Source organism: Xenopus laevis, chromosome 1S (assembly GCF_017654675.1).
Source record: "Xenopus laevis strain J_2021 chromosome 1S, Xenopus_laevis_v10.1, whole genome shotgun sequence".
Taxonomy (NCBI): Eukaryota; Metazoa; Chordata; class Amphibia; order Anura; family Pipidae; genus Xenopus; species Xenopus laevis.
This window is the reverse complement of record NC_054372.1, coordinates 71,376,680-71,498,575: the sequence shown is the minus strand read 5'-3', so window position 1 is coordinate 71,498,575 and position 121,896 is coordinate 71,376,680. Positions and strand designations below refer to the sequence as shown.

At 38.5% G+C, this 121,896-nt stretch overlaps 3 protein-coding genes across 6 annotated transcripts; 1 reads left to right on the top strand and 2 right to left on the bottom strand.

Annotated features, from left to right (window-relative positions):
- Positions 1 to 341: 341 nt before the first annotated feature.
- Positions 342 to 26,377, bottom strand: mrpl1.S (mitochondrial ribosomal protein L1 S homeolog). 3 transcript variants are annotated; one of them, XR_005964917.1, is made up of 10 exons: positions 26,221 to 26,377; positions 24,422 to 24,542; positions 22,263 to 22,542; positions 21,566 to 21,649; positions 20,048 to 20,119; positions 17,619 to 17,730; positions 15,246 to 15,346; positions 2,288 to 2,369; positions 559 to 1,364; positions 342 to 520 (listed from the first exon to the last, which is right to left on the bottom strand). XR_005964917.1 is itself a non-coding variant. In XM_018237434.2 (9 exons), exons 1-9 carry the CDS (start codon positions 26,249 to 26,251, stop codon positions 1,249 to 1,251), a joined length of 999 nt encoding a protein of 332 aa, XP_018092923.1. In that variant the 5' UTR covers positions 26,252 to 26,377; the 3' UTR covers positions 342 to 1,248. The 3 variants fall into 3 exon arrangements, 2 of the variants coding, with proteins under 2 accessions (XP_018092923.1, XP_018092927.1); XM_018237434.2 differs by having other exon boundaries at positions 342 to 1,364; XM_018237438.2 differs by lacking the exon at positions 26,221 to 26,377 and adding an exon at positions 26,041 to 26,176 and having other exon boundaries at positions 342 to 1,364.
- A 3,176-nt stretch (positions 26,378 to 29,553) lies between these two features.
- cnot6l.S (CCR4-NOT transcription complex subunit 6-like S homeolog) lies at positions 29,554 to 88,435 on the top strand. Of its 2 annotated transcripts, XM_041576024.1 has the most exons (13): positions 29,554 to 30,001; positions 48,122 to 48,243; positions 49,060 to 49,246; positions 49,628 to 49,713; positions 50,913 to 51,002; positions 52,641 to 52,709; positions 67,311 to 67,468; positions 69,339 to 69,493; positions 71,154 to 71,305; positions 72,129 to 72,356; positions 77,821 to 78,023; positions 80,088 to 80,296; positions 82,021 to 88,435. In XM_041576024.1, the coding sequence occupies exons 2-13, from the start codon at positions 48,132 to 48,134 to the stop codon at positions 82,124 to 82,126; spliced, it is 1,755 nt and encodes a 584-aa protein (XP_041431958.1). In that variant the 5' UTR covers positions 29,554 to 30,001; positions 48,122 to 48,131; the 3' UTR covers positions 82,127 to 88,435.
- Positions 88,436 to 115,392: 26,957 nt separating this feature from the next.
- cxcl13.S (C-X-C motif chemokine ligand 13 S homeolog) lies at positions 115,393 to 118,497 on the bottom strand. Its single transcript, XM_041577589.1, has 4 exons — positions 118,356 to 118,497; positions 117,558 to 117,693; positions 117,304 to 117,384; positions 115,393 to 115,626 (listed from the first exon to the last, which is right to left on the bottom strand). The coding sequence occupies exons 1-4, from the start codon at positions 118,420 to 118,422 to the stop codon at positions 115,575 to 115,577; spliced, it is 336 nt and encodes a 111-aa protein (XP_041433523.1). The 5' UTR covers positions 118,423 to 118,497; the 3' UTR covers positions 115,393 to 115,574.
- Between the last annotated feature and the right edge of the window lie 3,399 nt (positions 118,498 to 121,896).

Genomic DNA, 121,896 nt, shown 5'->3' with positions numbered 1-121,896 from the left:
ATAAGAACAGATGAAGAGTCTTGTATGGGCATAATAAGGGAAGCAATCACAATTTATATATTTTACCAAATATAATTATTCGGAATCTTTGAATATTAGCAACATCAATGAAAACAGGTGAAGTGTGCACTTATGGATATGACTACTTTTATAAACCCTCACAAATTTTCAATTAAAAAAGTTTGTGTAGACTGAAGCATTATGGGAACAGCCAAGTCGTGCCTATAATGTATTGAGACACAGGTCTTTAAATTCTTTGGAACAAAAGACAAATCATCACCTAGCATATCATAACATTATAAACACTTTCTCACTTATAAGCGCACCCTGTACAAACTTGGTATTTGGAATGAATTTTATTTGTTTACAGTAAGGTTTCAACCCATCATACTATGGCTGGACACAGATGCATAACAAAAAGCAGTTTATTATTAAAAAAAAAATCACAAAGCCTTGTTTACTGCAGATGAGCAAACGGAAAATATATCCTCCATTTTTAACACTAGCTGTTTGTTGGACTTCTGTAAAAAAAAAAAAAAAAAAAAAAAAAAAAAAAAGGTACATAAACAGTCTGAACATCCAGTAATAAATATCATTTTTATTGGCAATGCTGGCCTGAGTCCTAATCTAAAGCATCACCATTATGAATGTCTGTGCCATTCTCTGTTAAAGTCAGTGGTATAACTTAAAAGGGCCTGATGCTCCTTATCCCATGAAAAAATCTTCAGGAAGCGATAACGTTAAAAAAAAAAAAAAGTGCTCCCTGGTTTTTGACATGAGCTCATTGAGTTGGCTTTAAGTAGAAAAGGTGCAAAAACGCTATCTGAACTTACATTTTTTTATGCAAACACACCTGATTCCACAGAAAGTTAACTCATAAAGCAATGTCCCAACATCCTGTATGATAGTGCTATTCAACTTTCTCCCTCATTTTTGTAAAGTGAGGAATTCTATGATTTAAATTTCTCTGCTTATAATAGTGGTTGTTGCACAGATTCTCTGGAAAGCAGAACAGAGTCCCAGAATCCACCAGTTCCTGATGGAACAAAATAATGCTGGGAGTTGCATTACGGTGTAGAGGAAGGAGAGGGACAGACCAACACACAAACAGAATATAATGGTTTGTGGGATCAGGTGTATCTTCTAAAAATACAATACAATGTTTGTGCACTTTGTCTACCTAAGGCCTCCTATATGGTAGTTATGCCACTAGTTAGAGAGAACTGGTAATTTTACATAGTAGCAGAATTAATCGGAAGTTTTGCTTGCAGATTCCTCTGTCTCCTGTGGAAGAAATTGCTGAAATCTGATGAACAAAGCTTCGCTTGTGGCACTTGTAAGAATAACTCTCTCCACAAAGGGACCTGAAAAAAAATATGTTTATTAATATTAACATTTACAGTAAGTGGCCAGTGACAACAGTTAATGCTAACACAATGTTATCTTTTAAAAATTTTGCATTGCTCCTACGGCTTCAGTGAGAAACCGTGAGACTGGATGTTTGGGATTTTTTTCATATGATGTTGTAAAGGTTCTGTGGACAGTGAACTACAGGTTAAAAATTTTTGGAAAAAAAAATGAAGATATAATTTTTTCCAAATGATGCATCCAATTGGTTATTTAACATTAAAAAGATTTTCAATTCTTTCAATATTCATCAAGCACATACATGCTCGCAGCCCAATTTCAGACACTGCACAATATTCAGCTATTCACATTGCACAGTGCAGATTGTTTAGATTTTGGGAGAGAAATCCAGAAAGTAAACTCCACTGCAAAAACATCATACATTTTATCGAAGAGTTCAGCACTGGGAGGTGTGCTAATTTATCCTCAGTGATAACTACTTACCTCACACCCTGGTAGTGAGCCCTAAGAACTTAAATGCAAAAAGACAGATATTTCAAAATGCATCCCCCCCCCCAAACCATGATTACACCTTTTGTTCCCATGTATATAAATGAGATATAAAATATTATTTTGCTAAGCCTTAAGGCCAGAAGGGGTTGGATTCTTGGCCTGAGTTTGAGAATCTGCCCCATCGCTCCTAACAGCTTTCTGATGTGCCTTAAGCTGGAGCGAGTTGTGCGTTTTGATGCTGAAATCTGCTCCATGTGCCTGCGACCAGGCAGATGCAGTGGTTCTGGCTTCAGGCACATCAGAAAGGAGCATGGCACTACCCTAACCATTTAGTTTACTTTATAACCAATGCTAATAAATATATTACTCTTGTACCAGTCAGAGAAAATCCTTGCATGACCTTAGAAATCCCTGCTTTTATGCTCACCATAGCTCAGCGGCCTGTAAGTGCAGATATCCTTTATAACTGCATCTAGGTTAGCAGCTATATGTTCTCGAGGCATGTCCAACTGAAAGAAAATGAAAACCGAAAATTAAAGTGACGACTAATGAATAAATACAAAATAACATGTAAGTAAGTTTCAGGCTAAATGTATAAGGTTATGACAGAGTGTGTTTGCTCATTACTTTCCCCATGGAAGGCAGCTCTATTAAAACATTGCCCATAATTATCACACACAAAAGGGTCAGTCTGCTTTTTGGCTAGTAGCCATGAATTAAAAATAATTTACAATTACTAGAGCAGTTGCTGTTTGTTTGTGGGCCTTTCTGTCTTCAACAAGTGAAATGCATGCTCAGTTGGGTTCAGATCAGGTGAATGACTTGGCCATTCAAGAATATTCTACTTCTTTGCTTTAACAAATTCCTGGGTTGCTTTGGCTGTATGTTTTGGGTCATTATGAAACGCCTCCTAATCAATTTGACTGCATTTGAGTAGACAGTATGTCTCTGAAAACCTCAGCATTCATTCAGCTGCTTCTGTCCTGTGTCACATCATGGATAAACACTAGTGTCCCAGTGCCACTGGCAGCCATGCACGCCCAAGCCACCACACTGTCTCCGCCATGTTTTATAGAGATGTGGTATGCTTTGGATCATGAGGTGTTACATGCCTTCTCCATACTTTATTCTTGCCATCATTCTGGTAGAGGTTGATCTTGGTTTCCTCTGTCCAAATAATGTTTTTCTAGAACTGTGCTTAGATGTTTTTTTTAGCAAAGTCCAATCTAGCCTTTCTATTGTTAATGCTTATGAGTGGCTTGCACCTTGCAGTGCACCCTCTGTATTTACTTTCATGCAGTCTTCTCTTTATGGTAGACTTGGATATCAATACGCCTACCTCCTGGATAGTGTTGTTCACTTGTTTGGCTGTTGTGAAAGGGTTTCTCTTCACCATGGAAATGATCCTGTGATCATCCACCACTGTTGTCTTCCATGGATGTCCAGGTCTTTTTGCTTTGCTGAGTTCACCAGTGCTTTCTTTCTTTCTCAGGATCTACCAAACTGTAGATTTCGCCACTCCTAATATTGTAGCAATTTCTGTTTCTGTTTTTGCAGCTTAAGGATGGCTTGTTTCACCTGCATGGAGAGCTCATTTGACTGCATGTTGTCTGTTCACAGCAAAATCATCCACATACAAGCACCCCCCCCTCAAATCAACATGTTGCTCACCAACCCCTTGGCTGTTGCTCCCATTGTCCTCAAAGTAGGTACTTATATTTGAATTCTTGGCTTGGCCATACAGAACCTCCTTTAGACTAACAGTCCACTTAGGGGCTACCAAATAGCCGATCACAGCCTTTATTTGGCATCCCCAGGAACTTTTTTCATGCTTGTGTTGATCCCCAACTCTTTTTACAATTGACTGTGGCATATGGGTAAAAAGTTGGGGATTTCTGGTCTAGAGGGTAAGCTGCTTCATCCCTCCAGTACTCTGCAGAATACAAATGACGCGGTGATATTATGCACACTTTCCCTTTTATTGTTTATTAAAAACTATGACACTAGGCTCAATATATATGTACTATACCAAAGATATATCTCTTTAAAAAGATAGTGGTTTAAATTTTAAATATTTAAATATAGGGACCATGGCAAACTCTAGTCATGTTTAAAATAACATTCCCTATAACACTGCCTGCCCATGAGATTCTTTGCACAGTAGAGAACTGTAACGTTATTTTTGTTCTGCTAAGCACTTTCAAACAATATTATTCAGTTTGCTTATAAAAAGACAAAAATAGCTTGGCACATTAAAATTTCCAGCTATTCCTTTTTCCCTTGACAACCAGGACAATATTGATATCCTAGAAGGTTGCACAGGAATTTGTATAAAAGTGTAAACAGACATTTGTCAAACAAATCTCAGTCGAAATGAAGCATATGGAACGAAGAATGAAATCATAAATGGAAAGAAGAACTGAGCACAATACCTTTAACAGAATATTTTGGAAAAACATCAATAAAAAGACCAAAACAGAGATATTTTTTCTTGCTTTTAAATTTGCCCAGGTACTCCTGAAGCTTCAATTTAATTCTATGACCAAAACTAAACGGAAGTGGAGTGAAAATATACCTGACCTAGATGATGAAATGTGGTAAGAATGTGGGACACATGACCATGACAGCTAGGGACAGGTACCTCCAGGTTAAATGTATTCACACCTGACTGCACAGTGATTAGCTGATATTTATCCGGCTGTCTTGGACCAATGCACTGAATGGTGTGTGTTCTTTTTTTCCATGTGTTCAGGGAGTGCCCAGCTCTATGTGGATTCTACCTGCTGGTGTATTTAGAGAATACCCTTGCATTTTTTAACATACTGAATCTTTGTCTACCTTTGATTGAGGTAATAAATTCCCCACAATACAAAATTGCTTCACCCGAACAGTGTGCTGCAGTTCTTTGGACTTCACATGTAACTTTTGACCCAGTGGCAGGTAGTAAACTGTTAAGCAACTGATCCTAAAGGATTATACATAGAGGTTGAGCACTTCATTATTGTGTGCATACTGGATATTAAGGTGCACTAGAGACCCTCCCCCCAAATGGCAGGAACATAAAAAAAACAGGAAAAGGGATTGATATTAATGCAGTATTAGATCTGATCTTAGCTGCTGTGTCTTTCAAAGATAACAGAAAAATTTTATGTTCTCTAAATTTCTAAGAAAGTTACTTAACTGCTATCCTGGGGCACGCAGGACATATTTTTGTCTGACATTTTATAGCTAGCAGAGAAGTGCTCAGTTGGTATTGTTGGACTGGGTCATTAGGATACCAGGAAAAAGCTGGTAGGCCCTGGCCTTCATGGGTCCCACTGACCCAGGCCTGCTCCCCCCACCCGTACTTTCCTCTCTCCCCTGATGACAGCTGCAAGGATGGAAGTACGTGGCAGCGGGGGATGTGGGTGAAGTGGTGCCATGATGGGGGACCCTTCATGTCACAGTCCCAGAGGGTCATTTTGCATGTCACTAGCAATTATAAACAGAAAAAAATACTTTCAGAAAATATGCTGTGGTGGTGAAACAGGGCTGTCTCCTGGATTGATGCTGACAAGAGGGCTTTCTCCTGGATTGATGATGGCAAGATGTGGCCAGCTCTCCAAGAGGTTTTTATGGCTCCAGGATCTCTTTGGATAACTTAATTATTTCATTATAAACTGGCAATCCTAAAATGCTATACAGTAAATAATCGGACCACAGCATGGTAACATCTGGGTAGTACTGCTGAAAGCTATTGCCAAAGCATTACTGAATTGTAGTGGGGACTGTTTAGAAGAGGTGTATGGATTTATTTGCACACAATTAGCGCTGGTGTCATATATAAGTGTTTATATGTATTGCAACCCCACTCATAAAGGTTTACATTTCTTATACAGTACAGTGAGGTATAATATTTTTGTAAGGACAGTGGGGCAGTGGTTAGTATTGATGCCCCAGAGCTGGTCCAAGATAGTCCAGAAAGTAATCTGGACAATCCATGAACACACAGGCAGGTTCAGTGGCCATGCAGTTTATGTGTCTGTGGCAGGCAGGTCAAGACTGGCAATCTGTGGATTGTGGTAAGTGCCAGAGAGACTGCTGTAACATGCCATAGACGGGCTGTTTGGGCCTCAATGAACTTAAAATGCCAGGGCCTATTTTGAATTGTAGGATAGACCTGTATCTACTATGTTATTAAATGGACTACAACTCCAAATTCACCAATTTCATTAAAATAAAAATATCTCAGTTTATAGTTAATTGAGGTCATTTCACTTTAAGTTAAACAATGCAGCCAAGTGTACTGTACAGCTAGACCACAGGAAAGTAGGACTAAAATTAATTAGTATACTAAAATAGCAGTTGTTTGTCATACCTATCAGACAAAAGCATGTACATCTGAATCTAGTCATTAGGTCTGCTAAAAGAATAAAATGCATTCAAGTGGGCATCATTGTAACAGACATACTTAAATATATCATCCGCACTGTAGAACAAATGTGAATGGCACATCAATAAATGAACAAGAAAAATAGATAAAGTTTTCTGCTATAGTATCAAAGCATAAGGAGAACTGAGTGAATATAAATAATTTCTAAAGGGCAAATAAAGGCTGGTGTCTCATGCTCAACTGAATAATCAAACAGGCCAGATAAGAGAGTAAAGGTGCAGGCAATCTAAGCCATACAAAACGAACAGCTTTGGCAGGCACAATAGAGCATGGGACAGTTGATATTCAATATAATTGATGGCCAAGGAGTCTAGAATTTCCCAACAGCCTTTTAAACATTGAATCCAAAACACACTGCAGTATTAAAATGCACAAATTCCACAAACCAGGATTCACACTAATATGATTTATAGATTTCATAAAATGACACAGTGCTGTATTTAATTTTATGAGAGCTTTTTTGCTTCAAATAATTCACAGTAGGCAACCTTTCAGGAATATGATTTGGCAGCAAAATGCCCCAAATAAGGATGGATATTTTCGGCTGCAGTGTGCCAAACTGGAAAGCAACCGAGTGCAGAAAGTAACATTTGCTCCATTTACATGTTGTGGCTATAGGATTCTAAGTAGTGTCACTGAATACTAGCTGGCTGTATGTAGGTCCATGGCTGTATGGGGCTGGGGTCAAAGTGATCAACCAAAATAGTTACATCAAAGTAATACTGTTTTTTTGGACTAAGTTGAGCATGTTAATAATAATAAAAAATACACTATATGTATCACACAATAACAAGGACATAGTTTAACAAGAGGCTCCCTGCTTATGCCATGGACCTGTTATTCATGGGAGCCACGTTTGAATTCCTTAATGAGATATTTAGGAAGTCATTTAATTTCCCTTTACTCATAACATTAAAGGGATCCTGTCATCGGAAAACATGTTTTTTTTTCAAAACGCATCAGTTAATAGTGCTGCTCCAGCAGAATTCTGCACTGAAATCCATTTCTCAAAAGGGCAAACAGATTTTTTTATATTCAATTTTGAAATCTGACATGGGGCTAGACATTTTGGCAATTTCTCAGCTGCCCCAGGTCATGTGACTTGTGCCTGCACTTTAGGAGAGAAATGCTTTCTGTTTTTCCTTCTTAATGTATCTGAATGTGCCTCAGTGAGACATGGATTTTTCTATTGATTGTTGTTCTTAGATCTACCAGGCAGCTGTTATCTTGTGTTAGGGAGCTGCTATCTGGTTACCTTCCCATTGTTCTTTGTTTGGCTGATGGGGGGGGGGGGGAAGGGAGGAGGTGATATCACTCCAACTTGCAGTACAGCAGTAAAGAGTGATTGAAGTTTATCAGAGCACAAGTCACATGACTTGGGGCAGCTGGGAAATTGTCTAGCCCCATGTCAGATTTCAAAACTGAATATAAAAAAAATCTGTTTGCTCTTTTGAGAAATGGATTTCAGTGCAGAATTCTGCTGGAGCAGCACTATTAACAGATTCATTTTGAACATTTTTTTCCCCCATGACAGTATCCCTTTAACAACTTTAACTAGCCATACATGGACTAATAATAGCTGCCAACTCAGCCCCTTTAATGGACAATGTATGGGGTTTGGAATAGGCCATATATCTATTAGGCAGGGTTGAAAATTCCTTTATGAGAGGACCACATTCATCTGTTGATCAGATCCAAGCAATCTTATGCTATTTTGGGGTGTAAATAACTTAAAACCCAATTCCACATACAGTATATAGATAAAACCAGTAGAACTGCATACAATTTATAGTACAGATGAGGAAAAAGCTGCGGAATGTACCACTGCTGTTTTCTGGCAGTAGCAATATAATTTCTACACATTTTAAACACAGTTGCTGCTGATTGAAACTGGGATTTGGAGCTCACTTTAATCAAATATTTGCCAAAAGCTACTGTTTAACTTAATCATATCTTAAGCATAGTAAATGGAAAGATTTGAAGCCTTTGCAAGTAAGTCTGGCAGCTGCTATTTCAGAGTTGCACAACAAAGTGTGAACTAACAGTTTCCTGTTTAAACTAAAACAGGCAGATGGTTGATATTGGGGAACCCTGTCCTGGTGGGCCCTGGGCACACTGCCACTTTTACTTATTTATTAAAAGTGCCCTGGCTGGACTGGTTGAACTAATATTACCTTACCTTTGTGCTGATCTAATTTAAATCTTGCCAAAGGTGTGATTATTTTTTTCTCTTATAAAAAGATAAGAATGTCAGTGTAGGTTTTCTTGTTCAGCAGAGCCAAATAAGCATACTCAGAGAAGCAGATACGCTGAAATCATCAGCTGCAATTTCCGCCTGTGTGCAGCTAAACAGAGCCAAGTGGAAATCGGCTTCAAAATGCCTGCTTTCTCGGTTTTCAGTCCGATCTTGGCTCTGTGTATCCGCACACAGGTGGAACTGTATTTAAAATGCAGCCTCTGATTTTAGCGCATCTGCTTATTTTTGGCTTATTAATATTAATTAGGGAGAGAGAAGAGTTCAATGCAATTGTCTGCTCTTAGCCTAAAGCTTTTTTCTCTGTACAGAGCAACTGGATATATCAAAAGCCTATTTTTACCCATGTTGTCAAGATCATTTGCATTTAAAGGGCAACTAAAGTCTAAAATAGAATAATGTTAGAAATGCTGTATTATGTATACTAAATATAAACTTGAACTTACTGCACCAGCAGCCTAATAAGACAAATGATTAATGCTTTCAAAGTTGGCGCAGGGGGCTGTCATCTTGTAACTTTGTTAGACATTTCTGCAATATCAAGACTCGCACATGCTCAGTGTGGTCTGGGCTTCAGTTGGGAGGTTAAGCTTAGGGATCATCATAAATGATCAAAACAGCACAAGTCAAATAATATCTGCCATAGAAGCCAATACAGCAAGACTGATTAATAATCATAATATAGAGACTGCGCTGCGTCTCTGGATACAAATCTCTACAGGAAATCCAACAATGCTGCTTGAGTTCTGGGAAGTAAGGTGGGGGGGCTCCCCCTGCCATTTGAAAGTATGATCGTTTACCTGCACAGCAGTTGGGGACCATCTGACAATTCCTATCAACAGCAGTAAAAGAAGGGGGAATTGCACTGCATACAGTCAGGTTTATGATAAAAACTGTAGACATCTTTTAATTAAAGTATATTGGAGATAGATTTCTTTTTCATTAAAGAAAGTAAAAATGGGATTTTATATTTTTGCCTTTACATGCCCTTTAAAGATAAAGCATAGACTAAAAGCAACAAGGCCTATGTTTTCTTATGTGGTGTATTCTCAGTAGATGCCAATGCTAGCAAATAAAAATAACTACAGTAATGCCTGATTAAATCTTGTGGTTTACTAATTCCTAGTAAAGTAGGAATCACCAGCTGTACTATAAAGTAATAAATTACATAGTTAAATCTGGTTGAAAAAAGACAAAGTCCATCAAGTTCAACCCCTCCAAATGAAAACCCAGCATCCATACACACACCCCTCCATACTTTCAAATAAATTCTATATACCCATACCTATACTAACTATAGTGTTTAGTATCACAATAGCCTTTGATATTATGTCTGTCCAAAAAATCATCCAAGCCATTCTTAAAGGCATTAACTGAATCAGCCATCACAACATCACCCGGCAGTGCATTCCACAACCTCACTGTCCTAACTGTGAAGAACCCCCTAAGTTGGTTCTTAGTAAAAGCACAGCAATAAGGTCATACACTGACCCGCTGACCATCAAGAATCTGGAAGTGCTGTCATTGGAAACCGGAAGTGACATCATCGGAAGTAGACATGATCAGAAAAAAAAGGGAGTAAAACGGGAAATGCTGTCATTGTAAACCGGAAGTGACGTCATCGGAAGTAGACGTGACCAGAAAAAAGGAGTGAATATCGATATTGAGAAGACCCACGGCCCGACCCGCAAACCGCAGAACCACCGACCCGCGGGTATACCCGCACCTGGAACTTCTAAATGCAACCCGCAGGGTACCACAGGTTTTTGCGGGTAACCCGCGGGTACCCGACCCGCTGCAGGACTCTATTGTCACTTACAACAAAACAGACACCTGTTTAAAATTTGCTAATAAGCTAGCCAGCAGGACAAGTAAAAAGAGTAATTTCTTTAGGATACCATTAAAAGCAGTAGTACTTGATTGACCAAAAGGTGTCTTTTGTGTACCAAGCAAAGAAAAAAAGCAAATTGATAATAGAGGCCACTGACCTTTGTAAAAATGTAAACAAATTACTATTTATCTTGCTAAGTAAAGTTAGGTGTCCAAAAAATTAACATGGTAGTCTCCTTTTCCACCCAACAGAAGGAACCCGGGCACGGTACCTAGTGACACTGTCTTGTTCAACATTAGGCTCCTAAATAAGGACCTGAAAGCTTTCTCCTGCTGCCTGGAAAAATGCTTAGACATATATGGCATTGTACTGCTGCTAATGACTAGCTAACATAAAATAGTAAGTTAGGTTGAAAAAAGACACACGTCCATCACGTTCAGCTTTTTAACTCTATTTTAACCTGCCTAGTTGCTAGTGCTGCTGCTAGTTAATCGAGAGGAAGGCAAAACACCCAATTTGAAGTCTCTCCAATTTTCCTCAGAGGGGAAAAAATTCCTTCCTGACTCCAAAATGGCAATTGCACTAGTCCCTGGATCGACTTGCACTATGAGCTATCTTCCATAACCTTGTATTCCCTCCCTTGCTAAAAATCCATCCAACCCCTTGTTAAATCTATCTAATGTATTAGCCTGTATGACTGATTCTGGGAGAGAATTCCACATCTTCACAGCTCTCACTGTAAGCCTTCCAAATATTTAATCAGAACCTCCTTTCTTCTAATCGGAATGGGTGACCTTGTGTCAGTTGGAGTAGAGAGGTTATTATATGATCCCCTTATATATTTATACATAGTTCACTAACAACTTCCTAGCTTTCTGTGGTTGTATGTTATTTTTTCTTTTTTTTAATATTTCTTACATAGATATAGCTAACAGGGCACTGATGTGGAAAAGGGTGTTCATTTCATGGTTAGTAACTATTTAAAATAAAACAAATCGCAACCTTTTTGCTACCAAAAGTTCTGCTGCTGCAAGTCAGTGGCACAAAAAGTGGACCACGCATGATTTGTATTAAAAGGTGAATGCATTTCATGCAACAGATGTGGATACCATAAGCATAGGAGTGGATTATGTATAGGCTGCCACCTTTGTAGTTGAGTGACATCAGGGGAAAGGTGGTGATGTATAAAATTATTGATATGTTTTTCCGTTATATAAATGTAGAATATACTTTAGCATTTTGAGTATATGGGATGTTGGCCTGGTAACACATACACAGCAGTTATTTGCAAAATCAATAATGTAGACCATTATAAAAGGAAATGGAGCCAAAAACATGCTCAGGGCCAGTTGTTTTGCAAACAATACAAGCAGAGTCTTTATTTACCGCTTGTGACAAGTGTGTCAAGAGCAGAATGTTCTGCAGGGCTAAGAGAAGAATGGGGCTAATGTTGCTAAGGCAGGTTCAGACCTGAACAAACCAGACTGCCAGCAAATGTTTCTATGCTGTTGGGCTGGGGCCTGTTTTACGTTTGTCATTTTGAAATGCACTTACTGACCTGAGAAAAACAAAAATGCTCATCAAAGTCCAAAATATGAGAAGATACTGTACATAAACTCCAAGCGGCATAAAGCACAGAAATGAGTTTCAAACACAATATTCATATATTAATTACTATGCTCTTGTGTACTTCCCTCTATGCCAAGTGCATATTTCAGAGTTCCTACATGCTGGCAGTATTCTAGAACAAAAAACTTAAGACTACCATTACACTTCCAGAATTTTGAAAGGGCTAATAATACTAATTGAGCACTGCTGATTATGCAAGTGTCTTTAAGGCAATGACACATGAGGAGTTTTCTAAAAGCACAGACCGCAAAGGGCCCAACATAACCCTGCCACTGCATTTTGTTAGTGGCATGATGGCTCTCTAATTAACTATAATGATCTATGCATTAAAGAGGTGGTTCACCTCTTTTAGTAGGTTAGCGAATATTTTTAAGTTAACTTTAATTACGTTAGGCGAATGGCCAATTCTAAGCAACTTTTAAATTGGTCTTCATTATTTATTTTTCTTAGGTTTTGAATTATTTGCCATTTTCTCTGTAAATCTCTGTAAGGCTAAAATGTATTGTTATTGCTACTTTTTATTACTGATCTTTCTTGTCGGGCCCTCTCCTATTCATATTCCATATTCATATTAGTCTCTTATTCAGATCAATGCTAGGGTAATTTGAACCAGATTGCTGAAACTGCAAACTGGAGAGCTGCTGAATAAAAAGCTTAAAAAAATCACAAATATTAAAAAAATGAAACCAAATGCAAATTGTCTCAGAATATTACTCTCTATATCTAACATAAATTTAATTTAAAGGTGAGCAACCCCTTTAAGCACCTGCCAATAGGGAAAGAGGCTCCACACAGTATAGAATATGTAAAAAGTACTAAGAAAATATACAACAGGAAGATGTACACTGTGTTGTAGGTACAGCCACATTAACTATAACTATTAACTGGCTACAATTTTGGCAAAATCTGAGACTAGGCCACTTTGTTTTCTTCATGTTAAAAATAGCTCTTTGGCATCTCAGAACCCTGCATCTGAACTTAAATAAAAAAATTGAGGGCATATAGACTTAAAGGAACAGTTTAGTGTGACAAAACAAACCGGGTAAATAGATAGGCTGTGCAAAATAAAAAAATATTTCTAATACAGTTAGTTAGCCAAAAATGTAATGTATAAAGGCTGGAGTGACTGGACATAATAGCCAGAACACTACTTCCTGCTTTCAGCTCTATAACTGTCAGCAACTTGAAGGGCAGCCACTTGCTACATATCTGTTCAGTAAATTTGCAATTAATCCTCAGCATTCAGCTCAGATTCAAAAGCAACAGATATGACCCATGTGGCCCCCCCTCAAGTCTCTGATTGGTTACTGCCTGGTAACCAGTCAGTGTAAACCAAGAGAGCTGAAAAGCAGGAAATAGTGTTCTGGCTATTATGTTAGACATCCAGTCACTCCAGCCTTTATACATTACATTTTTGCTAACTAACTATATTAGAAACATTTTTTATTTTGCACAGCCTATTTAGTCTCTTTTTGTTTTTACACTGAACAATTCCTTTAAACCATGTCAGGATGCTGGGCATTAGAATTCATAACAGTAGGACAGGTGCAAATGATAATCTGTATGATCATCTGTTGTGCTAACCCCGAGCTAACTACTATTGTAGAGTTCACATAAAATACAAACTTTTTGATGATTGTGTAGATAATTAAACAGTATAATAAAATTCATTATTTATGTAATACCAATATTCATTCACAGGAGAATTAAAGACGAACAAAGAATTTGGCTAGAAATGATACATGTTTGGTACCTGTATCAGCACAATGACACAACAGACCTAGCATTTAAAGGGGCTGTTTGCCTTTGAGAAAACTTTTAGTATGATGTAGAGTGATAATCTGGGACAATTTGCAATTTGTTTTCATTTTTTATTATTGAAGGTTTTTGAGTTATTTGGCAATCTGGTAACTAGGGTCCAAATTAACCTAGCAACCATGCATTGATTTGGATAAGAGACTGGAATATGAATATGAGAGGCCTGAATAGAAGGATCAGTAATTAAAAAGTAACAATAACAATACACAGAGTTTGTATTTTTATAAAGGGAGTCAGCGACGCCCATTTGAAAGCTGCAAAGAGTCAGAAGGAAAAGGCAAATATCTATAAAACTATAAACTATAAAAATAATGAAAACCAATTGAAAAGTTGCTTAGAATTGGCCGTTCTATAACATAAAATTACCTTAAAGGTGAACCACCCTTTAATATCTGTGCTCTAAAGATGCTGCCAGTAGCTTCACAATTTCTCTGGGCTACTGCCAGTTACCTGAGTTTATTGGCCAACACAATTTATTATTTATAAGTAATACTGTATAATACATTGTCAAGACAGGTATGAGACCTGTTATCAAGAATACTCGGGACCTGGGCTTTTCCAGATAACGGATCTTTACGTAATTTGGATCTTCATACCTTAAGTCTAATAGAAAATCATGTAGATATAAAACCAATCCAATAGGCTGGTTCGGCTTCCAACAAGCATTAATTATACCCTAGTTTAGATCAAGTACAAGGTACTGTTTTATTACTACATAAAAAAATAAAATCAGTTTTAAAAACGTTGATTATTTAGATAAAACAGAGTCTGCGCAGTGTCACTAAGATCAGAGGATAGGTATGGAAAGGATCATTAATATTAATCAGTCATTAATCATTCAGAGCTGCTGAATCTTTGAGCTGGTAAATTAAGTTTAGAAAAAAAATAGTATTTCGAGAGTATTTATAGCTATATTCTAAATTTTGGCTATACTTCTACTGAAATCAGCCTGGATAAATAGTATTTGCATTTAAGACAATAGTATTTGGCTTGGTGTCCTCCTAACTATTTACACCATGTGCCACACTCTTGATTCCCACCTCCGTTCATATTCCCCATTCCTGTGACGTAATTTGCTTGTTCTCTCCCAAGGAAATGCACCCACTCCCCTCTTGCATACAAGGATGCTGCCTCAGCTGCCTATCCCTATTTTCAGACCTGCCAGTAATGTCAGATTTTTTGCTGCCTGTTTTTCATAGAAATAAATATCTTGAATAGCTTTAAACCTATTTCTGTATTACAAACAAAATGCTCTTATAAGTAGACGTCTACTAATGTACTGTACATCTGAGCGTTACAACTGCTTGGCAAGACACACTCGTTAATAGAACTTTGTTCAGGAAACAGCTGCCACCATCACATGTGGGGATATTATTTTTCATCAGGAAGGGTACTGTGAAAGAAACATTTTCTGGACTTACCGTTGCTATTTTGGTCTGTACCAAACATTCCTTTTCTACTAAATACTCATGGCCTGTTTTGAACAGCTGAAGCATCTTGGGAATGTCACGGCCCACAGAACCTATTCAACAAGGTACAACAACAAAAAAAAGCATATGAAGTGCAGGGTGTGGCAAGTTCCATGCTTAGGCTGAGGCTGAGAAAAGTTTATATAAAAAACTAGTAGTAAATCCCCTCTTTCAACATTAATTCAGTGATTAGGGCTTGATTGTTAGTCAGCCCCCAGTGATTATAATGCATTACCTGACACTACAGGCAATTAAAAACAGCACTGTCCTGTATCTTTGTAGCAGAAACTCATTGCCATCTTTTTCTATTCTTTTGTCTTCTTTTCATGCTGGTCTTTGGCTTTCGCAGCAGAGCGAAAGCCAAACCTAGACATGAACAGCCTGCATTTTCAATGTACTGCACCTGTGCCCATGCACCAAGAAAAGAAGACAGAAGAGGAAGGCTGTGCTGGCAAGTCTCTACAGAAATACCTCTGCTAAAAAGAAGAACTGGCCCGAGTATCAGGTAAGTGATTATAATCACTCGGGGGTGCCTAACATTTGGCACCTCCCAGTGATGCAACCTTTAGGCATTTTTAAATTATATTCCACAAAACAGGAAATTTTGAAATTGAATAAGATTCTACTTCTTGATCCCTACTAGCACAATGAAAACCAATCAGGAGCCAACTAGAAGCCTCTGTAAAATAAACTGCTCTTTATCTAAAAGCCTAATTTAGCCTACGGATACTAAAAAACTACTTTTTAAAATATGAATGTACATTAAAAGTACATAGAGAGATACAGAGAGGTCTGGTTTTGTAAGTAATTGTTAGTTGAAGTTCCTAAACCTGACTGTTTTGCCAACCTGACTGTCCCATCTCAGCCTGTCAGTTAAAGTTTCAAATGCTAATGGACTCCTGCTGCAGAAATATGGCAGCCCCCTCATAGGTGAACACGGGGAGTCAGATAGGTTATATAAAAGCATTGGGCAAATTCTTTATGGCAAAATTATAAGAAGCATGCAAAGTCAATTTTATGGTAGATGTAAAAAAAAAATTCAATTTCTGGTGTCAGTATCTCTTTAAGTTGAAAAAAGGAGGGTTTGTGTATACAGAGAGCTTCTCATTGTATTCATAGGACGTAGACTAGTTTCAATTTCAAATTCTGAAAAGAATCAAGGGCAGTAATGGCAATGCCAGCTAAATGGCCAGTGCAGTTAACATTTGTGCAATGTTTGGGAAATTCAGCACTCTTTAAATACAGTAGATGCAATTAAAAGAGGTGCCTGATTTATAGAAGAAAAGAAACACACAACTCTCTCCTGTCTGTTTTCTGCTGTACTATAAACTCCAATAGAGATGTGAAACATGTACAAAATGAGTTCACCTTGAAATTTGCAATTCTGTATACACTGGTATTCTAAAACAATTCCCAATTTCAATTGATCTAAATCCTTGAACAATCAGCTTTCCAACACCATCCAAAAGCTGTAAATGGGGGTCTAGCTCTAACAAGTGGTTAAAAATAAACAAAAATAAAGCTGTAACTATCTGGTTTGCTCTTGTTATGCTTTAGTGCATTGCTACAGAATTGCAAAATACTTTTACAACCAAAGGGTATGGATAATTATTCTGCCTGTATGGATCACAAATAGAGAATGTAGAAATAGGACTACTTTATTTGTATTAACGAATTGTATTGTGTATTGTTTTATCACTAGTTTAAATGTCCCTTAATAACACAGGATACTAGAAGTCATCAAGGACTTCCATAACTATATATGAGGCATGAGGCTGCAGTCTTTATAGAACTTGAACATGGCATCATAATAGTATGAAGTTTGCAACATTCCCTGTAAGCTATGCTAGTGAAAACTAAATTTTTATCTAGCAGCACATTCAACCAACTGTGGTACACAAAAAGTATTTTGTACTTATTCTGACCATTCTGACAACTTTTTATACACAGCCAAAAAAAATAATGATAGAGAGAACATTTGCAGTTGCTACATTAATGGGCCATATTACACAAGTGACAATTGTGTTATAAAAATAATAATGAAAATGGTCACACGTGTGGTTTTCACTGCTCCCTTTCACTCTTCACAGATTTTAGAGCTTAAATGCAGACATCTACATTTTTGTTCGAAAATATGCCTGTGTGTGCACTGAGAGACGGCTGCCATGCCTGTCAATACATGCTGAAGATAGGTCGAAAGGCAGCAGATCTGTGTTTCTTCTGGAGATCATCAGTAACAGAGTATATTGCTGTACATTTAACCTCACACACAGAAGTTTATAAAAAATAGTTTAAAGGCTAACAGACATGTTTCTATTATTTTACCTCGTTTGCTCTTTGGAAATTTCTTCCTTAGCTTATTTTTTAATGGCGTCAACTTTGGGACAATTTCAGGTGTCGCAATATAAAAATCTGCTTGAATTTCATCATCCAGAATCTAAAACATCAGCAGTTTTGCATTAGTTTTGACAGTCAAACTTTAGCAAACAATAAAACCAAATATGGGTGTTATTTACAAAGATTTTAGCTACTGCTTCTTTATCTTTATACTAATTATTTTATTCAGGTAGCTAGGGTCAGTGATCTTTGATGCTGTTTGTGTTGCAGTTTTTTCTATTTAGACTCCATATTTACATTTCACTGTGGCATTCATACATTTCTATTTTCTATGCTTATTGGACCTTGTAACAGGAGGGCGGTCTAAGCTTTAAGACAGGAGAACTGCAGAACAAACAATAAAGTAAATATAAAAAAGATCCACTGAAACATGTTAAGACTGCTATTGCTTATATAATTCTAAAGAAAATTAATTTAATTAATATATCTGACCTACAACTCCAGGACATGGCTGACAAATGGTCTAAAACTTGGACTTCTATACAAAATATCCCAATCTTAAAATTAAAGAAGTAGCCTATAAAGTACTAGTTCCTGATGGTCCCTCACTTCTCTCTCCAAACATGAGGTCAATCCTACAGCATCACCAATGTGTTTTTGTAGTTCTCATTTTCCAGGGGGCTATATACACACACCTGTGGCATCTGGAATCAATTATTTCTTATTGTATAATCAAATATTTCTTACAAATATTTCTTCTTCTCCTGAAAATACACTATTAAGCATACCTTATACGAGCCTTACTCAAATTCATAGAACATTATTATCCTACACTAGCTACAGCATGCTGGGCTATTGCTCTCAATTCATTAGCCACCAAACTATGTTTATTACAGTTAAATCAGAGACGTAATCACATTCAAAATATGCACTACTTAACACAATAGACACACATAATGAGGTAAGGACACCTTGGGACACATTTAGGAATAAAAATGCAATACCAAATGAATAACATAATGCCTACTGAAATAAACAACTTTCTTAAGTTAATTTCCCTTTCATGACTATAATGTATTATGCTCATGTCTTTTTATTTTTTAATTATTGAATTTTTACATAATGAAAATCATAACGAGATATTAAAAAACAATTAAGAAATTATTAGATGATCCTGTAAAGTAAAAAAAAAACCAAAAACAATAATGTATCCAGTGATAATGAAAAGGTTCAGAGGAGGACATGAAAAAAGAGTGAAATTATTTTCTATCCTGCCTTGTGTCACTACGCTTGTTGTACAGGTATGGGACATGTTATTCAGAATGCTCGGGACCTGGGACTTTCTTCATACCTTACGTTTACTAGAAAATCATGTAAACATTAAATAAACCCAATAGGCTGGTTTTGCTTCCAATTAAGATTAATTATAATTTAGTATGTATAGGTACTGTTTTATTCTTACAGAGAAAAAGAAAATAATCTTTAAAAATGTGGATTATTTGGATAAAATGGAGTCTATGGGAGGCGGCCTTTCCATAATTCTGATCTTTCTGTATAATGGGTTTCTGGATAACTGATCCCATACCTGCACATGATTTTAAACAACACATCTGATACAGACTGGAGTTGGCAATATTTTATGGATAATTGGTAAAATGAGCAGTATTTAGAAGGATGATACTCAAAGTTGCTTTGTCACTATTTTTTAAATTAATTCTAGAAATTAAATCTCACTAAGCAAAAATTCATCTTTGTTTAATACATAGGTAAAGTAAAGAAAGGTTTTCCCAATGTATATTTTGTTACTGTAAAATTTTATGAAAGTAGTAGTTGTTACTAACCCCTTATGTGTAGCACTCTGATGAATGCAAACATGAAAAGGCAACCATAACATGATTAGAAAGGAAAAGTCACATGGAGGCTCTGGCATGCTGGTATTCTCCTTTCTAGTTCTTTTATATGGTTACAAAGCTGCAAGACCTGGCATTAAGACTTACTCCGTCTTAATGGAATGGATGGCGGACTTCTGGAACAGGGTGCCAGGGTTGTAAGAAGAGATATGGAAGTCCGCCAAGGATGTTTGCTCTGGAGCCGACACAAGGCTTCCAGATGCGAACAGTGAAGAGGATTCTGCTAGTGGTCAGGGCCTGAAATCTACCAGCAGATTTCAACAGGCTGATTTCCACCCGCTTGGCCCCAGTCTAAAGTCACAGGATAACTAGGATTTGAAGACCACAGGTCAAACTGTAGCTTGGGTTTACTAAGGTCAATTGAATAATGGATTCAGTACATGTTTAGCTTATGTACTAACTCTGAAAACATGTATCAATGTTCACAATTTTACACAATATATATTAATCATGCTTTAAATCCAGACAGACCACTTTAGGAGGACAGATAATAAGCGCAGTGCATACCTGTTGAACAAATTCACTTCCACCGACAAAAGCTGCTCCGTTGTCTCTAGCAATCTGAGCATCACCTGGATTCTGGAAACCCAATAGAGTAACCAACTTTTTATATCTTTACACACAAACACATTCAGATTCCTTGTTTGGATACATAAAGCACAAGCAAAAATACAGATAATAAATGGCTTGCAGGCAAGTATTGAGCTTCTAAAACTACCATACACTGTTAGATGTCCCAGTGTCCAGTGGCACAAGAGAACCCTAAGCTTGTTTCAGTATATGGACACAATTGGGTCACCCATGCCCCTTACAAGACAGGTGCAGGATTAAAGGTGCATTGTCAGCAACTCATTTTCAGGTGCAATTATTTGGACTTCATATACTTCATTATAATGCTGTGCACCATGAAAAGGTGAGTACACTGCAGAAAAAATCATGGTAATTTGCGCCAGTATTTTGGTTTGGACTTTGCTCCACTCAATAAACGAGACCTCTTATCCTATGACTTTTGGTGTGCCTTTCACCTGAGTAAGTAAAGCTGTGAAAGCTCAAAACGGTTTATTCTGCCTTGGTCAACTATAACCGAATGCAACAGATGATGTGGCAATATGTTTGATCTAATTATATTTAATGAATCAAAAGCTAGGCATGCTTAGATCAAATTATTCACCATTAGTAAGCTTCACAAATGTTAACCACCAGATTGGTAGTGCGCTCTAATACAGGATGATGTTGTAGATATGGCCAGCATATCTTAGCTTAGTATACAAATGGTGAACATTCCTATGGTCAAATAACATGTGATAGCTGTGTTCTGCATCTTGTTCTACATAGTAGCACACCCCTCACATTCCTGTCTAATTATGTTGTGTTCCATTTTATGTTATAATTATGTAGCAGAGGGATATTTGCCACTTTGTCTTGTTATGCCATAATAGCAACATATTGGATGAAAAATACTGCTTGCAAAGTCAGACAAATGTCCCCCCTCTTACATTTTTTTATACTATGTAATTTATAGCCTTTAAGCATATTGATGAGGACTATCTACTATTAAGCTGCAAATACATCTCAAGTATTTTTATCCTGGTCCTTAGGCTTTTTAACCTCGCTTTTCAATTCATTTTTTCTCATTCCCTGCTCTTCTTTTCCCCCCTTCCATTGATCACTCTTATCCATCCACCCTTTATACATATGTCAATTCTCATATGCCAACTCTCTCCCCATGTTCATCGCCTCCTTTCACAATCTACATATTACTCTCTGGCCCTTTAATTCTATTCCAAAATGTATGCCACCTTTAATCTACTCCTACATATGTTAGTGAGTCCCCCTTTACTTCATTCATTACAAGGATAGAGAAAAACAAAGGTAAGTGCTGGGTTTGTAAAAACTTCAAAGAGCACCTCTCCATCCACAATATATCTTATACATAAATCTTTATGCTATTTTTCTCTTCAATCATTTTACACCCGACAGAAAATCTTTTGATCACTGACAAGTATTTCAATTAATTGAACTTACCTCTGTGAACACTAAAACCTTATTTGCTTCTGTTGAAAAAGGATAAGGATACTTGAGATATCCAACAAAGGGGTCCACTTTTTTCTACGATAAGCAGAGAATAATTTTTGAAACACAATAATAAAGTCAGTTGCTGACAGATACATATGCTTAATAACAATTTTGCTCTTGAATTGTTAGAAATATTTTTTTTAAATGCCTTCATTTGAATTTCCCATAACTAGCGGCAAAATAATTTATGCAGTATAAAACAGTCAGGATGGAATTTTAATCAGCTTTCTAACTGATGGAAATGTGAAAACTGTTGACAGATCAGAATTTTTGGGTTTCCAATCACTAGCTGTGAAATGCTGACAGAGAACACGCTACGTTGGACATGAACCTTCAGCTTATAGCAATTTCCACATGTGCTATGAACCTAATGGCACTCCTTATGTGCAAGAGAAGTGATTTTCAATAGCTGAAGCACGTAAAAGCCATCAACACAGTTTGCTTTCAGTTTCTGATATGATCACTTATTTATGGATTTTAATGTTACTTGTCACAGCAGCCAGGATGTGCAGACATAATAAAATAAAGCTTGCAGAGCAGAAATAGTCTCTGCAAAGATATTTCACTTAACAGCTACATCAAAATAAAGTAAATGCAAACCTTGCTTTGTATACTTATACACTACGTGACAATATTAAATTCATACCTTCTTTTCCAGCTTCATGTCTAGTTTAAGCTCGGCATAGACTGGCTGTTTTTCATAAGTAAAATCCAGCTTTTGAAAAGTTTTCAGCATATCTATGGCAGTTTCAACCCCAAGCAAAGGCTTAGGATAGTAGCAGGCCACATACACATCATCAGTGGGTTTCCAAGCAGTGAGGCCATAAGGTTTGGGCCTGCTGGTGTCTTTCCTTTTCTCCTCAAGCTCTTCTTTGGTTATCAATTTAGACTTGCTCTGCTCGTTTTCCTTTTCTTTTTTTGAAGCTCTTTCATATATACAAGAAAGAAAGTGATATAGAGAATGACAGAGTTTACATATAGGGGCTAAATAAAAATAAAACCAACACAAACATATTTTTAGTGCTCTTAACCACTCCTTTATCAGTTCATATATTTTTATGGTCTGTCTCATGTATTGCAATTTTACAAGTATCAAGCTGGACTGCATTCTCAGTTGAATCCTACTGCAGCTTGCTATGGCAACAAAATTAAGATTTAGCTTCAAAAAACTGATTTTACCTTTTGAGTTATGGCTTGACAGTATGGTCTATAAAAGCTAACATTAATTTTTCTACCTGAGCAACGATCTTTTCAGGATAAGCTTGGTCATACGATAGCGAAAAGATCTTTTAAATAATCTTAATATCTATGGCCACCTTTAGAATGAACATCTGACTTTAACTTGCTCTGGAAAGTATACTTTATAACTATCAATTGAACCTGTGAGGCTTAAAGTGTAAAGAGTTTAAAATCAGCATCAGTCATTTGCTTTGCTATCTGGAATAAAATTTTCTTTAAAAGCTGCGATAATCCAGAACAAAAAATCAAGTTTCTGTATGTTTTGTTCCTTTTTGTTAAGTATAGCAAATCTCTCTAGCCTGCAGGTTATAAAGTAAAGTGTATATATTAATTCTGCCCACACACATGTAGGCATACACATAGTACAAAACCTTTGGTCATTTTTTCCAAGCTCCTGCAATGCTTCATTTTAAACTGGCAGTTGGCAATTTAAGTACAGCTCAAATAATTTTCAATTATTTCATCTGCTTTACAATTTTTAGAGTTTTTCCAAAATTCCAGGTTTTACATTTATTTTCCTCCCTCATCTCTGAAGACTAGGTTGCTGACTTTCTTATTAATTTGTAATTTGATAGATTGGCATTGATAGATGGTTCCACAACAAGGTATACATATCTTAAAGGGATACTGTCATGGGAAAAAAATTTTTTTTCAAAATGAATCAGTTAATAGTGCTGCTCCAGCAGAATTCTGCACTGAAATCCATTTCTCAAAAGAGCAAACAGATTTTTTTATATTCAATTTTGAAATCTGACACGGGGCTAGACATTTTGTCAATTTCCCAGCTGCCCCATGTCATGTGACTTGTGCCTGCACTTCAGGAGAGTAATGCTTTTTGGCAGGCTGCTGTTTCTCCTTCTCAATGTAACTGAAGGAGTCTCAGTGGGACATGGGTTTTTACGATTGAGTGTTGTTCTTAGATCTACCAGGCAGCTGTTATCTTGTGTTAGGGAGCTGTTATCTGGTTACCTTCCCATTGTTCTTTTGTTTGGCTGCTGGGGGGGAAAAGGGAGGGGGTGATATCACTCCAACTTGCAGTACAGCAGTAAAGAGTGATTGAAGTTTATCAGAGCACAAGTCACATGACATGGGGCAGCTGGGAAATTGACAAAATGTCTAGCCCCATGTCAGATTTCAAAATTGAATATAAAAAAATCTGTTTGCTCTTTTGAGAAATGGATTTCAGTGCAGAATTCTGCTGGAGCAGCACTATTAACTGATTCATTTTGAAAAATTTTTTTTTCCCATGACAGTATCCCTTTAAGGCTGTTGCAATGCTCTCAATAACCATAGCACCTCTAGCAATAGTAGAATAAGAAATTTCAATTTTCAATGGGATGCTTCTTTTTTAAGCGCCTTCTAATCCCTTTTGTCTGGTGGTTGTTGTACCCACTTATTTAGGCTTCAGTTTTACTATAACTCTACCCATGCTATTAAACAGCAATATGGCAATACAAATAATACATTACAAATAAAGCACCATGCTTTGTCATAAGTTTGTCATATTGTTCATGTTGCTTAATGTATAAATAAAATTAAGGATTTTAGGCATGCATCAAATCTCACTTGCTAGATGTAGCAGGTGCAGCATAGAATCTAACAAAGTTGCAGCTTCTGTATGTGCAGCTGGATGATGGACAGCTGAATCGTGTCTGCTTCTTCAAATTCCTGTTACAATGGCTGAGCACTGTAAAATAACATTGTTTAGGCTGGTTACATAGAGAATTGATATAGTGGTTTGGAGAACATTTTATACAGAGATATTAGATACTAAAATGACACTGGCAGTGTTATTCATGCTTCTCTAAACACTGATGTGTCACGTGTCTGAAAACAGAGCATGAATTTCAGTAGAGAGGGAAGTTTGGCATGCTCTTTAAAGGGGGACTATTGCGAAAATGAAAATTTTATATAAGCTTCAGCACAATGAGAAAAAATCTTCCGCACACCATTGACATTATACAAAAACCCAGGTGCTACCTGTAAAAAAAAAAAAAGTTAAAAAGTCTACGTTTGGTCTCCATCTAAGACCTTTATCAAGACCTTATCAAGAGAGACCGAAACGTTGGCCTGTTTTTAACCTGAACTAATAAACAATATAACTTTTTAAAAGTTCCAGTGTGCACCCGTTTATATCAGATATATATCAGGGCCGGAACTAGGGGTAGGCAGAAGAGGCATGTGCCTAGGGCGCAAAGGTAGAGGGGTGCCAGGCAAGTAGTTCTTCTGATGCATTCCCCTAGTTCGGACCATTACGTCCAGAAGCTGCGGCAGCTGATTTCAACTGCTTGTGAGTCGCACTAATGCTTCATAGGCACGAGCGGGTTGGGGGCGAAGTTGCCTAGGATACTTGACACTGATATATGTATATATTTATATATATTGGAATCTGCACTCTCAGGGTTTAAGGTGAAACAATAGGTTGTTTCGCTAATCCTCTAGCCTTTGCCAAAGTGTAGAAAACAATCCATACACTTGTCTTAAAAACAAGAAGTGGCGGGAAAAAGTGCCAAGATTAAGTCATCAAACGTCATTGAAGTGACTATACATAAAAAAATTGGATATTAGAATATAATTACATATTGTAATTGCAACTGAAAACAATATTTGTTTGTCCCTTTCTGCACTGCTTGTTCAGACTCCTGACATTGTTTAACAGTCAGCTCTGCCCCAGCCAAGCCTCTAATTTCCATTATACTTTGCATGCTGCTTCACAGTTCTGTTACTCGGCGGGCTTCTGTTAGAACTAACAATACCGACAATGGGACAGAACTATTCTGCTTTCAATAGTAATGCATATTGGCAGGTTACCTGCATAAGATTAAATAAAAGATTTTGGATAGCCTTCTCTTTCAAAGAACTGTATATGAAAGACTATTTTATAGAAATAAAGCATAATAAATCATAACTAAGACAGAAATGTGTAGTTATAGGATGGTATTCAGGACACCCAATGAACTGTAATTCCGAATCTCCCCCTAAATGACCTTCAGTTACAAAATTAATTCTTTCCATATAATTCGGAGCACTGATAATCATCTAGTTTCTTTTACAAAGCAGCATGCATATTATTCTGCATAAATTGAGCTTTCAGTATCACAAAGAAAGATTTTTTTCCCCAACAAAGTGAAATCTCAACGAGCAACTGCTTGCAACTATATCAATAAACTACACAGCCGGATTACCAGGCTGTAGTCCAGCAACTTCCATAGAACTAAAGGTTTTATGCGAATAATACGCGATAGAAAGGCAACTAATGGGAATGCAATCATTGGTTGAACAGACTGATGGAAAAGTTTATAGCGGCCGCCAGTAGCAACCTTATGACAGCCATATTACAACTAAACAAGGGGATAGTCACTGACCTGACCGTAAGCACCGCACGGGGGCAGCCATGACAGAGAGAGGGGGTCAAGTAGAGGAAGGGGCGGAGCTGCAGGGCATGTTACGGAAGGTTTTAGAAACCGGAAGTACTAGAGCCGGAAGTAAAACAACGACTCGACCATTCACATAGACTAAGAAAAGGGCAATGTCTATACACATGCCTACCGTAATTCCAACTAGATTACTACTTATACTACTGACGTTAACAATATTCGCCTCTGGGTCTTTAGTGTGTGTGTATGCAAATGTGATTACTAATAAAGGACAAAGCTCTGATTGGTTGTGTGTGATTATAATAAACATGGTTGCTGCAAAATCGACCACTGCCTGACATAAAATCACCGTAATGTACTTTTGCAAGTTCTGGTTAGGATATTATCTCTTGGAAATATTTAAGGCACCATTAGTCTAACAAGCACTTAGCCAGGAGCATTCAGGAGATAACAGGCAATGGGTGAAGTGTTGGCAAGACCCACAAGCTACTAAGGCCATCTACACATGGATTTTTCTGTCCATATTCCCCTGTAGTGGATCGTTCATGAATTCTAGTATAGGGTAATGCAGGAAGAAACACAGACATTTATTTATTAACTTCTTTGTGGTGAAAAAAACACCTTGTGACCTATGAGTTAACTGAAGAATTGAGAACTGCATTTTAGTATATTGTGATTGATTTATTTATTATGTTCCTGGTATTTACAGTATATAGTGCAACACATTTCCTACATCACTCAGATCAGAATCAGTATATCAGACAAACCTTTTTAGTGAGGATTCATGCAGATTGTTAACCATGATTTAGATAGATGTGTGTTTTCACATGTGCAAAGCATGTGGCTAAACTCACTAGGAAAACAACAAATGTATATGAAATCTTAGGCTGAAGGCACATAGGGTGTGTTTTGTGGCATTTTGACAAAACAAAAAATGCTATCATCTCTAGAAAAGATTAATAGAGTCTAATGCTAAAAGCAAGAGAATTTCTTTGCTGAGTGAATCGTAGTTGATGTATTGCCAATCATATCAGTTGCCCGGTCACACAATAACTGGTTCCCGTGCCATCCATGCATTCTGCTCGAGAGCCAAATAAGTGTCATGCATCATATGGCTACATTGGACGAAGAGCATCCTGCTATTTTCTGATCTTTCAGAAGTGCTTTTGGGGGCCATCAGAAGGAAAGAATACTGTAATTAATACAACTCTGACAGTTGGCTCAAGTTCTTTTTTGTGATGCTGTATTTTTAAAGTGTAACAAGCTGTGGGTGCTGAGTAGATGGTTTGTTTGTTTACCCTCTATGTATCAACATAAAAAACATTCCAAAATAAAAATTGTATTTGTGATCTTGGAAAAACTTCTGCATATAAATATCTTCAACTCGCATGGATTCTATAGGAGGCCCAAATGATTGAAAATGTAATTGTAAAGACTTTTTCCAATAACAATATTTGTAAATGTATTTGCAAAGCAGTGTTTGTTTAATACTTTTTATTTTCTGTTGTTCCATAGTAAACTTATGATCTGTAAGACCCCTTGTTTTTAAGAATTTTAACTAGAGTTACTGTTTTTGGAAACAGCCCCTAAATACAGAATTCCTAGTAGTCAGTCCACAACCTAAAAACAAACTGGGCTCTTTTAGCAACCAATGTGTAAAAGAAACGGATCCGCACACACACCGATTAGTGCAGCACTAATCGGTGTGTGTGCGGATCCGTTTCTTTTACACATTGGTTGCTAAGGGACCCGGCCGGGTCAACGGAAGGAACGCACCACCAGCTTGCAGGATTGGTGAACTACAGGTGTGCGGTAGGATAATTACATTGGGCTCTTTTAGCAACACTAAGCAAATGTGCATCAGGGCAGTAACATAATGCTCTATTACAGTGCATGCTGAGGAGGAAGGGAACAGATTATCACCACCCGCCTGTATTTCTGTGCCCAGGCAATATTTTTTCCTGGAGAGAACATTGCGATTGCTTGCCACAGGTTACTATCCAGGAGCAGATTTGAACAGTGTTGATAAATGACCTCCACTTTGTCATAACATTTCAAGCATCTACAAATATAAATCACTGAATCTCCTACCTTGCCAACTTTATCACATGAGCTTTGGTGCGAATGGCCTTATGTACTTGCAATATGTGTAATTGAAAGGGCTAGTAGCAGATGTAATGGTTTCCAATGCCGTTTATTTGCTAAAGGTCTTTGCCGTGTTCAAACATCTTTTCTATTCCCTAAAACGTCACCATAACTTGTTTATTGTTTACTGGAAACTTATATAATAATATTTTTTCCCATCAAAAAGTTGGGGTAAAATTTTTTTCCATCTTTCTGAATTGGAAATTATTATGCCATCAAAGTACAGTTAAAAACAGCAAAAACCCTATGCCAGCTTCAACTTGGAATAAGTTGTACTCTAGATTTGTCTGAGGAATTTTGGTACTCCAGACTTACTAGTGGCCTTCTAGAACAAACTCCAAAGTGTACAAAAACATTGTATTTAGAATTTACCATTGATTTAACTCTATGTGTATTATTAAATAAATGTGAAAATAATGACTAAAGGAACATTATTTGAAAAAAAAATATGTCATATTGATCTTTGATGACTAGCGCAGTAATGATTATTGATATCAACATTATAAGCAGAGGGGAAAAAAGGGTGACTGGAATTAATTTCCAGAATGATGACAACCCTACTTGTCAGAAACCCATAAAAAAGACAGAATGGCTCATGGGCACTGATATTCCAGCAACATTGGGTTCTCCATCGTCTCAGCCTGACCTTAGCTCCTTGAGCTTGGAATGCCTTTATTAGCAGGGTTGTTTCAACACAGGCCTAATTACACCTCTCCATAGCCATTAGAAATTCATATTGGGTATCTTTCAGAGAAGCTAATCATCACTACAGATTTAAATTGCTGCAACTACCAATATAAAGCAGCAGTACTGTTAGCGCAATTATAAAATGACAGCATCACAATCACTTTTGCGATCTTTCGAACATGCCATTCCAATCAAAGCAGCTTCACTAAGAAAAAACACTTTTCAGAGTTGCGCATAAAGGGTCTGGATCCTGCCATTATTTTTTAATCCATCTACTATCTGGGCTCCCTTACTAGACGCCATGTCTACCTTGGCGCTAACGATGGGGACTATTGGCAGGTAGGAGGATCTCAGCTCATGCTTATAGTTCTATTATTGATCGGTGATCAGAAGCATGTATGGAAGCTGCACGTGATACGTAAACCAGCATGCTAATAATAACTGAAGCGGGCCCAGCACCAGTCCCGCTCCTCCTCTTCCTTTGTCGTCATTGCTGTCATCATCATGTCCCTCCTCTTCATGTAAACGCCCCTTTTGTAGATCCTGTGTACACACATCTCACTCTTATTATTCATCTCAATATTTATATCCATCCGCTCAACAGCGGGCTTGCCCCTCTGCCCCAGTGCGCCTCAACCCCCATCGTGACGCGGCCCGGAGACAAAGGAAGCCCTAGGGGAGCGAGAGAGGTGCGAGTTTTGCTTTAACCCCCAGATGCAAAGAAGGGACCCGTGAGATAGGGAGCAATAAGCGCCACTCGGCTGTCGGATCTTCTCATTAACCGAGAGGATTAGCATCGGCTGGCCACCTCTCACCCCTCCTGTTGCCTGCATGTATTTACTGTCAACCCCTACAAGTAGCGAGCACCCAGGCCCACACGGAGAACAACACAAGGCAAGGAGGCTACGGACCCGGGATAACACGGCGCTGAATGCAGGTGAGCGTGGCCTCGGCGCTTTGTCTTGGCATGCCCGTGTGTGCACGTGGAACAGAGCGGAGTCCTGAACAGGCCGTACCAACCATTCTCCCTCGGAGGGGCTCCCCTTTCTTTGCACTATCCCCGGCTAGCGATAGCTAATTGGTAGTAAGAGATCAACTGAAAGTAAAGGGCCGCAATTTGGGCATTCATGTTTGGCGTGTAAGTTGCTGTTGCTTGCAGCCGTGTCTAAACTATTACCGCCGCGTCCTGGGATGCCAGGGATTGTAGTTCCATGTAAATACAGGAAAACATGGAGGCCAATTAGTGCGCCTTTCCAGAAACACCCAGCAACTACCTGCCTCTAGGCAGCCATCGAGTAGTGGTGAAGTGTCTGTTCTCTTTGGTGTTTGGTAGTGAATCCCCATCCCCCAGTCACCTCTGTTGGCATTGCACGAGTTGTATGGTGCTGGGGGCAGCTTACTGCATGGGACTAAAGTTTCCTTCCTGCTTTCGTCCATTTTCTTATTGTATTTCATTTTTGGTAAACCTTTAAGAATCCTGAAATCCTATTCAAATACCAATTTTTGTCACCTAGTAATTGTTTTGTGGTAACTTTCCCTTTTCTTTATTTTTATCTTTCCTTTGCTTTTTAACTCCAACTTTGTTTTTTGTTTTTTTTGACTCCCCCTCTAGGTTTAACGTAGTCTTTGCTATTGTGTTGGGTTATTTTTCTGCCCCTTAAGCTGGCAATAGACGCAAAGATCCGATCGTACGAATCATAGAACGATCGGACTTCCCCCATCTCCCGACCTGCCACTAACCGTTCCGATCAAATAACGTAGTAAAAGAACAGATCAGCCGATGTTCTGCCCCTGACAGCAATTGTACGAAAGTTATGTCCGACAAAAGCTAGTGACAGTTGTCCTCTGAAAATCATACGATAGGCAATACATGCAGAGATATTATCGGCAGCCTGCAGAAATCTTTTAAACTGTCTGATCGACCAAACAACCGATCTCCGCTGGATGAAAAATGCAGAGACTCTCCTCACACGGTCCGAAAATCGTACGAATCCTTGATTCGTACGATCAGATCTTTGCGTCTATGGCCAGCTTAAGGTCTTGTCCATTCATATCTTTAGAAATATGTGGAGGTGTGGGACAAATCCAAGGCAGCAACTGGACTTCAAAACTTCTTTATTGGGGATAGAGGTACACAACATGTTTCGGGCAGCGCCCTTTGTCAAATGTCATATCTTGACCCTTGAAGTTTTTTTTTTAAATATAAAGACTGCACATGAAAGAAAATCTTCAGTCCCCCACCCAGTAAATGGAAAAGTCAGTCCTATTAATATACCAGGATAGAAAAGTGACCACCACAGCGCTTTTGATTAAAATTTCCTTAATATATGGTTTAGTAAGTCAAAGCGTCCAAACCTCTAGATCAAACTGCAAGCTATGTTTTTCTACAATGTTGTATGCAGCACAAAGTTAATTATATGGCAAGAAATTGAGGAATTTGAGAGAAGCTTTAAGGTTTTGCCATTATTATTATGTAGCCCTAATCCAATATGCAAGTCTAGTTGTTGACTTCAGCATTGTATCTACCAAGACAATTCTTTGCTTCTGAGGGATGCTGATAGTTATAGTTTCGCATCTATTATGAGGGCCTTGGTTTGTTTTCACAGCTGTGTAACCCTTTTGCAGTAGCTTTAGTATTTCTGTTATTGATTATCCCTACTGATGGTGTATAGTTCATTTGACTGTTTCATCTAGCCATTACTTTTGAGTTTTATACTTATATCTCAATCTGTTTCACCTTTGTTTAATAAAGGCATACAGTAGCAAAACGGGTAATGAAAATTGCACAGTAGTAGTGTGTTTTAAGCCCCTTCTCTGCACATTCTTTGAGGAGAAAAATACAATTATTTATGGCGACTATTGGAGCCAAGTGGGCCCCTAAAGCTTCTTTACTAGTATAGTTCTAGTTATGTATATTCAGGGTAGGTGGGAGTCTGGTTTCCAAACTGTTAATTGCTGGTTGACAGTGTTTTTTTTTTTTTGTTAAGGCCACATTAAGAAAGTATGAGTACTGTTTACGGATCCCATTACCTACTGTTGCAAAACGTAGTCCACAACGTTGTGTTTTTCTTTTAATATATTCTCCCCAGGCTGCCATAGGGACTCCATTGTTTCTAGAGGCCTATAAAAACACCAGTCTTTTAGGCCTCCTCTACTAAAGGATACAATTTTTTTTTTAGAGCCCTCACAGTGACTCAGCCCAATACAGTTGTACCACCTGTACCCCCAGATGGTTATTCTGCATAACAATGTAAACTCCATTTATATTTCGTGCAAATATATCTCTGGGAAGTTAAATTAGTGTCCACTGCATAGAATGTATTCTATTTTATGTGGGTTTTGTAAATGAAATATTTCCTAATAGAAATTATATAAGTGACCTGCTAGGAATCCAAGGACTTTACAGCTGCCTCTTTTGGTTTGTGAGGCATGATGCTTTTAATGTGTTTAATAAATCCTGTGCTTTAATCGTAAATCAAAAAACATGGTGTTTTTCTTCAAAGAAAACGTGTGCAAAACATAATTGTCTTGCAGTGCCTTTTGGTGATTGCATAACTTGTGTACGCTTTTGTCTAAATATATATCACATGGTGTGTGTGTATATGTGTATATGTGTGTGTGTGTGTGGAAGCTGTAGGAAGTAAGGGGAGGTGGCAGCAGGAACACAAAGCATAGGCTCACAAGGCAATAACAAAATAAAGTACATTTTCTCAGTACTCTGCACTTTTATTTTTCTAATAAGTGGGTTTGGCTTATAAAGTCTTACATTTTATTTCTGTGCAAGCTTATGTCTCTCTCTCTCTCCTCCTCTGTTCCCACCTCCCCCTCAATACTGGCCTTTTGTTGCCTCTGAAATTGTTTGTGCAGGTCTGTGGTATCATTCAGGCTGTATGCTTGCGTGTGAGGGAGGTTCTCTAACCATATTGATTTTTCTGATAAGTGTGATTTTAGAATTGGTCTTTTAGGCAACAGTGTTTGATGCACAGCTCCAATTCAGGTGTTTTCTTTGCCCCCCCTTCCCCTTCTCCATAGGACATTGTTAAAGGGATTCTTTCATGATTTTTATGATGTAGTTTATTTCTGAATTACACTGTTTACATTGCAAATAATTCACTCTACAATATAAAATTTAATTCCTCAATCAGCAAATGTATTTTTTTTTTAAATTGTAATATTGGTGTTTAGGCAGCCATTTCAGGTCATTATGGTTATGTGCTTTCAGGAAGAGCCAGCACTTTAGGATGGAAATGCTTTCTGGCAGGCTGCTGTTTTCCCTACTCAATGTAATAATGTGTCGCAGTGTGACCTGGATTTTACTATTGTGTGCTGTTCTACCAGGCAGCTGTTATCTTGTGGGAGCTGCTATCTGGTTACCTTCCCATTGTTCTGCTGATTGGCTGCTGGGGGGAAAAAGTAGTGGGTTAAATCACTCCAACTTGCAGTAAAGAGTGACTGAAGTTTATCAGAGCACTAGCCCCATGTCAGATTTCAAAATTAAATATAAAAAAAATATGTTTGCTCTTTTGAGAAACTGATTTCAGTGCAGAATTCTGCTGGAGCAGCACTATTAACTGATACAGCTTGAAAATGACAGTATCTCTTTAAAATGCGTGTCTCACCTATTATTGACACTTTGTAGAATAGGTTTGATAAATTAAATCCTGTTCATTCAAACCGAAGCAAAGTTAAGAATCAAATGTAAAAATGGCATAGGTTGCATGATTTGTTAGCATGATTTTTCTGAGAATATCTATTTGTAATTAAGGGGTCTTGCCTTAGATACTATTTGTGTGCACCCTGTTGTGTTTTCATTAATATATGCTACCACTTCTCCTCTGCTTGTGTAAAATGCTTTATCCATAGTATGCAACAGGGCCCATCTATCAAGGATTATTAAACTTTTTCTGTAATTTATTCAGCAATAATCTAGTTACTAGTTTCATGTGTAGATACTAATGGTTTTCTTGTCAAGACAGTTGCTCTCTTTTCGGTATAATGTTTTTTTGTGTATTTGTCTCCTTTGCGGGGAACACCAATATGACTTAATGACAATGAAATTTCACTGAAGCAAGTATGTTTGCATTTTCATAGTTTTAAAGCAGTAGTGGGAGGGCTCTGCTTGAAATTAAAGTTACATTTAATAACTTTTAGTATGATGTAGAAAGTGAAATTCAGAGACAATTTGCAATTGGTTTTAATTTTTTACCACTTGTGGTTTTTAAATTATTTAGCTTTTTATTCAGCACCTCTTCAATTTGCATTTTAAGCAATCTGGTTGCTAGGCTCCGAATCCCCCTAACAACCCTGCATTGTTATGAATAAGTGACTGGGATATGAGGAGAGGCCTGAATAGAAAGATGAGGGATAAAAAGTAGCAATAGCCATACATTTGTAGCCTTACAGAGTATTTGTTTTTTATATGGGGTCAGTGACGCCCATTTGGAAGCTCCAAAGAGTCAGAAGAAAAAGGCAAATAATTATAAAACTATCAAAAATAAATAATTAAAACCAATTGAAAAGTTGCTTAGATTTGGCCATTCTATAACATACTAAAAGTTACCCCCAAATGTGAACCACCCCTTTTAAAAGGAAGGAAAGTGAGGCAAAGTGCTTACACCTAATTGAACCTTATTGCACTTGCTGGAACTCTTAAAGGGGTGCTTCACCTTCAAACAACTAGTTGTTTTCAGATAGATCACCAGAAATAACGACTTTTTCCAATGCCTTTCTATTTTCTGTGTGTCACCTTTTTCTAATATTGAAGTGTAAATTGTCATTTTTTACCTTCTGAAGCAGCTCTGGGAGGGGGGTCGTCGACCCTGTAAACTGTTCTAAATGGATACATTTAGTTGATACATTTCTTATCTTTGTACCTGCTGAGCAGAATCTCTGGGTTTCATTACAGGCAGCTGTTAGAATTGATACAATAGTTGCTAATACTCCAGAGATGCTTCTGAGAAATGTATCAACTCAATGTTGCAAAATTGTAACAGTTTAGAGTGCACCTGAATTACTGAGCTGTCAGACTCAAACACCAGAGACAGGAACATTAAACTTAGATTTTGGAAAAACAGTAAAAAATAAATAATGGAAAGTAATTGAATAAAAAAAACAAAACTCTATTTCTGGGGAATAAGCTAAAAGCAACTGGATTGAAAAAAGTGTTTGGAAGATGAACAACCCCTTAAAGAGGCCTATTTATCATACTGTGTAAAAAAAAAAAATACACTACACCTCACCAGGCATCACTGTAAACAAGAATAAAATACACTGCTTTGTAATAATTTTAAGCGATTGTATCCAATTGTGTAAAAGTCTAGTGTGAATGGAAGCAGTTGCTTGAAAATGCTATGGTTCATCCATTACCGTTTTTTCTTTGTATCTTTTCCATTGGAACTTACTTGCCACTTGAATTATTCCCATTGACTTTAATGCATTATGTGAGGTATATGTATTGTGAAAAATAACTGCATCAAATCTGGCCACTTGAATTGTTCCCATTGACTTTAATGGATTATTTGAGGTGTGGTGTATGTATTATGAAAAATAAGTGCATCAAATCTGGCGTTCAGGCGACATAAAATAAAACATCGCTTTTTACCCAGTTTTAGCTGCCATTGCTTTACACAATATGATAAGTGCCTGAGCCTAGCTAGAACAGTCCTGTTCCAGGAGATTCTTAGTGCTGTACAAACCCTGCACTGCAAGATCATTGTGTACTAGAGAACTACCCCCTCAGATACAGATATAGGAGCTATTATTTGGAATGCATGGAACCTGTGATTTAGATCACCATACCTTTGCTTAGCTGAAATCATTTAAATAAACCCAATTGGGTTTGATTGAGTTTTGTATCGCACACATAGTGATTGCATAGACCCAGCTACTGATTTGAGAATGCCGTTTTGAAGTATATACATCATTTTTATAGTTCCACTCTACAAGACATTTGACATAACATTTCTACATTAACGAATTCAATCTTTGCTTTAATTATTCAAATTGTAATACTGAAAAGTACCTCCCAGTGTCAAACCACATGTTTTGTGGTACACAATGGATTTAGCTTGTCGCAGCATAAATGCAGGCCTGATGCTGCCCCCCAATGTGAGCAGTTACTTTGATAAATGGAATCTACCTGTTGTTTTGAACATAGGGTGAATTATGGAGACTAAGTTAACCTTAGAACATCTGCTTCTCTGCTTGCATACATTGACACCAGTATACTCCTTGGAATGTTGTATACTTCACTTCATGTAATCCCAGGGTTGGACTGGGACCAGCGCGACACCATGAGCCCAGACCCGCTCCCCCGATCGGCAGTCCCTAAATGGAAAATATGTGCCACACGGCATGCCGCCATGCGTGTATGCGGCCCTGGAGTTTGTAACCCAGTGGGCCCCCAATGTGCCAGTTTGACCTTATGTAATCCACGTGATCTCATCAATTTTTTGTGACTTGTTTTAGGGCTCTTACACACGGCCATTTTTACCTGCGCTCCCATACGTTGCACAGGAGTAGACACACTTAATTATTTTGAAGGGGGCTATACTTACACAGACGAATGTAAGTGCCAAACGCAGGTGAATTGCAACATGCTGCGTCCCAACCTGATAGGCGCTTACATGCGTCTGTGTGAGTACAGCCCCCTTCAAAATAATTGAGTGCATCTACTCCTCTCTGTGCTGAACATAAGAAAGCGCAACGCAGAGAAGCGCAGGTAAAAGCAGCTTGTGCAAGAGCCCTTAAAATTGGATGTGATCCTTTTCTCAGCAAGCCTAGCGGAGTAGGTGAGTCTATGACTCCATGTGTTGCTGGATGGCATTTTTGTTACATAATAACTTGCCAATTTAGTAGGCAACCACTGATATGTTAAATGAGTAGTTTATGTTTAAACTAACTTTATGTTTGACCGTGAAATTAAGACAATTTGCAGTTGTTGTTTTTTATTTTAGCTCTTAATTCTGAAGGTCTACAGGAATTCCAGCATCTGTCTGTTTGAAAGACTCCAATAAATCCTAGTAACAAACTGGTGCTTTGATAGAGCGCGAACAATGAATAGAGTAACTAATAAAAGGTATTAAGCCTTTTGGCTTTTTGTCAGGCTGTCAACCTGAGTGTCACATGTGTTATCATATACTGTACATTGTTTTAGGGAATCTAATAGAAGCCTTTAACCGTTCAAAAGTTTTTTGCATGAACCTCAGGGATTTGACTCTGCATGTCCAGCGTTAAGAAATGTACTGAGTTATGTATCTATTTGGAACAGTTTACAAATAAAAATGTAAAATATTTTAAAGTCCTTCGTTCTGAACATAAAGTGCAGAAAGTCCCTCTAAATTTATTTATGTTCAAAGCTTTTGTGTTATCTGTTTTTGATCCTGCAGTATTATTTTACGCAAATATTCTTCAGAATAACCGGTCCTTCCAGCTATTTAAACAACTCCTTCATAGGTCACCTTTGTGTTCACCATGTGTAAGTGGGTCAGAGAGGTGTTGACTCTGTGTTCAATAACATCTCATTCTTTAGACGAGACCAGAATATTGGGGGTATTAGAATCAAAAATGTGGACTTTAAGGTTAGCCTCTATGCAGATGATATCAGCCTTACAATTACCAGACCCCAAACTTCTCTGCCCAATTTGTTTCTATTACTGGACAAATTTTCTTGTGTATCAGGCTTGTCTGTAAACATTTCTAAATCCCAGGCCTTACCTTTAAACACCCCTAAACATGTAATTAAACTATTGGAACTTAATTTCCCATTTATCTGGAGACATTCCTTCATTGAATACTTGGTGGTTAATATCACTCCGGTATATACGTCTCTTTACAAGTGTAATTACCCCAACCTAATTAGAAAATTGGCAAAGGACCTTGAGGAGTGGTCCAGGTACGCTATATAGTGGTTTGGGAGAATCCACTCAGTAAAAATGACTTTAGTACCCAGAATTTTGTATCGGTTTCGTACACTACCGGTAACGATTAAGATAAGAGATATTAATTATCTTCAAACTAAACTTAACAAATTCATTTGGGCCCATAAACCACCACGTATCAATAGGAGGACTATGTATAGGCCTCCATTACAAGGTGGTCTAGGTTTACCGAATTTATTATTGTACTATAAAGCTGCGAGGATCTCCCAGACCACCCAATGGCATCTACCGCGTCATGAGAATAGATGGGTCCATTTAGAGACACTTTTAGCACACCCCACTGACCTGTCTTTTTATTTATGGGCAGATAGAACACAGGTTAAATCAGTCCCCGTGCTTAGCTCTGTGCTGAAACATACCATTTGGACATGGCACGACAGCCGCGGGAAATTCCAACCGGCCGGATCTCATAGTATTCTCACTCCATTACACAATAACCCGCTCTTTCTCCCTGGCTATGCTACTCCGGCGTTTCAATGGTGGAAAGCAAATGGCATCAATAGAATACAAGATATGTTACTGACTATGGGTATTAAATCATTTCAGTATTTACAATTTGTAAAATCTATGCCAGAGAGCGAGACTTATAGATACTCACAGTTACTACACTTCATTCGTTCTGTTGATCCCTCTTTTAAATCTAGACCTCCAACCCTGTTGGAAACCTGCTCTCAACGAGCTGGGAAACTGCAAGGTACCATTTCTTTACTATATAGATATTTAGTCTCTATAGATGTGGAAAAGCCCCTTAAATAATGCTGGACTGGGAGAAAGATTTGGGGCGTTCTATATCTCAACAAGAATGGTCGCTAATATGGAATACTGTTTCCAGGATATCCCCTAACACTGCCATTGGAGAATCTACATATAAAGTGCTGATGCGTTGGCACCTCACACCAGCTAGGAAACATCGCTTTGATCCTTCCACTCCCGATTCTTGCTTCAGGGGTTGTACAGCAGTTGGTGATTATCTACATATCTGGTGGACTTGTCCAGTGGCAAAACAATATTGGGCAGAGGTTTATAGCTTACTTGAGCGAGTATTTCAAACGCATATAGTCCCTGAAGCCACTACGGCTCTTTTAGCCTGCCCATCCAAAGCCCTTACGAAACTCCAGAATACCTTGATGAGTCAAATCTTAGCTGCTTCACGAACCAATTTAGCGAAACACTGGCTACAACACACTATTGATATTCATGCTGTCACTGCAAAAATTACTCAAACACAGAATATGTTATATTTAACAGCTTTATTAGAAGACAGGGTAGAGAGACATATGCAAATTTGGGCCCCATGGAATGTGTTTCTACAACCTTGAGCAAAACAATGCGTTTAATGTATGTTATACTACTTGGAGTTGTACTGTTGTGAACTAATTGCAATGTTCTGTACTGGAAAAGATATTTATGTTATTCTCTATCAATGTATCTATTTTTGAAAAATAAAAGAGATTAAAAAAAAAATAAATAACATCTCATTCTTCACTTATGTTTGCAGTCACAAAGTCTGCTTTGACAGTGCTTGGTACATGACCAGACTTTTATTAATCTAAATTTTTTAATACCCTTTTTTTAACTGAGCTGTTGTCTCCTTGGTTGTATAGTGCATTTGACTATTGGCTGCTTCAAGTAAATGTTTAGCAATAAACCACATTTACTAAACCCATTTTTCAATGCCTGTGGACTAGTAGTTGGTCAGATTTCAGACCATTGTCCTACAGGAGATTGCTATTATCATACAGGCCACTTAAATGTTGCTCGACCTTAAAGGAAAACAAAACCCTAAAAATAAATATGGCTGAAAATGCTATATTTTATATACAGAACTTATTGCACCAGCCCTCAGCTTCTCAATAGCAGCAATGATCCAGGACTTCCAACTCACCACAAGGGGTCAACATCTTGGAAAGTCTCTACGACACTCAAATGTTCAGTGGACTCTGTGTTCTGTATATTTTGAGTCTGTCCCTAAGCTCAGTAACTGACTGCAGAACAGAGCAAAAAAGAAGGGTTCCTACTGGGACATATTTGGGGGGGCACAAATCTTCACTGCTAAAGGGCTCTGGTTGCCTTCCCCTGGTATAGAAGCCCAAAACATAATGTACAACATTTCTAGCCAACTTCTTTAATATTGTTAGATATTTTGTAAGATCCTCTGTGTTGTTTAGTCAATCGGAAAATGAAACCCCAAAGCCACATGAATGGCAGCAGTACATTTTGGTTCAGATGCATTATTATCAATGCATTATTATTATAGCTTTCCTCAAATTTTATATACTGACTTTCATACTTCCCTCTGTGCAGGCTCTAAGCAGGTTAGAATGCTCCTGCTGCAGGTACATTTTCCATTTTCAGCAGCTTTTTACTGGCTACTTCCCAATTAAGTCTTGTAACACACCTTGATTCATATTGTAAATGCGTTCTGACATGCTGAGGTTGGCTATTGGGTTACGATAAGAGAGTTGTAGCTATAAAACAGAGACTTCTTAGAAAAACGAAGCAAAAGACGTATACATGGCAAACTGTGTTTTGTATTGACATGCAAGTCGACCCGCATCCAAACCTAACCTGATCCCTCCCAAACTGAACCCCCTCCCTGACTCGGCAGCTCTATTTATGATGTCAAAATGGTGCAGGTACATAGATATAAATAAAGGCTTCCACTGTCTGAAGCAGTGTAAGGTCACAGGTGGGGAGAGAGCCTAATGGAAAGCTCAACCTAAGCCTGTCCGTGACCCAGTAATCTGTGTAAGTCGGCCTGATCCTCTGATGTCAAGTGGGCTTGCACATCACTAGTGTTTTGAATTAGCTGCCCTCTAGTGGAGAAATGTGGCATTAAAACTGTTCTGGCTGTCTGTCACCACTCCTAATGATTGAGAGAACAGTACCTAAGGAGGCTTGCAATGAGCAGTGTCAGGCTTTCTTTTTGTAAAGGTTCATCGGGCTACTGCAGCACCCATAATGCCTCTCCTTATAAGTTATCAGCTTCCAGGACTCTGTCTTGTTCTATCGTAACATTCTACTTTCCACTGTTTGGCTTGTTGCAAGATTTATTGGAAGTGTGATTTATGTACACAGTATCCTTTATCCATAAGTATTAATCGATTTTCAACTCTGACATGCTGCTCTGCTTTTCGTCAAATGAAAACAATTGTAGTGAGGGCAAATATAATATATATACAGTCATATGAAAAAGTTTGGGAACCCCTCTAAATGATTTGTAGTTTTGTTTATAATTAGCTGAGCTTTCAAAGTAGCAACTTCCTTTTAATATATAACATGCCTTATGGAAACAGTAGTTTTTCAGCAGTGACATAAAGTTTATTGGATTAACAGAAAATATGCAATATGCATCATAACAAAATTAAGACGGGTGCATACATTTGGGCACCCTAACAGAGATATTACATCAATACTTAGTTGAGCCTCCTTTTGCAAAGGTAACGGCCTCTAAACTCCTCCTATTGCCTTTGATGTCTCTGGATGGCGGTATTCTGACCATTTGTCCATACAAAATCTCTCCAGTTCAGTTAAATTTGATGGCTGATGAGCACGGACAGCCTGCTTCAAATCATCCCATTGATTTTCGATGATATTCAAGTAGGGGGACTGCGGCGGCCATTCCAGAATATTGTACTTCTCCCGCTGCATAAATGCCTTTGTAGATTTCCAAGTGTGTTAAGGGTCATTGTCTTGTTGGAATATCCAACCCCTGCTTAACTTCAACTTTGTGATTGATGCTTGAACATTATCCTAAAGAATTTGTTGATATTGGGTTGAATTCATCCGACCATCCAGTTTAACAAGGGCTCCAGTCCCTGAACTAGCCACACAGCCCCACAGCATGATAGAACCTCCACCAAATTTGACAGTAGGTAGCAGGTGTTTTTCTTGGAATGCGTTGTTCTTCCTCCGCCATGCAAAGTTCTTTTGTTATGACCAAATAACTCATCAGTCCAAATCACTTTGTTCCAAAATGACTGTGGCTTGTCTAAATGAGCTTTTGCATTCAACAATAGACTCTGTATGTGGCGTGAGTGCAGAAAGGGCTTCTTTCTAATCACCCTGTCATACAGATGTTATTTGTGCAAATTGCACTGATGATGTACAGATACACCATCTGCAGCAAGATGTTCTTGCAGGTCTTTGGAGGTGATTTTTGGGTTGTTTCTAACCATTCTCACAATCCTCGGCATATGCTACTCCTGTATTTTTCTTGGCCTGCCAGACCTGGGGTTTACAGCAATTGTGCCTGTGGCCTTCCATTTCCTGATAACATTCCTTACAGTTTGAAACTGACACCTCTGAGAGACTTTTGTAGCCTTCCCCTAAACTATGATACTGAACAATCTTTGTTTTCAGTTGCATTGAGTATCCCATGCTGTCACTCTTCAGAGGAGAGTCAAACAGAAGCACAACTTGCAATGGGCCACCTTAACCCTTTGCCTGCCAAGCACATACGCTTACGTGCTGGCAGGCAAATGCTATGGCTGCCAAGAAGGTCCATCATACGTTCTTTTGCATCCAAGCTATTCTCTCTGCGTAGGTGGCTTTTGCCGCCTCCGCAGAGAGTGGGGAGGGAAGACAGCCCTCTGGGCTAGGGGGCTGTCACGTTGGATGTGCGACACGATCTTCGCAAATCCGACTTCAAAGTAGCAGATGCAATCGCATGGAGCGTCTGCTACTTCACTTACCTCCTCCTTACTGCAGAGCCACCGAGGCACTGCCTACACAATGTCCAGGGCCCTCCAGGGATGGCAGGGATCCTCCTGCTCCAAAAACAGTGCACGTTTTTTTTTACACACTTACAGTACATTTATACACTTAAGCTGGCCATAGACACAAAGATCCGATCGTGCATATCATCGTACGATCGGACTTCTCCCGACCTGCCACTAACCATTCCGATCAAATAAAGTAGAAAATAACAGATCAGCCGATGTTCTGCCCCTGACAGCAATCGTACGAAAGTTAAGTCCGACCAAAGCTAGTGACAGTCTCCCTCTGAAAATTGTACGTTCGGCAATACATGCAGAGATATTATCGGCAGCCAACAGAAATCTTCTAACCTGTCCGATCGACCAAGCGACCGATCGCCGGACGAAAAATGACGGGACTTCTCCACACACGGTTCGATCTTTGTGTCTATGGCCAGCTTTACACACACATTTTAGTAAAGATTGGTATTTTTTTTTATCTTTGCACACTTGCTCCCTTTTGCACACTTATTTACATATATTTACACACATTTAGAAGTACGTATACACAAAAACACAAACAGGTCTCTCTTTATTTATTTATTTTTTTACTTATTCATTGTGCCGTTATCTTTTATCCAATCCAAAGCAGTCTTTACAAGAGCATTCAGGGATGTTCAGTGAGTCTCCCTCAGTTCTGTTTCTAGAGAGAGAGAGATCACACGCTTGCTTGCTCACACATACTGTTTATTTATATTATAGATATATTTAAAAGGACAAAATGTTCTTGTCTTTCTATTACAATTAAGATAGGAAAATCAAAATATTTTATCCGGAAAACACCAGGTCCAGAGCAAATAAGTTACATACCTGTAATGTGTTTGAAAGTGGTTAAACAACTGTTTCAACAACTGTCCACCTGATCTATCCATAAATAGTCAACCCCCCCCCCCCCCCGATATAGCCGTCTTATTTCTAATAAATTTTTGTACTATATTAACCTAAACTTAAAAATAGTTCAGTTGTGGGAAAGAAAACTGAAAATTCTAGATCTGCATCTGCCGTCCAATTTACATGCACAGTTTGGCAGCGTATGTTTATTTGTTCATTCGGTCAAAGTTATTTCATCAGTGTTTTCAAACATCTTATGACATCTTAGGTTGAGCATAGTGCTGTCAGGCCACACCTTATAACTTCTCCAGAAGTTAATTTAAAAAAAACCCTGGCTTCATGTTAAATTGCTGTTTGTGCTGTGTATTCTGTGCCTTTTCTTCTTTTTCGGCTTTGAATGGCTGCCCCCATGGCTACACAGCAGCTTGTTTATAGAAACTATAGTAGTCTTTCTGGAGCAGATGCACCAGTTTTACTAGTGCACTTTAAGAATACATTATATTTTCATTACTGAAACATTTTTTTATTTTTACTGTCCCTTTAAGTATGACATCTTGGTTAAGGTCAAGTTCAGACCTGTTCTTAGGGATACAAACATACTTCAAACAGGCAGAGGTACAGTAATCACAACTTACTATATTAGCTTGTTCTTTTAGCACTGTTTATGGATTACAATACAGAGGTGTCTTAATCAAATGACAGTTGAATTAATTGTTGGTGTGTTCCATTTAGTTATGCCAATTTTTTGTTTACTTAACCAGGGACAAAAATTACAGTTTTGCTATCTGATTGCACATAACTGGAAGAAATGCAGCTTGATTTCAGCCAATAAGTCGCATCTCTTCCTTTATTTTGATTTAGATTTCATGTAGTGAAACTTGAGCCAGTGCTCAATACTTATGTGGCTAGAAAAATATACCTTTGAAATTTTTATAGGAAGTCCATGGATTTGGTGTAGCAAAATTGTCTCACTTTGTGCCCTACTATTGAACACCATTGTCATTTTAAAGCTGCTAAAGAACAATCGGGCCCATCAAGCAGTAGATTAATATTCGAGTATGATCTTAAGAAAGTTTTATTTTTAGCATTTCCCGTTATATATTTTGAGGAAAATAAGTGAGAATCACTACTGTTGCTAGGATGTGTTCCGATTATGATCTGCAAAAGCATTCGTGTCATTTTAAAGTAGTCATATGTTGCTTTATACAAACCACTGATATAGTGGTTGCTTCAGTTTACAAAAAATTATGCAAAATTTGCATATTCAGCTTTTGCCAACATTCATATAGAAGAGGGATTACCGTATGTAACATGGCAAATGATTTGCTTATGACTTTGTTTATACTGTATATTTTAATACTGAAGTAATCTGTCATTTATTTGCTGCTTACCTTAGTATAGCAATACATATTTGGACTGCTATTAACTCCAGCTGTATTAATTTCTTAATCAAATTGTGTTGGCATTTTTATAACATTCCTTCTGCTATTTACTAGGTGTTTGGCTTGTTTTGCTTAAAGTAAATTTAGGTCAGTTAAGTCAGTGAGGAATCAGAGGCTGTTAATCTTTTTTTTTTCTCTGCTGCAAGTCTATAATTCTCCTGTAATTTGTTCTTTGATTTTGCATGTAATTCTCATAACATAATTAATTTTTTTGCTAATGAAGATTGCAACCTGTTTTGGGATGCCACAAGTTAGATATTGTTGGTTCTGCATTCCAGACAGAACAGAAATGGTAATCTCATTTGTGAAAGACAAAACAGAGCAGAGGGAGAGCCAGAACAGAGATTTTTTTTATGGCTTCACCATGCACTGCCTCCCTCCAAGTTAAGGGTTCATGGTCTTTTAGAAAAGTTGTGACACTCTTTGTTACAAACCGCACCTGTGCAATAAGTGCTTAAGCATTTTCATGTCCAATTTTCCTTGGCACTTCATTAGAGCATGATCAAGTGCCAGGGAAATATCGTATAAAGTCTTTATTGCAAGGGTGCTGCCGGGTAACTTCGCAATATGCCTTAAAGGAGAATTCAACCTGGACGGGGGAAAAAAACCTTCCCCCCCCCTCCCCTGTGTAGGCCCCCCTGGGCAAATGCTCCTAACTTATTACCCCTCGGCGCCGGTCCTCTGCTGCAGAGTTCACGGGCACCATTTTCTCCCGAGCGCTCTTCTTCCTGCTTTGACCAGCGTTTTTTGGCACATGCGCAGTACGAGGCATTTACTGGTAAGGATCTTCTGCGCATGCGCCTGAAAGTCACATCGATCTTCTTTTTCGGAAACTTTGTGACTTTCGGGCGCATGCGCAGTTGGAGTCATTTGCCGGTACGGAGCTGCTGCGCATGCGCCCGAAAGTTTTCGATCTTCTTTTTCAGAAAATTTGTGACTTTTGGCGCATGCCCAGTAGATCCTTATCGGTAAATGCCTCCAACTGCAGAAAAAGTGTATTTACAGCGGTTCTAGATGGGGGTGATTTTGGGCTTGTTATTCCAATCATATTGTAGTGTGCCCTCTGTTGACTTTTTATTTTGTATGCTTTGTACCATCTCTGTTAAAGAGATGGGCTACTAAGCTGGTAAAAGGTATGGAAAATCTTGGCTATGAAGAAAGACTGGCCAAATTGGGGATGTTCACGCTGGAAAAGTGGCGTTTTAGGGGTGATATGATAACTATGTTTAAATATATAAGGGGATCATATAATCTCTGTAATGCTTTATTTACCAGTAGGTCTTTCCAGCTGCCACAAGGTCACCCATTCTGTTTAGAAGAAAAGAAGTTCCGCCTAAATATTCTTTAAGAAGGGGTTTTATGGCTTTTTAGCAAGTGAGGGAATACAGGGTTATGGAAGATAGCTCATAGTACAAGTTGATCCATGCTCTAGTCAGATTGCCATTTTGGATTCAGATTTTTTTCCCCCTCTGAGGCAATTTGGAGAGGCTTCAGATGTTTTTTTTTTTTTTTTTGCCTTCCTCTGAATCAACTGGCTGTTAGGCAGGTTAAAAAAAGTTAAAAGGTTGAACTTGATGAACATGTGTCTCTTTTTCAACCAGTTTTGGAAGAGAGCTACAAAATTAGTGGACATGTAAAGTAACAGCCTGGTGACAGTTATGTGGTTGTCTACTTAGTTGTTCTATCAAAGTGTGTTGTGTTTTATCAAGTGTAATGCTATACCTTTTCGCTTCTAATAAGAATAAAATTAGGATTGAACACCACACGCCTTTTAAACAATAGACAACATTTATTATGTGCAATAGATTAGCTGCAATCGTACAAGGTAGAATGCTATATTTATTCTGTAGAATGTTTTCCATACCTGAGTAACCGCTCTAGAAGCTCTGTTTGTTTAGGATAGCAGCTGCAGTATTAGCTTGGTGTGACATCACTTCATGCCTGAGTCTCTCCCTGCTCTGAGCTCAGATTACAGCAGAGAAGGGGGCAGGAAGAGGAGAAAACTGAGCATGCTCTTGCCCAGGGCAATGAGGTTTAAGTTGAAGGCAGGAAGTCTGATACAGAAGCCCATGTGTACACAATAAAAGGAAAGAAATGCAGTGTTTATTTTGAGAGGACTGAAAGAGCAGCACTACATTGAGGGTTTACAGGTATATTTAGGTGGACCTTTCTGATGAAGCTGGCTTAGACCTTTCCTTCTCCTTTAAGAATTGGTGAAACTGCAGATTTTTGTAATAGTCTCTGTGCCCCAGACATCTCTAATAATTGAAAAAAACAAAGTGCAAATATTTCCTTGTGGCTTCAATTAAAATTACAATAGTAATGTAGGTTAGATGTGTATGTAAAGTCCTGAGAGATGCAAAAAGGAATACTCTTGGATTCAAACAGACATTTTAAAGTGAAAGCTAAGCCTAGACCACACTACCCAGTTCCCACCAGACCCAATGGTGGGAACTGGGTAGTAATCTCTCCCAACTTTCTAGCAGTTGTTCAAAGTATCAGTAATACTAAAAATGAAAGTTAACTGTTTTTCTAATCAAAAGTAGCCTGCTGCATGTGTGAAGTATCTTTAAGTACAAAATTCATGCTTTCTACAAATAGTCTGCACATTAATTCAGGATCAGCTGTCATTGTGTAAAACATTATTTTTTTCCAGGTGTTGTAATTGTATCAGAAATGTGTATCTGTTAACTATGAGTCTTGACTGAATTGCCCATAAAAGCTGCCCATTATGCCACTAGCCAATCATTTGCCTCCATGTGTATCCTTTTTCACTTTTACCTTCTCCCAAATTCACTTTAAGTGGCTGAGCAAAGCTAAATGAAAACGACAAGTCATTTGGGTCAGTGGAGTTACTTCTAGACACAGGAATAACCAAAATAAATGTGAAGTCCTTTTGTTCACATCTTTTGTACTAAATAAGTTATCACTACTAGTAAAGAAACAAGTTACTATGGTTAAGGTGCAAAGTTGTATTACGACTGGAGACGTTTCAGCTTTGGCTTCCTGCTCTGTTAGACTGTTGTATACCTGTTATGGGAGGGGTGCTGCTCTGGTGTCCATTCTCATATGTGCACTTTTCTTACAGACTAACAGGGATGCCAAAAGAAAAATATGACCCTCCTGATCCTCGCAGAATTTATACCATCATGTCGGCAGAGGAGGTGGCCAATGGAAAAAAGTCACGCTGGGACGAGTTGGAGATTTCTGGTGAGCATTTCAGTGCTATGATCAGTATGATAAAACATTCTGTAGCCCTATACATAGATGATATTGTGGGGAAAAAAAACATCTTGGAAGGATTAAGGAATTGGTTGATTAATTACGATCAGAATATGTAAATGACCAGCTATTGAGTGTACAGTCTTTATTTATAAAGTAGAGTCAATAAGGCATGATACAACCAGTGGTTATAATGTTCATTGTTACATAATATGTGCCTTAGTTTAATAGTGCCATCTGTCTTAATGGCAAAGCATATAGAATAACAGAAATATAGAATAAACCTGTTATGTACTATAATCTAAGTCTAAAATGAAACTAAAGTTGGCCATGCACAGGCTTTTTAGAAAGTCAGCAGCTTATTGGCTCGTGTATGATGCCAGCCAACATCTCTGCCTGAGTGATATCTGGCCAAAATTGGACATATTGTTCAGGTTTGTGTTGATGCAGTCCTCATATGAACCACCTGCATAGCTCTGCTTATGATATGACGATTGACCCAAGGGCAAACAATCATATCAGTCAGATATTGTTCACCTCAATGTGCTTGGAATAGACAATGAAATTAGTGTTGCAAAACCTGCCTCACTTAAATCTTGAAAACATTTTAGCAACTTTTCTGGTTGGATATGAAAATCCTAGAGTTCTCTGGTTCCCAGGTAGGTAGACACTTGTCTGTTTTGTCTTGTGCACTTTACTACTACTACCTCCAATGTGATTTAAAATGTTCTGAGAGGTGAAGAAACCGTATGACTATGCTTTTTATATCTTATAATTTTTTTTTTAAATTACTTTTAAATTTAGGTAGGGTGCGGAGCTTGAGTATGTCACTCTGGAGCTTGACGCACTTGACAGTGTTGCACCTCAGCGATAACAACCTTTCTCGTATTCCACCTGATATTGCCAAGCTCCATAATCTAGTTTATCTGGACCTTTCATCCAATAAACTCAGAAGTTTACCAGCAGAGCTAGGGAACGTAGTGTCTCTCAGGTGAGTTTGTTTTTTTTGATCAGCAGGAATGTGATGTTAAAAAGAACTATAAAGAATGTCAAGTCCCTTATAACAATAGTGATTGGCATTAGGACCCAAATACAAAACATATTTGCCAGTAATGTTAAAAACAAATCAATGTGCTGGCAACAGGGGATTATTAAGACCTCCTGGTGTGTGCACTGTGCATTCTTGTAAATGGGAAAACTGACTCTGCTTCTGTTGAGTAGCCTGTGCATTTTTTATTTTTTTTTTTAATAAAAAATAATGGAGGGGGGGGTTTGATGTGAACTTTGTATTTCTTGGGTAGTTGGTGTTTTGGCTGTCAGTTATCAGTTTTACTATGCAAAATGTCTACATTTTCCAAAATTTGATTTTCAGGGAATTGCTTTTAAATAACAATCTGTTACGGGTTTTACCTTTTGAACTGGGGCGACTGTTCAGGCTTCAGACCTTGGGGTTAAAAGGTGAGTGATCTCGGATTGTTTTATAAAATGTAGCTTTTTCTGTTTTAATAGAATTTGTAGTGCAGTATTACAATTTAACCATTTGGGTGATGTTCTTTAAAGGAGGTATATGTCATATTAATGTAGCAGTTATTGTTTATCACTGACAAATGCTATACTTGTTAGACTATACTTGCTGTAACCACTTCCTTAAAGCATTTACACAGCAGTAAATGAGAGACAGAAAGTAATACTGGCATGGCTTTCTGAAGTAACCTATAAGTGTGCATGCTAACAGGTGACAGCATAATGTGATATTTTGCCATATTCAGAAAGATAAAGTATGAGGCATAAATTGTCTAGAAGTAAACAGACTGTAAGCCTTTAGCTCCATAACTAGTGCTGGTTAAAATATGGTTCTCTAGTTAGTGTGTTCTATCTAAATATAATTGCAGCAATTGGTTTCCAGCATCAAGCATGCTCTATAAATATAACCTTAGTCCATAAATTCACAAGCCAATAATCAAGGCACTTAAAGTGATGCTGACATTAAAAACTGCTGTTCAATTTATTTCTGTACATTAAAAGTTGCCTATTGATCATGTTGATCGTTTTTCACTGGTAGTACTGCTTTTGTAAGGAATTGTTTCTTGAAGTCCCTAAACCTGACTGTTTTGCCAACCTGACTGTCCCTTCTCAACCTGTTAGTTTCTAATGGTAATGGACTGCACAAATATGGCAGCCTTCTCATAGAGGAGCAAGGGGACCAGATAGGTAATGCAAAAGCATTTGGCAAATACTTGCCACTTTTTTGGTATTTGGCCACAGGGGCATACAGATTCATTGAAGTACATATGTGGCACTGTTCATACTTTGGGAACAGCATAGCAACTAGACTTTATAAATGCTACAACATTTCCTAGCAAGATAACTGATGACATTATAGATTAAGGAATGTATCCAGAAAAGTACTTTATAGTGCACTTATCAGTTTGGTATAATAAGATACTGTGGTGTTCTTATTTATTTTGGTGATAAAGACCATTTAACAATTGCACATTTGAAATATAATTATTAAGTCAACATTTCGGCAATAGTCCTAGCATTGTGGAATTTTTTTTATTAATTTTTAAAAAAGGTGAGTTGACCAAAAACAAACTGCAGCATGCATTTGCTGTACACAGTGCTAATGGACATTTTTTGGGATATGAATTCTGCAGGCAATCCTTTATCACAGGACATTCTTGGCCTGTACCAGGAACCAGACGGGATGCGAAAGCTACTGAATTACATGCTTGACAATCTATCCGGTATGTACAAGGAGTGCAAAAAATTTATATAATTTGAATGTGTAAATTTATGTTGGTTGATGCATTACTTGGTAAGTAGACGGAAACAAATTCTTACTGTCTGTTGAAAATAGAGATCGTTTGATAATTACTCTCTGGGATAATATAAAGATTATTTAGTGCTGTAAGATAAATCAGTGCTGTAATCCACCATTTAGTGATGTGCGGGTGCAGCCTAAACCTTATCCTGACCTTCTAGTGTCCACTGGATGCACTCGTTTTTATATACTTTTCTGATGTGCCCCACCCCTTCTTTGACATCATAGTGGGTGTGGTTGGCATAAGTATATAAATGGGATAGTGCAGGGGGTTAGGATAGGGTGGTGTGGGTTCTTTAGGGTCAGCTGCAGGTCGAGTTTTTCCCATGACCACCATCATTCTCTTAAGCCATAGTTTGGCTAAATTTGGGTAACCTTGTTAGGTATTAAAAATTGTGGCCAACGTTTCAACCCTTTTGCAAGTTTCTCAAAAAAATAGGATTGAATATTTGTTGCGGTTATGCACTTTTTCTAAGTAAAAATGCTTGTCTTTTTGAGTTATATATAACAAAAAATCTCGCTAGAATTACATTTTTTAGGTCAGTGTTAACCTGGTCACACATTGACATTCTTTGTCCTATGCAATTTGAGCATTTTAGGAATTATTAATTTGAAATAAATTAATTTGAAATAAATTAATTTGATGGTGCATGAGCATATCTGTTTATCTGTATCCTTGTAAACCCACTTTTGGGAATAGTGATGGACTTATGTGAGTGAGCTACAGAGATTCTCTCTAGTATTAGACTGTTCTGGAACTCTGCAACTCCAAAATATTGAAAAGCACCTTTGTTCAGTCGCCATGGTGATCACATAACACCTGATTTCTTCTTTGGTTAAAGAAACACAAATCAAAAGGAGGGCACTCCAACTAGCAAAAAATATTTTTCAAGTAATGATATACCAAATGTCAGAAGTGCTGATAATCCAGGGATACCACGGGTAGACTTTGCCAAAGGATGAGAATACCCCAACGTTTCGGCACACTAGCCTTTGTCAAAGAATCCCCCTTGACAAAGGCTAGTGTGCGGAAACGTTGGGGTATTCTCATCTTTTGGCAAAGTCTATCCGTCCCTTGTGGTTTGTTTTTTCTCTTTTTGCTTTGAAATTGGTAGTATGTATATACTTGTTAGTACTATTTTGTATAAATTGTCTTTTGTATTAGATATTGATCTACTTGATGCACATTTAATATCTATATATAAAAATAAATTTACTTTTCCCCCTTTGGTCTGTATAGTATTTAGAGTGTGTGAACCCACTATATGCAATATTCTTCTTTGGTTAAGCCTGGGTTACCAAGGACAGGTAAACTTCATGTATTACCTTTTAAGAGGATCTTTCAAAAAAAAAAAAAAAAAGATGAGATTTTAGTCCTATTTTGGTATACATAATCTGACACTCGCAGTGTATAAGACTATTTCGTAATTGTTTACGCACCCATCTTCTTGTTTGTAACCATAAAGTAATTAACTGCCAACTTTATACGTTTGTAATGTGAACTCCTTTCATTCTGTATTTAGCTCATATTAAAAAAAAAAAATGGTTTTGTCTATTACAGTTCATCCAGAACAGCTTCCTCAGAGGCCGTGGATTACATTAAAAGAACGAGACCAAATTCTTCCCTCAGGTATTTCTGCCTCTATCATTCACCCATACAGTTTTTGTAATTTTCTATGTTAAGTTATGTTAAGTCATGAAGTCCCTTCTATATTGTTCCAATTTTGTTCTTTTCACCCTTTAAACAGCTATGCCAAACTTTTATATAACTTGAAATGCAGGAATTATACGTTTAGTAGTGCTTGCAGCTATTTGATTCAGTAAAGTTAAGTAGGAAAAGCTCTTCATCTTAATATAATGTAGCATATCTTAAAACGTATGGCTTAACCTGTTCAAATATAATGTGAATATTAGGTTAGTAAAATGAAGTAGGAGTTCAAGTCAGGCTTTGAAACAAATCAGGTAAAACAGAGGTTACAATTTGTTGTCATTAAACTGCATATAATTCATAATTTTTATTTTATTTATTTTTATTTGTAAAACTGGACAGTTCCCAGTTTGCAGAAATGTAAAGACACCTTTACAATACATTCGTTATCCTGAACCATTAAACAAAGTAACAATAAACATTTACAAACCAGCTTTTGTGAGTACTGTCAATTTTCTTATTCATTCCTTTATCAGGGTTGGGTTTGGTACCCGAGTGGGCAATAGGTGGACACTAAAATTTGTGTAAATTAATCTTTCCCTGCCTATATTATTCCTTTTGTGTCAGGTGGGATTGGTGATGGTTAATCACCTAGGTGACATTTCTGTAGGTCATCCTTGGGGTCCAAACTTTATAAAAGGATTTTTGAGATTCAGATTCAGGCTGGTCAGTTTTTCCAATACCAGGACATTGTCCATTTAAGCTTTTACTAGATGGAAGTCTAGGACTGGGGACTTCCAGGCAGTCGCTATAATGTAGATTAATAATATAAAATGTGTGTTTCAGTTTCCTGAGGTGCTTGTTGCCCTCCTGTGATTGTTTTAGTGCTTCCGCTGGGTTTTTCCTTAACGTTAGACCAGTAACATTTGTTATTAATGTGTAGGATATTCCCACCAGATGTGCAAGTCGCCTTGTTGGCCACAGTTTCTAAAACATAAGGGAGAACATGTTGGGTACCATTTCGCCAGTCGGCTAGGAGCCAAATACCATTGCTGTCGAATTTTTTGGGATGTTTCTTGTAAGGCTATGTTTATAGAGCAATGTACTGTGTCTTTGATGGCAGACCATTAATCTTCCTCCATACATATTCGTAAGTCTTTTTCCCATAGTGAAACAAATTTGAGCTCTTTCAAAGGGATCCTGGTCATATATTATTGAGCGAACACGCTGTTGGGGGAAATCTTGTAGGCACGTTCGTTCTTACTGTATATTGTTGGATTTGGAAACGTTTTCTCTTTCCACAAGGTGCTTAAATAATGTCTTATTTGATGATATCTTAGAAATTCACGTTGTGGAATGTTATATTTCTTCTGAAGTTGTTGCCATGTTAGCATGTGTTTGTTTTTGGTTAGTGAGTATATAGAGTGCAGGTTATTGTTTATCCACCATTGGAAGGAGCCTTTCTTTATTCCTGAAGGAAAGTCATTTTTTGCCACAAAGTTTGCTGCCAGTTTGTGTGGAGAGTATATTCCATGCACTGTAATGATCGTATTCCATATTTTGAGTGAATGCAATATAACTGGGTTATTGCCAATTTTACCAGCTGTTGTTTTGGACCATAAAAGATTTCCAATTCTTTTAATGTCTTGTTCCAGTTGTACCCATAACGGGGTATCTATTGTCCTGTGCTAAATTGAGCCGCTATGAAATAGTTTTTTTTTTAAACTGGGGATTCCCAGTCCTCCTTTATGTCTGTCTGGCAGCTGTTAGAAAGTTTATTTGGGCTCTCTTTCCATCCCTTATGAATTTGTTGATGGCTTTTTGTAGGGATCCTAGCATTCCAGTAGGGGGTAAGACTGGAAGGGTCCGATAAAGCTATAGCGGTTGTGGGAGAGCCGACATTTTAATGGCGGTAATTCCCCCTATGTAGAAAATTAGCCGAACAACACAAGCTAGTATAGCGGGGATCTCCCCTGCAAGTTTATTAGGTCAAGTGATGTAACGTTTCGGATGAAGGGGCACGCCCCCGAAACGTTACATCACTTGACCTAATAAACTTGCAGGGGAGATCCCCGCTATACTAGCTTGTGTTGTTCGGCTAATTTTCTACATAGATACGATTGGGAGAGGTGCTGACCCCTCCAGCCAACACCGGGCTTCGACTATCAGGAGAGACTCTGGGGAAATTAGGTAATTATATTCGCTTTCTGGTAATTCCCCCTAGCCAGGATAGTTTGAGGTTATTCCAGGAGGTTATAATTTTTAAGGTTCTTTGAGCTGTTTTATTATTTGCTGGTTACAATGCGTTGTATGGCTAGGTATGTTATGTTAAGAGCTTCTCTTTGTTGCGTTTACTTTAAGACCTGATATATTTCCAAAGTTATGTAGCTCATCGTATAGGAATGGGAGGGATGACCTAGGTTTTGAGATTGTCAGCATAATATCATCTGCATATAACACATTTATAGTCCACATTGCCCAGTCTGATACCATTTATTTTGCGATGCGCTCGAATTGCAGCTGCGAGGGGTTCGATGGCTAGGGCAAACTGGGGGCGTGACAGAGGACCTGTCAAGTGCCCCTCCCAATCGAGAATTTCGGGGACCTGTCAAGTGCCCCTCCCAATCGAGAATTTCGGGGAGCTGAATCCCATATGATGTACTGCGCTGTATGGTGATCATATAGAGCTTTGATAACGTTGAGAAAATTAATTGGAAAACCATATTTTAAAAGTGTTTTTGTAGCTATGTCCATGACACTGTATCAAAAGCCTTTTCCAGGTCTGATGATTGAAGGAATATTGTTCTTTTTTGCTAAGTGTATTAAGTTAAGCGCATGTTATCGGAGACTTGTTGCCCCGGTATAAAACCTGATTGGTCTCTGTGTATTAAGGTCCCTAGAAAAGAATTCAATTTGGTCATAATAACGGCTTTATGTCTAGATTTGAAATTGGGGGAAGATTCTTGCAGTTTGTGTGGTTTTTCTCTGGTTTGGGGACAGGGGTGCTTTGCCAATGAGGCGAGTTGAGGCTGTCGCCTCAGGCGGCAGCGCTCCAATAGGTACCAGGGGCAGCAAAAATGCTGCTCCTGTTACTTTAAGAGCGAATTTCTGGGGAATTTCTGCTGCTGCCTTAGGCGGCGGAGGGGACAGGATCGCCCCTGTTTGGGGATAACTCCTATGAGTTAAATTTATATTTACGTTGTAGGATATAGTTAAATAATGTGTGGAGCCATGACATTAACCCTTTAAGTGCCAGCAGAATTGACCATTTTGGTTAAGCAAAATGCCAGACGTTTTTGAAACATTTTGTGCTCTCTCACTTTAGGGGCATTTTCTGAGGGGAAACCTAGAGTTTACCTAGGAAAACTATACATTGTTTTTTTCGGGAGAAACTGAGCTTTTTAAATCTTCATGTATTTCCACCTCTGCAAAAAGATTTATAGTGCTAAATACAAAAAAAAAAGAAAAATTCCTATTTTTCACAATATATGAACTTATACCAGAAAAATATTTCATTTTATGCATGAAAATCCAACTGATTTGGAAAGCCTCATGTCTCTCGAACGTGCCAATACCAGATATGTACAGTTTTAGCTAGATTTGGGACATCTTTACAGCAAAAACTCCCGGCAGTATATTACCGAATTTTGAAAGCAGAAGGCAGAAAGTGGCATACTTTAGATTCCAAGGCCACAAAATCCTGAAACAGTAGGTTTACCCCAGAAAACCATATATTTTTGGAAAGTACACATACTGCTGATTCCAAAATGGGTAACTGTCTCTCTACTCCTAACTACCAAATTTCAAAGCTTGTCTGAACGTAGCGGTTTTTTGCAAAATTTATCAAAATTTTGAAAAATCACTTCAAAAGGTTTTATTTTGCTGCTCCGAATATCACACACTATATTAGATACCAAGAAAAAGCACCCTGAATATGATTGCCAGGGGTCCACTGAACAGTTTGATCCCCATTGTCCATAGGTTTACCAAAGTACCTGGCATTTAGAGACCTGTATATGAAGTTAGCACATCCAAATTGTCCCGGACTTTACTTCAGCTACTGAAAAATCAACACATTGATTGCATTTTTTGTGGGGTAAAAACACCGAAAAATAGGTTTACCCCCCAAAACCATATATTTTTGGAAAGGACACATTCTACCAAATCTAAAATGGGTACCCATGCCTTTCTGCTCCAAACTACTGAGTCGCAAGGCTTTCCCAAAATGGTCGGTTTTCGTGAAATATCTGAAAATTGCATCAAAGCTTCAACTTCCCAGCACCATATCACCCATGTATCATTATGTACCAAGTAAAACCACCCTAAATATGATTGCCAGGGTTCCTCCAAACTGTTTGGTGGCCATTGTTCATAGGTTTACCAAAGTATCTGGCATTTAGAGGCCCCAAAATGAAGTTAGCGCATACAAATAGTCCTGTGGGTAACTTCAGCTAATGAAAAATCAACACATTGACTGCATTTTTTGTGGGGTAAAAACACAGAAATATATTTGTACCCCCCAAAACCATATATTTCTGCAAAGGACACATTCTATCGAATCTAAAATGGGTACCCATGCCTTTCTGCCCCAAACTACTGAGTAGCAAGGCTTTCCCAAAACTGTTGGTTTTGGTGAAATATCTGAAAATTGCCTTTAAAGCTTCAACTTCCCAGCACCATATCACCCATGTATCATTACGTACCAAGAAAAAGCACCCTAAATATGATTGCCAGGGGTCTACTAAACCGTTTGATACCCAATAAACATAGATTTACCAAACTATGTGGCATACAGAGACCCCCCCAGTCCAAATAGGGCATATGCATTTTCAAGTATGACACTCTGGCTACTACAACATAAGCACCCAATGAGAGCCCCTAACAGTATGGAAACCCTAGAAAACCACATAGTTACTGAAAGTTCACATTCTGACGAATCTAAAGCAGGTAATTCCATCTTTCTACTGCTAACTACCAAACCGCAAAGCTATGCTAAACATAAGGCTTTTTGTTTAACTTTCTGAAATAGTCACAAAGCTTGCATTTTGCCCCATTATATACCCCACATTTTGTAACGTACCAACAAAAGTCATCCTAAATATGAACGCCAGGGGGGGGAACTGAACAGTTTGATGCCTGATATGAAAGATTTACCAAACTAGGTGGCATACAGAGACACCCAAATGAAAATCATACATATGAATTTTCACGTATGACACTCTGACTGCTACAGTACAAGCACCTGGTATGTGCATTATGCACCATAAGACCACCTAACAGTATGGAGACCCTAGAAAACCATATATTTTCCAAAAGTACACATTCAGACGAATCTAAAGCAGGTAATTACATCTTTCAACTGGAAACTACCAAACCGCAAAGCAATGCTAAACATAATGCTTTTTATGAAATTTCTGAAAATAGTCACAATGCTTGCATTTTACCCCATTATATACCCCACATTTTGTAACATACCAGCATAAAGATCCTAAATATGAACGCCAGGATTGTACTGAACAGTTTGATGCCTGATATGAAAAGACTTACCAAACTATTTTGGACACAGAGACCTCCAAATGGTGTTATAGCAGACAAAATTTCCATGGTCAAAATGAAGTAACAAAGAACAGAGCGAAATGGTATAAAATCACTAAAATCCAACAAAACCGCAAAAATCAATGCTTTTTTTTTTTTTTTTTTTTCGCCTTCTGTAATCAGCAGTCAGAATCAATGTTTGAATATTTTAGCATGGCCAAATAGGTTTTACAGACAGAAAAAGGGGAACAACACCTTCGCAAAGCTGAAAATGTAATAAAATGGCTAAACATGCAATAAAATTACTAAAAATGCACCAAAATCACCAAAATTGCAGTATAATCACCGAAATAACATACAAAAGGTATTGTGCAGTGCAATTAGCGAATATGCTATTCGCAATGGCAATAATACAGTTTTTTCAGGCAAAAAAATAGACACAAAATAGTGTGTGTGTGTGTACAACTGACCAATTGCATGTTGTGTGCGTGTGGGGGTGCTGTGAATGTGTGTGACCCCCCCTGATCCCCCAAAAATGTATGTGATTGTGTGTAAGTGTGAATGTAAGTGTGTAATGGGAAAATAAGTGTGTGGATGGGCACTAACCTGGGGGAAGCAGGTCCAGATCATTGAGGAGGGCTGGAGGAAGAGAATGCAGCGTCTCCCATGCAGATCCATTTGGAGGGGGCTGAGCTACAGTCCAGGAAGTGGAAGCAGCAGCAGGGCACGCATTTTGCATGTGCTTGCTGCTGCATTTGGGGCCCCTGGGCGATCGCGCCTCAGGGACCACTTGTTCCCGGCCCTTGCTCGTTGGCTGGGGAATGAAAAGGAACGGAGCAAGCGGCTTGAAAAGCCGCTCCTCCGTTACCTAACCCTGAAGTGCTGCAGAACGTAGAATCTACGTTCTATGGCATTTCAAGTGCCATTCCTACAGAACGTAGATTCTACGTGGGGTGGCACTTAAAGGGTTAAGATTGTTGAGAACGTTTTGTAGTATTTCCCATACAGGCCATCTGGCCCTGCGGATGTTTTAGCTTTTAATGCTTTTATTGCTTGTTGTATTTCCTGTGGGTTAATTGGGATAACTATGCTCTCTTTTTGGTCCTGCAAACGGCCACCACTCTGTTTTTGTAGGAAAGATGCTAAATATACATTACGATAAGCATGGTGAAAATATTTAGGTGCTGAGGAACTAGAAAAGTGTTTCTTGGAGGAACACAATTTCAGCTCCCATTTGGTTAGTGCCCGAAGGCCATAGATCTCTTAGAAGGGGAATTCAGCCCCTTCACATTGTGTCACACATAACCGTACCATATCTTTATCTGGTAGTGGGGCTGTTGATACTCTTTTAGCATAGTTGCTGCCCATAAAGCATTCTGACAGTTATTGATTGCAATATAACAAACGAATTGCACAATAAACATAAAACAATTTACATATAAACCATTTATAGAATATTGTGTTGAATCATCAACTGTAAGTGAGGTCAGGTGGGGGGGGGGATACCGACCGGTCGGTACCCTTAGTTTACTGTAGCAATAGTTACCCAGACTTGATGTCCTTCAGCCATTGTTTTTAGGGCTCTTATGCCATAAAGGTGAGCTAGATCGGTCACTGTTGCTTTTTGAAGGAGATGGAGGTTTCAGAAAAGTAAGAGGTGTTGCAGACAGTTTGAGCAGAGACAATAGGAGTAGACCATTTTTCGGGGGTTGAGATTGAACGTTTTTGGTTCTGAAAAAAGGTTAACTTGAAGAGGTATCCCCATCTGTATCTGATCCGGTGGGCGATCGTTATTGTAACTGCTTTCATCTGCTTTCTGCGTAGTATGGTTGTGGATGCCAAGTCCATATAGATAGAGTAGCTGTGTCCTTTATATTCCAATTGGGCAGCTGATTGTGACGCATTCATAATTGCTTCCTTGGATTTAAAGGGATACTGTCATGGGAAAAATTTTTTTTTCAAAATGAATCAGTTAATAGTGCTGCTCCAGCAGAATTCTGCACTGAAATCCATTTCTCAAAAGAGCAAACAGATTTTTTTATATTCAATTTTGAAATCTGACATGGGGCTAGACATATTGTCAATTTCCCAGCTGCCCCAAATCATGTGACTTGTGCTCTGATAAACTTCAATCACTCTTTACTGCTGTACTACAAGTTGGAGTGATATCACCCCCCCCCCCTTCCCTCCCCAGCAGCCAAACAAAAGAACAATGGGAAGGTAACCAGATAACAGCTCCCTAACACAAGATAACAGCTGCCTGGTAGATCTAAGAACAACACTCAATAGTAAAAACCCATGTCTCACTGAGACACATTCAGTTACATTGAGAAGGAAAAACAGCAGCCTGCCAGAAAGCATTTCTCTCCTAAAGTGCAGGCACAAGTCACATGACAGGGGCAGCTGGGAAATTGACAAAATGTCTAGCCCCATGTCAGATTTCAAAATTGAATATAAAAAAATCTGTTTGCTCTTTTGAGAAATGGATTTCAGTGCAGAATTCTGCTGGAAGTAGCACTATTAACTGATGCGTTATGAAAAAAACATGTTTTCAGATGACAGTATCCCTTTAAAGTAGTGTACTCTGGCAATTATGTCCTTTGGTGGAGCTCCTTGTATTCTGGGTCCTAGAGCTCGACGGACCCTGTCCAATATTAGTTGATCCGGTGATTGTCTGGCACAAGTTCTGCCAACAATTGTGGGATCTCAGTATGTAAGTCTTGAACAGTGTCTGGGAGGCCCCGAATTCTGATATTGTTTTCTGTGTCTTCCATGCGGTTTTGAAGATCTGTTAATTGTCGTTTTAAATTAACTATAAGTTGGTCGTGTGAGTTAACTTTGTTCAGTATATAGTCAACCTTGTCTTCCACTGCTGCTGTTCTGTTTCCTAGGTCTCGCAATTCCTGCATCACGTGGTCTGTATTTTTCGTTGCCACGGTGGACAACTGTTTGTAGTAGTTGATTGAATTGGCTTATAAGTACTGCATCTCCGGAGTATATTAATGTGGTCTCGAACGAGGAGACTCAGAATCTAAATCCCGGTCAGTCTGTGGGGAGGCTTGAGGACAGGTTTTAGTATTGGCGGCCATCTTGGGTTCTGCTCCTGCATGTGCTGTAGAAGTCCGCGGAGGAGATTCTTTGCGTTTAGTGGTCTGTTTCCTCGATTTAACCTTCTCTGGTCATGTTCCAGGACAATAGCTGCTAGCTTTAATTGTTTTCGTGCCCAGGTAAATGCTTAATATTTGCTTTTTGGTATTGCCAGGAGCGGAACCCTGGAAATCTGTCTGCTCAGGTCAGCGTCATAACCATGCCCTTATAATTCATAATTTTACTGGAAGATCAGCATATTCAGTCTTCTGGGCTGAATCTACCTGTACCTATTTATCAAGTCCACTGTATTTAGCCTATGACGTCTACCATTTTTTCAAGATTCAGCACCAGAGAACAAAGATGCACATGCTAATTTCAATTTGTTTTAGTATTATAAACGTAACTTTTTTTTTATTATGCAATAAAGGTATTGTGCCTAATGCCACAGAGGCTGATTCTTAGTCTGTTGAAAAACACAGGCCTAGAATCAGCCCTGTGATGCTATCTGCCCCTTACCATGCCTGTACCTGGAACCATTGCATTGTTGTAGGCACAAGCAGCAGATTTCTGTGTTCATGCTTTCTTCCCCACAGACCCAGATCAGGCCTGGTGTGGTATAAGGCTTAAGCTTCTGAACTCTTGCTTTGAAACTGAAATAAACAGAAACTGCAATTAGTTGTGAATAGTCAACTGTAGCTAGACTATTGAAGCAAAGGTTTACTGGTTCATGTTTTGTTTTTTTAAAAGCACTAGACATCTTGCATTCTAGAATCTTGGGAGCTCCCTACTGACTTATAATTTTATTGGGTGCATTCTCCCAAAATGTGATTGGCATTTGTTATTTTACTTTGGAGTTTGTTTGGGTTTTTTTTTTTTTTTTTTTTGATTTTTTAGTTGATATCGCAAGTATATTATGTTTTAGTCTGATAATGTGACTACTAAGGGGACCATTAGGCAGCTTCTTGACCATTGGCAACTTTGGTGATGCCTGTTTTAGTCATTCTTTATTTAGTCTCAATTGATCATTTTGGAGCAATAAGCTGTTATAACCAAAGCTGCTTAACAGATATGGTTACTCTTCAGTTTCCTGTGATGCCTTTTGGCTGTGAGTGTGAGACAATAGCTCGTGGAGTATCTACCATACTGCTTGGTCAGTTTTAAGCTAACCAGAAGTTGTAGAAAATCTATTTCCTTATTGCACTTGGTATATTTTCAACCAGCATTTTTTTTGCCAGCAGAGTAGCAGCCTGTCATATAATCGATTAAATTAAGTCTATAAAAGCGAATTTGACTGCTTCAATGCAGGCTGTTTGCTAGCCTAAATTAGGGTTGCCACCTTTATTAAAAAATTTTACCGGCTAGTTGGGGGCAGGCACAAAAGGGGACGGTCCGTGATGCTAAAAGGGGGCGGAGCTACGTTGTGTGCCGCAAAAGGGGCGGGGCAACATCACACAGCGCTGGAAAAAAGGTAAGTTCTTTTCGAATTGGGCAGGCCAGGGGCTTTTTTTAAAGGGTATTTCAAATTACCGGCAATTGCATTGCCGGTAAATTTGCAATACCGGCCCGGCCTTGGCAGGTGTTTTACCGGCTAGGCCGGTAAAATAGCGGCCGGGTGGCAACTCTAGCCTAAATCCAGACCTGTCCTAGTAGCTTCTCATTGACCAAGGTTGCTTAGGAAAACAACTGTGATCAAGCTGGCTGATTCTAGCAGCATACTCTTATGTGAGCATGTAATTGCAGTGGTATTTTCGTGTGGTTCCCTCATTCAGGAACCAGTTACCGAAAGAAAGCTCTTAATTACGGGAAGGCATCTACCCATAATCCATTCTAAGCACATCATTTTAACCTTTTGCTCTAATAATAAAATAGTACCTTGTAATTAACCTGTTTGCATCCATATTTGCTGCAAAACACTACTACTGGGTTTATTTAATGTTAACATTGCCTTTTTTTGTTTTTTTTAGCACACTTGGGTATATAAAATTACAGAAGGATCTCTTATCTGGGAAACCAAATCCAAAGCACTCTGTATAATAGGTCCTATACCTGTATATAAAATGGTCTAGTATCTTTATAGCGCTAGTTTATCACACCTGAGTTCAATTTCAAAGGTTATAAAGCCATTTTTAAAGCTTTGGGACTCCAGCGAACCACAGTGAGAGCCATTATCCACAAATGGCAAAAACATGGAACAGTGGTGAACCTTCCCAGGAGTGGCCGGCCGACCAAAATTACCCCAAGAGCGCAGAGACAACTCATCCGAGAGGCCACAAAAGACCCCAGGACATCATCTAAAGAACTGCAGGCCTCACTTGCCTCAATTAAGGTCAGTGTTCACGACTCCACCATAAGAAAGAGACTGGGCAAAAACGGCCTGCATGGCAGATTTCCAAGGCGCAAACCACTTTTAAGCAAAAAGAACATTAAAGGACCAGTAACATAAAAAAAAAATGTTTAAAAATTCGTTAGACCACAACAAAAAATTAACACCAAGACAAATGAAACTTTTAAATAGCAAAGACTTTATTAAGAAATAACTTACAGAAAGTCCACTTCCTGTCCTCTTCAGAAAAGGCGACCATCCACACTGCAGCGATCGATTTATCCTCCCTGGCCATTCACTGACATCTTCCTCCCGGCATCCAGCAGCAGCAGTGTCTGTCACAGGCTCTTCTCTCCTTCACCGTAGATCGGCTTCCCTCCTCCGCTCTCCTCACCTCCCTCTTAAAAAAGACGTCTGAAGAACCATCAGAAGTGGCGCCTGCTGAGGAATCCTGATCAGTTAGCAGCGGTAGGGTTAATCCCAGGCCAGTTCCCACGTGGGAGTGGAGGGCACAGACAAGGATCGCTCACTGCTCTCGTGGGCTGCTTGCTCACATTTGGTATATTCCTGCGTAGGAGGCCTTTGCTGAAGAGTCTACCCCAGTTATAAAACTTGCCCATGTCACGGAGGAGGGAAGCTGATGCACGGTAAAGGAGAGCCTCTGACAATGCTGCTGCTGGACGCCTGTAAGTAACCTGCGGCTTTCTGTTCTGCCTATAACTGGAATGTAACCAGGCACCGCATGTCTCTCTCTGAGAGTAGGAGAGCAGGGAAGACAGAGAGGGAGGTGAGGAGAGCGGAGGAGGGAAGCCGATCTACGGTGAAGGAGAGAAGAGCCTGTGACAGACACTGCTTCTGCTGGACGCCGGGAGGAAGACGTCAGTGAATAGCCAGGGAGGAGAAATTCGATCGCTGCAGTGTGGATGGTCGCCTTTTCGCCGTTTCTGAAGAGGACAGGAAGTGGACTTTCTGTAAGTTATTTCTTAATAAAGTCTTTGCTATTTAAAAGTTTCATTTGTCTCTGTGTTCATTTTTTGTTGTGCTCGAACGTATTTTTAAACATTTTTTTTTTATGTTACTGGTCCTTTAAGGCTCGTCTCAATTTTGCTAAAAAAACATCTCAATGATTGCCAAGACTTTGTGGACCGACGAGACAAAAGTTGAACTTTTTGGAAGGTGCGCGTCCCGTTACATCTGGCGTAAAAGTAACACAGCATTTCAGAAAAAGAACATCATACCAACAGTAAAATATGGTGGTGGTAGTGTGATGGTCTGGGGTTGTTTTGCTGCTTCAGGACCTGGAAGACTTGCTGTGATAGATGGAACCATGAATTCTACTGTCTACCAAAAAATCCTGAAGGAGAATGTCCGGCCATCTGTTCGTCAACTCAAGCTGAAGCGATCTTGGGTGCTGCAGCAGGACAATGACCCAAAACACACCAGCAAATCCACCTCTGAATGGCTGAAGAAAAACAAAATGAAGACTTTGGAGTGGCCTAGTCAGTCCTGACCTGAATCCTATTGAGATGTTGTGGCATGACCTTAAAAAGGCGGTTCATGCTAGAAAACCCTCAAATAAAGCTGAATTACAACAATTCTGCAAAGATGAGTGGGCCAAAATTCCTCCAGAGCGCTGTAAAAGACTCGTTGCAAGTTATCGCAAACGCTTGATTGCAGTTATTGCTGCTAAGGGTGGCCCAACCAGTTATTAGGTTCAGGGGGCAATTACTTTTTCACACAGGTTTGGATTTCTTTTCTCCCTAAATAATAAAAACCCTCATTTAAAAACTGCATTTTGTGTTTACTTGTGTTATCTTTGACTAATAGTTAAATGTGTTTGATGATCAGAAACATTTTGTGTGACAAACATGCAAAAGAATAAGAAATCAGGAAGGGGGGCAAATAGTTTTTCACACCACTGTACTCTAGTCTCATTTTTAGTTTGTCCAGTCAGGCTGCTGTATGCAATCCTGTGTACTAACTCCATGTGCTTCTTTTTAAAGTACCATACTTCAATGTAAAGTAGTGCTGTCCAACTGGCGGCGGGCTGCACACAGCCTGTGGCCCACCATGTAAAAGTTTGCCTGCTGTGATTGCTTACCTTGTGTAAACTTTAAAAAGTATTGGTGCAGAGATGAACTGGCTCCTGCATTGCTTATATCTCAAATTCAGACGTAGACTGCTGCATTGTTTACGACTGTAATTCCGTCCCTGCAAGTATATACAGTATACGCATATATACCGTATATACTAGAGTATAAGACAAGTTTTTCAGCCCCTAAAATATGCTGATAAACTCTACCTTGGCTTATACTCGGGTCAAGCGCAAAAACGGTCGCCGGCGCCTAAGAATAGTCGCCGTGTCCAAGAATAGTCTCCAAGAAGATTCGCCGGTGTCCAAGAATGGTCGCCGGCATCCAAAAACGAGACACCGGCACCTCCAATGGGAGCAGGAACCCTCAATCTTTTGATTGAAACTTACCAGAAGCTGCTGCATTTCTCACCCTAGGCTTATACTTGAGTCAATAAGCTTTCCCAGTTTTTGGAGGTAAAATTAGGTACCTCGGCTTATACTCTAGTATATACGGTAGTTCACACTCCTAAAGTCCTGTACTGTTCACATGTCAAACCCAGACTGAAAGTGCCCACATTGTTCACCTGTTAATGCTCAGCCAAACTGCTGGAGTGGCACCAGAATTGTGTCTGTATGAACTGTTCATATAAGAGTGCTGATAGGTTTCCCTGTCTCCTGCTTGTTGCCCTGTGCTCCTTGTGTCTGACATACTTTGCTTTCCTTTGCTCACTGAGTGCTGTACTCTGTCTGCACTACGCTACCCATGGGGCGTGAGCCTGGTAGGGTTGTAAGCATTTGGAAATTGTTGTTAGAGGGCCCCTAAGGTATTTAATCATGTGCTGAGGGGTGGTGTGTTATTTGAAGGGTAGGAGGCGGCATATGGCTTTACGGGTATGTTTTAATGTGACTTTTTCACATATGAGTGATATCCCTACCGTGAGCACCAACCATTTGATTTTTAGGTGTGCTACTACCATTAATGTGGTATGGTCTTAACATTTCTTGTGATAATGTGGGTTTGGTTCAAAAAAGGGGAGTGGTCAACACTGGCTTCCATTATCGGCACTCCACCACATAGGCCTGAAAGGTTCCAGCCCTTGGGACCATACTAGTTGGACAGCACTGATCTACAGTATTCATAAATAGCTTGCTTCATATGTAAGGCATACTATACATAGAACCAGGGGTCCCCAACCTTTTTTACTCGTGAGCCACATTTAAATGTAAAAAGACCACTGCATAGAACCAATGTAGGCTGAGACAGCTTTTAATTGCAACATCTGTGAAACTTAGTTTTGGTTTTTTTTTTTATACCGCTGCTCCTTTCAATTCACATGTATATATGGCATCTAACGTTTATATCTGAAACCATTTGAGACCAATTGTCACGACCCTTGCACCGTTGTACAAATGTTATAACTTCCGAAGCGCTTTCACAGCGGCAGATGGTACACAACTGGGTTTCACTTGTTGGTCGATTCGGCTTCGGTTGCAAGAGATGTGATTGCCAGCATATATGTTTTTAACACAAATTCAAGCTTTCTGTCTTCTTCTTTTGCAGTACCCTTCACAGTAATGTGCTTCAATGTGCTATGTGATAAATATGCTACCCGGCAGCTGTATGGCTATTGCCCATCCTGGGCATTAAACTGGGAATACCGAAAGAAAGGCATCATGGAAGAGATTGTCAGTTGCGATGCAGACATCATCAGTCTTCAGGTAAAGGAGCAGAAGGAGGACTCTCAAGGGCATTTGTGTAATGAATGCTACACCCTGGATGCCTGATTCATACAGTCCTAGTTACATACAGCTATTCTAAAGATGTTTAAACTCCATATTTTTTATCTTACCATATTTAACTTAACATAGGCAATGTGGAGTCGAATTTAATTCAGTATGCACTTATTTCAAAGTAATAGCTTAGAGACCAATTTTATTTCAACATTTGCCATATTTAATTTCATCAGAGTGAAAGGTTAAAATGCACCTTGTTAATGGTCTTTTTAAATACAGTATAGCACATTCTCAAATGGCTTGAGGAAGCTTCTGATAGCCGTTTGTCTTTGTTAAATGGGAATGCACCAGTTGTATTTAAGGATTTACCTCAGTTACTTCTTGTTTGCCTTTAAAGGAATTGTTCACTCTAAAAATAAAAACTAGGTAAATAGGCTGTGCAAAATAAAAAAATCTTTCTAATATAGTTAGCCAAATATGTAATGTATAAAGGCTGGAGTGACTGGATGTCGTAACATAAAAGCCTTAACACTTCATGCTTTGCAACTCTTTTGGTTTCTACTGATTGGTTACCAGGCAGTAACCAATCAATGCCTTGAGAGGGGGGGGGCAACATGGATCATGACTGTTGCTTTTTAATCTGACCTGCTGGCTAAGGATCAATTGCAAACTCACTGAGCAGTTAAGTCCCATGTGGCCCCACTTAAAGTCGCTGACTAGTTAGAGAGCTGAAAAGTAGGAAGTAGTGTTCTGGCTATTATGTTAGACATCCAGTAATTCCAGCCTTTATAGACATTTTTGGCTAACTATATTGGAAACATTTTTTATTTTGAACAGCCTATTTACTTTTTTACTATTAAATTTTGATTTTTACACTGAACTGTTCCTTTAATACCGATGGGGAAAAGCCTTGCACTCAAAAACAAAATTGTGGACCCACACAAGTCCATTTTCTCTTAGGAACAACAAGAAGCTTAGGATCCCACAACATTTATACTAGCAACTCTACATAATTGTATACAAATTGTGACCACACATGCCTGTATTCAGGATGGAAGCTCATATTCACTACCAGGGATCAAGAAATGTTCCAAACAATCCAGATAAACCTCCAGGACAACAACAAGAATAATTTAGTGAAAGGGATCGAGGCATTAGTTAATAAGTATCAGTATCCACCATTAATAGACCTTCATGGACATGTTCTAAAAGGCAGTGTAGAATCTCCTGCTACAGTATGACTTTAGCTAAAATAAATCTGTCTCTAAGCCATACATTTCACTGGCCTTCTAGAAATAAAATAGATTTGGCTTAAAATAGGCAATATACTGTATTATCAGTTGTAAAAAACGGAGTTTGAACATTTTTAGGTGTATCCAGACTTTAGGACTCAACTGTATATGCAACTAGAAGAACTGAAGCCAAACATTAACCCAACTAGAAAAAAAGACCATTGCTTCTCTATTGTAACACTGCTGAAAATGCAGATCTTTTCAGCAAGGTTGACAGTTGCCATGTCTGACTGCTTGACTTTCTGTCCACTATCCGCTAACTAGCTCTGATTTGTAAGTTAATAGCCTGATAAAGCTATTGCACAATAACCCTATGGCAAATTGTGCATCAAATGTTGCAGGCAGTGCAAAACTACCATACAGCTGATCTGCAATCCCAGAGGAGGAGGGCCCAGATGGGCACATGGTTTAGTTTCCTGCCCTTTTACACCACTGGTTGCTAGGATGGTTATTGGGGTAACCGTAGTGGATGAAATCATTCAAATGTGCAAATGGTAAATAAGCCTGGTTCTTCAATTTCCATATTTCTGAAGATTGCTAAAAGTTTTATTTTTTATTTTTAGGAAGTTGAAACTGAGCAATACTACACCCTTTTTATGCCAGCATTAAAGGAACGTGGATATGATGGTTTTTTCTCTCCAAAGTCACGTGCCAAAATCATGTCTGATCAAGAGAAAAAGCACGTGGATGGTTGTGCAATATTCTTCAGAACAGAAAAGTGAGTACTTTCTGGCAGTGTGATGTTGCTGTTTTGAAATTTGGAATTTGCATACATACATGGATGTATATATGCCAGATAAGGTACTAGTTAATAAGACTTCAGCCATGTAGTGCCCTTGCACTTAATAAGAATTTAAACGCTTAATCCAAGAGGTGAACACAGAATCTATAGTTGGTATTCATGCAATTGGTGTTTTTTTTTTGTTTTTTCAATAGAATTTTCTCAGTCATCCCTAGACACAGGTACCATAGGGTTAGTGTCTACTTCCCTCTAGGAGGCAGGATGACCGCAAAAAGCTGTAGGGTTGTTCCTCCTCAGTTTTGTAATCCTGCTTCCAAGGAAGTAGGTAACTTCTTCTTTCTCTTATAATTTTTTCCCTTAGGTTACTGTGCTGGATGGGGAGTATTACATTTCAACACTCAACACTATTTCAACTTGTTCATATTAAAACGGGTCTGTCATAGTGGAGAACATAGAGAGACCCCACTAAGTATGCCTTGATGCTGCTGTGGAATCCCGCCACATAAGACAGGCCCTAGTGCTGTCACAACTCCCTTATTCTTTCTCCATCTTGGACACTACAGCGTGCTTCTGCGCTGCCTCATACACTTTTTACACAGATCTGGGGAGTCCTACATGATAACCAGCACTCACTTGGAATATGCTGACACGTTCCTGAGCTGCAGCACACAATCTGTGCTTCATGTACCGGTAGTAGATTGCAGATGCAAGGTGGCTTGCAACAGCAGAAGACCAGTAGTGAGAGAACTGTATAACAAACAATATTGTGCTGCTCCTTAGCAAAGGTAGTCCATGATTTAAAGGAATAGTAACACAAAAAATTGGTATTTTAAAGGAATGAATAGATAATGGAGTGTTATCTTGCACTGGTAAAACTGGAGCATTTGCTTCAGAAACACAGCTATAGTTTAGCTGTTGTGTAACCATGGGAGCAGCCATTCAATAGGATAGACAGCAGATAGCGTTCTGAAGAATTCCATTTTACACTACAAAGCTTATCTGTTATCTGCTGTGTGCCCTGTGCCTTTTCTCCTTTTTCAGCTTTCAATGGCTGCCCCATGGCTACACAGCAGCTTGTTTATCGAAACTATAGTTCTGTTTCTGGAATAAACACCGCAATTGTACCAGTGCAGCACAACAGTACATTATATTTTCTTTAGTTTAAAATACTTGTTTTTTTTGATGTTACTGTTCCTTTAAGTCTTTTTAAACACCCATTGATGAAACGGAAGTGGTACACACTTTTGGATCAATTTTTTTTAAGACAAGTTTGCTGTGAGTTTTGTCATTGTTGTGTGTTTCTTAAAATTCAAAACACGCAAAACAAGAGTGCTAATAAACCTTTGTTGTAAACTTCACTGGGGCAAGGACTGATGTCAATCTCTAAAGTGCTGAGTAATATATTGGTGCTGTATAAATAATGAGCACGTGGATGGTAATACTTATTTTGTTTTTCTCATTTTTAAACCCTGACACCACTGGCTTTTAATTTTAGTCAGCTAATTGTTGCATAAAGGGCCTATCTGTGGTTATCCATACAATTATCATTATCTTTTTAATGACAAGCTACAAATCTATAACCATTTTGCTTAGATCCATTAACATTTGATAATGTTTGTATGTTGACTATTGGTAGATTCAGCCTAGTGCAAAAGCACACAGTGGAATTTAATCAGATCGCGATGGCAAACTCTGAGGGTTCAGAAGCCATGCTGAACAGAGTGATGACAAAGGACAATATTGGGGTGTCTGTCTTGTTGGAGGTTCATACAGATTTTTCTGGTGCTGGTGAGTTTTTTTTTTTTGTTTTTTTTTTTTTTTTCTAAATATAACAGGATTCTGATTTATATTTTCAACAGGTTTACCTATATGCATAGTTTTGTAACCCCCTCCCCTTCCAAATTAGGTCAGAGGGCCAAACCTAAGGATCAAGGTATCCAGTATTTTGCCAAGCAACCTAATCTTTACATGCAACCTAAAATCGGTGCAGCACTCCACACCTGAACCCTGTAACTAGGGATGCACTGAATGCACAGGATTCCGTTCAGTATTTGGCCTTTTCAGCAGAATGTTGCTGAATTCTCATCCCTGGATGAACTGAATCCTTAATATCATGTGTCTTTTAGTCACACAAATAAGGAAGTTTAAAAAAAACTTCGCACTGTTCTTTGTCTCTGCCCTACAGGGTTGGACTTATTTGCATATGAAAATTAGGTTTGGTATTCAGGCAAATCTTTCCACAATGGGTTTTGGTGGTTTAGCAGAATCCAAAAATATTGTATTTGCTGCATCCCTACCTGTAATCTAACTTCAAATGCAAAAAAATGTTTTCTGTTAGAGCTGGGCTTATTTATGGAACAAATTGATGGACATCTGTAACTGAATGCAACCTTTAGTTCACCTTTATTGTGGTTTTTGTATTAATTTTTATTTACATTCTTCATAATTGAGCCCTACATATACCTTTTGGGCTGCCAAATGGTCAGACTGTGAACCAGTGCTTTAGAAGAATATTTCAAAACTTCCCTGGTTAATTTTTGAAGTAAAATATATTTGTGTTCCTCATTTCTTGAAATGAAATTTTCTTGCTGTTCTGTGTATTTCTATCCAGGCATGAAACCCCATCACTCTTCGGAAAAGCAGCTGCTTATGGTGGCAAATGCTCACATGCACTGGGACCCTGAGTATTCAGATGTGAAGCTCATCCAGACAATGATGTTTGTCTCTGAACTGAAAAGCATTATTGAGAAGGCGGCAAGTAGGCCAGGGAGTCCCACTCCAGATTCCAATTCCATCCCCTTTGTGTTGTGTGCTGATCTCAACTCTTTGCCAGATTCAGGTAAATAATCCGGACATTTTAGAATCTTCATGCAGTTGTATATTACGGAGTGCAAGGCGCCTAACTTGTGTCAATTCCAGAGGAGTGTGTTTTAATTTAATGATTAGATTAATGATTAAAGATTAGACCAAACCATGTACTAAAAGGGTACCTGTACACTAAGTGGCTTAAATTGTTATATAATAGGAAACTATTCAGAAAGTGGCAAAGGAATCTGTGGAAACATACTAATGAACATGTCTCGTTTTTGAATAGCTGCCATCACTTAAACCCTTTAAAGAAACACCAAAAAAGTGAGTGTCCCAAAGCCATGAAAAATACAGAATAATGTACCGTTGCACTGGTAATACTGGTGTGTTTCCTTCAGAAACACCACTATAGTTTGTATAATTAAGCTATGGGGGCAGCCATTCAAAGCTGAAAAGAGAAGAAAAGGCACGGGATACACAGCAGATAACCGATAAGTTGTATAGTATACAAAGGGATTTTTCAGAACTTATCTGTTATCTACTGTGTGCTGTGCTTGAATGGCTGCCAAAATGTTCAAAGTATTGTGTTATTCCTACCACTCACTCGCTGTTTCTCTTTTACTGCATTGGTGGTGCTGGTTCTCCGCCGACCCTGGCCAGGTCTCTTAGCAACAGCAGTAGATATACGGATCCGCACACACACTATTATCTGCAGCAGGGGACTAGGCCCCTCTTTTTATTATTATATCACCAATGTAATCAACGTTTAGGGGAGTTTAACCTCCCTTCATCAGGATGATGAAGATAGAAAACCGTTGCCCTCCCCCCAGAATTTTGCTTAATGTCTACAGTTTGCTAAAGATCATGGGGACAAACCAGAAGGATACTGGAAGAAAATATTCTGGATGGATAAAGCCAAAATAGAACTTTGCATGTCATGCAATAAATAAATGTCATACAGCACGACAATGATCCTAAACACACGAGTTGGTCTTCAATAATGGTTAAAGAAATATAGTGAATGTTCTGGAAAGTCCTGACATTAAATGTTGGAGAAAGACCTAAAGCAAGCAGTTCATGTGAGGAACCAACATCCAGGAGCTGAAGCTGTTTTTTATGGATGAATCGGCTAAAATTCCTTGTCAATGTGCAGGACTGATCAACAGTTACCACAAACGTTTCATTGCAGTTAATTGTTGCACAATGGGGTCACTAACAGCATGATTTACTTACTTAAATGCAGATATGTCATTGGATAATTTTTTTTTTTTCAATAAAAATTACCAAATGTAATTTTTTTTATCTACTTTTAGAACTTGTTTGAAAATCACATGCTGTTTTAGCTCACATTCATATAAAGATGTAGACAATTTTACAAACCTTCCAGCATGACTGAATGTGACTTCTCCCTCTAGTGGCCAATTTTCTTAACCATTCTATTCATTATTTTTAACCATTATTCGTAACCATTCTATTCATTCAGTTTCTACCTTCCAGCTTTCTTAATTGAGTTTTCTTTTGCCTGTATTTTCCGATGTATGTTGTGCACACATATACCAAAAAACTGTGAATGCCTGGGTGCTGGTTAAACATACAGATTCAACATAGGAAAAAATAAACCTCACGCACATGTCTTTCGTGAAAAAAGCAACAAAGTTGTGGTTTATTTCAACGTTTTGGCTAATACACTCTAGCTGTCCTCAGGAAGTGAACATACACACTGGTGGTGTCCTACTAAACAAATCTTGGCGCTAAATATGATGTCATCACAGAGTGTCGGTATACTTACAGTGAGTATACTGTTCATGGAAAACCGAAAAAAGACTGCTCCAGCTCACCGCTCTTCCCTTCGACCAGGTGCTCAGTCAACAGTGTCTCCACTGTAAGTACATCAAGAATTCCACAGGCAGACAGCACTTCTGAATATTGTTTATTGGGAAAACTGCTGTAAATGGCCTTTTACAGCAGTTTTCCCAATAAACAATATCCAGAAGTGGCGTCTGCCTGTGGCATTCTTGACTTACAGTGAGTATAGGGTTAATTAACCTGCGTGTACCCAAAGCAACAAAGTGAAAGTTTTCATCAATATCATCTAGACTTGTGCGGCCATCGCTACAAGTCCATTATGTGTAGTGTAGACCAACAAAGTGTGTTGAAATCAATGAACAAATAAAAAGCCGGACTCTTGATCCAATGGTCCAATCCATAGTGAAAATTAAGTCTGGTTCCTTCCGGGATACCATCTCCGTATGTTGTAATAACCGTTCCTGCGTCATTAGTTCCAATTGTTGCTGTATCAGCCATGCTGGGTATCCCCTCAAGGCAAACTATTTGGCTAAAGGTGGCCATAGACACACAGATCCGATCGTACGAATCAAGGATTCGTATGATTTTCGGATCGTGTGTGGCGTGTGCCGACATCTTTCGCCCGGCGGAGATCGGTCGTTTGGTCGATCGGTCAGGTTTGATTTTGACCCAACCGATCCCGCCGGAGCTCATGGCACATCGTAATCTGATCGTTCGGCCATATGACCGAACAATCAGATTACCCCCGATATAGCCATGCCTGTTAATGGCATATCGGGGAAAGATCCGCTCGTTTGGCAACATCGCCAAACGAGCGGATCTTTGCATCTATGGCCACCTTAAGTCCACGGGTTGTGACTCGGCTGTCATCCGATCTGAGTTACATAGTGAAATAGGGTTGAAAAAAGACAAAGTCCATCAAGTTCAACCCCTCCAAATGAAAACCCAGCATCCATACATACACCCATCCCTACTTTTAATTAAATTCTATATACCCATACCCATACCTATACTAACTATAGAGCTTAGTATCAGAATAGCCTTTGATATTATGTCTGTCCAAAAAATCATCCAAGCCATTCTTAAAGGCATTAACTGAATCAGCCAACATCACCCGGCAGTGCATTCCACAACCTCACTGTCCTGACTGTGAAGAACCCCCTACGTTGCTTCAAATGAAAGTTATTTTCTTCTAGTCTAAAGGGGTGGCCTCTGGTACGGTGATCCACTTTATGGGTAAAAAGGTCCCCTGCCATTTGTTTATAATGTCCTCTAATGTACTTGTAAAGTGTAATCATGTCCCCTCGCAAGCGCCTTTTTTCCAGAGAAAACAACCCCAACCTTGACAGTCTACCCTCATAATTTAAGTCTTCCGTCCCTCTAACCAATTTAGTTGCACGTCTCTGCACTCTCTCCAGCTCATTTATATCCCTCTTAAGGACTGGAGTCCAAAACTGAACTGCATACTCCAGATGAGGCCTTACCAGGGACCTATAAAGAGGCATAATTATGTTTTCATCCCTATGTTTTCAGTTCTGAATAACCCTCAGAAACTGTGAATACAAGACCTCTTGGAACATATGGGTAGGATGGTGTGAATGGGCCTGTATCAAACGATTTGTATCTGTAGGTTTTTTAAAAAGTGTATAGCCCACCTTAACCCCTTGTTTGAGCAACGTCACATCTAAGTAATGGATCTGATATTTGTAGAAACAAATGTTTGTCTTTCCCATGGGTAATAGCCATTCCTTTTCAAAGTTTTCCATATACAGGTTACATTTAACCCCATAGCGGTCCCTGCTATCTGCAGGTATAAATCATCCCTAAAGGTGAAATAATTATGCAATAAGATCAAATCTAGCAGTTATCAGAAATTCAACAGGGGGTAATGCCTTGTGGGTTTTAGTTAGTGCTTCCCTACACACTGCCAGTCCACTTTCATGTTGGATTACAGTATACAGACTGTATACGTCCATGGTGACCAATAGGCTATGTGGGGGACGGTTAAACCTCTCGGTATATTCAATAGGTCCTAAGTATGTCTCGCATATGAATCCATTTGTTTTATTGCTGGTGGCAAGAAGTGGTCGATATATTTCACCACTGGTGGAAATTATAGGGCGTCCCGGGGATTGCTGTTAGGGACTTATGTACTTTGGGTAAAGTGTACATGAAATATAATCTAGGGAAATCTGTGGTGAGGAATTGGCCTGTGGGTTCACTGATCCAACCTGCTGCAATCCCCGTCTGGATCAATGCATCCAAAGATAATTTGAATTTGGCTGTGGGATCCCCCAACAGGTGCTTGTAAGTGTTAATGTCTGCTTCCCAATTTCTTCCATATAATATGTTTTATCTAGCAGGACTATGCCCCCCCCCCCTTTGTCAGCTTGTCTTATAATCAAGTTTTTGTCATCTTTTAAGGATTTGAGAGCCTATTTTTCATCTTTAGTAAGCTTAGGATAGTTCAGTTTTTTCTGCAAATGTGTGGGGTGGGAATCTTTGGCTAGCAAATGCGTAGAGATTGAAGGAGCAGTGTTAGGAATGTACTTTTTCAACAGAGACACAGGGGCTGGCACCTTATCTTTGTAGTAAACCTTAATTTTAAAATGGCTTTTAAACCTATGAATATCGTTGTGTACCTCAAAGGGTTCAAAGAAATTATTTGGTACAAATTTTAAGCCTCGATTAAAAAGCCTGGACTCCCCCATGTTCCATGTGTGTTGTGATAGATTAATCACTGTCCTGCAACAATGTCCTGCTCCTCCCCCTCCGTGGAGGTTTGTCTGTGATTTTTCTTGCCCCCCTTCCTGGTTCTGCCTCCCCCCTGTGTTCTATAGTGTGTATTGTCTGGGGAGTGTTCCCTAAAAAAGGACGTGAGGAGGTATTGGGGAGCCCCGGTTCAGAACCAGTTGAATCACCTGAACTGTCAATAGTGGTGAGAGACACTGGTTTGAATTCATGGATAGTTCTTCTTTTGTTACCTTTCGGAAGTCCCAACAGCCACATATAAACTTTCTTTTGTCTTTACATCAAGGAGTTTTTTCTATAGACCAGTTCCTGTCTATATTTCCCTAGGTGTGAGTCTATATTCTTAATCCAGTCAATAGTTTTGTCTTGACTTTGGGTACACGCAGGTTAATTAACCCTTTACTCACAGTAAGTATACCGACATTCTGTGATGACGTCATATTTAGCTTTGGCACCAAGATTTGTTTAAAGGAGAAGTCAACCTGTACAGAGAAAAAACCCTGCCCCCCCCTCCCCCCCCCGGGCAAATGCCCCTAAATTGTTACCCCTCGGCGCAGGTCCTCTGCTGCGGAGTTCAGAGGCGTCATCTTCTCCCGAGCGTTCTTCTTCCTGCTTTGACCAGCGTTTTTGGTGTGACTTTCGGGCGCAGTAGCTCCGTTCCGGCAAATGCCTATATCTATCTATCTATCTATACAGTAGAGTCTGGCAGATAAAAGCAAAGGCACCTACTTATCAATTTAAATCATTGAATTTTTTTTTTTTTGTCAAAGCAAGGTACCACTTGCTTTCTATGTAGCAGAACTTATGCTACATTTGCCTTCACTGCAGAAAGAATAAAATACTTGTTGGTTTTACCTTTACTGTAGTGCAGTGAAATGAGGAAATGCATGAACCATTTGCTGAGTTCTTGATTTTATCATGTAATTTTGCAACCCTAGGTGTGGTGGAGTATCTGACAAATGGAGGGGTAGCCGACAATCACAAGGATTTCAAAGAGCTCAGATACAATGAGTGTCTCACTAACTTCAGCTGCAATGGGAAGAATGGGACCCCAGATGGAAGAATCACACATGGCTTCCAGCTGAGGAGTGCCTATGAAAACAACTTGATGCCTTACACAAATTACACCTTTGATTTCAAAGTAAGTTCAGAATCCATTAATTCCTATGTTGTTTTTTTTACCATATAAATGGTTCTGATATAATTACAATAGTTATCTAATTGTTAAATTATAGAACGCTCATTATAATTATTATTTATGGATAACTCGATAACCTGGGAATTTCTGAACTGTTCCTAAACTAGGTAGGCAATACGAGTCTGCGTCACTCATACAAGCCTAATTTTATCTGGTTATTTGACTCTATACATATTACAGTTAGGTCCATAAATATTTGGGCAGAGACAACTCTTTTTCTAATTTTGGTTCTGTACATTACCACAATGAATTTTAAATGAAACTACTCAGATGCAATTGAACTGCAGACTTTCAGCTTTAATTCAGTGGGTTGAACAAAAAGATTGCATAAATATGTGAGAAACTAAAGCCTTTTTTTTCACAATCCGTTCATTTCAGGGGCTCAAAAGTAATTGGACAATTGACTCAAAGGCTATTTCATGGGCAGGTGTGGGTAATTCCTTAGTTATGTCATTATCAATTAAGCAGATAAAAACCGTGGAGTTGATGGGGGTGCTTGTATGTGGAAGATTTTGCTCAAAGGAGCTCTCCATGCAATCCCCTAATCTTTTCTGCAATTTTACTGGCAGGATTAGGTATACTGGTGCCTGCAAGAAATGAGCGCATCCTTATACAGCTTCCCTGCCCCAGACACACTTTATTCTAAAATAGCTGTTACAAAGGAACTTACATATAGTAAATATACATTAAAAGACAGTTACAGTATATCAATATTTATTAAGGAAAAAACTCCAGTTCAAATCTAATCACTTCACCGGCAATCTCTCTCATTCAATGGCAAGGAAATTTGCTTTATTTTAAAACTAGCTTTGCTAAACTGACAAGATCAGTATTCCTATTAACGGAAAAATGCCTAAATGCTTAGATTAATGGTGCATATAGATTTTAACCACGCCTAGTGTTTGAAACATCTGTAGGTTTGTCACAGCTTGTACTGTTCTTTAAAGATCCCTTGCTGTGCAGAGCAGTAACTGGATCTTTGAGCAAAAAATTTTTGAGGTGGAGATTTTCTTCATCATTGATTTACTGGATATCCGTTCTGGACAAAATGCTCCTTTTGCCATTTGCCTTTGTGTGTGTGTACCTTCCTGAATGTAAAATGTGAGTGAAATCTCATTGGGTACCAGTCATTTGTGTCTGGAATGAAATTCTGATCTGCCAGTAAGTCCCTTCAACACAACAGTTTACCAGTAAACCTAGAAAAGAAGTCTAAGTACTTTTAAGTGGTTGGCTGGCCGATGATGTTGCATTAGACTAGACCTATATTTAACTTCTGGAGTAATTTTATTCAGTAAGATCTAATAATCTAAATGTTAGAAAACTAATAAGTGATGGGTTGACAGGGTGGGCTGGTTGCAATAATCTTACCAGATGGAGCTCAATTTGATTATTATGAGCTGTATATATTTTTATTTTGTCTTTGGCAAGAAAAAAATCGTATTCATCTGTTTATCTTGTGCTATGTATCTGTCGGGTCTTCATAAGGCCAACTTTAGGTCTAAGGGTTAGTTCACACAAGGAGATTCGGGGAGATTTTGTCGCCTGGCGACTAATCGCCTTGTCTTCTGGGCGACAATCTCCCCGAACTGCCTCCTCTTGTCTTCCCATCCGCTATAATGAAAAGTCGCCTGCACTAAAGCACACGCGGCACTGCGTTTTCAGAAGTTGCCCGAAGTTCCCTCGTGAGGCAACTTCAGGCGACTTTCTGAAAATGCAGTGCCGCTTGTGCTTTAGCGCAGACTACTTTTCATTATAGCGGATGGGAAGACACGAGGAGGCAGTTCGTGAGATTGTCGCCCAGAAGGCGAGGCATAGGAATTAATTGCTCTTGCAAGATATGGAATGAAGAAACAAACTTTTCACCTACTATACAAATTCCTTATAAATTGGGTAAAAGCTTAGTCGTCCTAGATATGGGTTGATAAGCTATAAAAGTCTTACTAAAAAGAATTGTTCAGCCAATTTTGTGCCAAATAACAAATTTTTTTTTCTCCTTTGCATTGTTAGGGTGTTATTGACTACATCTTCTATTCCAAGACACACATAGACGTTCTTGGCGTCCTGGGGCCTTTAGATCCTCAGTGGATGATGGATAACAACATCGCTGGCTGCCCACACCCCCACATCCCTTCTGACCACTTCTCACTGTTAACGCAGCTGGAACTCCACCCTCCATTTCTGCCTGTCATTAACGGGGTGCACTTGCCAAGCAGGAGGTAGTGCTGGCTTGGGGCTGAGCACCTGTTTTCATGGACCTGTACAGCTGTTAAAATGAGTCTGTAGGAGTGAAGTATGGCCAACCTTAAGCTGCTTTCTCAAGGCTACTTCCCTTCTGTCAATGCCATGATTGTCCGTGTCATGGCAGGGAGGAAATCTTTTGGCATTAGGGCTGGTACAGAATCTGTCCCCCCCTCCGCCCCTTTTGTGTTTGATTACGTTTTAATGTGCTTACAGTTTTATTTTCTAGTGCTCATTCTTCTTTCAAATGTCATTCACAGCTTGCCAGAACTTCTATAAATGTGATTTCCATCTTTGATTTGCTGAATCCAGTGAAGGATTAAACTGCTTGGACAATAGAAGGGATTTCATGTTGCAGAGTCTCTCTAATGTCCAATCCACTTTCTTCCCTGTTCCTTTTAGTTGCCGTTACCATGTCATAAAAATACAGGTCGTGTGATAACTGCTTTTATTCCGTTTTTGAGAGCAGCCTAGGTTTTTTGGCACATACTCCCATGCGAGAATGGTAATGCAGAGGATGTTATTTTTGTTATTCTTCCATTTCCCAAGGTTATTAAAGACATAGAGGAAATCCAAAATGTTAAAACATTTGTCACCTCTAAATTATACAGCTGATTTTCCCCCTTGTCTTACTCATTGTAATCTCCCTGGTCATTTGTAGGGTTCTTTTAAGTCAATAAGAGACTTCTCTTAACCTTCTGAAGTAGTCTGGCATAATGTTCTGTTGCTGAGTAGAATGGCTTTGGAGCAATATCTGTTGGATGCTGAGGGCAGCTTGGATTTATAATAGCAGCTACTAGATTGGCAGAGTTTTTTCTTTCTCACACCAAGCATCCCAGTTTGCATTTAACCAGAATATTCACGGTATTCATGTTGCTCAATACAGCATAGGAGCTCTCTATTTTAAATACCACCCTTTTTAAATGTATCTCCTTTGGCAATCGGAGGCCAAACAAAGCTTGGGAGGCTAACCATGTAACCAAAGATACCATTTTTGTAAACAAAGTGAAAAACCCAACACGTCAAACACTATATTCCTTGAAATCAAGTCCTTTGCACTCTAATTAAAACAACTTACAAATTATTTTCCTCAAAGCCAAATCAAATATGATGTATGATCGCCAAATTTTACAATTGTTGGAAAGTGACGGAAGGATGTCTCTTGGTATTCCAAGTGCATTCTGTTTAAATAACTTAATTTTTATCCGGTGGGGAAAGGTCTGTACCATCTGCTGTTATTTTGCTCTACAGTATAGACCTTATTTTAATTGCCAACAAGCCCTTTGTAGTAATTTCCCAAAACTAGCCGAGGCGTAGTTCCTAAAGTTTCTTTCCATAGGTTGTATCCATGCACAGATCTTAGGCAATTTTAATTTTGGTAGATCTTTATTGCGGTGCACTCCCTGTTGTGAATTATAGGTTAGTGAAAGGTTGTATTTAAAAAAAATCGAAACACCATTAGTTGTTGGGACATCTGGTTATGAAGGGGTTAAAAAATTATGGTGCTGTTTTCACCTTTATTTAGGACTGCACCAGCTGAACGCCCTTGGATGCTAAACTCTCTGAACTTCGATGCTCTGCTTTTTTGCTGCTACAGGATGTTTTTATGAAAGCTATATATATATTTAATATATATTGGGGGATTTTTGTTGTAATTTTTTTTAAAGAAAACTTTTGCACTTTATTGCTTCTTGCCTCACAGTGTCAAAACTCTCAAAAGGAAAAGAATTTTTGGATCAGAGGCAAATTCATCTTGTCACAGCCTGGTAGACTTCTATCCAGTAGATGAGGCCGATACTCCACATTGATGACATCTTTGGGGCTGGTGAGAAAGAAAAGCTATGTTTTTTTTTTTTTGTTTTTTTTTTTTTGTCTAGCACCAGGATCTTAAGGTATATGTGGGGCATTGTTTATAGCTCTGGAAACAGTAGATGCCTGGTGCCATAGATCGGTTTCCCTAGCTGCTTTTTTTCCCCTTTCATGCAGCTTTAAACACTAAGGATTGTGTTCTCTAACTATCCAAATGCCTTATTTTCAGTAGGAAGTGAATTATGCGCTGAGCCTCTTTCACTCCTTCAGTCTGCATTTAAGGTTTAGAATAACATGAGAAAGCTAATACACCTACTGAGTAACCAAGCTAGATATGCCTCAAAACTACATCCCAGCAAGGTCTTCATATACAGAGCTTGGACAGTTCCCAGTTAAGTTCATTATGTCCTGGAACAGGGCCATTCCTGAAATACTGAATATCTAGATATGTCCTGGAGAATTGGTTTGCCCCCTTAAACCTTCCAACGCATAATACAGTAACAAATAAGTCCAGATTTTGACTTGCCAATACTCTCAACGGTGAAATGATGACTTGGCCATGAAAAAATGGTTTGTGCTTCTACCTTTTAGCTCCTGATTGGAAGAATATGGCAGCTATAACGTGATAAAATAAAATCTGTTTTCTTTTTTTTTCGCCTTCATGAAATCAAAGGCTTTTTAGCTTTTAATATTAGAACCCCCCCAAACAGTATTTAACTTTTGAGAAAATTGCACATGTAGGCATTGCTTGTACTGTAGATATAATTGGCTGTATTTGCTGCTTTTATTAACCCCTTCACCACCAGCAGTCCAGCACTAATTTTGATGTTCCTTAAAACACTAAAGGGAAGAATCATGTAGCATTGGCAATTTTTTTTTTTTTTTTTTTCGTCTTCGTCTCCCATTCTGGTAGGTTCAGTGGCACATTTATCTACTGTTTATTTCTTTGGGAATCAAAGTTCATTGTTCCTTTTAAAGCTGATATTCTTACGTACATAGACATTATGTGGAATATAACTTACCTTTTTATATTGACGTGAATAAATTGATGAACGATAGAGTGGTCATACCTCATGGAATTAAATAGTATTTTTTTAAGAAATTAACTTTGTTGTATAAAGAGGGGAAAGTCGATTTGTGACATGTCTTGGACCTACTTAGTTTTTTTTTTCCTTCCCTGGTTGTTCTGCTTCAAACGTATAGGCCTATCTCAACAAATTCATACCAATAAGCCAACAGTACAACTTGACTCAGAACAGTGAAGATTTATCTTTTTTTTGTACATACTGACAAAGCTTTATGTTGTCTTTTTATCTCAATGATATTGCTTCTGTGCCATATGCACAGTGTAACAGGACCTATTCCAAGAACCATATTGGAGATCCTAATGGTCCTTAGGTGCAGGTTTAACTAACCTTGTGCTGCTTACTCAGACTGTTCTCCAATCGCTGCAAATACTCCCTGTAGAAGTCAACAATAATGGAGCAATATCTCTAAACTGCAACCTGCTATGAAAATGAAATGTGTATGAAATTTCATGATGATAATAAGTGAATGAATTGAGGAAAACTGAAAGACTAAATTTAAACGGGCAAGATGTTACTTAACAGATGTGTTCTTAAAAAAAAAAAATCTTTAGTTTGTTCTTTATTGTGCTGGAGATTGCATCCAAAAAAATCTGCACAGGCTTGTTTGTTTTGAAAGTCAATAAAGCCTAAAAATTTTTTGTGATATTTTCCATATAAAGAATTAAAATAAAGCAGATTTTTTTTAACTCCTCCTCCCAAACTTTGTTTAGTGTCCCTGTAATCTTCTATATTGGCAACAATTGTTTGCTTCAGAGACTGCTTCATGCACTCAAGCTTTAACTTCATTGTAGAACTTCCGTATGGCATCTTTTAATTGTGAGAAGTCCATTAATGTCTAATATTTTCAAGTACATGAGTATAATATTGGGTGGTGGTTTCCAAAGAGTTTGTGTTTTTCCCCTTTTACCTGTACAGGTGATCACATGAGAGACTTTAAAGAGCCAGTTTCTCTATTTAAGGCAAATCTAAAGGCATCCAATGAAATCAGGATGAGACATAAAGCGACAATTCCATACCAATGCCTATTTATATTTTAACTTTGTGTTTCCAAGGGAATACGTAATGAAATGTGAACCCTAACTGAATGACATAAAAATAATTTAAAGGAAGACTGCAATATATTTTGTCAGAAGGGAACAGGTTGGGAAATGTTTGTAGCTGTGTGATATTTGCTGTCTTCAGCTGCCTCTGAGCCTGACTTCTTACTGGAATATGGTATTCAAATGTTTCTCACATAGATGTTTTGTTTCACAATTATCTGGTGTCAAGTTTTTAACCAGCAGCACTGCCGAAGGAAGCAGATCAATAAAATAAAAAATGTAAAATCCTGGCCCTATTCAAGGGTGATTTTTTTTTTTTTTTTTTAATGAAAGTGATTTTATGTAATAAAAGAAAAAAAAACTGTATGAGATAGCTATTTTCTATTTCTGTGTATTAAACTGGTGAAAAAATTGTTAATTCTGTAACAACGTATCTTCTTGACTGGCACAATTTGCGATATGTCCACATCTTTTTATACAAATGACATACCCTCTTTCTCTCCTTAAGCAAGTCATTTACATTTAAAGCTTCTCTTAGTTGAAGGAAAAACTCTGAAGGTGCTTTTCCTCCTGTGGCCATCTATATTTGAATCTACTCTGATTCCATTCTCTGTGAGCACTTTAATCTTGAAGCAATGAAGTTTGTCATTTATTCATGGCCCTTTTTTGTTATCGGTTCTTTCATAGTAAAGGTTTATATTGCCTGCCTTGCTTTCTTGGTATGAACTGCAAATAGGACTTTGCCATCTTGCTGGAGAAAAAGAACTGTAGGTGGAGGGACCAATGAATAACCATTACAATTAAAACATATTCTGAGATTCACCACTGTGTCCCTTTACATCTGACAACTTTCTAAGGTTGGTGAAGCTTTGGTGCCTCCCTTAACCTCTGCCAGCAAAATCCTGATTGGTCATTTTCTGGAAACTAGAGCACTAAAGGCTTTCCAGTATCCCCCCCCCCTATAAAGGTGCATGTATTCATAATCCGCACACATCATTCTGACAACACTTTTTTTTTTTTTTTTTCCTAATCTGCATCTCTTACATCCTGCTATGAAGTTTCCTTAAAAATAACTATTGTTGAAGGTATAAATGTAAGGGCAGGGTTAAGAACCAGTCTATTCGGTTATATCGCTCCCCCCCCCCCCCCCCCCCCCCAAGTGACCATGATCAAATGATCAGTGGCTTTAAAACCTTCAATGTCTACAAGTAATCCATGGACTGTAAAGAGGTAGATCATTGCACACAAGGCCAAGAAAGCACAGTGGCTAGTGGTAGTTTTGACCACCACATTTCCAAATATGTTTAACTGCTGTCTTGATTCATCTTGCTCCATGGTTGTTCTGGTCTGTTTATTGTCTTTTGTACACAGCAGTAGTGATGTTAGGATTGTTTAAAGCTTTTATGGGAACTATATTTTATCAGCATTCTTAATGTTTCATTGCAATTAAAATGTGTCTGCACCAGTATGACCGTTTTTTTTCCTTTTTGCTCACTTGCTTAAATATACCATAATACAATTAGCCCAAATTAAACAAATACAAAGCTCCACTTTACCATTTGTTTCCATTGTTTTCCTGTTATACTGCCAAAGTTTGATCCTATTTATCTCTTTTTAAAGTGATTTAAATCAAAATGGCCTATTATCATAGGGGAGAAAATATAACCTTGCACAGCCCCATTCCTAACATATCATGTCTTGTAGTTTCATAAGTGAAAAGCAAACACTAGTGTTCCCCCTTCATGCACGTTTACATTTTTGTTTGTCTTTTTTGGAAATTTCATAGCCAAAATTATTAAAAAGCTCATGTCACTTGATTTAAATACATGCCAGGATGCCTTCCACAGATTCATGTTGTTATAAGTCAATATAACCTAATAAATTTTCCAGAAAAGCTGTATTCTACTTCTCTTATTTTAGGACATCCCTTAAAATTTGCATACTGGCAAAGGCAATATCTAATTTTAAGTGTTTTAATGTTGCTAGCAAATTCTGAAAGTCTGGCTTCAGTTGACATGGGGGTAGCCATTTTATTGCAGCTCAAACAGCACTTTAAATGTATCGTTTGCAATATTTCCAGTAAGACCCATTTATCTGCAACCACACGCTTGGTTTTATTTCAGTAAACACTGTTTTTACCTCTCCGTTCTTTGTGTGCGGCTAAGGAAGGCTATTTTCTGATCCTCAAATGAAAGATGTATAAACATGTCTTGAAAGTATCTGCTGCAGTCAAAGGATTAAATAACAGTGCCCAAATCAATGATAGGCATCTGTTTAAAGGAATAATCAGCCTTCGGTTCAGCTTGCTTATCTATCCAGCAGCATGTTACCAATTCAGTTTGTGCTATAGCTGAGTATTATTTGTGAATTTAAGTCCATCTGGTGCAAATAATCTACTTTTGAACTTTTAAATTTTAGGAATTGGCGTTGGGGCACAGTGGGAGTTTTTAGTGCAAGAAAGGCACAGCATATAACAATAGCAGCCTGTAAATAGCTCTATTAAAAAAAACAAGATTTGTATATTTTCATTAGTGTTTCTTTCACAGCCATTAGCCGTTTTTGTCAGATTTTTCTGCATTAAAAAGGAAAAATTAAGTGACATGATGCATTTTTTTACCCCTATTTTTTGCATCTAGTATTTTTAACAATTTTTTCCCAGTAAATGTTAATGCTAATGTATATGTACCTCTTTACCAGCAAAGAATCTGTTCTGTATGCCGTATTATGTATTATTGCCTACAAGAGATTACTTACCCAGTGGTGATGTGTTCCATTGTGTTAATCTCAGGCCTGGTATTTTAGAAAGATCTTTCCAGTTCAGCTGTAAAATTACATAAAACAGCACAAAATTATTTTTATGTATAATTTTTTTTTTTAGCTACAACGGTTGTAGAATAATCCTATCTGTTATTATACAGCCTGATCCCCTAATTTAGAATGATCCACCTGCCTTATACAACTGTTGCCAAACTACAAGCAGCAGCATCCCCTATCATGACATCTAACAGGGTAATGCTGTGGTGGATTTAGCTATGCCATATCTGAGCCCTAGCTTTAACTGCCAGAATTATTCCTTATCTCAAAGATAAGATGCTGCTATTTGTAGCTTTGAGACAGGTTTTCTGTCCTAAAGTTAATATGTAGTTATTCCCCAAGGCTAATATATTTCCTTTATTGTGCAATTTGTGCACATTTCTGTGTATTTGATTCTATGCAGCAGGTTGGTAGCGCCTAAAGACTGAAGGTCACTGCCTGCTTTGCAAAGCATTGTGGGGATGTGTTTGGTTACACAGGCCATATATACCATTAAAGTACAGTAGCACATATCCTGTGGCCTGGGACCTTGTACAGCCCCTTAATGCTGCACTGCCTGTTTTTAACATTTGGATTTAACAACAAATATGGGTGTTAAATAACAGATCTATTGGTCCAAGGAAAGCTGCTTTAACATGCGAAATATGGGGACATTGTACTGTTTTCCTGTTATGAATGTTCAATATACAGCTATGGCGGTTATGCTGCCTTTCAGAAATAATAAAATAATAGTGCCTGAGCTTACCACACAAGTTTTATTTTTTATTTTTGATAGTCCTGCTATGTATAGCATTGTCCAAAGGTATTGAAACTGAAATTGTACCATTTGATAGTGTGGCTACTAGAAGTTTTATGTTATCCAAATATGCAAACCTCATCCTTTCCTATGGTTGATCAAAGCAATGGTTCTTTGTTACAAAGTATTATGGAATGTAAACTGTAATGGGGAAATAACTATCACCAGCCATTTTAATGTTTTTGTATTTACTGCAGTTTAACACAGAGCATCTGGATTGCACAACTCAGCTGAGGTATTTTGGGCAATATATGTATAGATTTAAAAATAAAAAATGTAAATCCTGTGTGCTCTGGAGACTCCATAGTATTATAAATAAATGTGAACAATACAAAATCCAGCCTGAGAGTTGCACTGTTAATCCTGCTTTCTAGACTTGTGGCAGCTGAAGAGGGGAAGAAGATGCTGAAGAACCTCATACTACTATTTCTGATGACAAAATACTTTATCCTTTTCTGGAGATCGGGTACTGCTCACACACAATGTATAGGGCTAAATAATTGCTTGTTTCCTTGTGTACTTTTTTTACCCCCATCTATGTAGGCAATAAATGGCCATTTTGCAACTGCATTTATTTCTGTCTCTTTTTCTGATTGTTAGCACATGCAAGCCTCCATTTGGTTCTAACATTATTTGCTACATAATCTACAGAAATCTCAAGGGATGGAGGGTCATATTAGCAAATGCAAGCCTCCAGTTGGTTCTAACATTATTTGCTACATAATGTACAGAAAGCTCAAGGGATGGAGGGTCATATTTGTCATGAAACAAAACTGGGGCAAAGTGATCTAGATTTGTCCACAGAAAACTTTCTATAGAAATCTGTGCAATAATATTTGCTGATACTTATGAATCTGTCCCTTTACTGTAGTTCTCGTTTGATAAATGATGCACGCATTTTTATGATCTCCTCCAGAGATTTCAATTCATCAAGGGTTAAAGAAACCATTCGCCAAAGTTTTTAGTGTATTAACTGTATATTCACATTTCATCTTGACCTTTACAATGTAAAGATCAATGGCTATTGTAATCTTAACAATAGTGTAATGTATAATAGGGTGTACATGAGAGGATGCATGGAGGATCTTTTGTTCGAGAAGTGGGGCTTCCTATAGGGATAGGTCAGCCTGAAACCAACATTAATCTTCAACTAGCACCTAATCCAGACTAAAGATCTCTTCTGCTTCTATGACTGGAATTCAGCCCTCCTATGGCTACTTCTATGACTGGAATTAAGCCCTCCTATGATTTATATGGGTGGGATCAGCACTATTGCATCACCAAAGGGGATGAGCCCTGCTTGATGTTTGACCCACCCAAACCAGCACCTGGCTCATCTCTTCTCGGCCTGAACCAACCCAGCCAATTGCCACATGCACTGGGGGTTTGCTGATATCTATAAAATCCACTGCAGGCCAAGTAAAAATGTCAATTGGTCCAGTAGGAAGTTTAGGACATATCAATGTTTCACCAAAAAGGTAATTCTGCTTTGTGTTGTAGTACACTGTCTCAGATCCTGTGTGTATATCTGAAATCCTTGCTATAAGCATAACAGGTCTGCCAAAAAAAAAAAAAAATAGAAATATTCCTAAGAGTACCAGGAAATGGGTACCTGTATGCAGAGCTAACATTTATTCAGTCATTCTTCAACTTACAATGTACTATAAAGAAAATATATACAGGACAATCACCCAGTTCATATAACTCTGAGAGGACTTCTAATAACCTAATATTTTCAGGCAGGATTTCTTCAATACACATTTCAAGTAACAACTGCATACTGTTTATAAAGATATATATTTTATAATGCATCCCATATAGAGTGCAGATATGCAAAGATTATACATAATAGGCAGCCCCTGTCCCAGTTGAGTTTACAATAGCTCTTCTAGAAAGCTATCTATACCTTCTGCCTAACTTTTCGTATGATGTAGAGAAATGATCCCCAACCAGTGGCTCGTGAGCAACATGTTGCTCACTAAGCCCTTGGATGTTACTCCCAGTGGCCTCAAACCAGGTGCTTATTTTTGAATTCCAGGCTTGGAGGCAAGTTTTGGTTGCATAAAAACCGGGTGTACTGCCAAACAGAGCCTCCTTTAGACTGCCAGTCCGCATCGGGGCTACCAAATAGCCAATCATTGCCCTTATTTGGCTCCCCTAGGAATCTTTTTCATGCTTGCGTTGCTCCCAAACTCTTTTTTTACAACTGAATGTGGCTCACGGGTAAAAAAAGGTTTTTTGTGTGTGGTTTTTTGCGTTATTTAATTTTTTTTACTAAGCTCACCAGTTTGCAATTTCAGCAATCTTGTTGCTAGGCCCCAAACAACCCTAGCAACCATGTATGTATATGTATATAACATATTAAAATTTGACATAAAGGTGAAACTCTCCTTTAACAGAATAAGATGTCAGAAAAATGTAATTGTATTGCTGGAAACACGATTACAGCAAATAGGGATGCACCGAATCCAGGATTCAGCCTTTTTTAAGCAGGATTCAGATTCGGCCGAATCCTTCTGCCTGGCCGAACCAAATTTGCATATGCAAATTAGGGGTGGGGAGGGAAATCGTGTGACTTTTTGTCACAAAATAAGGAAGTAAAAAATGTTTTCCCCTTCCCACCACTAATTTGCATATGCAAATTAGGGTTCGGGATTCGGCCGAATCTTTTGCAAAGGATTCGGGGGTTCAGCCGAATCCAAAATAGTGGATTCAGTGCATGCCTATCAGCAACCACAAAAAAACATGGTGTCACTGGTAAAGAAAAGTGTAGTTATTAACATGTTTGAATTTGCTTCGAGATCTGGAAACCCATTATCCAGAATGATCTGAAATACAATGCAAAGCGATTTCTACAGTAATAGTGTGAAATTTAAACAATTCAACTGACTGATGTCGTTTTTTTTTTTGGGACTTAAACTGAGGGGAAGAGGAGCAGTTTGTGCAGGTAGCAGGCTTGGTATAAATCCCATGGGACGGAAATGAGGTAATTGAATGTATTGTCGGATGAAGTCGCAGCGTTGATCCGATGCAACACTACTGTCTACCCTAAGTTAACAGCCCTAAAGTTTATTATCAGCGAAAGTTCCTGATTTGCAATCTTCTAATGTCCAGGGTCGGACTGGGGGGCCCAGGGCCTACCGTGGCTACTGCCCCAGGGCCCCCCAGTTGGGCCGTCGTGCGCCGCATTTGTGCACATGCGCCAGCGCGCACAGTGTTTTTGCCACAACCTCCCGACAAAGGGAGGTCGCGCCATTAAGGAGCCTTTGTATTGCTCGGATTTGTGTGTGGAACTGGGCCGGATTTTTTCCCAGTCCAACCCTGCTAATGTCTTGTGTATGTATTTGCCTGCCAAAGTACAAGTGTGTTTTACTTCATGTATCTGATTCTAGATTTGTCTGTCTGGACCTGACCCAGATCCCCTTTGGTGCTGCCTATGGAATTCTGTATTAGTGTGCTTGCTATGTATTGTCGAAATTTTTCTTCCTGTGTGCGTCTTACATTTGCTTTTGTTGGAGTGCCTTCATAAGCCTATATGTGTGTGTGTGGTGTGTATATAATTGTGCATGTCCCTGATTGAGTTGAGCCCATGCACACTGCTGGCAGGACCTGTGTTCCATTTATTCTCCCCTATGATCTGAGCTAGCATCATTAGCATTGCAACTGTATCTATCCAGTCATGACTTCTAGGGGCATTATTAATGGAACTGGCACCATTGTTACTGGGACTGTATTAATTATGTTGTGTTTTCTGGTGTATTATAAAGTCACAGCATTTTATAATTATTATCCCCTTTGCTCTTGATTCTTTATTGAATTGGGACCATGTTTACACTGCAAGGTAATCTGGGCTATTATACATTGAGCAGGCCCTATTTTTTTCATTGTTACCCACATGGAGACAATTTACATTGGCACTGAAGCTCTATTCTGGGGCATTATGTATCAGGTTGGCACTGCATTGTATGTGCTCGCATGAATTCTTGTGCCATATGACTAAGAAACAAACAAGTAAACAGCTGCAATAAGCCTCCCCAAACAAAAACATCACCCTTTGCTTGTGCCTGCACCACTATTGGAGCTCCCAGCACCAGTACTGTGTAAAGCTGGCCATAGACGCAAAGATCTGATCGTACGAATCGAGGATTCGTACGATTTTCGAACCGTGTGTGGAGAGTCCCGACATTTTTCGTCCGGCAGAGATCGGTCGTTTCTGTCGACTGCCGATAATATCTCTGCGTGTATTGCCGATTGTACGATTTTCAGTGGGAGACTGTCACTAGCTTTGGTTAGACATAGATATCGTACGATTGCTGTCAGGGGCAGAACATTGCTGATCTGTTCTTTAACTAATCTGACTGGTAAGACTTTAATCTGAATGGTTAGTGGCGGGTCGGGAGATGAGAAAGTCCGATCGTACGATGATTCGTACGATCGGATCTTTGCATCTATGGCCAGCTTAAGGGACAAAATTAATGAACTTTTTTTTTTCAAATGCAGATGTGTGTCCATCTCAGCCTAGTGCCACGTGTTTCTTGGCCTCAATTCACTTGCTCATGTCTCTGCACTGAGAGGGCGCTGTGTCAGCACAGATTCATGTTTTCACTCCAAAATCTGGTCTGTGTGTGTGTGTGCACACTCGGCCAACAAGTGCTTGCAAAGTGGATAACGATGGCTACATTGGTCCAGAGTCGGTCTAGCTTCTAACCTCCCCACACAGTATTATATCATTTCCTCTGCACAGCATCTCTTTTTGCCATCAGACTAGTTAACCCCATAACCATTTTAGCTGTCCAATGATTCTTTCTTTAACGTGTATTTAGAATTCCAGTCTCTAGATTTGTGTCTTTGCCACCAAAATATTTGTAGATGTTTGTGATGCTTTTACCTACTTGCCCCCACCGTGAAATATTTTCTGCGGACACCCATGCTCTCAGACTGCGTTTTTTCTGCAGATGGAAAAAAGCAGATCCACTCCCTTCTGCATCTCTGTATCTACATTATGAAGTACAGCTTCCACCTGAGTGCAGGTGCTCAGAGAAGAGTGGCCCAAAATAATGCCTGGTTTCTTGGTTTTCAGGCCAATTTCTGGCTTAGTTTACCTGCACTCAGGCAGAAGCAGTACTTTTCAGTGTAGATACTAAGAGATGCAGATCCTCTTCTTTCAATTTGCAGAAAAAACACCCTTGCTCTTATGGTTCTTTGGGGCTTGTCAATGAGGGAACTTGCACTATAAGTTTGACTGACAAGAAGAACCTGGCGGTTTACATTGATGCCCCCTTGTGATAAAACAGGGTCAGATTTCACAGCTTGCTTATGACCGCATTGATCCTTAACCACTGCAAAACTCCTCTCTGTACTGCTCTGTGCTGCCCTTTTTTCTTTTTTTTTTTTTTAAAAGTGTTTTTTTTTAATGATTTCTCATTTCCCTTTATTTGATTATTTCTAGGGATGCACTGAATCCCTACGGCTTGGTATTCTGCTGAAAACAAACCAGGTGTGCTTGGCGCATACCTAATTATTTATGCCTGTCCCTTGCCTGTCTGCTAACCTTTTCTGCATGAACAAAATGATCTGTGAAAGCACTGCTTGCAAGTTTAATCCTCTGTACTCCCAGTGCTGGAATAGACAGGAAAGGAAAGCAGGAAGGCAAGGGGAAGGCACAAGGTAAGGAATAAGTTAAAAAAAGAAATAAGCAAAAAATAACAATTAGCACAGGGCAGAACACTATAGGAGTTTTCCAATCAGTTTTTTCCAGTCTCAAAAGTTTGCTTTATCTATTCATAGCTAGCTCAAATAAATAAGCTAGTGCTGGTAGGTTAAAAAAGTCTTGTGACTGAACAAAAGAACATTCTAATATTTTCCCCATACAGAAGTGCCAAAGTGGGTTTGAGATTAAAGAAAAATGTATACTTGCCCCCCTGCAGGAAGTAGTGTCTTCCTCCAATTTGTTTTTTTTTTTACAGCAATATATTACTAATATTTGTGGGTTTATGTCAGTGATTTTGTAATTACTAGTTTTATTGCCATTGGATAATAACAAAACCAACGTTGTCCCTATCACTTTAAGGCATAATGCTGCATCAGGTCCCAGGCATTCTAGTAACAGATTCCCTGTACACATACACTGTATAAACACTTATGGAAATGGAAAAACCGCACAGCACTATTTGAGAGTATAAAAATATTACATAGTAACAAACAATTCATTGTGGGACAGTAGATGTCAAAAGACTACCCCTCCCCGTGGCATCACAACTCTGCCCCCATTGCGCCCTGCCCCATTCCCAAATTCAACCGGGTCAAAAGGTGGCAGCCCTAATTTCTTAGCAGATGTTTTCTGTGATAATGAAACCGTTTATTTGCTTTAAAATTATGTTAAAATTGCATAATATTTTAAGAGGGTACAACAAAAGTTTGCTGAGATAAACAAGAATAAAATGAGAGTAGAGAAAAAATAGAAAACCATTCTAGAATATAGATATCTTCCAATCTTGCGGATTGATTTTTTCTGTATAGAGAAGGTATTTACAAGTGAGTATTATGGAACGCTGCATAAATGACCAATTATACACATGCATATGTACCCTTTTGGCATAATAAAAGGTTATAGCTTCTGTGGCACAAGAAACTGAGTGCTTTTATACAACTCCCAGACCAGGTACTGCTTAGCATTGTTAATTTCTGTTACACAATGTACCATGATGTTCTATTCCAGGCCAGTCACGCATGCAAAGTACCAATTATGGGTTATGATGACAAAGTGCTTAAATCAAACTTTCTATATTACCATTTACAGTTTGAAACCAGACACCTGAGTTAAGCTGTCCATCACAATCCATCAGAAAGATGTGGGCAATTAAATACCTTGTCATCGTACATATTGGACTTTCTCAACACTAAATAAACATATACTCCATATAGTCATATACTCCATTAAAAATTTTAATAGGACCCATTGGGTCCAACATTTTAATGATATTATCAAAACATAATATATATACAATAATCTCTCATGGCATATAGTTTTGGTTGAATTATACTGCTTTGCCATTTCAATAAATAGTTCCATCTGTTGTGCTGAGAGGTTTTAGACATTCACAATGGAAAACACCCAAATGTGACACAATGCTTTAATTGTTTAAATGGATATTAAAGCCACATACAAAGCCATACTTGAGCTGAGATAGAGATAAAATGCAGGACCTTGGATATAAAGTCTGATGTTGCCTTACAATAGTTTGTCCATTTCTTGCTAAATGCTTTTTCTTGGAAACTGTGGCAATAGACATAAAGGAAACTTTCCTCATTATTCATTATATCATTATTACAGTGGAGGTTAGAGTTCATTTTCTGATGGATGGATGATTTACAGAACACAACTGTATAATGCTAATATGCTGTAGTCTTAATACTTATTTAAAAATAGGGGATTTCATATTAATAAATTTGCCCCTGTTTGTTCTGTTATTGCAAAGCGTTTTGTTGCTTGCAGGCTTTTTATAAGTATATAAATATGATAATGGGCTTTCAAATGTCAAAGGCTGGGTCTGATATTGTTAAGTTAAAAGGGAGGGTTCACTTTTACGTTTTAGTATGTTATAGAATGGCCAACTCTAAGCAACTTTTCAGTTTATTTTTTATAATTCCTTTAAAACTATTTGCCTTTTTCTTCTGACTCTTTCCAGCTTTCAAATGGGGGTCACTGACCCCATCTAAAAATATATGCTTTGCAAAGCTGCTATTGCTATTTTTTATTACTAATCTTTGTTTTCAGTCCCTCTCCTAGTCATATTGCAGTATCTTATTCAAATCAATTCACGGTTTGCTAAAATTGCAAACTGGAGAGCTGCTGAATAAAAATCTAAATACCTTAAAAACTACAAATAGAAATATGAAAACCAATTGCAAATTGTCTCAGTATATCACTCCCACTCCATACAGGATGCATTGCTAGACAAAGTTCAACAACCTATGTTCAAGCGTCATCCACATGCATGATATGAGGGTGCATATACAGGTATGAGACCTGTTATCCTAAATGTTGGGCCCAGGCTTTTCTAAATAAAGGATCTTTCCATCATTTGGATCTTCATACCTTAGGAGGAGAACTAAACCCCCTACCAAAAGTTCCCATAAACTTCCAAGCATTGCCCCCCTCCCCACAATGTGCTTCAGTTTAAAAAAAAAAACTTTTAGAAAATTCTGACCCTTAAAGAACAGCGGAGCTCCTGGTCGCCATCTTCCAGCTCTTCATATAGTCTTTGGGTCTCTTCACCAACATGAAGCCTGCCGGAGCAGGAATCAGCTTCAACTGCACATTTGAGATCTGTAACTATACGAACTGGAAGATGACGACCGGGAGCGGCGCTGTGCTTCTGTGCATTTAAGGGTCAGAATTTATGAAACTCTTTTTTTTGTTTACACTAAAGCACATCGAGGGGAGGGGGCAGGGTTGGACTGGGCCTGTGGGACACCTGGAAAAAACCTGATGGGCCCCCAGCTCTTGTGGGCCCCGGTGGCCCAGATCTGATTCTTAATGCTGCAATCTCCCTTTGGCGGGCTGGAAGTTTAGAGAGGGCTTATGGTATGAGGGGTTAGTTCTCCTTTAGGTCTACTAGAATATAATGTAAACATTAAATAAACTCAATAAGTTGGTTTTGCCTCCAATAAGATTAATTATATTTTAGTTTAGATCAAGTACAAGCTACTGTTTTATAATTAAAATTGAGTCTATGGGTGACATCCTTTTCATAATTCAAAGCTTTCTGGATAATGGGTTTCTGGATAACATATCCCCTACCTGTATAATAAATCATACAGAAATTAGGATTACATACTTTATGTGTTTATCCAATATCTCTTGAAGCCATATTGCATTTGGGTCTACACAGATAATTTGTTTGTTTCTTAGGAAGACACTAAAAAAGAAAAGAAAAGAACACAGGAACGTTCAGGACATTATAGTTACTGTAAGTATGTGTTTGTGAGCAGCAAAAGCATGCTTCTTCAATGTTGAGCAGCACCCTGACCAACCCTTCCAAAACACAGTTAACCAAGGCTGGGGATGGGGTATATTTAGAACCTCTGACCAACCAATCAAAATATTAATTATACTTTTAGATTTATTGCTGCTGCAGAGACAACTCCCTAATTTCTTCTGTACAGATCTTAGACTCTGTACACACACGTGTCTTCTGCTGATCTGAGTTTGAAGTGCATGCTAGAAGTGCATGGACTAGAGCAGCTGTAGAGGAAACATACTCTGTTGTCTGAGCCCCCATGCCCCCTCCCCTAGAGCTGGGGGTCTGCTTCCTCTATAATTGTGCCAGGCTTAGACTGCTTCTTTGCTCAGAAGTATGGTTGCGACAGTAGTCAACACTAACCGAATATCCATGATATATATTAACCTGATATATTTCTTTTTTCCAGTAAGTCTACATTATTATATGTTAAGTATCTAGTATAGGTAAATCTAAAACAACTGGACTTGCTGAGTGATCATTGAAGACGTTTCACTACTCATCCAAGCATCTTCTCTACCCCGGCGGATTTAGAACACTTCAAACATCCATTCATGCAACTCTTACAAGTAACACCTTTTTCTAGGAGTTTCATGGCATATTGGTAATCCTATCACAGTAACTACACAGAATCTACACCTATGTGAATTTCAGATGTCATCTCTTTGAAGAGTTACAATGTGCCATTGTGATTGGATTAGTGGAAGAGTTTATATGCCAAGAATTTTCCACACCAGTCATCTGAATTAAAGAAGCTGCTCGGATGAGTAGTGGAACGTCTTCAATGATTACTCAGCAAGTGCAGTTGTTTTAGATTTACCTACAGTATACTAGATATACCATGACCTGGATGAATGAAAATCTTCATAGTCATAAGTGTTTATTTCCTCGTGTTGTTCCCAAAGTGCAGTGCTGCCCCTACTGGTGTATACAGTAGTAGCTAAGGTAGTAGCTGAGCTGTGAAGTTTTCAGAGGGGAAGATGCATTTTCCCTCTATTTAAGGGTAAGGCCACACTGGGCGTTTTGGGGAGATTTGGTTGCTAATCGCCGGTGCTAATCACACACAGCAATTTGTTTTCCAATGTCGCCCGAAGTTTCCTCGTGAGGCGACTTCGGAAAACGAATTGCCGCGTGTGATTAGCATTTTTCATTTTAGCCAGCGCAGAGTGAGTGAAGGCGTTTGGGGAGATTGGTCGCCGCAAAGACGAGGCGATTAGTCACCAGGCGACCAAATCTCTCCAAAATGCCCAGTGTGGCCTTACCCTTACATTCCTGGTAGTTTATCCTGTATACAGATTAAATTCTGAGAGGTTGATATTGTAATATTTTCTATACTTGTAACCTTGATATAATTTTTACTGGCTGGCCAGGGGTCATCGACAAATGGGGTGGGTTATTTCTTGCTGTTATGTTGTATTTACCAGCCACATTACCTACATTGCCTGAACTAATTTGACAAAATAATTTGTTTAATCTTTAACCAACTCTCTCTTCCCATATGATGTGCTGCTGGGGATGGAGACAGTGATCAGGTAATTAAGACAAAACACACCAATACTAAATGTTATCATTTTACTTAGTCTCCTGAATGTCCCTGATGTATCAAGCTCCACTTAGAAGGGTCAGTAGGCAGGAGATGTAAGCAATTGGAACATCCAGCAGAATTAGGGGTATTCAGCAAAGCCAATTGCCTATGATGCAACCATTTATGGAATGCAGTTGCTGAAAATACATTTATCACTGTATGAACAGCAGCAAAAAATCTGATCTCATTAGAGTGGCTGTCTCTTGTAAGGATGTGCAATAACCATGGAGTGCAGAGCCTCTTGCCTTGGGTGCCAAGGCAAATTTTTTTTGGTTCAATTTAGGGCGTCATTAAAGTATAAACACCTATTTCAACAGCAAGACCAGAAGGTCTATGGTGCACTGGGCACTGAAAAGAAGAACTAAAGTATTTGAGCAGAAAACCAGTGCTGCTGCTTTCAAGGTCACCATCAATCAGGCACAGGGGATACAGTTGTCCCAGGCCCAGTGTAATTGTAGTTTTAAGGGGGCCCTGAAAGCTGCTGAAGGGAAACCGGCAGAGGGTGCTGAATCTGAAACCACTGAAGGGAAACTAAGTCAGAGCTGCCGAATGGAAACAAAGCCACCAAAAAGAATGAAGAAAGTGTCATCACTGAGCAGGAAGAATGGTTCCATATTTCACAGAAACGTTTGTGGAGGATATGTTATAAAATAGTCCCCTGCTCAATAGAGTCTATAATCTAAAAATAGAGGTAGTTTCTTACTGTACTGCACACAAGCCCGTCACAAATATTACAATTATGCAAATGGTATGAACAGCACAAAGGATCACTTGAAGCTGAATGAAAATGGTTGAAAATACCCGAAGCTGGTGTGTTTTACAGCAGGAGGCCCACCAGCCATGGCCCACAATTCCCAGTGCTTTGCACTTCCCATGTCCATGGACAGTGCACTATTGTTTATTCCTTGTTTGAATGTATTTTTAATTCCCCCCTCCTACTTCCTCCTTTCACCCTTACTTAAATTCTTAGGAATTGGAGTTTTCCAGATAAGTGGTCTTTCTGTAATTTGGCTCACCAAACCTTAAGTCTACTAAAACTCAGTAAACATTAAATAAACCCAATCGGATTGTTTTGCCACCAATATGATTTCATGCTGCTTAGTTTTATTATTACAAAAATAGACTCCATGGCAGATCATCCTGTAATCAGGTCTTCAGATAAGGAATTGCATACCGCCATAACTGGCATATATTGTGTATGGTGCTTATTAAAGTAAATGTTACCAAATCAAATAAAAAATCAGTGAGTTCAATTCAGATAAATGCAAATTGCTGGGTTGCTCTAATTGAGCATTTCTGGGATGGTGGGAATTCTAGATCAACAAAAGCAGGAGGAGCACAGGTTGGAAACTCCTAAACCATAATGCTATGTTAAAGAACTTACCTGTTGTTAAATAACAGCCTTCCATTAAGATTGCTAAGCATAAGAGGACAACAATGTACTTCATTGTACCTTGAATTCAGTTTGTAAATCTCTGAATATTTCTAGTCTGCCTTTTCTTTATAGGCAGCCAGAAATGAGAAGTCAAGTAATTTAGAAATGTTTATCCGCAGCTAACATGTATCCAGTGGTGAACTATAATAATAACCTCAATTTAGTGGAGTTGCTTGGTGCACAAGTGACCAGGTACACCAGGAATGCAAATATGAGACATACTACCCTACTCTATAATTGTTCTATTCTTTCAATTACAGTATATTTTTGTCTTATGTCATTCTCTCCTTTTTTCTACTTCTAGTGCCTTGCATTTTCTGCTTTCATTTTCTCTCCCTTTCTCTATCACCCATCTTTTAGAACTTGAACTAGTTAATAGTGCAGACATTTGCAAGTACATACATTTAGGCCCAAATCTTTGGACAACTTTTTTTCTAATTTTGGTTCTGTACATTACCACAATGAATATTAAATTAAACAATTCAGATGCAGTTGAACTTCAGACTTTCAGCTTTAATTCAGTGAGTTGAACAAAAAGTTTGCATAAAAATGTGAGGAACTGAAGCTTTTTTTTAACACAATCACTTCATTTCGGGGGCTCAAAAGTAATTGGACCATTGACGCAAAGGCTATTTCATGGGCAGGTGTGGGCAATTCCTTTGTTATGTCATTATCAATGAAGCAGATAAAAGCCCTGGAGTTTATTTGGGGGGGGGGTTCTTGTATGTGGATGATTCTGCTGTGAACAGACAACATGCGGTCAAAGGAGCAGGTGAAACAAGCCATCCTTAAGCTGCAAAAACAGAAAAAAAAAACATCCGAGAAATTGCTAGAAAATTAGGAGTGCAAAATATACAGTTTGGTACATCATGAGAAAGAAAGAAAGCACTGGTGAACTCAGCAACGCAAAAAGACCTGGACGTCCATGAAAGACAACAGTGGTGGATGATCGCAGAATCATTTCCATGGTGAAGAGAAACCCATTCATAACAGCCAAACAAGTGAACAACACTCTCCAGGAGGTAGGCGTATCGATATCTAAGTCTACCATAAAGAGAAGACTGCATGAAAGTAGATAAAGAGGGTGCACTGCAAGGTGCAAGCCACTCATAAGCATCAAGAATAGAAAGGCTAGATTGAACTTTGCTAAAAAAAAACATCTAAAAAGCCAGCACAGTTCTGGAAAAACATTCTTTGGACTAATGAAACCAAGATCAACCTCTACCAGACTGATGGCAAGAATAAAGTATAGAGAAGGTGTGGAACAGCTCATGATTCAAAGCATACCACATCTCTATAAAACATGGCGGAGGCAGTGTGATGGCTTGGGCGTGCATGGCTGCCAGTGGCACTGGGACATCATGTTTATTGATGATGTGACACAGGACAGAAGACATTCTGAGACATACTGTTTGCTCAAATCCAGCTAAATGTAGTCAAATTGATTGGAAGGCGATTCATAATACAGATGGACAATGACCCAAAACATACAGTTTATTAAAGCAAAGAAGTGGAATATTCTTGAATGGCCAAGTCAGTCACCTGATCTGAACCCAATTGAGCATGCATTTCACTTGTTGAAGACTAAACTTTGGACAGAAAGGCCCACAAACAAACAGCAACTGAAAGCCGCTGCATTAAAGGCCTGGCAGAGCATTAAAAAGGAGGAAACCCAGAATGGTGATGTCCAAGGGTTCAAGACTTCAGGCTGTCATTGCCAGCAAAGGTTTTTCAACCAAGTATTAGAAATTAACATTTTATTTTCAGTTTTTTAATTTGTCCAATTACTTTTGAGCCCCTGAAATGAAGTGATTGTGTTTAAAAAATGCTTTAGTTCCTCACATTTTATGCAATCTTTTTGTTCAACCCACTGAAATAAAGCTGAAAGTCTGCAGTTCAACTGCATCTGAGTTGTTTCATTTAAAATTCATTGTGGTAATGTACAGAACCAAAAAGTTGTCTCTGTCCAAAGATTTATGGGCCTAACTGTATTACATGGTAGCGTTCCCTTGCTGCTATTCCCAGGAATAAATAAGAATACTTGCAAACAATAAGCAATGCTAGGTTTAATTTGGCCATACAGTATATACTACTTTAAAAAATGGAACATTACTTGAGCTAACCATTCTCATGGTAGGCTGTATTCAGCAGGTGTGAAAATGTAACCCCCCTAACAATATAATGGGACCAGGTGCTTGACTGATTTTCATTTTTCATGTTTGTGATTGCAGATACCATAGCCTTTAAATATGGAGATGGAAAATTGGGTTGTCTCATTTAATACCTACTTGCTATGAATTACCAATGTGGTACAAAGTGGCACCTACAGTTTGTTAAATACTCCATTAAAACCCTTAATAAGTAAAAGGAAACATGGTAGACTTGATATCTATGAATGCCCATGATTAAAGTACGGTATGGCCTCATTCTTTACTGCTTTTTGAAGGGAAGTGAGACTTCACTTCTCTTATGAAAAATTTGCCTGCATTGTCAATTGTCATGTGTCCTTTGAAAAAACTATGTGGTTAATATTCGTTAATCACTTGTGTCAGTTCCAGGCATAACAGACAACAATTTGCCTAGTACAAGCTCAAACTTGGGTCTGTTTCATTGGAGACCAGCTGACCAGCCGTAATGTTTTTTTTGGTAAGAGACCCATGCAATCCCAGCAATAAAATGCTATCTTCATGTAGGTAGAGCCCTCATTAAGTTTGAATCTTAGACCCTGGTGAACGCAGTGCCATGCTAACCACCACACTGTCTATGCTTTATACTTGGTTTGAATAAACAAATGAGGCAAATACAATGGCAGTTGTGTATAAAATGCAGGCATCCCTGTCTTGTTTTCTTCTCCTTTCTAATCTCTTTTATTCAGTTTTTTGATGTTGGTCTGTCTTTGTAACTTCTGAAACGAAAATAGATTTTATGGATATTGGTCAGTTCAGGAATCAAATTGGTTTGAAAAAGTAATCTCCCAAATGCAAAATGGTGGCCAGTGCAATGACAAATAAGGAAGTTAAGAGGATAACAGTATATCTTAGCATCCTGCTGCTCTGATTGGTTGACTATTTCCTGGGAATATAATAGAAATGCCACGTATGGCCCTCATAAATTATTTGTCCTTTCAGCCCATGGACCAGCTCCTGTTATAGCATATAAGGTCAGCCCATTTTTGGTGGCATTAAGTTAATGGGTAATAAACTAAAGACTTTTTCAGTTCTTCCTGACAATATGGCCCTCTTTACATACATACGCCCGAACTGCAGCATGGTCAATGGCTGCCTGAACCCAACCCACAGCTTGGGTTCAGCCAATTACCATTTAAGAACATTGTTGATGTAATCTCCAAATAATTGTACTAAGCTACATCTCCCAGCATAACATGGGTGTCTTATAAAGAAACTACAATAATTATATAAGGAAACAACCAGCAAAATAAATGAAGATGATTACATAAGGAATAATTACTATCATAGTGCGGAGGAAATGGAGGCAAGAATACTGCTGTGCAAATTATGTTGGATTAAAGCACTAATTCACCTTGAATTGATAGAATTTTTTAATGAAAACCTTATATGGAATCTTATGTGCAATATTTTTAATGAATTTGCCAATGCATAGCATTTGTTTCTTAAAAGTCTTGTCATTTATCTACAGGGTAAATGTATGAGCCATATGAAGAGCTGACATGGATGGCTTGTACAATGTAAAATTAATTACTATTTAAAGCTGGGACAAACTATTGTTTATTTTTGTTTTGTTTGTGTAAGCACAATTTCTTCAACAAACTGTAATACTGCTGAAGCCATTAATGTCATAATTTAAGAAAACACATCCTTATGCAAAAGCAGCTGGTTCCCTTATAGCAAAAATAGATCTGTTTCAAAGTTTTCCCTTGCACATTATCTTGGAAACTACCATTAAATCCTATTTTATCATAAAAGTCTCGAATATCCTGTAAATTATATGTGTATATAAATGGTGCTCAGTGAAGTAAAATATGAGGATATTAGAAATCACCTCAGAGTTCCAAGACCTTTATAATAGACTCAGTGGTTATGAAACTCTCAAATTTATAGCCTGAAACAATGCAGTGTGTGGCCTGTGACAAGATGTGTCAATAAGGGCATTTTCATTTCCTAAAGACAAAGTGGAATGCTATCCACAGCTGTGGAAAATATATATTTAAAGTAGCATGCACATTTGCTTGGGTGTACTTTTTTGGAGCATGACATTTATAACTTAGTTTAGATACAGATTCTTTGGGTAAGGCCACACTGGGCGTTTTGGGGAGATTTGGTTGCCTGGCGACTAATCGCCCCGTCTTTGCGCGGACCAATCTCTCCAAAAGCCTTCCCTTCGCTTCCCTCGGCTCAAATGAAAAATGGACAGCGCTAATCACATGCGACGGTTCGTTTATCGAAGTCGCCCGAAGTTGCCTCACGAGGAAACTTCGGACGACTTCAGAAAATGACTCGCTGCGTGTGATTAGCGCTGGCGATTTTTCATTTTAGCCGGCGCAGAGTGAGGGAAGGCGTTTGGGGAGATTAGTCGCCGCAAAGACGAGGCGATTAGTCGCCAGGCGACCAAATCTCGCAAAAACGCCCAGTGTAGCCTTACCCTTAATGTAAAGGTGGCTATACACAGGCTGATATAAGATGCCGACAGATTAAGTTGGTCGCTAATTGGGCAGTGTATAGGACCCTCTGATGGACTTCCCTGTCTGAAAGTTGCCAGATGTAAATTGGATAGATTTTATAATCCCATGGGATCGAGGACCACATTAGTTCGTTGATGCGGTCCTCGATCTAACCACTCATATCCACAGCGTTGTGATCACGGTCAGATCCGACAAAGGAGTGGATCTCAGTATGTATGGCCAGCTTAAAGGTCTTTTGTCATTTATGGCTACTACAAAATCATACCCGAGCAACTGACATCTACCAATTTTTGGCCAGATATCTGTTGAGTAGTTCCTTAGGAGGCTCCCATATATGGGCATATAAACTACCAAAGTGGCAGCAAAATCTGCCCATGTATGGCCACTTTAACTAATATGCTAAGAGGACCCATATAAATGCTGTATAGAGCCTGATTCTGCATGATGTAGAAAACAATATTTGCTGAAACTTTCTAAACTCTAATCCAGTGGTTAAAATTCAAGGTTTTGTACGACATATTTCATGTTTTATTTCCTTTTTGAAACGCACAGAAATTATACATACATAACAAACAGTTAAGCAGACTGTTTCATACAAGGTACATGAAATGGGTACAAAACACAAGTTGACTCAGAGCGTAATAAGATAAACATTGCTATAGGATAGAGATGGACATCTGCTATATCATAGTGCCTAAGAGATCGTTCAAGCAACTCATGGTGAACCAAACCTCCACCGTCTCTGCATAGAAGGGTTATCTAATCACGGTTCATTCTGGGGGGTTCGGGTCTATATCACTCCATGGGCCCCATATTTTATCAAATTTCGTCTGGGCACCCCTAGACTCATAGGTAAATTTATAGAGGGGTAGTATACTGTAAACCAGCTGCACCAAAGCTCTAAGAGATGGTGAGAGGTTGCCCATCCAGTGTAGTGCTACAGTTTTCTTTGCATAAAAGAGAAGGATACGGTAGGCAATTCAGGCATATTTGGCTGGGACAAGTTCCTACAAGACACCCAACAGACAAACGGATGGAGTAATAACCCTTGGGAAGTCGAGGTTATCTGCTAAATAATTTACAACTCGTGTCCAGAAATTCAAAATATGTTGGCACTACCATATTAAGTGGAAGAAGTCTGCGCCTGGTTGCTGACACCTAGGGCAAGAGTCAAGAGGGATTCGGCCCATTTGTTTAAGGTGTATGGGTGTTACATATACATGGTGTATAATTTTGTATTGTATTCATTTATCCTTTAAAGAAATGAGACCAGTGTACACATTGTCTATTGCCTCCTCCCAATCATCATGTGCAGGGCCTGTAATTTTGATGGTCCACCATTCCTGAGTTGTCTGGAAGGGTTTGGGGCCAGATAGGAGAAGTCGTTGGTAGAGCCGGGGCTAGAGTCGTGGAGAATCTCTTCTATGACAAGGGAGGACTGTTGGGGAGTAGAAAGCATGTCGCAGCTGAAGGTATTGGAAAAGTAGAATTTGTGTTGAGTGGGTCTTGCGTTGGAGAGCAGGATATGTGGGAAAGGCCTGGGGATCAAGAAGGTCTTTTAGGCATTTAATGCCCTGTTTGGCCAGAAGATGAAGTCATGTAAGTACCTGAAATGAGGTAGGTATGAGTTTCCCCACAAAGGTAGGTGGGGAGATAGTAACGGTAGTTTATAACCCATGGTCTTGAGGGCTACCAGCCAGGATTTGTGAGGGGTAGTTAACGTAGTTGGCAGAGGGCTGTAGTCCTTGAGGGAGCGGTATGGGAAATTGCGAAGACCTTCCCATGAGGATAAAAGGAGAGCCTGCAACTGTGAGTTTGGGTTATACGGGTCAGGGTTAAAGCACCAGTGGAGGTAATATATTTTTAAAGCTAGGTAGTACAGATGGAAGTTAGGGAGGGCCAGTCCACCCTCTTCACATGGGGCACACAACTTGGTCCAAGCAATTCTGGGTGTTTTATTGTTCCAAAGGAAGGGGACCATGACTTGGTTAAGGCGCTTGAACAGGGCCGGACCTACAAAGTTGGCACCCCTAGGCCCACTGTCATTCGTAGCCCCCATCCCCTCCTTTATATTCGCTCACATTTTCATCATGGGGACCTGAGCAATGGGGAGCACGAGAAATGAATCATATCTCCTGCACATCCCCAGTGATTCTGAACCAAAGTGGGAGTGGTTGGGCAGCATGCCGCCCCCTAAAATGCTCCCGCCCTAGGCCCGGGCCTTGGTGGCCTCTCCACAAATCCGGGCCTGCGCTTGAAGTAGTTTTTAGGGAGATATATGGGTGCATTGTGGAGCAGATAGAGAATTTTGGGAAGATAAATCATTTTAATAATATTGACCCAACCCCATAACGATAGAGGTAGTTTGGTCCACCGGTTCAATGTGGTAGTCAAGTTGTTAAGGATTGGGTCTAGATTGAGAGAGATATATTTTGTAACATCAGCGTGGATTGTCACACCTAGGTACCTGAATTGTTGTACGACATATTTCTTTGAAAGTTTAACCATTTCTACTAATTGTAAGTTTATTTTCTTGATGTTCAAGTTATATTCTGGTTTGTTTTACTTTACTTCTGACACCAGAGAATGAACATCCAAACCTGTAATTTCTTGTATTTCTGATTACAGTGTGATTAGTAATTGCTGGAAGAAAACCGAATAGGCTACTCAACAGGCCTAGCAGGGAGTGTGAAGATGTTTCTAGTAGTTCCTAGTCTTTCAGAACATTGCCTTTACATTTTACGCAGTTGAAGAGCACTTATTCGTATACCGCAAAAGGCTCCCAGTTCATGCAGTTTACAGGAAATAGCATCCAATCACAAATTTGAAGAAACTGATTTGAAAATGTAATTGCTATTGAAAGTAGTATCTTTCTGTTAAACTGCCTGTACTCCTGGTTCTGACTCCCGAAATAATGTTGCAAGCCAGCTGATTAAAGCAGGTTAAAAGTTATGGAAGAGAACTGAACAGAACGGAATAAACAAAAAATTCTTTCAGCTGTATTTACATTTACACATAATTTTAAAACCATTGAGAATATTTTATTAAATCAAATAACTCAAATTTATAAAAAAAACTGTAATATTAAAACAGTACCTTGATCTCAAATAAGATACAATTCAGCCTTATTGGAGACAAAACAATTCTATTGGTTCATTTAATATTTAAATTATTTTTAAGGATAATTAAGGTATGGGGATCCAAAACAGACTGTAGGGGACCCAGGCCCACAATCACCTAGTTACTGCTCATGGCAACAGCTGCCTTGGGGCCAAGAGAAATTGTAAGACTGTGGTTAACTAGCCTCATACACATTATGTATTGGCTGGAAAAATAATGTATATCTTGAGGTCATACGCTTGAAATATCCAGATGTAATGTGTTATATGAGAAAGAAGTAAACTATTCCAATACTCTTTTTGACCCTTAGGACAATTCGTTTCTAGCTTATGCTAAGGTTATTTTGTTCAGGAATCAATAACTTTATCCAATCGTGAACGCACTATGTATAAGTTCATGTCCTGTAGTCTGCTTTGGTTAAGGACACCCTCATTCCCCAATGTTAAAATCTTCACATAGCACATCAGAGACAATCACAAAGCCCTCCCTATGGGCATACAGACAAGCTCAGCCAAACATACTGTGGGGCTCATTTATTAAAGCAACGCAGCGCATAAGTGGAAGCAAAGATTGTCTGCGCCATCACAAGCGTGATCGCTAATATATTTGCGTGATATTGCGCATAACACAGAGCTTTTGCGATGGTTTTGTTTATGCGCATTGCGCAAAAGATTGGGCATTTATGTCGCAAACGATGCCGTGGTTGTTAGGGGCGTGGCTGTGGGCGTGGCTACAATGCGCTTGCACTGCGGCCGTCGCAGATTTGCGTCTGTATATGTGCAAAACTGCACCCGGGCAACAGCACCACAATTTTTACGACTGCCTCTTCGTGGCGTAATAGTAACGCTCTTCAAAATGCGCATTCCTGCCCAGCTGCGCTAGTATATTCACATTTTTGCGTTTCATGTTGCTTAAAAGAGAATTTTATATATGTGTGCAGAGCCACACTGCTAAACTGGGTTCTGGCAAATACAATGGTGCTGCTGTTGGTGGGGATGTTTGTTAACTCAAAGTTAACTCAAAGATGAACAACCCCTGTAAAGTGCATATTAACCACGCCTTCCACCCAACATGTTTATATTGACCAAGGTTCCTTTAAGGGTATCAGGTAGGCTAAACACCTTTGCAACCAAACAAATATTAGCACAGAAACAAATGCAGATGCGTCTAAGTGAACGCAATATGCACAATATGTGACGCAACTAATTAAAGCAGCGCATTCATACATGAGCACAACTAATCCTTACCTTTGCGGTATCTTCCTGTGCGCACAATTTATTATAAGCACTGCGACAGCTGATACGCAGTTTCACACGTCGCACCTGTCTGTGTCTACATTAGCGCACAAATTGCACTGTTAAGGTATCGTGCACTACATTATTAAATACTCGCATGCGCTGGGCAAATGTAAGGCCACTGCGCTCTTTTTAGCGCTGCGCTGCGTAAATAAATGAGCCCCTGTAAGTCTTAAGGTGGCCTTACTAATAAATGCTGCCAACTTGGCCCCTCCAGACGAAGTCAGTCAGTCTATTTGCCTGTGTAAGGCCTGTCTGACCCACATCTGGCTGAAAATCTGTCAGAGATCAATCAGACAGGTTTGAAAATCCAGTCGGATAAGGAAGGATTTAGCACATTGATGTGGCCCTTGTCCAATAAACGTCCATTGTCCGCAGCGTATGATCTAAAATGTAAAAGTAAAGATTAGAGCATCAATCAACAAAATCAAATTAAATGGAGGATATAGGAAAAGTGAGGAAAAAAAGGAAGAGTAGAAAAAAATTGAAGTATTCATGAGAAATGGCAACATGAGAGCAGAATATAATATGCAATGAGGGAGTATAAAAGCAGCGGGGAAAAAATAGCAAAAATAATAAATAACAATACAGAACAAGTGGGATAAGAAATGTGAAAATAAATACAGTGGATGAATCCACAGTTGGTAGACAGAAGAGAAAGCAAATTAAAAAATAAAGAGAATAATATAAACAAATGTAAATATGTACATATAAAAGTATAAAACTTACCATCCAGACATAAAACAATAACAAATGTTTAAAACACACAAAACATAGGGTAATGTTGTATTGATAAATTTTGAAGTCAACCAAATCATTACATTTGATAATTTCATCTGGAGGCAAAAGAATAACGTGTTACTCAAACACAAATTTCACTCGTGATCACCCCGTGGTTGTGTAGATATTGCATTGTATGTTCTGTGAAAAAAAATGTATTTTTGCTGAAGTAGGCATGCTTTTGGCTCTTCTGATTAAAAAGGAACTAATTCCCCACCATACAATAGCTTTATTATTTACTGTAGACATACCATATAGTGACATTTGTTCTACTTGGAATTTTACATGGTGAATTAACAGTTCCAGTTAAGCAATGTTACATTGGGCACATTGCTGAGATACAGTTATGAACTTTAAACAAGTGGCCATTGCCTTTTATTCATCTGAATAGGTAATGTGCTGTCTGCAAAATAAGGTAGTGAGCTCTGACAATCCTGCTAGTGATGGTTCATGTTTGCATTCTCAAGAGCAATGTCAGACAGGAATACCTGGGATCACCTGAAATTACTAGTTCTGGACAGCCCCATAGGCTATTGAGTGAATGTGCAGTCTTATGGTTGATATTACATTTTCCTTGGTGATAAATATGTTTAGATATGATGTGAGGCAAGCTTTCTACCACTTCTACTTATTTTATTGGCAGGAACAAGTGCTCTCTCTCTCTCTTTCCTGTTCTTAAATCAGCCTACTATCCAAATACAGAAGAATGAGTCTGGATAAAAGGAGACAATGGCTTGTCTAAAATATTCATTCCCTCAAAAGTCCAAATTGAGAAACACTGGAAGAGAAACCTAAAACCACAAATTCAATTAGATTGTAGTTCAGTTCACACTAAGTGCACTTGTCCTTACTTTACTTATACAATACATTGACTGATCCTAGATTATGAGAACTAATTATTTACCAATTTTCTATTATTTAGAAGATAAAATTAACATGTTTATATAGTAAGGTGGAGCTGCAGAGGTTTCATGAACTAATATGAGGTATTCAATAAAACCAGCTTATAGTTGTTAAACCTAATTAACTCTTCAATGGATTTATGGTGATCTGGTGACCTTTTGTATGAACTTCTTGTTATAAAGACGCCGTTCTGTTTCACAACAAACTTCATAATAATAACCCCTGCTCTGCCACTTTGCAACTCTACTTAGGCTTTTTTTTTCTTCCTGTGAGCATATGGGTAATGTCAGACAGGATACTTTTCAGGCAAAATTATATCAGTAGTCTGAAAAAAATACCTGTAATCGCCACCTGCTGCTTCCATTCTCTTGAAAGAGAATCACCAGAAAGTCTATGAGTAAGAACTTTTAAGATCAAAAGATCTGCTTACATCTGCAAGCCAGGCTGAAATGCATTCATTGTTACCTCATTTAAGAGCACACAGTTCTGGAAACTAGAACATTATATATTCTTATTTAAGGCTTGTTGGCAGTAGAGGTCTCTCTATAAGTAGTCCATGGAATGTCATGAAAAATGTGTGAAAGTCCCATTTTTATTTCAAGGAGTTTGAAAGACAGCTCTGATATCTGGTTGGTCAACAAACCACTGCACGGTGGATGCAACATTTCCAACCTGAAACTAAGGATGCTTTGGTGTTTCTCTTCCTGTTGGAAATATTACACTTTACACTAACAAAGTAGAAGCTTTATTTGGAAATTATAAACAATAATATTTACCCACAGCACATTAAACATAAGGAGGCAATAAATGAGGACCCGCTGTGAAGATATGTCAAGTTTGCCTTAAATTTATTCATTTTCATACAACCCCTTCAGCTACTATTTGTGCAACAGTCTAGAATACATTGTGGTGTTGGATTTTCATAAGCATCACAATCCCACATTAACCATTTTATTTTTATTACCCCTCCCCCTCATCAACGATGGCATTCACCTTGGTCTGTTGTTTTAGTAGTTTCAAAACAATAATATTCCACAGAAGAAATAATGAAAATGTTGTTGTTGTTGTTATTATTATATTAAAAATAATATTGATGAATTAGTGGTTTATTCAACATAGCCCTGATGATTTCAGGAGAAATCTGATCTTAAATCGACTATTGTTTTCAGCACAGGCAAATCTCATGTTATAGTGTAATTAATGTTATGAAATAATGTGCTCACCGCTTGATTATTCAACAAAAGCTTTGTTGTTCTGTTTAATGTATTCGTAGGAAACCTTTGACTATTCTTTGTTAACTTGTTCCCAAAAAAGCGTGTTCAAGTTAAAGCAATATGAAAAAATTCCAGAGTGGTGAACCAAAGTATACATACTGATAATATTTTCTATCCTTTCAAGGAGTGGCATTTATGAGAGGGCACTCTCATTTATTTTTCATTTTCGTTTTTTAAAGTTATTTGTGGCTGATCTGTACTTTCAAGTTTCTCAGTACCTTTTAACCAAACCTGATGTAGCATGACACCTGAGGAATCTAGAGAGAACAGGCACCTTTCTGCGGTGTTATAAAACAAAAGCATCCCTCAATGCATGGGGCTTGCATTTCATTTACAGGGGAAGTGTACCCCTTTGTTTAACATCACGGCAATGAATAGGGCAGTTACAGGTTCATCTTTCTATGCATACTATACCATATTTACAGACTGATTACTCTGCTACCACCTTGCCTCATTGTACAATTATAACACCATAACAGACTGGCTCCCTTGCCACCATCTCACTTTGTCTGGCTTCTCATGTTTCCTAAGCAGGACAAAATTAGAAGAGTTCTCTTTACTGCTTCTAATATTGGACATTGTACTTGTATTTCTCTTCCTGCTGATGATTTCTTCTGTGCATTATTCATTCACCCAAAGCTTCTTTTCTTTTCCACTGCAGAGCTATGAGGAACCAATATTCAAATGTTCTAGAATATAGAGAAACTAGGAAATTTGTAAACACTACAATACCTGTCATTATAGAGCAGTGATCCCCAACCAGTGGCTTGCAAGCAACATGTTGCTCACCAACCCATTGAATGTTGCTCCCATTGGCCTCAATTCAGGTGCTTATTTTTTAATTCCAGTTTTAAAGGCAAGTTTAGTTGCATAACAAGTCATGTGTACTGCCAAGCAGAGTCTCCTGTAGACTGCCAGTCCACATAGAGACAACCGATATCCAATCACAGCTCATATTTGGCACCCCCAGGAACTGTTTGAATCGTTCTGTTGCTCGCCAATGTGGCTCTAGGGTAAAAAAGGTTGGGACCTCTGCTATAGATCATGGCTCCTCATATTTTAGCTTAGTTGTTAGCTTGGCTCCTCTTATTGTAGCTATAAAAGAACTTTCTTAAATGCATGGTGTAGAAGCTGGGGGGATATATTGTAGATGACCGGTTTATATCCCCATTCTTTAGGTTTTAAAACTACCTCTTTAAGAGACACCATGGTGTTAACCAGTCAGAGGTGGGCTGGACATCCAAGGGGTGTTTAATGGAGGTGAGCAGCAGGTGAAAGTGGGTGGAAGTTTTGCACAAGTGGTAACTCACTGCTGGGTTGAACAGAAAATGCTGTCTCTCTAAAAAGACTGGAGAGTTCATTCCCTAAAGACACACTTGATAACGCCCGAAACATGTTGTGGAGCATTTTTCCCCAATAAAAGCACTTTGCAGTCATAGCTACTGCCTTGGATTTGTCCTGCTTTCTATTATAATACTGACTGTATCAATTTGGGTGTGGACACAGAACACCTTGCAGGAGAATCCACCTACATGTACTAAAGGTGAGCTACAGCCTATTTATAATTGATTCATTCCCTAAAGACTGGATGTTATATGTTTGGCAAGTAAGCTATTCTTATGTTTGTACTTATATACTGCTGAAGTGAAGCTGTTTTGTTTTCTGTGCAACTGTTTGCTGCTGAAAGCCTAAACCTGAATTGAGAAAAAATAAACACTGTTTTACCTTCAATCTGGAGTGGCCTGCATGTCTGGTGGAAAACCCCACTGTGACCCCCCAAACTTCACAATGGGTTAATGTAAAGTAACTGTTATTATATAGAACTCATCATGGTATCCTTCTGTCTTCCTGATGTTGCCAGTGCATAGAAATCAATCCTGTCAAATTGACAGGCATGGCCCATATGTTGCAGGTCAGCAAGTGCATCACTAATGGGCACTCTAGAGACTGGATGCTTTTAAGTTAAATATTAAATATATAACTAGATTAGACAATGTGTCATGCTATCTCCATGATTTATTCTAACATTATTCTTTGCTTATTATTTTATAGGATTATTAAAAGTAATTATTTTTATTTAAGAATTTATTCTAGATTTTACATTCCAGTCATGTAACTTCAGAGGACCTGAAGAGCAGCAGCAGTTAAAAACTTTATTTTATAACATCTAATAATAAAATGAATATTGCTATTAAAATCCACCTTTGATATCTTACTTTCTCAAATGTGTATCTCGATATAGGAATCAATTGGTCTGCCAAGCTTTATGAGTCTCATAGTATCTACTCTGGTATGTTTCACCTGTATTTGTTGGAGGTTTAGTTTGACCCTGTAAACTCCTTATGGTGGATAATGGTAAGATCATTATTTAACACACAGCTATCAGTATGTATAGTATACGCACAAAGAGGTGCAGGTGAAAGCCCACACAGGTATTAAAAATTGGTGTGTAATAACAAAAAACTTGGTGATCCAATTCAGTTGCAGTCAGAGATGACTGATGACAAACACAACAGGATTCTGTAAAATTATCTCAAAAATTGTCTGCATTGCTGAAAATGCTCATTCACCTTAGTGGTGAATATGAGAATAGCATCCATTAGGAGAAATAGGAGAAGCTGTGTCATAAAAATGTATTAGTTTGAAAAGAAAATTTGATGTGTTATATTGAGTTTTTTGCAAGGAACGCAGTATAATACAAACATAGTATAATAACCATGACAGTATCACCTTAAGCCCTTGCTGGATTTGATGGTAAGCTCTCCTTCCTTATACAGCAGCATTCCTGACATGCTTTGTTGGTGACATTTCAATTTTGTGTCACAGCAAATGATGCAGAGATATAATGGCAGTGCACTACCATTTCAGTTGTGTGAAACCCCTGTACGATAAAAGATTGTAACACTTGCGCTGTTTAGCTTCTTCAAGTAGTCATGAATCATTGCTAATGATTTCTAATTGACCACTATGGTAATATCCAGCCAGTGATTGACTTTGTGACATTGTCCTTTGATCCCTATTTGTATTTGTTATGTTGTTGATGTTGATCTCAGAAAGCTAAGACATGGCATATAAACTGACCTTTTGATTTGAAATATGTTAGTAACTTTATATTTTAGTGTAGTCACACATAAAAAAGTTATACTGGCCTTTTAGTGTGTCATTTTATATAACATTTGTTTAATGTAAATCTCAGTGTTAGAGATTTTAGTGTAAAACATTTTAATACAAATATAATTGCAGACAAACAGAAGATTTGCATAAAATTGCCATTGGTTCTCTTTAGAAGTACATTGCTAAGATTTCTCACTAAAATACTGTTAATAAATGGATGAATGAACAATAACAATATAATTTTTTTTCTTCACAGCAAAAACTAAATTTTATATTCAAACTCAGAGGTCATATATATATATATATATATATATATATATATATATATATATATATATTCACATATTCACATTATCTTTTTAATTGAATTAACACAATGTATAAATATTGCACTCAGCATGTTTTGTATTGATATATATTGATAACATACTGTTTTTGGAATGTAACAATTCAGTTTGCTGTGTATATGAAAGAGTTAAATAAAATACATTGGTCTTGATGGTTTTGTCCAGAACTTGATTCATATTGATGTACTATTTGCCACTGACACACCTCTTTTTCCTCCATTTTTCCTACAAAGCAGTAAAAATATAATTAGTCACATTTAAAGGGAAAATATAGCTGGGCAGAAAAACATTTGCAAATGCAAAGTTACTATACTATTCTACACATACAGGAATACAGAGGCTAACACTTTTACCCTGTTCGTGAAATTCTTTATTGTGCTATAAAACACCATATATGAAAGAACACATATGCAAAATATGATTTAATAATTACTGAATGGGTTTGATCCCAAGCAGCAAACAATACACACTGTGTCATAGCCCTAATAAATTGGGTTAAAATTGATCTCAATTGTTTATCTTGTGAAAAGACTATAGACATTGTAAGTCTGTTATTATTTATTATTTGTGCTAATCCTTTATGTGGCTTCTTACGAGAATTTGCCTGGAATTTTGTGCTGTTAAACTTTATATTACAAATATTCTTGATCTAACTGAAACTGTCACCTGTGTTGCTGATATTATGTTAGTAGATATAGACATATGCACGGTTCTGTGCTAATTGTGGGTAAGAGTCAGCAAGTCACTGGCAAACATATCTGCTAGTTTTATGGTTATGCCTTAAAGGCTAAGGTTAGTAGTTGGTGTTTTGTCTCTGTGTGAAAGTTAAATACACTGTTGCTCAAAATAAAATGATGATACACTCAAACCAGGGCTTGTTAGAGTAAATCACCCTCCCCACCACCACTATGAGCTATGCTCATTGCTTGGTTGTTTATAAGTGGACAATTCATCCTATAGCTGAAGATCTCCTTAATTAAATTCACTATATCCTTGTTAGTATTTTGTATAAACATTTTCTGTAGCTGGATAAAAATGGAAGCCTTTATTGTCAGCACAATGTATCCCTACCCAGTGGCTGTAGCTTCTATTATACTCACAAGCATCTCTACCCAATGACTTACTATAGTGCTACCAGTGTAATGTGAAAGTCTTAGCCCTTTCCTACAATAAATACAATTGCATTGTAATGTTTATAATGGCAAATGATAATTCATCCATATAGATATATATTTTTGTCATAATTATATCTACAGTTAAAGGGATACTGTCATGGGAAAACATGTTTTTTTTTCAAAACGCATCAGTTAATAGTGCTGCTCCAGCAGAATTCTGCACTGAAATTTATTTTTCAAAAGAGCAACCAGATTTTGTTGTATTCAATTTTGAAATCTGACATGGGGCTAGACATATTGTCAATTTCCCAGCTGCCCCCAGTTATGTGACTTGTGCTCTGATAAACTTCAGTCACTTTTTACTGCTGTACTGCAAGTGATATCACCCCCTCCCCTCCCAGCAGCCTAACAACAGAACAATGGGAAGGTAACGAGAAAGCAGCTCCCTAACACAAGATAACAGCTCCCTGGAAGATCTAAGAACAGCACTTAATAGTAAAAGCCAAGTCCCACTGAGACTGATTCAGTTACATTAAGTAGGAGAAATAACAGCCTGCCAGAAAGTAATTCCATCCCAAAGTGCAGGCACACGTCACATGTCTAGCCCTATGTCAGATTTCAAAATTGAATATAAAAAAATCGGTTTGCTCTTTTGAGAAATGGATGTCAGTGTAGAATTCTGCTGGAGCAGCACTATTAACTGATGTGTTTTGGAAAAACATGTTTTTCCATGATAGTATCCCTTTAAATGTATAATTAAAGATTAATAGTTATATACAAAACTTACTCTTTTAAATAGGCAATGAGGCGTTGCAGCCATCCAGCTTTCGGATTGACACACACAATATCACCATTCTTCAGGGTTACTCTGGAATATAAGAAGCAGCAAATATTTTATACCATCTACAATATTCACAAGTTAATCTCATTTTGATGGTCTTTGATGCAGGTAGTACTTTGTATGTGTTTCTGTGCATTACAATAATATTCACTGTGTGTAAGAAAAATATAATATTGTGGTAAAGGAAATGTAATACTTACAAACATTCCAATTGGGGACAACTGCGTCCTGGAGGGAAAAATTCAACCCGTGTCAGCTTGTTGGGTTTTATGAACTGATATGTCTGTTTGAAACATTTGCATCTTCCACCTGGTAATCTGGGTTCCAGACTTAAACCTGGGAGCACAAAAAAGTTACTTTTAATTAACAATAGAGTCAATTCAAATGCAAGAGAAAACTATATAAATTGTACACACAAACATATCCCCCAAATCTTAATTATAGTGAATTATGGGCAAGCAATAAATTAAATATATAAATATATTTTAAGAAATAGTTATAGTTTTCAGTAACAGAAGATTTACAAATTTCAGAATATAACACATTTCTTACAACCAGTCTGTACTCCAGGGTTTTATATAGTGTCAGAAAAAGTTTATGATTATGACCCTGCAGTCATAACTAGAATTTCACTCTTAAAGTACAAAGATGTATAAAAGGACGTAAACATATAAGCACCAAGATGTAGACCCCTTTGGAGCAACCACAAAAATTATTGCTGAAAAATAAAGCCCTATTCAATACAAACTAACCATTATGTTCACACTCAAAGACAGAAATAAATGTAGGAATCACTTGTAATAAAGTAGCTAGAATTGATTGCTGTTGTGGCAGTCATTGTCGTGCCGTAATTAGATAGGAAACCATTGCTTATTCTATACTATTGAAATCAATCATTTTTATAACTTGTTTTAACACTGGATAAGAAATATTTTTTAAAAAATGAGAAGATCCTATACAAATAATGTATTTTAAAACTATATCATCCACATACATACCTGCAACACAATGTAGTATTGCCAGCAAGACAATGACAGACAGCCCAGCAATATGTTTCATGCTCATAACAGATCTGGATCAGGAGAGTGAAGAGATGAATTCACTGCTGCAGTTGTTTCCTTGTGTGCTATACAGCTGTGAGCTGATATTTATTTAGCAAAATGAAGAAGTATGTGTCACCCTAATATATGCAAATATGTCAGTTAATCCCAATAACCCATAGCACCATTCATTGGTTTGTACTGCTTTAGTGTGATCACAATTACCACAGTATGGTGTGAATGCTAGGGCTTGCAGCTCTAGGGGAAAACCTGAATCTTTTTGTTTATGTGTACAATTCCCTGAATCCTAATTTTCATGTTGCAAGTTTCTAGCCTCACAACTGTTTGTATTTGATTTTCATTCCAGAGCTGCCATAAAATTCTTTAGTCTGCCAGTTTATTTGTTCTTTAGCAAATATGTCAGCCTGACTTATGCCCCTGTTCCTACTGTCACTAGACAGGTTGATAGTGACTGCTTAGATATATGTGCACAACTTTTTAGTGGATAGTACTGATGTTTTTCTCTATCAAGCTGTATTCATGTGTAAAGCAAACATTCCTAACCCTAACCCTGGAGCACCAGGGTTAGGTGATCAGTTTTGAAAGGCTGATGTAGCTTATATTAAATTTTCGTGATAGTTCCCCTTTAAAGGCAAAGACATTCTTCATTGACACTTTGTTCTGGTTTCTCAGAAGTGTATCACCCCATTAATGTCAGGAAACCAATGTTTACTAGGGAGATACAAAATCCAAGAATTTGGTTCAGTATTCACCCAATCCAAGGACTTTATGCAAGATTCAAATTTGAAAAAATTAATACCATGGTGAATTTATGCTCTGGACTACTGACTGATGGTTGCTTTTTTATATCCAAAATTGGCGAATTTAGTGCATCGGTATCCTAGACTGTCCTGTAGAGCTTACAATTTTTACAGCACTACCCTAAAACCTGATTTTGATGTAAATATAGAAGAATATCTTTAATCATACAGCAATGATTAACCATAAACTGCAATGCTACTTAACAATCTAAACATTCTCTGGCTGCAGGCCCAGACTGGCAATCTGTGGGTTTTGGCAAATGCCAAATGGGCTGCTGTAAGATGCCATAGAAAGTTACTATTAAGTGGGCTGGTGAGGGCTGCTTGGGCCTCTGTGTACTAGGAATGCCAGGACCTATTTTGAATCCCAGTCCAGTCCTGTCTGGCTGGTTTTGACCTTATTACACTTAGGGCAAATATATCAAGGGTCAATTTCAAATTGTAAAAAAAAATTAATGGCATTCCTCATATTATACATTTTACTTTCAACCGTTGAGCATATATATTGACCAGTAAAATAGTTCTGGCAAACTTGTAGCCTAGCTTAGTAGTTATTGCTTAAATTATATTGAGGTGTAAGGTAATTTTACAACAATGAAAAGTATGTTTTCTCTTAGAAGTAATACTGAATAATTCAAGTTTAAGGGGCATATTTATCAAGGGTTGAATTTCGAATTCAATAAGACCAACTGAAATTAAGTCAAATTGTTTTGGCCGCATAGGTTAGTTTTCAGTCGAATAGGCCTGTATTTGAATCGTACGAATCGAAGTAATAGCGCATTCGATCAAATTTGAATCAAAGTTTTTTGATTTTTCAAAGTCCACCAATTGACTCCAAATAGGTTCTAGGAGGTCCCTAGTTGAAGTACACAATCTCAGGACACTGTCAACAAACAGCTTGTCTATATCATCCTCCTGTTTCATGCTTTTCATTCAGATATTTATTATGTTAAGGTTACATAAGAAATAGTTTTTGTTAAATATAGCAATATACATGTTCCCGTAAATCAGTATTTAAGTAATATTTTCCATGGAACAAAATGCTAACAATGTTTTTAAGGATGTAGATCATCATGGGACAACTTTTTTTGCTTACGGTTGAAGTGAAATTGTCTGTGTTCAAAAAGGAAATACACAGTTGCATGCACACTTTTTTTTAAAAAAAGTGGAAAATAAAGAAACAAAACTTGTAAGTTTGTATAATACATGTGTGCTGGTAACCAAAATTGTATAAAACAAGTATAGCACATAATTAAAGCAAAACATATTTTATTGAAAGCCCAATGTTTTGGTCACCACCTGTGATTTTTCTTAAGGGAAACAAACAGAATGTGAATTTAGAGCAGATATCCTCCCCTTTTCTGTGAAAAAAAGGTACCAGATGCAAAGGTATATCACCATGGTAACACATAAACAAGTCAGAACAAATACAGCAATAAAGATACAAAAAGGTATAACAGAGCACATAGTATCAACTTATACCAATAAAATGTAGCCAAGTATAGTTGTATCTTACGCCAAGAAACATGTGCCCCAGAAACTGGGCGTAAGCTGACACATCCGAGCTGTGTGGACCTTTGAGTCTTCCTATTGAGATCACTGGGAGTAGCCGTGACTAGGAGAGAATCATGCGTGGCAGGCATAGCTCTTTACCAAATTAATTTATGCCAATCAAAGAGCAAACTGTATCTAGATAAGGCTCGTAGCAGACCCCCGTTGCAGTGGGTAGGGATGTCGCGGACTGTTCGGCGGCAAACTTGTTCGCGCGAACATCGGCTGTTCGCGTCCGCCGCAAGTTCGCGAACGTCGCGCGACGTTCGCCAATAGGCGTTCGCGTCAAAATCGTTCGACCATTCGACCATTCGATCGCTAAAATCAAACGATTTTCGTTCGATTCGAACGAAAATCGTTCGATCGAACGATTAAAATCCTTCGATCGTTCGAATCGAACGATTTTCGGATGTTCGAAGTTCGCGAACTGTTCGCATTTTTTGCCGGTGTTCGCGAACGGCGTTCGCGAACACATTATCGGCGGTTCGCTACATCCCTAGCAGTGGGGAGCGCCTCTTAAATGGGAACAGAGACCAGGTTTAACCTTCATTTACCACAGTTGTCAGGACTCTCAGGCATGTGTTTCTTGGGACTATGCACTTTCCAGTTGAGTCAGTGGAGGCTCTCTTGACTGCTCCTGACCAGTCCTCCTACCTACTGTGTATATATATTCATTGTATTTTCTGTCTGCTCCCTTGTCTTCACCCACCTCATTAGTCCCATGTGATCTCCAACCCATAATCAGGTCCCTTTATAAACCTTTTCCTGACCATTGCTCCTTGCTTGATCATCTGAGCTCCTGAGCCCGATCTAGAATTTTGTGATTCCTTGTTCCTGTGTCCACTGCCTGTTTCCCTTGCTCCTGTCCTCCTGTTCCCATCTGGTTCCTGAAACCGTGTTTTGTGTATTCCCTGGTTTGACCTTCGGCATTTTACTCGACCCTGCTTGACTGCTGCCTGCCACTGACCTTGCCTGCCTTTTGGACATTGCTAGGCTTCCGCCAGTCCTGACCTTCTCAGCCCGTTACTGGATTTCGCTCAGTTTTCTTTCTCTACCCAGGCCTGTATCCAGACTCTTGTTTTTCAGTTTGCACTCCTGTTTGTTGTTGCTTAAATCTGACCATTAAA

Excerpts from the sequence above, each read along its gene's own strand:
- mrpl1.S (XM_018237434.2), bottom strand. The coding sequence starts at position 26,251 with ATGGCTGCCCCCGTGCGGTGCTTACGGTCAG. Across the intron at positions 2,370-15,245 it reads TACAGACCAAAATAGCAACG|TTGGACATGCCTCGAGAACA; the intron begins GTAAGTCCAGAA and ends ATTTTCTTTCAG. Across the intron at positions 1,365-2,287 it reads TTACAGGCCGCTGAGCTATG|GTCCCTTTGTGGAGAGAGTT; the intron begins GTGAGCATAAAA and ends ATTTTTTTTCAG.
- cnot6l.S (XM_041576024.1), top strand. The coding sequence starts at position 48,132 with ATGCCAAAAGAAAAATATGACCCTCCTGATCCTCGCAGAATTTATACC. Across the intron at positions 49,247-49,627 it reads GGGAACGTAGTGTCTCTCAG|GGAATTGCTTTTAAATAACA; the intron begins GTGAGTTTGTTT and ends TTTGATTTTCAG. Across the intron at positions 49,714-50,912 it reads TCAGACCTTGGGGTTAAAAG|GCAATCCTTTATCACAGGAC; the intron begins GTGAGTGATCTC and ends TGAATTCTGCAG.
- cxcl13.S (XM_041577589.1), bottom strand. The coding sequence starts at position 118,422 with ATGAGCATGAAACATATTGCTGGGCTGTCTGTCATTGTCTTGCTGGCA. Across the intron at positions 117,694-118,355 it reads AATACTACATTGTGTTGCAG|GTTTAAGTCTGGAACCCAGA; the intron begins GTATGTATGTGG and ends TTGTGCTCCCAG. Across the intron at positions 117,385-117,557 it reads TGTCCCCAATTGGAATGTTT|AGTAACCCTGAAGAATGGTG; the intron begins GTAAGTATTACA and ends CTTATATTCCAG.